This window comes from Musca domestica, unplaced genomic scaffold (genome assembly GCF_030504385.1).
Source record: "Musca domestica strain aabys unplaced genomic scaffold, Musca_domestica.polishedcontigs.V.1.1 11, whole genome shotgun sequence".
Lineage (NCBI taxonomy): Eukaryota > Metazoa > Arthropoda > Insecta > Diptera > Muscidae > Musca > Musca domestica.
This window is the reverse complement of record NW_026712133.1, coordinates 20,152,622-20,296,800: the sequence shown is the minus strand read 5'-3', so window position 1 is coordinate 20,296,800 and position 144,179 is coordinate 20,152,622. Positions and strand designations below refer to the sequence as shown.

The 144,179-nt window shown below is 35.3% G+C and overlaps 9 protein-coding genes across 9 annotated transcripts; 4 read left to right on the top strand and 5 right to left on the bottom strand.

The window, feature by feature from the left end:
- Window positions 1–14,203: 14,203 nt before the first annotated feature.
- LOC101901821 (adult cuticle protein 1) lies at window positions 14,204–15,066 on the top strand. Its single transcript, XM_005189808.4, has 2 exons — window positions 14,204–14,362; window positions 14,429–15,066. The coding sequence occupies exons 1-2, from the start codon at window positions 14,357–14,359 to the stop codon at window positions 14,774–14,776; spliced, it is 354 nt and encodes a 117-aa protein (XP_005189865.1). The 5' UTR covers window positions 14,204–14,356; the 3' UTR covers window positions 14,777–15,066.
- A 4,501-nt stretch (window positions 15,067–19,567) lies between these two features.
- Window positions 19,568–20,431, top strand: LOC101887361 (adult cuticle protein 1). The gene is made up of 2 exons (XM_005189809.3): window positions 19,568–19,663; window positions 19,729–20,431. Exons 1-2 carry the CDS (start codon window positions 19,658–19,660, stop codon window positions 20,221–20,223), a joined length of 501 nt encoding a protein of 166 aa, XP_005189866.1. The 5' UTR covers window positions 19,568–19,657; the 3' UTR covers window positions 20,224–20,431.
- A 6,875-nt stretch (window positions 20,432–27,306) lies between these two features.
- LOC101887529 (adult cuticle protein 1) lies at window positions 27,307–33,451 on the top strand. The gene is made up of 2 exons (XM_005189810.4): window positions 27,307–27,387; window positions 32,951–33,451. The coding sequence occupies exons 1-2, from the start codon at window positions 27,382–27,384 to the stop codon at window positions 33,356–33,358; spliced, it is 414 nt and encodes a 137-aa protein (XP_005189867.1). The 5' UTR covers window positions 27,307–27,381; the 3' UTR covers window positions 33,359–33,451.
- Window positions 33,452–42,207: 8,756 nt separating this feature from the next.
- Window positions 42,208–42,860, bottom strand: LOC101900280 (adult cuticle protein 1). Its single transcript, XM_005187883.4, has 2 exons — window positions 42,722–42,860; window positions 42,208–42,660 (listed from the first exon to the last, which is right to left on the bottom strand). The coding sequence occupies exons 1-2, from the start codon at window positions 42,725–42,727 to the stop codon at window positions 42,349–42,351; spliced, it is 318 nt and encodes a 105-aa protein (XP_005187940.1). The 5' UTR covers window positions 42,728–42,860; the 3' UTR covers window positions 42,208–42,348.
- A 6,320-nt stretch (window positions 42,861–49,180) lies between these two features.
- Window positions 49,181–49,801, top strand: LOC101900106 (adult cuticle protein 1). Its single transcript, XM_005187882.4, has 2 exons — window positions 49,181–49,309; window positions 49,384–49,801. The coding sequence occupies exons 1-2, from the start codon at window positions 49,304–49,306 to the stop codon at window positions 49,693–49,695; spliced, it is 318 nt and encodes a 105-aa protein (XP_005187939.1). The 5' UTR covers window positions 49,181–49,303; the 3' UTR covers window positions 49,696–49,801.
- A 28,062-nt stretch (window positions 49,802–77,863) lies between these two features.
- LOC101899933 (adult cuticle protein 1) lies at window positions 77,864–83,107 on the bottom strand. The gene is made up of 2 exons (XM_005187881.4): window positions 82,975–83,107; window positions 77,864–78,550 (listed from the first exon to the last, which is right to left on the bottom strand). Exons 1-2 carry the CDS (start codon window positions 82,978–82,980, stop codon window positions 78,131–78,133), a joined length of 426 nt encoding a protein of 141 aa, XP_005187938.1. The 5' UTR covers window positions 82,981–83,107; the 3' UTR covers window positions 77,864–78,130.
- A 6,973-nt stretch (window positions 83,108–90,080) lies between these two features.
- Window positions 90,081–91,066, bottom strand: LOC101899758 (adult cuticle protein 1). Its single transcript, XM_005187880.3, has 2 exons — window positions 90,963–91,066; window positions 90,081–90,877 (listed from the first exon to the last, which is right to left on the bottom strand). The coding sequence occupies exons 1-2, from the start codon at window positions 90,966–90,968 to the stop codon at window positions 90,497–90,499; spliced, it is 387 nt and encodes a 128-aa protein (XP_005187937.1). The 5' UTR covers window positions 90,969–91,066; the 3' UTR covers window positions 90,081–90,496.
- Window positions 91,067–97,533: 6,467 nt separating this feature from the next.
- LOC131806970 (adult cuticle protein 1-like) lies at window positions 97,534–98,526 on the bottom strand. Its single transcript, XM_059131960.1, has 2 exons — window positions 98,426–98,526; window positions 97,534–98,359 (listed from the first exon to the last, which is right to left on the bottom strand). Exons 1-2 carry the CDS (start codon window positions 98,429–98,431, stop codon window positions 97,952–97,954), a joined length of 414 nt encoding a protein of 137 aa, XP_058987943.1. The 5' UTR covers window positions 98,432–98,526; the 3' UTR covers window positions 97,534–97,951.
- Window positions 98,527–103,545: 5,019 nt separating this feature from the next.
- LOC131806974 (adult cuticle protein 1-like) lies at window positions 103,546–107,178 on the bottom strand. Its single transcript, XM_059131967.1, has 2 exons — window positions 107,074–107,178; window positions 103,546–104,359 (listed from the first exon to the last, which is right to left on the bottom strand). Exons 1-2 carry the CDS (start codon window positions 107,077–107,079, stop codon window positions 103,955–103,957), a joined length of 411 nt encoding a protein of 136 aa, XP_058987950.1. The 5' UTR covers window positions 107,080–107,178; the 3' UTR covers window positions 103,546–103,954.
- Window positions 107,179–144,179: the final 37,001 nt, after the last annotated feature.

The following is a 144,179-nucleotide window of genomic DNA, read 5'->3' as shown; positions in this document are numbered from 1 at the left end:
GTGATCACAAAATAATAGCTAAAACGCTGAAAACTCAATATTTAAGGAGTATGGCCATTTTAAAGGTTTTAATTAATTCACTCTTAAAAAGTGATCACAAATAATAGCTAAAAACGCTGGGAAAACTCAATATTTAAGGATGTGTTAAAGGTTTTATTAATTCACTCTTAAAAAGTGAAACAAATAATAGCTAAAACGCTGAAAACTCAATATTTAAGGAGTATGGCCATTTTAAGTTTTCCTTAATTCACTCTTAAAAGAATTGATCACAAATAATAGCTAAAAGCGCTGTATAAGAAGTTATGACCATTTTAAAGTTTTCATTAATTCGTGCTTTAAAAGTGATCACAATAATAGCTAAAAACGCTGAAAACTCAACAATTAGGGAGTTATGGCCATTTTAAGTTTTAATTAATTCACTCTTAAAAAGTGATCACAAATAATAGCTAAAACGCTGAAGACTCAATATTTAAAGAGTTATGGCCATTTTAAAGTTTTCATTAATTCGTGCTTTAAAAAATAATCACAAATAATAGCTAAAACGCTGAAAACTCAATATTTAAGGTTCTAGGGCCATTTTAAAGTTTTCTGTAATTCACTCGTAAAAAAGTGATCACAAATAATTGCTAAAAACGTTGAAAACTTAATATTTAAGGAGTTATGGCCATTTTTAAAGTTGTAATTAATTCACTCTTAAAAAAGTGTTCACAAATAATAGCTAAAACGCTGAAAACTCAATATTTTGGGGAGTTATGGCCATTTTAAAGTTTTCATTAATTCGTGCTTAAAAAAGTGATCACAAATAATAGCTAAAAACTCTGAAAACTCAATATTTAAGGAGTTATGGCCATTTTAAAGTTTTAAATAATTCACTCTTAAAAAAGTGATCACAAATAATAGCTAAAAACGCTGAACACTCAATATTTAAGGAGTTATGGCAATTTTAAAGTTTTCATTAATTCGTGCTTAAAAAGTGATCACAATAATAGCTAAAAACGCTGAAAACTCAATATTTAAGGAGTTATGGCCATTTTAAAGTTTTAATTAATTCACTCTTAAAAAAGTGATCACAAATATTAGCTAAAACGCTGAAAACTCAATATTTAAGGAGTTATGGCCATTTTAAAGTTTTAATTAATTCACTCTTAAAAAAGTGATCACAAATAATAGCTAAAAACGCTTGAAAACTCAATATTTAAGGAGTTATGGCCATTTTAAAGTTTTCATTAATTCACTCTTAGAAAAGTAATCACAAATAATAGCTAAAAAACGCTGAACACTCTATATTTAAGGAGTTATGGCCATTTTAAAGTTTTCATTAATTCGTGCTTAAAAAAGTGATCACAAATAATAGCTAAAACGCTGAAAACTCAATATTTAAGGAGTTATGGCCATTTTAACGTTTTAATTAATTCACTCTTAAAAAAGTGATCACAAATAATAGCTAAAAACGCTGAAAACTCAACATTTAAGGAGTTATGCCCATTTTAAAGTTTTAATTAATTCACTCTTAAAAAAGTGATCACAAATAGTAGCTAAAAACGCTGAAAACTCAATATTTAAGGAGTTATGCCCATTTTAAAGTTTTAATTAATTCACTCTTAAAAAAGTGATCACAAATAATAGCTAAAACGCTGAAAACTCAACATTTAAGGAGTTATGCCCATTTTAAAGTTTTAATTAATTCACTCTTAAAAAGTGATCACAAATAGTAGCTAAAAACGCTGAAAACTCAACATTTAAGGAGTTATGCGCATTTTAAAGTTTTAATTAATTCACTCTTAAAAAAGTAATCACAAATAATAGCTAAAAACGCTGAAAACTCAATATTTAAGGAGTTATGGCCATTTTAAAGTTTTCATTAATTCACTCTTAGAAAAGTAATCACAAATAATAGCTAAAAACGCTGAAAACTCAATATTTAAGGAGTTATGGCCATTTTAAAGTTTTCATTAATTCCTGCTTAAAAAAGCGATCACTAATAATAGCTAAAAACGCTGAAAACTCAACATTTAAGGAGTTAAAGTTTTCATTAATTCACTCTTAAAAAAGTGATAACAAATAATAGCTAAAAACGCTGAAAACTCAATATTTAAGGAGTTATGGCCATTTTAAAGTTTTCATTAATTCACTCTTTAAAAAGTGTTCACAAATAATAGCTAAAAACGCTGAAAACTCAATATTTTGGGGAGTTATGGCCATTTTAAAGTTTTCATTAATTCGTGCTTAAAAAGTGATCACAAATAATAGCTAAAAACGCTGAAAACTCAATATTTAAGGTGTTATGGCCATTCTAAAGTTTTCATTAATTCACTCTTAAAAAAGTAATCACAAATAATAGCTAAAAACGCTGAACACTCTATATTTAAGGAGTTATGGCCATTTTAAAGTTTTCATTAATTCACTCTTAGGAAAGTAATCACAAATAATAGCTAAAAACGCTGAAAACTCAATATTTAAGGAGTTATGGCCATTTTAAAGTTTTAATTAATTCACTCTTAAAAAAGTGATCACAAATAGTAGCAAAAAACGCTGAAAACTCAATGTTTAAGGAGTTATGGCCATTTTAAAGTTTTAATTAATTCACTCTTAAAAAAGTGATCACAAATAATAGCTAAAAACGCTGAAAACTCAATATTTAAGGAGTTAAAGTTTTCATTAATTCACTCTTAAAAAAGTGATAACAAATAATAGCTAAAAACGCTGAAAACTCAATATTTAAGGAGTTATGGCCATTTTAAAGTTTTCATTAATTCACTCTTCAAAAAGTGTTCACAAATAATAGCTAAAAACGCTGAAAACTCAATATTTAAGGAGTTATGGCCATTTTAAGGTTTTCATTAATTCGTGCTTAAAAAAGTGATCACAAATAATAGCTAAAAACGCTGAAAACTCAATATTTAAGGTGTTATGGCCATTTTAAAGTTTTCATTAATTCGTGCTTAAAAAAGTGATCACAAATAATAGCTAAAATGCTGAAAACTCAATATTTAAGGAGTTATGGCCATTTTAAAGTTTTAATTAATTCACTCTTAAAAAGTGATCACAAATAGTAGCTAAAAACGCTGAAAACTCAATATTTAAGGTGTTATGGCCATTTTAAAGTTTTAATTAATTCACTCTTAAAAAGTGATCACAAATAATAGCTAAAAACGCTGAAAACTCAATATTTAAGGAGTTATGGCCATTTTAAAGTTTTAATTAATTCACTCTTAAAAAAGTGATCACAAATAATAGCTAAAAACGCTGAAAACTCAATATTTAAGGAGTTAAAGGTTTTATTAATTCACTCTTAAAAAAGTGAAAACAAATAATAGCTAAAAACGCTGAAAACTCAATATTTAAGGAGTTATGGCCATTTTAAAGTTTTCATTAATTCACTCTTAAAGAATTGATCACAAATAATAGCTAAAAACGCTGTTATAAGAAGTTATGACCATTTTAAAGTTTTCATTAATTCGTGCTTTAAAAAGTGATCACAAATAATAGCTAAAAACGCTGAAAACTCAACAATTAGGGAGTTATGGCCATTTTAAAGTTTTAATTAATTCACTCTTAAAAAAGTGATCACAAATAATAGCTAAAAACGCTGAAGACTCAATATTTAAAGAGTTATGGCCATTTTAAAGTTTTCATTAATTCGTGCTTAAAAAAATAATCACAATAATAGCTAAAAACGCTGAAAACTCAATATTTAAGGTTCTAGGGCCATTTTAAAGTTTTCAGTAATTCACTCGTAAAAAAGTGATCACAAATAATTGCTAAAAACGTTGAAAACTTAATATTTAAGGAGTTATGGCCATTTTAAAGTTGTAATTAATTCACTCTTAAAAAAGTGATCACAAATAATAGCTAAAAACGCTGAAAACTTAATATTTAAGGAGTTATGGCTATTTTAAAGTTGTAATTAATTCACTCTTAAAAAAGTGATCACAAATAATAGCTAAAAACTCTGAAAACTTAATATTTAAGGAGTTACTGCCATTTTAAACTTATAATTAATTCACTCTTCAAAAAGTGTTCACAAATAATAGCTAAAAACGCTGAAAACTCAATATTTTGGGGAGTTATGGCCATTTTAAAGTTTTCATTAATTCGTGCTTAAAAAAGTGATCACAAATAATAGCTAAAAACGCTGAAAACTCAATATTTAAGGAGTTATGGCCATTTAACGTTTTAATTAATTCACTCTTAAAAAAGTGATCACAAATAATAGCTAAAAACGCTGAAAACTCAACATTTAAGGAGTTATGCCCATTTTAAAGTTTTAATTAATTCACTCTTAAAAAAGTGATCACAAATAGTAGCTAAAACGCTGAAAACTCAATATTTAAGGAGTTATGCCCATTTTAAAGTTTTAATTAATTCACTCTTAAAAAGTGATCACAAATAATAGCTAAAAACGCTGAAAACTCAACATTTAAGGAGTTATGCCCATTTTAAAGTTTTAATTAATTCACTCTTAAAAAAGTGATCACAAATAGTAGCTAAAAACGCTGAAAACTCAATATTTAAGGAGTTATGCCCATTTTAAAGTTTTAATTAATTCACTCTTAAAAAAGTGATCACAAATAATAGCTAAAAACGCTGAAAACTCAACATTTAAGGAGTTATGCCCATTTTAAAGTTTTAATTAATTCACTCTTAAAAAAGTGATCGCAAATAGTAGCTAAAAACGCTGAAAACTCAACATTTAAGGAGTTATGCCCATTTTAAAGTTTTAATTAATTCACTCTTAAAAAAGTGATCGCAAATAGTAGCTAAAAACGCTGAAAACTCAACATTTAAGGGGTTATGCGCATTTTAAAGTTTTAATTAATTCACTCTTAAAAAAGTGTTCACAAATAATAGCTAAAAACGCTGAAAACTCAATATTTTGGGGAGTTATGGCCATTTTAAAGTTTCCATTAATTCGTGCTTAAAAAAGTGATCACAAATAATAGCTAAAAACGCTGAAAACTCAATATTTAAGGAGTAATGGCCATTTTAAAGTTTTCATTAATTCGTGCTTAAAAAAGTGATCACAAATAATAGCTAAAAACGCTGAAAACTCAATATTTAAGGAGTTATGGCCATTTTAAAGTTTTCACTAAATCGTGCTTAAAAAAATAATCACAAATAATAGCTAAAAACGCTGAAAACTCAATATTTAAGGTTCTATGGCCATTTTAAAGTTTTCAGTAATTCACTCGTAAAAAAGTGATCACAAATAATAGCTAAAAACGCTGAAAACTTAATATTTAAGGAGTTATGGCCATTTTAAAGTTGTAGTTAATTCACTCTTAAAAAAGTGTTCACAAATAATAGCTAAAGACGCTGAAAACTCAATATTTAGGGAGTTATGGCCATTTTAAAGTTTTCATTAATTCGTGCTTAAAAAAGTGATCACAAATAATAGCTAAAAACGCTGAAAATTCAATATTTAAGGTGTTATGGCCATTTTAAAGTTTTCATTAATTCACTCTTAGAAAAGTAATCACAAATAATAGCTAAAAACGCTGAAAACTCAATATTTAAGGAGTTATGGCCATTTTAAAGTTTTAATTAATTCACTCTTAGAAAAGTAATCACAAATAATAGCTAAAAACGCTGAAAACTCAATATTTAAGGAGTTATGGCCATTTTAAAGTTTTCATTAATTCACTCTTAGAAAAGTAATCACAAATAATAGCTAAAACTCTGAAAACTCAATATTTAAGGAGTTATGGCCATTTTAAAGTTTTAATTAATTCACTCTTAAAAAAGTGATCACAAATAATAGCTAAAAACGCTGAAAACTCAATATTTAAGGAGTTATGGCCATTTTAAAGTTTTCATTAATTCACTCTTAGAAAAGTAATCACAAATAATAGCTAAAAACTCTGAAAACTCAATATTTAAGGAGTTATGGCCATTTTAAAGTTGTAATTAATTCACTCTTAGAAAAGTAATCACAAATAATAGCTAAAATGCTGAAAACTCAATATTTAAGGAGTTATGGCTATTTTAAAGTTGTAATTAATTCACTCTTAAAAAAGTGATCACAAATAATAGCTAAAAACGCTGAAAACTCAATATTTAAGGAGTTATGGCCATTTTAAAGTTTGAATTAATTCACTCTTAAAAAGTGATCACAAATAATAGCTAAAAACGCTGAAACTCAATATTTAAGGAGTTATGGCCATTTTAAAGTTTTCATTAATTCCTGCTTAAAAAAGCGTTCACTAATAATAGCTAAAAACGCTGAAAACTCAATATTAAGGAGTTAAAGTTTTCATTAATTCACTCTTAAAAAAGTGATAACAAATAATAGCTAAAAAACGCTGAAAACTCAATATTTAAGGAGTTATGGCCATTTTAAAGTTTTCATTAATTCACTCTAAAAAGAATTGATCACAAATAATAGCTAAAAACGCTGTTATAAGAAGTTATGACCATTTTAAAGTTTTCATTAATTCGTGCTTTAAAAAGTGATCACAAATAATAGCTAAAAACGCTGAAAACTCAATATTTAAGGAGTTATGGCCATTTTAAAGTTTTCATTAATTCACTCTTAAAAAAGTGATCACAAATAATAGCTAAAAACGCTGAAAACTCAATATTTAAGGAGTTATGGCCATTTTAAAGTTTTAATTAATTCACTCTTAGAAAAGTAATCATAAATAATAGCTAAAAACGCTGAAGACTCAATATTTAAGCAGTTATGGCCATTTTAAAGTTTTCATTAATACGTGCTTAAAAAAGTGATCACAAATAATAGCTAAAAACGCTGAAAACTCAATATTTAAGGAGTTATGGCCATTTTAAAGTTTTAATTAATTCACTCTTAGAAAAGTAATCATAAATAATAGCTAAAAACGCAGAAGACTCAATATTTAAGGAGTTATAGCCATTTTAAAGTTTTCATTAATACGTGCTTAAAAAAGTGATCACAAATAATAGCTAAAAACGCTGAAAACTCAATATTTAAGGAGTTATGGTCATTTTAAAGTTTTAATTTATTCACTCTTAAAAAAGTGATCACAAATAGTAGCTAAAAACGCTGAAAACTCAATATTTAAGGAGTTATGGCCATTTTAAAGTTTTCATTAATTCCTGCTTAAAAAAGCGATCACTAATAATAGCTAAAAACGCTGAAAACTCAATATTTAAGGAGTTAAAGTTTTCATTAATTCACTCTTAAAAAAGTGATAACAAATAATAGCTTAAAACGCTGAAAACTCAATATTTAAGGAGTTACTGCCATTTTAAACTTTTAATTAATTCACTCTTCAAAAAGTGTTCACAAATAATAGCTAAAAACGCTGAAAACTCAATATTTTGGGGAGTTATGGCCATTTTAAAGTTTCCATTAATTCGTGCTTAAAAAAGTGATCACAAATAATAGCTAAAAACGCTGAAAACTCAATATTTAAGGAGTTATGGCCATTTTAAAGTTTTCATTAATTCACTCTTAAAAAAGTGATCACAAATAATAGCTAAAAACTCCGAAAACTCAATATTTAAGGAGTTATGGCCATTTTAAAGTTTTAATTAATTCACTCTTAAAAAAGTGATCACAAATAATAGCTAAAAACTCCGAAAACTCAATATTTAAGGAGTTATGGCCATTTTAAAGTTTTAATTAATTCACTCTTAAAAAAGTGATCACAAATAATAGCTAAAAACGCTGAAAACTCAATATTTAAGGAGTTATGGCCATTTTAAAGTTTTAATTAATTCACTCTTAGAAAAGTAATCATAAATAATAGCTAAAAACGCTGAAGACTCAATATTTAAGGAGTTATGGCCATTTTAAAGTTTTCATTAATACGTGCTTAAAAAAGTGATCACAAATAATAGCTAAAAACGCTGAAAACTCAATATTTAAGGAGTTATGGTCATTTTAAAGTTTTAATTTATTCACTCTTAAAAAAGTGATCACAAATAGTAGCTAAAAACGCTGAAAACTCAATATTTAAGGAGTTATGGCCATTTTAAAGTTTTCATTAATTCGTGCTTAAAAAAGTGATCACAAATAATAGCTAAAAACGCTGAAAACTCAATATTTAAGGAGTTATGGCCATTTTAAAGTTTTCATTAATTCCTGCTTAAAAAAGCGATCACTAATAATAGCTAAAAACGCTGAAAACTCAATATTTAAGGAGTTAAAGTTTTCATTAATTCACTCTTAAAAAAGTGATAACAAATAATAGCTTAAAACGCTGAAAACTCAATATTTAAGGAGTTATGGCCATTTTAAAGTTTTAATTAATTCACTCTTAAAAAAGTGATCACAAATAATAGCTAAAAACGCTGAAAACTCAATATTTAAGGAGTTATGGCCATTTTAAAGTTTTAATTAATTCACTCTTAAAAAAGTGATCACAAATAATAGCTAAAAACTCCGAAAACTCAATATTTAAGGAGTTATGGCCATTTTAAAGTTTTAATTAATTCACTCTTAAAAAAGTGATCACAAATAATAGCTAAAAACTCTGAAAACTCAATATTTAAGGAGTTATGGCCATTTTAAAGTTTTAATTAATTCACTCTTAAAAAAGTGATCACAAATAATAGCTAAAACGCTGAAAACTCAATATTTAAGGAGTTATGGCCATTTTAAAGTTTTCATTAATTCACTCTTAAAAAAGTGATCACAAATAATAGCTAAAAACTCCGAAAACTCAATATTTAAGGAGTTATGGCCATTTTAAAGTTTTAATTAATTCACTCTTAAAAAAGTGATCACAAATAATAGCTAAAAACTCCGAAAACTCAATATTTAAGGAGTTATGGCCATTTTAAAGTTTTAATTAATTCACTCATAAAAAAGTGATCACAAATAATAGCTAAAAACTCCGAAAACTCAATATTTAAGGAGTTATGGCCATTTTAAAGTTGTAATTAATTCACTCTTAAAAAAGTGATCACAAATAATAGCTAAAAACGCTGAAAACTCAATATTTAAGGAGTTATGGCCATTTTAAAGTTTTAATTAATTCACTCTTAAAAAAGTGATCACAAATAATAGCTAAAAACGCTGAAAACTCAATATTTAAGGAGTTATGGCTATTTTAAAGTTGTAATTAATTCACTCTTCAAAAAGTGTTCACAAATAATAGCTAAAAACGCTGAAAACTCAATATTTAAGGAGTTATGGCCATTTTAAAGTTTTCATTAATTCACTCTTAAAAAAGTGATCACAAATAATAGCTAAAAACTCTGAAAACTCAATATTTAAGGAGTTATGGCCGTTTTAAAGTTTTCATTAATTCGTTCTTTAAAAAGTGATCACAAATAATAGCTAAAAACTCTGAAAACTCAATATTTAAGGAGTTATGGCCATTTTAAAGTTTTAATTAATTCACTCTTAAAAAAGTGATCACAAATAATAGCTAAAAACTCTGAAAACTAAATATTTAAGGAGTTATTGCCATTTTAAACTTTTAATTAATTCGTGCTTAAAAAAGTGATCACAAATAATAGCTAAAAACGCTGAAAACTCAATATTTAAGGAGTTATGGTCATTTTAAAGTTTTAATTAATTCACTCTTAAAAAAGTGATCACAAATAATAGCTAAAAACGCTGAAAACTCAATATTTAAGGAGTTATGGCCATTTTAAAGTTTTCATTAATTCACTCTTAAAAGAATTGATCACAAATAATAGCTAAAAACGCTGTTATAAGAAGTTATGGCCATTTTAAAGTTTTCATTAATTCGTGCTTTAAAAAGTGATCACAAATAATAGCTAAAAACTCCGAAAACTCAATATTTAAGGAGTTATGGCCATTTTAAAGTTTTAATTAATTTACTCTTAAAAAAGTGATCACAAATAATAGCTAAAAACTCCGAAAACTCAATATTTAAGGAGTTATGGCCATTTTAAAGTTTTAATTAATTCACTCTTAAAAAAGTGATCACAAATAATAGCTAAAAACGCTGAAAACTCAATATTTAAGGAGTTATGGCCATTTTAAAGTTTTCATTAATTCACTCTTAAAAAAGTGATCACAAATAATAGCTAAAAACTCCGAAAACTCAATATTTAAGGAGTTATGGCCATTTTAAAGTTTTAATTAATTCACTCTTAAAAAAGTGATCACAAATAATAGCTAAAAACTCCGAAAACTCAATATTTAAGGAGTTATGGCCATTTTAAAGTTTTAATTAATTCACTCTTAAAAAAGTGATCACAAATAATAGCTAAAAACTCCGAAAACTCAATATTTAAGGAGTTATGGCCATTTTAAAGTTTTAATTAATTCACTCTTAAAAAAGTGATCACAAATAATAGCTAAAAACTCCGAAAACTCAATATTTAAGGAGTTATGGCCATTTTAAAGTTTTAATTAATTCACTCTTAAAAAAGTGATCACAAATAATAGCTAAAAACTCCGAAAACTCAATATTTAAGGAGTTATGGCCATTTTAAAGTTTTCATTAATTCGTGCTTAAAAAAGTGATCACAAATAATAGCTAAAAACGCTGAAAACTCAATATTTAAGGAGTTATGGCCATTTTAAAGTTTTCATTAATTCGTGCTTAAAAAAGTGATCACAAATAATAGCTAAAAACGCTGAAAACTCAATATTTAAGGAGTTATGGCCATTTTAAAGTTTTCATTAATTCGTGCTTAAAAAAGTGATCACAAATAATAGCTAAAAATGCTGAAAACTCAATATTTAAGGAGTTATGGCCATTTTAAAGTTTTCATTAATTCGTGCTTAAAAAAGTGATCACAAATAATAGCTAAAAACGCTGAAAACTTAATATTTAAGGAGTTATGGCCATTTTAAAGTTGTAATTAATTCACTCTTAAAAAAGTGATCACAAATAATAGCTAAAAACGCTGAAAACTCAACATTTAAGGAGTTATGCCCATTTTAAAGTTTTAATTAATTCACTCTTAAAAAAGTGATCACAAATAGTAGCTAAAAACGCTGAAAACTCAATATTTAAGGAGTTATGGTCATTTTAAAGTTTTAATTAATTCACTCTTAAAAAAGTGATCACAAATAATAGCTAAAAACGCTGAAAACTCAATATTTAAGGAGTTATGGCCATTTTAAAGTTTTCATTAATTCGTGCTTTAAAAAGTGATCACAAATAATAGCTAAAAACGCTGAAAACTTAATATTTAAGGAGTTATGGCTATTTTAAAGTTGTAATTAATTCACTCTTCAAAAAGTGTTCACAAATAATAGCTAAAAACGCTGAAAACTCAATATTTAAGGAGTTATGGCCATTTTAAAGTTTTCATTAATTCACTCTTAAAAAAGTGATCACAAATAATAGCTAAAAACGCTGAAAACTCAATATTTAAGGAGTTATGGCCATTTTAAAGTTTTCATTAATTCGTGCTTTAAAAAGTGATCACAAATAATAGCTAAAAACGCTGAAAACTCAATATTTAAGAAGTTATGGCCATTTTAAAGTTTTCATTAATTCGTGCTTAAAAAAGTGATCACAAATAATAGCTAAAAACGCTAAAAACTTAATATTTAAGGAGTTATGGCCATTTTAAAGTTGTAATTAATTCACTCTTAAAAAAGTGATCACAAATAATAGCTAAAAATGCTGAAAACTCAACATTTAAGGAGTTATGGCCATTTTAAAGTTTTCATTAATTCGTGCTTTAAAAAGTAAAATAATAGCTAAAAACGCTGAAAACTCAATATTTAAGGAGTTATGGCCATTTTAAAGTTTTAATTAATTCACTCTTAAAAAAGTGATCACAAATAATAGCTAAAAACGCTTGAAACTCAATATTTAAGGAGTTATGCTTAAACAAGTGATCACAAATAATAGCTAAAAACGCTGAAAACTCAATATTTAAGGAGTTATGGCCATTTTAAAGTTTTCATTAAGTCGTGCTTAAAAAAAGTGATCACAAATAATAACTAAAACCGTTGAAAACTCAATATTTAAGGAGTTATGTCCATTTTAAAGTTTTAATTAATTCGTGCTTACAAAAGTGATCACAAATAATAGCTAAAAACGCTGAAAACTCAATATTTAAGGAGTTATTGCCATTTTAAAGTTTTAATTAATTCACTCTTAAAAAAGTGATCACGAATAAATGCTAAAAACTCTGAAAACCCAATATGTAGGGAGTTATGGCCATTTTAAAGTTTTCATTAATTCACTCTTAAAAAAGTGATCACAAATAATAGTCAAAAACGCTGAAAACTCAATATTTAAGGAGTTATGGCCATTTTAAAGTTTTCATTAATTCGTGCTTAAAAAAGGGATCACAAATAATAACTAAAACTCAATATTTAAGGAGTTATGGCCATTTTAAAATTTTCATTAATGCGTGCTTAAAAAAGTGATCACAAATAATAGCTAAAAACGCTGAAAACTCAATATTTAAGGAGTTATGGCCATTTTAAAGTTTTCATAAATTCGTGCTTAAAAAAGTGATCATAAATAATAGCTAAAAACGCTGAAAACTCAATATTTAAGGAGCTATATAGCGTCTGCAAAATCAGGAAAATTTTAATTTGTTGTCCAAATGTACATCTTCAAAGACAATAGGCTTTAATTCTGAACCTAACCAACCCTATGCCAAATTTTGTTAGGATCAGACAATTGTGACCTGTATATAATACCCTCAAAACATAGTGTTGCAGGGTGTAGAAAAAAAATTGAAAACGTACAATTCAAAATTGTAAGCCAAAGTGAAAATATCGCATGCGATAAAAAAAATATGACAATAATTGAAAAAATGTAACAAACAATTTTAACTTTTTTGTTGGCAGATTTTTACGCGATTTTCTTAGATTTTACCCTTTTCTGGCAAGAGCCCATTGCAAATTAGTGAAAATTGTCAAAATCCGTCCAGCGGTTCTTGACTTATAAGCGGAATAACTAACATCAATTTCATTTATATATAGATTGTTCCTATTTCGGTACATATCCGATATGTGGGCTATCAGCATCACTGTAATGGTCAGTAGTGACCTTCTAATAAATTTGTACTGTGCCCAGGATTACAAATATTAGCGGTTTTGTGGAAATTTTCGAATATTTGATATAAAAGTTATGAGTTGTTTTATCCGTTAAATATTGTCCGATGACCGTCCAAATTAGTAGGCTTCTGTCCAGCCCTAAACTCTAATTCCATCCAAAATTTCGCGTTGATTGGTTTATAATTGCGGCCTGTAGAGCAACCGCAAAATGCGGAAATTTTTCATTGGTCCATTTCAACCCCTAAATACTTTACGATCATCTCCAAAATCAATAGGGTTCTATTTTGACCATAACCCCAACTCCATTTTCAATTTCGTGAGGATCGGGTCATAATTGCGACCTGTAGAGTGATTACAAATTAACATGGACAGACGGACATAGATAGCTATATCGACTCAGCTCGGTGAGATACCTTAAAATACCAAGCCATGTTTATTAATCTATTTCGGTTGGAAATTGTGGCAGAAATCTTCAAAACACCGAAAATCGGGAAGTACCATTGTATGGGTGTTTACCAAACAGTTAACCTAAATCAGCAATTTTTGCCTAAACCTAGATAAATATAGGCCATTTTCAATAGCAATCAGTTCTCACTATTTGGGTGTCTTGTGCGTGCTTTCTCCCAAAATATTCACATTTTATTGTATTTCTAATTTTAATTCTATTTCTAAATAAGCGACAGACATTCCATTGCGATTAGCTCAAGGAAATCCTCTCAGTACATAGGAACCTTGACAAATCGATCCAAAAGATTGGTAGATAATTGATAGCTACATACCACACTCTATTGTTTAGTTTATAAGCTTCTTAAATCCACTCTACTGCTATTTGTTTTTATTTTATTTTTTTATTTTTTGTCAAATATCAATTACATGGAGCGTTGACAAAAAGCGTATCATTCAATTCTCTGCTAAGTAGCTTAGTGGCCAACAAATGCCTTTGGCCATTGCCATGTGGGGAGTATTGTTGTGCGCCGCTTTTTGTTGTTGTGGACCAACCTAATACCGGTTAAGATCTGTGACAGGTTTATGGAGTAATGTTGTTGGCCAGAATCAACTTCAAGGCTGCATTGACAGTTGACAACAACAACAACAACCACAAAATACATACATAATAATGTTGTTGGTGGTTGACTTGCACTTTCATTAGAGTCTTCAAAGCGTTTTTTTTTAATCGTAAAATGTTCTATTTACAGATTTCTGTTGCTGTTGTTATTGTTATTGTCTCCATTCTCGAAAATAGTTCAAAGAATTTGTAATGAGTTCATGTTGCTGGACATTGGGTGGAGCGAATTTGAATTGCAATATAAATTAAGGGATTTTGCTTGGCATTGAAACAGAATAGAATCTGCGTGCCAAACAGCAACACACAGTTTAGTTTTCTGCGATCTCCAGTTGGAAAAAATCAAAAACTCAATCAAAATGAAAGTAAGTATTGGATTATCCTTGAAAAGGAAAGGCATTGTTTTAAATTCCATTTCACATCGCAACCAGTTCGCTGCTGCCATCTTGTTCACCTTAGCCTTGGCTTTGGGCGTTCAATCATCATTGGTTCCTGGTGTGGTCACACAAGTTGCTGGTGGCGGCTTGTCCTACACTGCAGTCTCATCCCCAGTTGTTGCCGCCCCCTGGCCTCTATATCCACATGCTGCCGTGGCCGTTCATGCCGCCGCTCCAGCTGTTGCCGTCCACGCTGCTCCCGTCCATGCTCCCGTTGTAGTGCCCGCCGTTCAAGGTTCTTATGTTGCACAGACACGTGGTGCTGTCCACACCGCCCCCTTGGCCGGCCATGCCAGCTCCGTTGCCAATGTTAACTTGGCTCCAGCTCCCGGTACTGTTTAAACGACTGCTTGGATTGGATTTGATTTATGGTTGATCGTAATAGTCATGACATTCGTCTCTGACATAATTCTACTGCAGGGTACCTCCTACCATCCACAAATGTACATACATACACACATTTTTGATTAGCACACATTGCCATCTAGTTCATGTTTTATTTTAGTTCCATATCGTTTTAATTTATACACTTCTTCTGTTTCACAATTTTTTGGAGTTTTGATTTTCCTTTCCCCTCTTAAGCTCCGCCATAAATAAAGCAATTACTGTGAAAAGTAAAAAATTAAATATTATTGTGTTATTTTTTAAACTTAGATATTTAACATTTCGAAAAGAAATAATATCCCACCCAATTATTTTATTTAGAAAATACGGAACGACAAACGATACTGCGTCCAAATAAGCTAAGGTTTTAGATTTAGGCAAGGATGCAGGAAAATGTGTTAAATATTCTTTTATCACACCAAGGCTACTAAAAACAAGTTAAAAAGTATCGGTCGGTTTTGCCGACAGATGTATACCCTCAGCCAATGTTCGATTATTTAAAAATATTTTGACTTTTGCTATGATTATTCAAATATTTAAAACCTTATGCAGTTGTTTCCAAAGGAATGGGCTAATATTGGCCATTTCGTATCGGATTTAAATAAATATAATATAAATATTGTGACGTGCCAGGTTTGGACTGTGTAGTGTTTATGGATATTTATTTACCAAGTCTTGACTGGAATAGAATGCCAATTTCGCTTTTTATGAGCTTCATGAATATTCAAAATTTTGACTATTCGTAGGAGAGGTACCAGTAGGAGTGGACCGATATATTTCATCTTCACAGCAAATCTTAGTAGTAGAATTAATGGGATGTAGGAAATATGAAGAGAACCGTATGTTTTTTTTTTCGGATTTTATAATCGTTTTATTTACTCAAAACTTTGTCCCTCTGTGGGGGAGGTACCAGAAGACATGGACAGATCTCTTCAAATTTTTAAAAGAACTTGTGCTGATGGAAATATTGAGATGTCCGGACTTTTTACGGACTGACGCAAATATTAGGATTTGTAAAGTTGGAGCAAAATCGGATTATTGGGTTAATATAAATATTGGGATGTGTGAAATTTCAAGGCAACCGGACTCTTTCATCACATTTTATGAGAATTCTATTTATTTAAAATTTTGACCTTTTGTGGGGGAGGTACCAGATGGAGTGGACCGATACTGCCCATTTTGGCACTTGACCTAGCACTGATGCAAATATTAGGATATGCAAAGATGGAGCAAAATCGGATTATCGTTTCTTTTTCTGTGCAAAAAAATATATATTTTTGAAAATTTCGACCATTTGTGGGTGAGGTACAAGAAGAATTGGACAAATATATTCCATCTTAATACCAGACTTTGGGTTAATAATAAAAAAATTGGGATGTGTGAAATTTGAAGACAATCGGACTCTTACATCACATTTTATGAGAGTTGTAATTATTCAAAATTTTGACCATTTGTGGGGGAGGTACTTGATAGAGTGGACCGATATTGTCCATTTCACACCTGACCTAGAACAGACACAGATATTAGGATTTGCAAAGTTGGAGCAAAATCGGATTATCATTTCGATTTCTGTGCAAAGAAGGGGGAGGTACCAGAACGAGTGGACCGATATTGCCCATCTCAGAACTCGATCTAAGTTTGACAAAAATATTAGGATGTACCAAGTTTGGACCAAATCGGATACTCCCAGCCAGACAGACAGACGAACGGACGGACATCGCTAGATCGACTCCAAATGTTCTGAAACGGATTTGGTCCAAAGAGACCTATGGTGTAAAACCATTATTTTGACTAGGCATGATTTGGCCGTAGCCATATGGCTGAGGGTATAATGATGTTAAACAGCTAAACAGTTCCACCATAGGAGAATATCTTTAAGGACATTGAATATTTTTGAAATATTGTGTTCTATTCAAAAATACATTCTGCATTAAAAATTGGACAAGACCTTTTAAACGTCAACATCCAGAGTATAACATTACATGGAGATATTCCAAGACCACGATAACATTGAAAATGTACAACTACAGTCGTTGCAGAATGAGGGTAGGTCCTTCAAAGCATTTCAAATCGACCGGACCAGAGTGGACTGATATAGTCCATTTTAAGTCAGTCATTCCAGTCATTCCAGACATAAGTCAAACTATTTTATTTTCCAAGTTTCACGTTCTACAAGAAACGAAGAAAAACAATTTTAAGTTCAGCTGGGATAAAATTCTATACGAAAATATGATTTTTGACAATTCGGGTACCCTAAAAATCTCTTAAATTTTCTATAGGAGGTAATCAGCACACAAAGAACCGGAAATATCCAATTTCATCCAATTTGGTTGTACGTTGGGGCCTTACCTTCAAACTAATGAGAACCAGGAGGTACATTAATTTATTTACCATAGAGGGGACCCTCAATGATTTTTTTGTGAGGAGTTAAAGCCAACGAAGAACCCGAAAGCTAAAATTATAGCATATTTGGTTGGGAATTAAAACCAAAAAACCTTCAAAATACCAAAAGTCAGGGGACATTCTTAAAAAGGGCACTTCCACTGGTAAGAACATCTATGGACCTCGACGAATATTTCGACTTTTTGCAAAAGGAAATATTAACAAGTAAAAAGCTGTAAGTTCGACCGGGCCTTAAGCTATTACAATATTCAAATGCGAAACTTAAAAAAAATCTGTTTATAATGTAGCTAAAATCATCAAAATACCGAACATAGGGAGGAACCATGGGAGTTGTAAAACGTGGACCTGCACACACAATTTTTTGTCATAGGCTGTAGTATCCATTACGAACTGCAAACCAAAATTTGAAACAATTCCAATAAATAATGTCGCTAAAATCATCAGAATACCGAATATCGGGAGGTACTGTTATGTGGGCGCTATACGAAGAAGTGGACCTACATGGCCCATTTTCTGTTTTATGCTGTAGTATCTATGACGAACTTCAAATACCAAATGTGAAACAATTCCGGTAAATAATGTCGATAAAATCATCAGAATACCGAATATCGGGGGCTACAGTTATATGGGGGCTATACAAAGAAGTGGACCTACGTGGCCCATTTTCTGTTTTATGCTGTAGTATCTATGACGAACTTCAAATACCAAATGTGAAACAATTCCGGTAAATAATGTCGCTAAAATCATCAGAATACCGAATATCGGGGGCTACAGTTATATGGGGGCTATACGAAAAAGTGGACCTGTATGGCCCATTTTCAATACCAAACGTCCTGCAAACATGATACACATTTGAGTAAAATGTTATCAACCTACTTCGTTTCGTTCGGAAGCTAGAGTGATTTCCACAGACGGTCGGACATAAATCGACATAGAATTTTATGCTGATCAAGAATATATATACTTTGTGGGTTCTAAAATGTATATTTCGAGGTTTTACAAACGGAATGACAAAACTAATATACGCTCTATACAGTGGTGGAGGGTATAAAAAGTAATGCAAATAAACTCCCCTATACATTACCATTCAATTTAACGATCAGAAGTGCCCTTTTCGTATATTTGTGATTAAGCAGGAATTAAAAATATTCGCGGTTTAAGGAAATGTTCGTTAAACTTTTACAGAAAAGTTTTTACAGAAAAGTTTGAAGGAGTGGACCGATAAAGTCCATCTTCATTCCATATATTTTGTGATAGAAATATTGGAATGTGCCGAGTTTTACAGGAATAGGATGCTCATTTTCCGTTTTATAAGCTGTATGGTTATTCAAAATTTTGACCCGTTGTGGGGGTGGTACCAGAAAGTCCGTTCTTTATTATGAGGTGTGCGAAATTATGAAGACAATTGGTCTCTTATTTCACTCTCTATAAGAGTTACAATTATTCAAAATTTTGAATCTTTATGGGGGAGGTACTTGATGGGATTGGCCGATATTGGCTATTTTCTCACCTGACGTTGAACTGATAAAAATATCCATACTTGCAAAGTTTGCACAAAATTGAAAGATCTTGCACTGTTCTGAAAAGTAAATTATGTGCTGTAAAAATTTTACCTTTTGTGGGGAGAAACCAAAAGGAGTGGACCGATATTGCCCATCTCCGAACTTGTTTCAAGTTTGACAATAATATTACGATGAACCAATTTTGAAACAACTCGGATAATCCTTTCGAGAGTTTTCAAGTGAACCCGCCAGACAGACGGACATCCTTATATCGACTCCAATGTTCTGAAACCATTTTTCCTTTATGAAAAACAGGCTTTTAGGGCCTTTTTAATATTAGCCTAAAAACTATGACATGGTGTCTTCTAATTAAGTTGCTGGTATAATTTATTTAATCACTGTGAATGGGAATTTATTGTAGGTGGTGCCGAAATAAAACTGCATGGAATCCAGAAACATCTTCGTATTTTGAATAAAAAAGTAATAAAATATTTGTTAGCCAAAGAATATTATTATTGACACTAAAATTTACAGGGCTATGGTCAGTTCAACTTATCTTTTCTACACCTTTGAACTTTTGTCTCGGCGATCAAAACACGCTTATGTGCAAACAGCCGTAATTGCAAAAACAACATGGACTTTCATTTAATGCAAGCCATATGCAGTTGTAAACAGTTCCGGAATCATTAGACACACAAAAGGTAAACATAAAACAACCACAACAACAGCAACTACAATTGCTAGCATAAGACTTGCAAACTTCAAGTGGTTTGATTGTTTGTTTGATTGTTGTCATGTAAGTGTTGGGGTGGAGTGCCCCCATTTCAATATAAAAATATGGAAATTTCATTGAACAGAATCAGAATAGAATCTGCGTTCCAGCTAGAAACACCGATTAGTTTTCTGTCTAATTAAAAAAAAAACAAATCACAAAATGAAAGTAAGTCTGGTCAACGAGAAATAAATTGTTTCTAAATCAATAACATGACTTCATTTAAATTACAGTTCGCCGTAGCTGCTTTGTTCACATTGGCCTTGGCTTTGGGTGTCCAATCATCGGTGGTTCCTCTGTGGGCCGGTCATCATCTGTCGTACACTGCTGTGGCACCATCCTTGGTTGGTCCTTGGGGACATACTGTAGTTGCCGCCGGACCTCATCCATCGGTGGCTGTGCATGCTGCCACATTGTCAGCCCCAGCTCCCAGTGTTGCTGTACATGCCGCTACCTTGTCTGCTCCTGCCCCTAGCGTAGCCGTACATGCTGCCCCAGTACATGCCGTTCATGCTGTCCATGCCCCTGTACATGGTGTTCATGCCGTTCACGCTGCTGCCGTCCATGCTGCTGCCGTACACGCTCCTGTTCACGCCCCCGTTGTTGTTCCCGGTGTCCAAGGTTCCTACGTTGCCAAAACTCGCGGTGCTGTTCATAGCGCTCCTTTGGCCGGTCATGCCAACTCTGTGGCCAATGTGAATTTGGCTGCTGCCCCCGGTACCGTTTAAATTAGAGAATATAGATTTGGAATCGGAATCGAAATCAATTTGTAGTTAATTAGGTCTTGAAGCTGCGTACATTCACATTGTTCTAGTTCACTTCCTTGTCATTTACATATTTATTTGCACTCTCTTACATTATCACTCCTTAACTATCTTTCCATCATCCTTCTCATCATTCTTCTAAATGAATAAAGCAATTACTGTGAAAAAGTAATTTTGATTTATATTTGTATTTCTTGAGAATTAAAGGATCAGTTTATTAAGGTCGTCTGTAAAGTCGACACTGAAGTTGAAGTCTGCAAAAGGGGAAAGGACTAATGATGTTATCAAGTTTCGTTTCATTCCATAAGGAAAAACTTAATTTATTTTATGAATCGAGCAAAAATCATTCATCCGATTTCAATTTTTTTGTGCGTCAAAGAAAATTTAATTTGGCACATGCTACCAAATTGAGCCTAGAAGCATATATGTCAAATTTTATGAAAATCGGTTCAGATATAGCCAAAGCTATAGCTAGCTTCTTCTAAATGGCGGAGGGTATTAAAGATTCGGTCGGGCGAACTTAAGTGCTTTTTTACAAATTTTTTTCTGACGTTCTTTCTCGCATATGTTTGTTGCACAAACCCTATATGTGTAATGGAAAGTGAAAGCTTTCGTGTGTATATCACTGACATAAAAATCCTTTGCTCCAAAAACCCAAACATTAGTCTATAAATAGCAAGTGAGTGTGAAAAATATATGGTCTGTTATAGAAATGCACGAATGAAATTTTTTTACTGCAGGAACCGATTTTTCCTTTATGATATCAAAAAAAAAAAAAAAAAAATTGCGAAGCTAGTAAACTCTTGCAGGTTCTGGAACAGAAAAAACAAGTTAAACAAGTAAGAAAAGGCTGTAGTCGTGCGGGGCCGACTATGTTATACCCTACAACACTACAATATGTTAGAAGCCCCCTTATGTCCAAATCCATATTGGAAGCTTTCGCTTTTGAAATTAGGATTTTGACGAGGGATTTATGCACTCCATCGGGCTGTTAGTTCTTGTAGTCCATTTTACAGGTAAATATAATCCAAAATGCTAGAATTCTTTCCTGTCCTTAATTCTCTTTACAGGCGTGTCGATTGGTTCAATTGTATGATCGGAAAAACATTTCTGTTTTTGGTCAATTTGAACACCTAAATATTTTGCAATCATCTCCAAAAGCAAGAAGCTCCTCTGTATCTCTAAATTTAGACTCATCTATCACAAATTCGCCTTTTGTGTATTTCGGATATCGACTGTAAGTAATGTTGTTATTTTTTCACACAAAATTTGTGGTCCATTGTACCCGCTGTCCTAACTCTAACTTTATGCTAGATTTCGTGTCCTTTGGTTTCTATTTGTGACATTTATAACGGCTGCAAAATCAGAAACATTTTTAGTTGTTGGTCCATTTCAACCCCCTAATATGTTGGGGACATCTTTGAAAACAATAGGCCTAGCCCTTTTGAGCCCATACCTACCCTTATGAACATTTTCGTGAGGATCGGACGATAATTGCAATCTGTATATGATAACCCCAACCTGTGTTGTAAGGTGAAAAATATTACAAAATATTACAAGTCAAATTGAAAAATCGCATGCGATAAAAAATATGAAAAAAATTAAAAAATGTCACAAAATACTACAAAATCTATATTAACATATTTTTGGCACATTTTTCTGCGATTTTTTTAGATTTTATACTTTTATGTCAAGAGGGCATTCTGAATTGACAAAATTTGTCAAAATCGGTCCAGCCATTCTTAAGATAAAAGCATTCTAACTAACATCCTCTCCCTTTGTATGTACACATTGTACATATTTCGCTATATATAACCGATATATTTACTATCGGCATCTACGTAACGGTCAGAATTGACCTGTTCGTCTATTTGTGATTTCGCCGGGTTTAAAAATATTCGCGGTTTAATGGAAATTTGACTTTTATTTAACACAAATGTTGTGACCTCTTTCACGCACTAAATATTCCCCAATGACCATCAAAATTGGAAGGCTTCTGCCCAGCCCTAAGCTCTAGCCTCATGCTTACTTCCGCTTTCATTGATCTATAATTGCGACCTGTAGAGCAACTGCAAAATCAGGAATTTTTTCGGTTTTTGGTCCATTTCAACCCCTAAATATTATGCGATCATCTCCAAAAGAAATAGGGTTCTATTCTAACCCTAGCCCCACCTCCATTCTAAATTTCGAACTTTGAATACCCTCCACCATTTGGAACGAATTTTGTAATAAAATCCTTAAAAAATTCCGAATATTGGGAGGTACCGTTATATGGGGGCTATACGAAGACGTGGACCTGCACAGTCAATTTTCTGTCTTAGGCTGTAGTATCCATTACGAACTTCAAATATAAAATTTTAAAAAATTTCGGTTAATAATGTCGCTAACATCATCAAAATGCCGAATATCGGGTGGTACCGTTGTATGGGGGGGTGGCTATATGAGACAGGCAGACAGACGGACATCGCTAAATCGACTTAGAATTTTACGCTGATCAAGAATATATATACTTTGATGGGTCTGACATGAGTATTTCTAGGAGTTACAAACGGAATGACAAAGTTAATATAACCTCCATAGTATGGTGGAGGGTATAAAAACACAAAAAGGGACTGTTAAGGCCTTTGGAATGTCGGCTGTTTTGTTAGTTTAGTCCTCCACATCCGTAATATTCCCTCCATAATAATGATATTCGGGAAAATATCAAATACAGCTCTCAAATAACATTACCAAATTCTATCGAGATCGGTTCAGATTTGGATATACCAGTCATTTATATTTTTATCTATTTTCATGTTTATTGTGCAAAAAATGGTTAACATAAGTCTAAATTCAATTCGATTGGCGCACACGACCAAAAAGAAAATGTGTCAAATTTAGTGAAAATTGTTTCAGATATCGGTATACCTCTCATATATATTATTCATCCGATTTGCTTTTTTTGTCCCGCACAGTCATCATATGCACTCTAAAACAACGATATTTGGTGTCAGTTAACAGATACCTCTGCTTATTAGCTATAGATACTGATTTGGATACCGCTCCAATAAATTGTTTCATCCGATTTCACGTTTATTGTGCCCAAAGTGTACAGGGTGAGATAAAAAACTGCAACAAAGTCAAATGCCATAATTTTTAATTTTTTACATTTTATTGAATGAAAGCAAAAAATGTCGGAAATAGCATCAAATTATAGAATAAGTTTAGATTTGTTCCAATTTTATCACCTTTGGCACGAATTATGGCCTTCAAATGGTCAATGAAACCGTCACACGCAGCCCGAATGTTGCTCTGCCGTATTTTGACCCATTCCCGGCGAAGCGCTTGCTTGAGGTGATCGACACTTTAGTATTTTTAGTGCCAACTTTGCTTTCCAAAATACTTTGTTTGCGTTCTCGTTGTGCCTTTAGATGTCGTTTAATTTTCTTAAGCTTGAACATTTATAACAACTTCAACCTGTGTTTTAATCAATTAGTAATTAATTATTGAATTTGTTTCTATAAAGACAAACATTCCGGGCTACGATTAAGAATTGTAAGCTCTTCTTCGAACGAAATTCAGAGACGGATTTCTCTCAGCAATCGGAAAACGATTTCAAATAATATTATATTTGAAATCATTCCAGTTCATATTTTCGTAACTAAAAAAACTAGGTAGTGGGTGTAAAATTATTTGGCCACTTGGAAGCATAATGTTAACTTTCAGAGAAAAATTGTGCAGCAGAATAGAATGAAATTTTATATGTAGAATATTTTTGTAAATACTAAATAACCTTACCAAAATTTTTCACGTTAAATTAACTTAGAAGAAATATAACTAAAACAGCAGCTATGTTCCGCTGGGACAAACTTTGCCTTTGTCCTCCATCATTAGGAAAGTGGGTGCTATACGAAAACGTTGACAGATATAGCTCATCTCCGATCTTGGCCTGCCTACAGTCAAATTACAGCTCTATTCTAAATCTTAACACTTAACAATATTCCAAAGTGTCCGCAATATTCCATATCGAAAGGTGCCGTAATATTATGTTTTCAAAGAGATTTCGTTCTCACTGATAACTTAGAATGTAAGATTTGAGACAATTCCGTTGAATCGAGATAGGTTTAAGTTTAGTAATATCTCCCATATATATGTATATTAAAAACAAGTAAGCATATGTTAGAAGCCTCGATATGTCCAAATCCATTTTGGAAGATTTCACTTTTGAAATTATGTCACGGAGCACTGTCCAGATATTACCCTTAGCATTTGTGCTGTTAGTTGTTTTGGTCATTCCACAGCTCAATACGATCCAATGGTCATCAAAAAATGCTAGACTTATTCCCTGTCCTTAGCTCCCTTCTCAGGCGTGTCGATTGGCTTCAATTGTGTGATCAGGAATTTTTTTCAGTTTTTGGTTCATTTGAACCCCTAAATATTTTGCGACCATCACCAAAAGCAAAAGGCCCCTCTCTATCTCTAAATTTCCATTCATGTATATGGTTTGCTTGTCTACGATATTAGGCTATAGTATAGTCATAGACTATATATATAGTCATTTTGCTGTAAGTTATTTCCAGCTTTTCGGTAGAATGGAAATGTACGTATTTCTTTCACACAAAAGTAGTGGTCTATTCAACCCGCTGTCCTATAATCTAACTTCATGCGAGATTTTGTGTCCATTGTGTCCTTTGATTTCTTTATTTGTGACCTTTATAACGGCTGCAAAATCAGGAACATTACGGACATCTTTGAAAACAATAGGGATAGCCCCTGTGAAAATTTTCGCGAAGATCGGATGATAATTCCAATCTGTATGTAATAACCCCAACCTGTGTTCTAAGGTGCAAAAATATTACAAAATTTATACTTCAATATTATAAGTCAAATTGAAAAAATCTCATGCGATAAAAAATATGAAAAAATAAAAAATGTCACAAAATACTACAAAATCTATATTAACATCATTATTGGCATTCTTGTATGCGATATTTTATACTTTTATGCCAAGAGGGCATTCTAACTTGACAAAATTTGTCAAAATCGGTCCAGCCATTATTGAGATATAAGCATTCTAGCTAACATCCCCTTCCTTAGTATACATACATTGCATATATTTCTCCATATATATCCGATATGTTTACTATCAGCATCTACGTAACGGTCAGAATTTACCTGTTCGTCTACTTGTGATTTCGCCGGCTTAAAAAATATTCACGGTTTAATGGAAAATTTGACTTTTATTTAACACAACTGTTATTGATAGGAAGAAGAGGTGTTACATAATTTTTGGCCCAATCAAACTTATAATACCCCCAACACATAGTGTTGTAGGGTATAAATATTTATTGGAACAATAGATATGCTGGACCGAGTTTCGCCAAATGGCAAAATTCGGTTGAATATGAAAAAAAATTATCCAAGGTATATACAAATCTGAGCCGATCTCAATAAAATTTGGTAAAGGTATTTTCTAGATGTATCTGATCAAATCATGATATTAAATATCATTGTTGTGGAGTGAACATTACGCTTGTTTGGGATTTAAAACCCCAAATCGGATAAAACATATATATGGGACCTATATCCAAGTCTGCACCGATTTACATTTATATTTGAAATACTGGTTTCTTGAATGAATTCAGTCGTAATTTCCAAAATCAGTCTATTTGGTCTGATATTGGCCAATTGGTGCTCAATAAACCTGATATCCGTTAAAGATATGGGAGCTATATCCTAATCTGAACCGATCTCGATAAAATTTGACAGAGGTATTTGCGACCAGTATCTGATGTCCGGTATATCTGAAAAAAATGCCAATAGGGTTCGCCCTTGGGCCAAACAAATATCGTTTGGAAAATTTCATATCAAACGGATAATAAATGCGACCTGTATTTTGTTTGCAAAAATACATGGACAGACGGACGGACTGACATGCATAAATCGACTCAGAAAATGATTCTATGAAAATGCTCAATAGTAAATATTGGTCTATCTAGTTTCCTTCTCTCTGTTACAAGCAAATGCACAAAGACATAATACCCATACCACTATATGATGTAGAGTATTAACATTTAGGTTGGATTCAGAATCTAACAAAAAATGGATCTGGTTTTCCCTCTGAGACAACATCTATAAATGTTAATGAACTTGATTTGAATTGAAGAGAATTTTATAACTAAATTGTGTCAATTAATGTAGTATGCATCCATTGTAGTGCCTGGAGCTAGTCTCTGGAATCGATTTCAAGGTCCCATGACCTATGATACCGAATTGTGTGACCAAAACTATTTCATAATATATAATATATTTATTTTTTGAAAATATTTATCTTTCCATCTAAAATTTATAATAACAGTCGTCCATTATTTTCGTCCACATTTTCCGGAAACCTCATTTAAGCTTCAAAACTCCAGAGACTATTAGCGATTTTACTTTACGAGTTTTGTACATTTACCCTTATGAAGATTAATTTTATATCCAGTGATTCAATATCATTTGTTTTTGGTCAAGGTTCTGTGAGGCTTCAACGGCTAATGAACATTAATGACTAATCTTAATAACAACGATGTACTCCTGACTTATGCAATTGTATATACGTTTCAAGAACACCTAAATCTTTTCCAATTTTGTCAAAATTGACGTAGAAAATATTTAATTTTTTTAATATTCTCAGCAAACTGTTAGTAATGAAATCGACCGATAATGTTTTATTGGAAACTAATATGAAATTAAATTGAAATGAAAAAGCACGCACGTACACACGCATTACATTACACATGTTTGGAGTGGCAAAGAAATGGTTCGACTTATTCCGCAAGCATGACTAATTTCACTGAACCGGTTGAGTGGTAAACAGCTGGGCCCAGATGCAAAATTGAAGTTCAGTTTTTAGAGCAAAATTATTATGACGTATTGGCATATTTGCATTGAGTGCGACACATGGCTATGTGGGACATAAGACTTCCTGATTCGCTATTATTGGGGATTTTGTTGTTGTCTCAGAATTATGCAATTTTGCTATAAAAATATGGAGATTTGATGGTTACAAATCAGAATAGATTCTGCGTTCTATTAAGCAACACAGTTTAGTTTTCTCTGTAGACACTTGTCAATCAATAAAATCACCTTTTTTTAACTAAAATGAAAGTAAGTAAGAAAATAATATTTTTAATACCAAAATTAAATAATATTTTATTAGCTGTTTAATTTCAAATTAATTTTCATTAAATTGCGTTAATATTACATATTTGTAACACGGGTGATTTTTCTCCTCCTTAGGTAGTGTCTACTACCTCTTAATACGACTTTGTACTTCGTACATAATGTCAAAGGTAATGACATTTCCTAAGGAGTGACGTTTTGTAATTGCCGCCTTTACAGTATTCTACCGACTCTACGAGTACTATCAAGCATAGGATTACGTCCTACTGCTAAAAAAACCCTTTGTACGAAGGTAATATTGTTCCACGAACAACCACCCAATAAAAATACACAGTCCACTACTCTAGTTGGAAAAAATATTAATCCTTTGTGTTTTTATTTTTCTCCAATTTCTCTATTTTCATTTTGCTACGCAAACATTGGTCCGATCGACCCGGATTTTACGATCTGTCTCCTTCCTTCACGAGGAAAAACAACAAAGCAACGACTGTTTCGCAGCAAAAACATTGGATTCTACGATCCATCTCTTTGCCTCACCGAGGATAAAACGACTACGTCGTCAACAACAACAACGGGATCATCGATCACCACCATCACCTCTAATAAAATTACATTACATTTTTATTAAACCGCCACAACAAAGGTATGTACACAGTGAATTACGTTCAAAGTGACATACCGAACATTGTTATTGTTGTGTTAATAAAACAAAACAAAGCCTTCGGTCGTTTTCAACAAGTTTGTACGTCCGTCCGTCTCCCATGAGATTGCCGTCGGCATTCATTTCAAGCAACAAAACATCACTAATATCACAATTCGATTTGTTTACAACAAATCGCATACACAACCACAGTCACAGTCATTTTGTATTTCGCTTTGCCTAATAATTTCATTTTTAGCACATTTCTTTTATATTTTTTGTTTGTACTACTGCTTTTAGCATAAATTTTTGTTGTGTTTTTCATCTTATTGTATGTTTGTAAAACACAACAACAGCAATATAAAACAGTAATTGTTGTCATCACTGCTGATTGTTGGTTCCTCTTTATTTACATATTCGTGTAAATAACAATAGTGACACTCACTGATAAATGATAGCTGATCACATACAATAGGTGTGTTCACGATCATTTATCATAATATATTTATTGAAAAATTGAAAGTGTCATTTGCAATAAAATTTTGTGTTGATTTCTTCGAATATCAACCAATAATAAAATTTTGTTTGTGTCTCCGATACAATACACCCTACATTCGGTATATACATACATATATGTGTATAGTAATATTTTATTAAATAACGTTTAATACAAATATTACTATTTATTTTTGCAAACTCTTTCGAGAAAACTGTTTTGTTTCTTGCTTTATTCTGAACGACTGGAAGAGCACAACTAACGGTCCGTGCACCCTACCATCGGTTTTAGTGATTTTCGTCACATTTTTGAGTTTTTCGACTTTTTAAACATTTCCTTTACATTTTTTTGTCGGTAAGTGGTATTTACGATACCCTGCCACGAACTGTGTGTATTTTACGATACACTGTTAACAATATAAAATACACTGAAAGAAAAAATTTACAATTTTTGAGTTTCTTTATAATATTATTTTACTTTTTGTGGTTTAATCACGCTAAACCTCAATTATAGTCCAAGACTATTATACAATCAGTGTATTTTCATTAAACAAATATTGATTTTCTTGACATTGCGTGTCGTTTTAAAAATATTTTACGCATTTTCGTGTAAATTAAATTACAATTTCTTTATTTCGCTGCAGTTTTGTATTCTTCGGCTGCATTTGTTTTTCAAACAAGACATTACGTGTCTAAATAAACATTATTCATTTGTTTTGCTTCTGATTTGCATTCAAAATGGCACTCACTCCTTTGGATTTATTCATCCGAGCTACTAATGCTTTGGTAAAATTTGATGCCAATTTCAGTTCCCAACGGGACGAAGAGCTCGATGTTTACATCCTAGAATTACAAAGAGCTGAGGTCAGAACACTATGGGATAAAGTGAAATTCCAATTTGAAAAGTGCCTCGATTACCTACATGAAGATAAAAATTCTAATGAGGACGACATTTCAGCCGCCGACATCAAATACGATGTCGCCTACAAATGTTTTTTAAATGTTCTAGCGTCCATTAATAGAAAGTTAGGCGGGCTACGGGCTCCGCCTGAGTCCCCTACTGTAATTACACCAAAATCTCATGTAGGTAACCCTTCAATACCTCGTTCCGAGGATACAGCGACCGTATTAAATGCTCCGCATCGATCCGAAACTTCCCAAAATTCATCTTTCACATCCAGTGGAAATGAAAATTCCAGTCACAGGTTAAATTTGCCACCCTGTGACATAGAAGTATTCAATGGCGATTTTCTTTCCTGGCCTACGTTCAGGGACTTATTCTCTGCCATTTATATAAACAACAGCAGCATTACCGATATTGAGCGTTTATGCCATTTAAATAATAAAACCAGTGGCGATGCCCATGAAATTGTGTCTATGTTTTCGCTTACACACAAAAACTTTAGCTTAGCATGGAGTGCCTTGTTTTCTACTTATGACAATCCTCGAATTTTGGTGAACCACCAACTTAAGCTCCTCTTTGACCTTCCAGTTTTAGACAAAGAAACTAGTGCAGGGTTAAAGAAATTACAAAGAGGCATAAACGGGTGTATTTCGTCCATGTCTAATTATGATGTGCCGACAAAAGACTGGGATCCTATTCTAGTTTTCCTGTGTCTTCAGAGGTTACCTAAGAACTGCGTGGTGCTTTGGGAACAAAGCATAAAGAACAAATCTTCTTTGTCTTCGTGGAAAGATTTGGATCACTTTCTTACAGAAAGGATCCAAACTCTGACCTGCTTACGTGACATTAGGGGCATCGATTACGTCGAACCTCTAAACAATGATAAATGTTCCCTTTCTACGAATGGTGCAACGAATACATCAAATTCCGTCACGGCCCAAAGTGCCCCTCATTTCTTTAAGTTACCTCGTACATCCTCGCCTAAATCATGTGCGCTTTGTTCACGACAAAGGCATCATCTAAGAGTTTGTCATAAATTCCTTAGACTTTCAGTTCCTGAAAGAATCAGCAAAGTTAAGAAACACTTCTGTTGTCTTAATTGTTTGTCTCACGGACATGAATCTTCAAAATGCAACAGCATTTACAACTGCACTATATGCAATAAACGGCATCACACGCTGTTACACATCGAGGCCACGCCTCAATCGTCTCCGACGACTTCAAATGTTAGAAGGCTAGATCAGGTAATTCTACCTACTACTTCTACCAATACTATATCAGGGTCTTCAAACCGACAGGCATTTCATTCCACCCAGAGCAGAAAAATATTGTTAGGTACAGCTATGGTGCATATTGTGCACAACGGTACTACGTACCCAGCTAGAGCCTTAATAGATCCTGCTTCAGAAGCATCTTTTGTTTCTGAACGTATACGAAAAAGATTGGGTGTAGGCGCGAATAACGTTCAAGCTTCAATCTCGGGGGTTAGTGGGTCCGTTTCACAAATTTCCCGTAAGCAATGTCCCGTTCGTATTAGTTCTCCATTGGATGCTACGCAGACAATGGAAACTAATGCTCTGGTTCTGCCGACAATTGCAGAAAATCTGCCATCATTTTCCATAAAACGTGACACCATTCCGCAATTGCCAAATCTTCGTTTGGCCGACCCTGATCCTTTTTCTTCTCGTCCCGTTGACCTACTATTAGGGGCAGATCTTTATCCGAAGATTCTGCTACAGGGTACACGTACCAACGTATTAGGTTCATTGATAGCGCAGAGCACCGTCTTCGGCTGGATCATTACTGGTCCCATGCCAAACTCCCCTCTACAACCTTTTGTTTAGGGATTCTCCTTAGATTAGGGTAAAAGACTGGGGACTTTGAGTCACTTTTGCTCACATCTTTCCCTACGGACGCTATTTCTCCATACGTTTTAGGTATACATAGGTAAGTTTACCTACCGAAAACTTTAAGATTTCATCGCCTACACCTGTATTTTCTACTTGCTACGCAACTATTGGTCAACGACCATCTGGATCGACTACGTCTTCTTTTTTCATTTGTCACGCAAATGACTTCAGTCCGCATAAACAATGGCTATACGGCCGCCTGTACTTAATTTTCAAAGAGGCATCCCATATTGTTCACGGGGAATATTTTGAATGCAAAATCTTAAAGCAGATGCTACGCATCTATATTTATATTGCTGGATCACCGATCCATAATTCACATAAATATAACCGAATGTGAGGAGCAAAATTTAATATTGAAAACGGCACTTTCGTCCGACGGCCATTTCAATTCCTTTCCCACTCCTACGGAGTTAGTTATAGTCGATGTTTCGCGTCGTCTTCGCCTCCTCTCTACTTTTTCGCTACAAATTTGGAAAAAATTTAGTTTGATGGCCGCGTTAGAGCCGCGAAGCATCGAACTATACAGTTGAAAAACGACCTACGGTTTTGTGGTCATTCTGACTAAAGTTCGTTCCTATTTACATTTTCGCTTCCTCTCTAATTTTCATATGAGTTGGAAAATTTAGAATGATGGTTGCGATGATGGTGTGCGGATTACGTCCCATATACAATAAGGAACAACGATTTGATGGCTGCGCTGATCCCTGAAGCCCACGGCATACACCACGGATGAAGAGAACCTCCTTCGGAGAAGATGCAACTAAAAATCCGTCTTCGACGGTCCCTGGAGTTCCTCCAGGCGTTATCAGTGGTTTCGCCACATTGGACTCGACGAGTTCAACCTTCAACAGATCAGAACCTTATCGAGGCATTGCACGATCTTGCTCTACGAGCACATTCCTTCAGTTTTCATGTTACGATCGGTTCCTTTCGGGCATTGCACGATCGTGCTCTATGAGCTCGCATGAAAAATTGAAAACAACCTTTTTTATTTTTCTTCTTTTGTCCATTGTTTTCATGATACGATCAGTTCCTCCTCGAGGCATAGCACGATCGTGCTCCACGAGCACACATGAAAATAACTAACATTAACGTAAAATTTGCAACACGGTGAAATGTTGCAAAGGCCGGCGGAATGTTTAATTTCAAATTAATTTTCATTAAATTGCGTTAATATTACATATTTGTAACACGGGTGATTTTTCTCCTCCTTAGGTAGTGTCTACTACCTCTTAATACGACTTTGTACTTCGTACATAATGTCAAAGGTAATGACATTTCCTAAGGAGTGACGTTTTGTAATTGCCGCCTTTACAGTATTCTACCGACTCTACGAGTACTATCAAGCATAGGATTACGTCCTACTGCTAAAAAAACCCTTTGTACGAAGGTAATATTGTTCCACGAACAACCACCCAATAAAAATACACAGTCCACTACTCTAGTTGGAAAAAATATTAATCCTTTGTGTTTTTATTTTTCTCCAATTTCTCTATTTTCATTTTGCTACGCAAACATTAGCTTTTCTCTCTTTCGAGGGGAGCAGTGAATTAGGCAAAAGTCAATAATTTATTGTATTTTCCTTTGTTTTTTTAGGTATCCGCTGCTATTTTGTCAACCTTGGCCTTGGGTATGGGTGCCCAAGCATCCGTGTTGCCCTTGGTAACCGAAGTTGCTGGTAGTGGTCTTTCGTACACAGCCGTCTCTTCACCAGTTGTAGCTTCACCTTGGGCGCCATGGGGCCACCATTCTGTTGTAGCTGCTCATGTTGCTCCACCAGCTGCTGTGGAGGTACATGCTCCTGCTGTTGTTGCCTCCCCTGCTCCAGCCGCTGTGGCTGTCCATGCTGCTCCCAACGTTGCTGTTCATGCTCCAGTTGTGGTGCCCGCTGCTGAAGGTACTTATGTGGCCAAAACGCGTGGTGCTGTTCACACCGCTCCCCTGTCGGGTCATGTAAATTCTGTTGCCAATATTAATTTGGCTCCCGCTCCTGGTACCCTCTAAATGATGTGACATGGATAAAATTGTTATCTTTTTCATTTTAAATTAAATAAACCAATGATTAGAAAAAAAAAAAAACAATTGTCTATTTGGCATTCTGTTTGACAATGAAGATGTTATGATAAGTAAAAGACGTTTTAGTTCAAGATATCACAAAGATATAAATATTTCTGTAGAATAAGAAAAGATGCCATATCTTTTAATGGAAACTAAAGGATTATCCTAAAAAAAAGTTATTTTGCTCAAAAAAAAAAAAAAAATATTGAATGTTTATTTCACAAGCCATGACGTTACCATAAAAAAAGCAGTCAAGTTCGTCCGGGCTGAACTTTTAATACCCTCCACAATTTTTAAGGATTTGAAAACCGTTATATAGGGCCTATTTGCATAAGTAATTTTTGTCATACGAATTTTAAAACAATTCCGGCCAATATCATCAAATCATGAATCTTGAAACACTTCCGATGAATAATGTCGCTTATATCATCAAAATACCGAATAAAGGGAGGTACCGTTATATGTGGGCTATACGAAAGCGTGGATAATGGCTTCCAATTTTAAGAGTTATCTTATTATTATATAACAATTAAAAATCACCTGAGTTCGGCCAGGCCTAACTTTTACTACCCTCCACCATTTGGATGAAACTTGAAATAAAAAAAAAAAAAACAAGTAAAAAAGTAGTAAGTTCGGGCGGGACGAACTTTGAATACCCTTTACCATTTGGAACGAATTAGAAAATTTTTAAAAAAATAAAATGTATTAAATTTTATTTTAAATCTACAATATCCAATATAGGAAGGCGCCGATATATGGGGGTATATATGATATTGTGGACCTATTAAGACAAATCTATGTCTGGGTGTAAAGTACTCACAAGGAACTCCTTGTGTGAATTTTCTGATAATTCCATTGGAAAAAGTGGCTAAAATCATCAAACTACCGAATATCGGGGGATACCTTTATATGGGATATATACGATATCGTGAACCTATGACGAACTTAATATACCCTCCATACTTTGTATGGTGGGGGGTATAAAAACTTAGAAAAATAAAGTTTTAAAGAAACCTGTTATATGGGGGCTATACAAAAACGTGGACCTGCATACGCGATTTTCTGTTATAGGTTGTAGTACCTTTTACGAAATTTGAAACAATTCCAGTACAAAATATAGCTGAAATCATAAAAATACCGAATATTGGAAGGTACCGTTGCAATATGGTACTATTTTGCAAATTTTAAACGCTACTGTTTCTCAAACATTCTACCCGCTTTGTCCAATTTTAGCATACTCTTTCCAACACTTCCGCCGATATCTCACGAATCAATGTTGCACGTTGTCTTCCAATGTGTCATTTGAAGCGGGCTCGTCCGTTCCTACAAAAAAGGAGTTAAATCGCACGATCTAGACGGCCAATTGACCGGTCTCGCACGTGAAATGAAATGTTCACCGAACTCGCTTCTCAAAAAGTCCATTGTCATGCGTGATGTACGGCATGTGGCACCGTCTTGCTGGAACCACATGCTATGCAAGTCAAGCTCTAGCATTTTGGACAAACAAAATTGGAGCTCTCATCCAATTATGCCACCATCCCATAAATCACGCAAAAGTATGACTTTTACTGTGTTGGGCGAGTTATAATTTCGAATGGACCAAAAGTTATGCAACACCTCGAAACATTGGTCCTGTGCATATGAATATTTATATGGATCTGTTTATACCCCGAGCTAAGTCGATCTAGCTATGTGTGTCTGTCCGTCCGTCCGTCTATGTTCACGCTAGAAGTCACAATTATATGCAAATGACCGATCCTCGCTAAATTGAAAATGGAGGTGGGGCTGGGGTTAGAATAGAAGCTTATTGTTTTTGGATAATCGCAAACATTTTACGGGATTGTTATGGATCAAAAACAGACAAATTTCCTGATTTTGCAGTTGTTCTACAGACTACAATTATCAATAAATCGGCGGAATACCTACCTATTTGGTTGATTATCGGACAATATTAAGCGGGTAAAATAGACCATAACTTTTATGTAAAACTATGGTGGATATATTAATTTTGTTATTCCGTTTGTGCAGGTCCACGACTTCGTATAGCCTCCATATAACGGTACCTCTATATATCCGGTATTTTGATGGTTTTAGCTACATTATTCACCGGAATTGTTTCAAATTTGGTATTTGAAGTTTGTAATGGATACTACAGCCTATGACAGAAAACTGTCTATGCAGGTCCATGTCTTCATATAGCCCCCATATAACGGTACCTCTCTATATCCGGTACTTTGATGATTTTAGCGACATTATTCACCGGAATTGCTTCAAATTTAGTATTAGAAGTTCGTAAAAAATACTACAGCCTAATACAGAAAATTGTCTGTGGAGGTCCACGTCTTCGTATAACCCCCATATAACGGTACCTCCCAAAATTCGGCATTTTGATGATTTTAGCGTCATTGATCACCGGAATTGTTTCAAATTACGTATTTAGAGTTCGAAATTGAAACTACAGTCTGTGACAGAAAATTATCTATGCAGGTCCAGGTCTTCGTATAGGCCCCTTATAACGGTACCTCCCAATATTCGGTATTTTGAAGGTTTTAGCGTCATTATTCACTGTAGTAGATTCAAATTACGCATTTAGAGTATGTAATGGGAACTACAGTCTGTGACAGAAAATTGCCTATGCAGGTTTAGGTCTTCGTATAGGCCCCATATATCAGTACCTCCCTATATTCGGTATTTTGACGATTATAGGTACAATACTCACCGAAATTGTTTGATATGTCGTATTTGAAGTTAGTAATGGAAGCTGCAGCCTGTTACAGAAAATTGTCCAGGTCTTCGTATAGCTCCGATACAACGGTAACTTCCTATATACGGAATTTGATGATTTTAGCTACATTATTCACCGTTTATTTCAAGTTTCGAATTTGAAATGGTAATGGCTAATGACAAACGTCGTACAGACCCTAATATAACGGCTATATCCTGTATTTTTAAGATGTTAACAGAATTTTTGGTGAATGTTATCTTTTTCGAAAATTTGCAAATTCGTTCCAAATGGGTATTCAAAGTTCGGCCCGGCCGAACTACTTTTGTAAGTCTTTCTACACCCAACAAAACTATGTGTTGAGGGTATTATATACAGGGCGCAATTTTCTGATCCTCACGATATTCCGCATGTTCTTGAAGACGTATATTTAGGGTTTTTTTCCGATATTGCAGTCGCTCTACAATGCACAATTGAAAACAACAAATTTCGTGTGAAATTGATTTAGTACACGATTCCAAGGTCAAATAACAAACGTAACATTTGTGCGGGGTTGTATAGCATTATTTCAACAACGGATTCTCCCAAAATGGATTTGTACCAATGGGGCTTCTAACATATAATATTGTTGTAGGGTATCACACGGTCGTCCCCGCGCCGCTATAACCATTGCTTACTGGCCGATCTTCGTTCCAAAATCCAAAATTGGAAGTCCAAATCCATATTGGCAGTATTGGCTTTTGAAATTAGGATTTTGACTAGGGACATTTGCCCAATATTTATGCACACGTTCGGGCTGTTAGTTGTTGTGGTCCATTTAACAGCTAAATATAATCCAATGGTCATCCAAAATGCTATAATTGTTCCCTGTGCTTATCTCTCTTCACAGGCGTGTCGATTGTCTTTAATTGTGTGATCGGAAAAACATTTATGTTTTTGGTTAATTTGAACCCCTAAATATTTTGCAATCATCTCCAGAAGCAAAAGCCCCTCTGTATCTCCAAATTTAGACTCATCTGTATGATTTGCTTGTCTGCGATATTTGGCTATATTCGTCAACGAAATCAACATAAAAGAGCCAGAAGTTCGCCTTTTGTGTATTTCGAATATCGCCTGTAAGTAATGTTGGTATTTTTTCACACAAAAGTAGTGGTCCATTCTATCCTCTGTCCTAACTGTAACTTCATGCGAGATCTCGTGTCTTTTGGTTTCTATTTGTGACCTTTATAACGGCTGCAAAATCAGGAAAATTTTTAGTTGTTGGTCCATTTCAACCCCTAACATATTGCGGACATCTTTGAAAACAATAGGCCTAGCCCTTCTGAGTCTAACCCTACCCTTGTGAAAATTTTCGTGAGGAACGGACGATAATTGCACTACTTATATAATATCCCCAACCTGTGTTGTAGGGTGAAAAAAATATTACAAAATATTATGAGTCAAATTGAGAAAATCGCATGCGATAAAAAATATGAAAAAATAAAAAAAATGTCACAAAATACTACAAAATCTATATTAACATCATTATTGGCATATTTTTCTGGTTTTTTATACCCTACAACACTATGTGTTGGGGTATTATAAGTTTGATTGGGCCAGAATTTATGTAACACCTCGAAATATTGGTTTCCCACATAGGAAAGTATACATGGATCATCCTAGCTCGCCGAGCTGAGTCGATCTAGCTATGTATGTCCGTCCGTCCGTCTGTCCGTCTGTCCATGTTAATTTGTAATCACTCTACAGGTCGCAATTATGGTCTGATCTTCACGAAATTTAAAATGGAGGTGGGGTTAGGGTCAGAATAGAAGCCTATTTCTTTTGGAGATGATCGCCAAATGTTTAGGTGTTGAAATGGACCAAATACTGAAAAAATATCGGATTTTGCAGTAGCTTTATAGGTCGCAATTATAGACCAATCGGAATTTCGTATGTAGCTAGAGTTTAGGGCAGGGAAGAAGCGTACCAATTTGGGTGGTCATCGGATAATATTTAGCGGGTAAAATAGACCATATCTTTTGTCTTGAAAAAATTCAACATTTTTCATTAAACCGCGAATATTTTAAATCCCGGCCAAATCACGAAGCCATGACAAGGTTACTTCTGACCTTTACATTGATATTAATATCCAACAAATCGGATATATAGCAAAATATTTGCGATATATATGTCTATCAAAGAAGATATGCTTGAAAGATCTCTTATATGTCGAGAACGGCTGAACTGATTTCGAAACACAAAAACGCCTAAAAAATCGCATAAAAATATCTCTCTAAAGATGAAAATATTGATTTTGTAACATTTTCTCATATTTTTTTTTAATTTTGGCAAATTTTCATTTTGAATTAAACATTTGGTAATATTTCTACAGCTAACAAAACTAAGTAGTTAGGATATCAGTATATCATATACAGATCGCAATTATAACCCGATCCTTACGAAATTTTACATGGGTATAAGATGAGGGTCAGAATAGAAGCCTACTCTTTTTGGAGATGATCGCAATATATTTAGGGGTTGAAATGGACCAAAAAACTGCAAAATAGTCAGCAGGTCGTAATTTTCGCCCGATCCTCACGCACATTGCACAAGCCAAGCAGTTTTGGATGGCCATCCAAAAATATTCAATGTGCGAAATAGTTTACCAACTTTTGTAGACAAAATACAAAAATGTCCATTCCAGTGACTCTTTGGAGAATTCACAAATACAGGAAAGACGCACTTCTGACTATTTCGTTAACGCTGATTGCGTGGAAGAATATAGTCAAATGTCTGTATCTCATATAGATGCGTTTCAGTCAAAAACCAATAATAAATGTTAATCTTTTGCCACTTCTGAGAGATTATAGGTCTTTGGGAAATATTGGTTCCCGATCTAGGAAGACCATTTATGTGCAACATCTACCAATAAATTGGAAATGAGCAAATTAGTTAAAGGTGCTATTATTCGAAAATTAGAGAACGAAGCCTGATGGTTTTCTTTTATAATTTATCACAATATCTTGTGGAATTCTTTCGAGTACCTCGCCTATATAAACAGTATCGTTTATTAAAGTGTTGTAGGGTATTCAACGGTCGGCCCCGCTCGACGGTAGCGTTTGCTTGCTTGTTTTTATACCCTACACCACATAGTGGTAAAGGTATTATGTCTTTGTGCATTTGTTTGTAACGTGGAGAAGGAAACGAGATAGACCCATAGTTACTTTTGAGAACCTTCATAGAATCACTTTCTGAGTCGATTTATGCATGTCAGTCCGTCTGTCCGTCCGTCCGCCCGTCCGTCCGTCCGTCCGTCTGTCCATGTATTCTTGTGAACAAAATGCAGGTCGCATTTATTATCCGATTGAGATGAAATTTTCCAAACAATACTTTTTTGGCCCAAGGACGAACCCTATTGAAATTGGTGAGAATCGGATCAAATTTAGATATAGCTCCCATATATATCTTCATCCGATTTCGGGTTAAATGTGCAGCAAATGGCCAATATCAGCCCAAATGGCCCGAATTTTGGCACATGTGACCGATATTAGCCTTAAAGCAAATACAACAAATTTGGAGAAAATCGGTTCAGAAACAGCTATAGCTCCCATATATATATATTCATCCGATTTCGGGTTAAATGTGCACCAAATGTCCACTATCAGTCCAAATTACCTGAATTTTGGCACACCCAACCGAGTTCGGCATAGAAGCAAGTATATCAAATTTGGAGAAAATCGGTTCAGATATAGCTATAGCTCCCATATATATCTTTCATCCGATTTGGTGTTTAAGCCTCTCACATTAGTAATATGCACTCCACAAGAATGATATTTGGTACCAGATATAGGATACAGCCCAGAAATAGCTGTTTGTAATTTTATCGAAATCGGTTCAGATTTGGATATAGCTCCCATATATATCTTCATCCGATTTCGGGTTAATTGTGCACCAAATGGCGGATATAAGTCCAAATGGACTGAATTTTAGTACATCGGACCAAATTCAGCCTAGAAGCAAGTGTATCAAAATTTAGTGAAAATCGGTTCAGATATAGATATAGCAACCATATATATGTTTCATCCGATTTAGAGTTTTAGTCCCATACATTCGTAATATTCACTCCACAACCGTGATGTTTGGTACCAGGTATTAGATGGAGCACAGGAATAGCTGTTTTAAATTTTATCGAAATCGGTTCAGATTTGGATATAGCTCTCATATATATCTTCATCCGATTTCGGGTTAAATGTGCACTAAATGGTCAATATCAGCCCAAATCACCAGTCTAGAAGATAATACGTAAAATTTGGAGAAACCCGGTTCAGGGATAGCTATAGTTCGTAAAATGCACGATAGAATTAGATAGATTTTGATTTTGTACCAAATATCTCATAGAGCTCTGAAATGCCCTGTATAAACCTTTTTACGAGAGCTCTACTAAATATGCATAGTGGTGTAGGGTATCATATAGTCGGCCCCGACCGACTTTTGAGCTTTCCTTACTGGTTTTTTTTTAGATTTTATACTTTTATGTCAGGAGGGCATTCTGAATTGACAAAATCGTTCCAGCCATTTTTGAGATATAAGCATTCTAACTAACATCCCCTTCCTTTGTATATACACATTGTATATATTTCGCTATATATGTAACCGATATATTTACTATCGGCATCTACGTAACGGTCAGAATTGAACTGTTCGTCTATTTGTGATTTCGCCGGGATTAAAATTATTCGCGGTTTAATGGAAAATTTGACTTTTATTTAACACAAATGATGTGGCCTATTTCACCCACTAAATATTACCCGATGACCATCAAAATTGGAAGATTAAGCTCTAGCCGCATGCTAACTTCCGCTTTGATTGGTCTATAATTGCGACCTATAGAGCAACTGTAAAATCAGGAATTTTTCAGTTTTTGGTCCATTTCAACCTAAATATATATATGCGATATACGATAGAAATAGGGTTCTATTCTAACCCTAGCCCCACCTCCATTCTGAATTTCGTGAAGATCGGGCCATAATTGCGACCTATAGAGTGATTACAAATTAACATGGACAGACGGACGGACATACATAGCTAAATCGACTCAGCTCGGCGAGATAGGAAGATCCATATATACTTTCCTATGTGGGATACCAATATTTCGAGGTGTTACATAATTTTTGGCCCAACAAATAGTGTTGTAGTGTATAAAAATGTAAAAGTTATGGCGTTTGATTTGTTTGCAGTTTTTCTATCTCACCCTGTACATTTTTCTAGGCTGAATTCGGTCGGATGTGCCAAAATCAGGTCATTTGGACTAATATTGGTCATGTGGTGCACAATTAACCCGAAATCGGTTTAAAATATATATGGAAGCCATATGTAAATTTGGACCGAAAAAATATTTCGTCTCAATCGAATAATAAATGCGACCTGCATTTTGTTCACAAAAATACATGGACGGACGGACCGACGGACTGACATGCATATATCGACTCAGAAAGTGATTCTATGAGTATCCACATAAGTAACTATGGGTATATTTCGCTTCCTTCTTCATGTTACAAACAAATGCACAAAGATATAATAACCTTTCCACTATGTGGTGTAGAATATAAAAATATCGGCTTCATCCGTTCATCCAAAACCAAAATGTTTCAAATTTATTACCATTTAGTACATTTCGGTCTCTAATTACGCCTATCCAAAACCAAATTTATATACCGAACTTACTTTCCAATCTTGATTCTCATACCAAATTTCAAATTTTTAGCTCTATCAGTTAATACCAAATGGTATCATTTTAACACTTTTCACAACCATAAAGTTCGAAAATGTTTCTTAAGCATTTTCAGATTTCTAGATCATTGCGTTTGTCAACTAAAAATTACTGATACTCTTGCAAAATTTCAAGATTCTAGCTTCAGCCGTTTCGTTTGGACGTTGATTATCGGTCAGTCGGTCAGTTATTTACTTATATTGATGAGGACACTTGCTAGTACAGACGTTTATGGAAATGTATTTTTTTTTTTGGCAAGGAATATGTTTTTTCGACTTACCTATATGTCCTTGGTACCATATTGTCAAAATAATACCTTGGCCATTTTTCCTTTGACTCTTTCATCAAGTGATTGCTTTATTCGATAACATTTATGAATACGTGTGCTATAATAAAACTAAAAGAATGAAGTGCAAGATGATGGTTGTGGAGTATCTGTTCGGGTAAATTCAATCCGCAAGAGATTTAGAGAGTTCCAGGAGCTGGAGCAAGATTAACATTAGCAACCGATTGCAAATGACCATCCAAAGGAGCAGTGTGGACGGCACCACGAGTTTTTGCCACATAAGTACCAGGACCGGCACCAAGAACGGGAGCAGAAACGGCAACACTAGGAACACCCCAAGGACCCCATGCACCCCAGTGACCAGCTACAACAGGTCCCGAAACAGCAGTGTATGAAAGGCCACCACCAACAACTTCTGGTACTCCCCATGGCAATACATATGACTGGGCACCCAAGGCCAAGGCCAAAGTGAACAAAGTTGTGACAGCGAACTGAGGGGAAACCAAAAAAGGATATTTGAGGTTATTACTCAAAATTTGTAATCCAACTTACTTTCATGTTGTTAAAGAAGACTGTGTTTCTTACTGCTGATGGCTTGAACTCAAGTTCTGATCTGATTTAACTCCATGAAAGGGAAATTGTTTTATATCCATTGGTAAGCTCAGCTAAGACCGCAAATTGCCTTAGGGTTGGGACCACATGAGTGTATTCATCGTGTTTTCTATTTGCGTCTGTATTCTATAGAAAATCATTTATTTTTATTTTCTTGTACTATTTATGCGTCAATTAAAGACATGCCCGCAGATTGCAGTTGCCGGCTGTTTGACTGACACCCATCCCTCCAGCCAGGGTGTGAAATATGAATTAAAAATTATTAGCTTTACAAATGCTCATATTGAGATTGTACATATGTACAACATTGATTTCTATAATTACACATCCGCAGTTTGTAATTGCAAATGTTGATCTAATTACTAATGTGAGTTCTTTACCTTAGTTGTGGGAAGTTTAGTGCGGCGAACCAGCAAAAGAGAAAAATAATAGAGACTATTAACCCTTCGAAAATTTTCAATGTGTAATAAAATTAAAGGGTTTTTATATAATGGAAAGAATTGGAATTATGTCAGCGTAAATGTATTTTTATACCCTCCACCATACATAGTATGGAGGATATATTAAGCTCACCATCCCGTTTATAACTAACAAAGTACATATATATTCTTGATCAGCGTAAAATTCTAAGACGATTTAGCCCTGTCTGTCCGTCCGTCTCTTGTAATCACGCCAGAGTCAAAACAAATAAAGATAGGAAGCTAAAATTTTGAAAAGATCAGTCTTTTGTCTGCAGACATGTCAAGTACGAAAATGGGCTATATCGATGCACGATATCGAATATCCCCTATATAACAGTACCCCCGATATTCGGTATTTTGATGGTTTTAGACAAATTGTTCAATAAAATTGTCTGAAAATCCACACAAGGAGTTCTTTGTGAGTACCTTACCCAAGGAAGAGAATAGATCCACGTTTAAGTACAGGGTTGTCCATATTCGACGGACCTTTGGGCCCATTCCAATCGGCGAGGCTTGTCCGCAGGCAACATTCCTTGCGTCAATTGAATGCAAATCAATGCGAATAATCCGTTGTAAAGTGAACCGAGCCATGCCCAACTGCTGAGAATGGCGTTTTTGGGATGTTCTTGGGGACCTCTCAACACTGGCTCGTACGGCAGCGATATTCTCGGCCGATCGCCTTGGTCGACTTTTATATGGCCTCTTCGGATTAGAAAGAGCTTTACCAGTCGAAAATTTTTCGTATAAACGCTTAATGGTATTCTTAGAAGGCGCACTTCTCACATTATTATACCCTCCACCAAAAAAGGTATGGAGGGTATATTAACTTTGTCATTCCGTTTGTAACTCGTCGAAATAATCATTTTAGACCCAACAAAGTATATATATTCTTGATCAGCGTAAAATTCTAAGACGATTTAGCCCTGTCCGTCCGTCTGTCCGTCTGTCCGTCTGTTGTAATCACGCTACAGTCTAAACGAATTAAGATAGGAAGCTAACATTTTGCACAGATCTCTCTTTTGTCTGCAGGCAGGTCAAGTTCGAAGATGGGCTATATCGGTCCACGATATCGTATAGCCCCCATATAACGGTACCCCCGATATTCGGTATTTTGATGATTTTACCCACATTTTTGAACGGAATTGTCTGAAAATCCACACAAGGAGTTCCTTGTGGGTACTTTATACCTCAGCAGAGAATTATCTATATAGGTCCACAATATCGTATAGCCCCCATATAACGGTGCCCCCGATGTTCGGTATTTTGATGATTTTACCCACATTTTTGAACGGAATTGTCTGAAAATCCACACAAGGAGTTCCTTGTCGATACTTTATACCTCGGCAGAGAATTATCTATATAGGTCCACAATATCGTATAGCCCCCATGTAACGGTACCCCCCGATATTCGGTATTTTGATGATTTTACCCACACATTTCAACGGAATTGTCTAAAAATCCACACAAGGAGTTCCTTGTGGGTACTTTATACCTCGGCAGATAATTGTTTATATAGGTCCACAATATCGTATAGCCCCCATATAACGGTGCCCCCGATGTTCAGTATTTTGATGATTTTACCCACATTTTTGAACGGATTTGTCTGAAAATCCACACAAGGAGTTCCTTGTGGATACTTTATACCTCGGCAGAGAATTATCTATATAGGTCCACAATATCGTATAGCCCCCATGTAACGGTACCCCCCGATATTCGGTATTTTGATGATTTTACCCACCTTTTTCAACGGAATTGTCTGAAAATCCACAAAAGGAGTTCCTTGTGGATACTTTATACCTCGGCAGAGAATTATCTATATAGGTCCACAATATCGTATAGCCCCCATGTAACGGTACCCCCCGATATTCGGTATTTTCATGATTTTAGCCACATTTTTCAACGGAATTGTCTGAAAATCCACAAAAGGAGTCCCTTGTGGGCATTTTACCTTCTCAAAATGAAGTGTCTATGTAGGTCCACGATATCGTATATCCCACATATAACTGTAACCTCCGATATTCAGTATTTTGATCATGTTAGCCACGCTTTTCGATGGAATTGTCTTAAAATCAACACAAGTAGTTCCTTGTGAGTACTTCACCCCCTGAGAGAGAATTGTCTATACAGGTCCACGATATCGTATATCCCCCATATAACGGTACCTCCCGATATTCGGTATTTTATGATTTGACCCACATTTTTCATCGGAATGGTCTGAAAATCCACACAAGGAGTTCCTTGTAGGTACTTTATACCTCGGCAGAGAATTATCTATATAGATCCACGATATTGTATAGCCCTCATATAACGGTACCCCGGATATTCGGTATTTTCATGTTTTTAGCCATATGTTTCAACGGAATGGTCACAAGAGGTTCTTTGTACACAAGGGGTTCTTTGTGAGCACTTTACCCACCGACAGAGAATTCTCTATATAGGTTAACGATAACGTATAGCTCCCATATAACGGTACCCCGCGATATTCGGTATTTTGATGATTTTAGCCACATTTTCCAATCGTATTGTCTGAAAATCCACACACGAAGTTCCTTGTGAGTACTTTACACGCAGACATAGATTTGTCTTTATAGGTCCACAATATCGTATATCCCCCAATATATCGGCACCTTCCTATATTAGATATTTTAAAGATTTTAAAAGAATTTTTATTGGATTTTATTTTTTGAAAATTTTCTAATTCGTTCCAAATGGTGGAGGGTATTCAAAGTTCGGCCCGGCCGAACTTACTGCTTTTTTACTTGTTATTTTTGAATTTGTTTTATTTTTTAAGGCAATATATATTCGTTTATAAAATTTTGCATGCGTACAAAATGAAAGTGGTTGCGAAGCGCACCTGCTGATGTTTGGTATTTTGATGATTTTAAGAACATTGTTGAGCGGAATTGTTTGAAATTTCGTGTTTGAAGCTCGTAGTATTACAACCTATGATGGAAAATTGTATATGTGTGTCCAGATCTTCATATAGTTTGATGATATTAGATACATTATTTACCGGAATGGTTTCAAATTTCATATTTAAGTACATAATAGGTACTACTGCCTGTGAAAAAGCAGTAAGGAAAAAGACGGGCGGGTCGACTATATGATACTCTACAACACTATTCGTACTAAGTTGAGCTCCCGTAAAAAAAGTTTATGATGGGAATTTAAGTGAAGTACAGGGTGAGATGAAAAAACTGCAACCAACTTCAGACTGATGTCATTTCGAAGCCTCTCGTCCGACAGCTGTTAAAATTATTCCACTGACAACTCATTATATTGTTTACAAGCGTATAAAAGCATTTTGGTGAGAATTTACCAGAAAACAATTTATTCGATATGGAATTCAAGTGTGATAGTGTGCTTTCTTTATATGTGGTTGAAAACCCCAAGTGGCTATCGTTAGAGCACTCCAGCATTTAAATGTGAATAAACCTTTTGTGTCTCGTACCATCGCTCGTTAACGTGTGCGATTTGATCGAAACCCGCATCGCAGTGGCCGAAAAATGACTCGTGAGCTGAACATATCGCAATATTCACCTCGGCAAATATGAGCCATTTAAATTTCAAAAATTGCAAGAACTTACACAGCAACATAAAGAAAATAGACCCAAAAGAGCTAAAGGTTTGCTTCGCTTGGCCGAAAGTGATGAACTGCCGAATTTAGTTTTTCACGATGAGAAAACATTCGTTGTCCAGTAGTTTGTAAACAAACAAAATGATCGTGTTTACTTGCCAAAGAGGTCAGCTGAAAATGTGCACCTTCGGTTTGCCACAAGAACTCAAGCGCCGGCCATGGTAATGGTGTGGGCCGCCATTACAGCCGATGGTCGCTCTCCGTTCGTTTTAATCGACCGTGGCATCAGAATAAATAATAAGAATAAATACCGAATATTATCGCAAACATATTCTGGAGGGTGTATTAAAGCCTTGGGCACGCAAACATTTTGACCGCAGGCCTTGGACATTCCAACAGGACTCAGCACCATCTCACTCAGCACGTGCCACCCAAGAGTGGTTAGAAAATGAGGTTCCTCGCTTTATTCCACGCACAATGGCCACCAAAATCTCCGGATAACAATCTGTTAAACTACTGTTTCTGGAGTATTTTGGAAAGCACCTCAAGCAAGCGCTGAGCCTATCTCGATAAAATTTGGCAGATGTATTTTCGAGCTGTATCTGATGTCCGGTATCAAATATCATTTTGTGAGGGCATTTAACACCAAATCGAATGAAATATATACACGGGAGCTATAGTTATATGTAAACCGATTTTCTCTAAATTCGATGTACTTGCTGCTATACCAAATTTGCTCGAATGTGCCAAAATTCAGGTCATTTGGTATGATATTGGTCATTTGGTGAACAATTAACCCGAAATCGGTTATGGGAGCTATATCTAAATTTGAACCGAATCTCCCAATTAACCGATTTTCACCAAAATAGGGTTCGTCCTTGGGCCAAACAAATATTGTTTGCAAAATTTCATCTTAATCGGATAAATGTAACCTGCCTTTTGTTCACAAAAATACATGGACATGGTCGGACGGACGGACTAACTATGGGTATATTTCGCTTCCTTCTCCATGGTACAAACAAATGCACAAAGACATAATACCCTTACCAATATGTGGTATAGGGTATAAAAAGTGTACAGTATTGCCCATATTCGACGGACCTTTGAGCCCTTTGGGTCCATTCCAATCGACGAGGCTTGTCCGCAGGCAACATTCTTTGCGTCAATGCGAATAATCCGTTGTAAAGTGGACCGAGCCATGCCCAACTGCTGAGAATGGCGTTTTTTGAGATGTTCTTGGGGACCTCTCAACACTGGCTCGTACGGCAGCGATATTCTCGGCCGATCGCCTTGGTCGAGCCTTACCAGTCGAAAATTTTTCGTATAAACGCTTAGAAGGCCCACTTCTCAAATTTTTTTAATGTTTTAAAAGCACGTTGAGTTTTCACAATTGACTTCTTGCAAATTTCAACTATTTCATGGTAAAAATCTGCTTGGACTGACGCTTCAAACGCGGTATGTCATTAGCGATGTGACATCTCTGTCAAAAGTTATGGAGTTGCCAGATCGGTCCGTCGAATATGGGCAACCCTGTATATGTACGTCTTCGTATAGCCGCCACGGTTGTCCTTTGAGCGTTATTTTTCGACGGAATTTTTGTAAAATTTTCAATTTCCTTCAAATTGGTGGAGTCTATTAAAAGCTGGGCCGGCCAAATTTCGATGCTTTTTTACTTAGTTGTTGATATTTTCTACCTTAATTGAAATTTTTAGTTATTTCCATGCGCCAATTAGAAAGTAAACAGTAAGAAAATACAAAAATCAAGTGGTGGCGACTACATGATACCCTACACCCCTATGTTTAATAAGTTGTTTAATAAGTTTAAGAGTTGCACGTAACATATAAACGTTTACATTGTGAAGTGGTTCGGGTCATATAGTCGGCCACGACCGACTTTTAACATTTCTTTTCTGATTTTATGAGAGCCTTAACTATTCTAAATTTTAGCCTTTTGTTGAGGAGGTATCAGAAATTGTAGGTCGCTAAGTCCCATATTCACAGTAAATCTTATGTTATTAATTCCCGCAACACAATGTCCATTTGTTGGACCATTAAAATTCCATTAAATAAACATGAATGTTCATAGAAATAAATGAAATGCATACCATTCTTACACTGACTAATTTTACGTATCCGTCACCATTCCAAGTCTTACCTATTCGTCACACAATTCCGTCAATTGTTGCAATGACATGTACAAACCCCACCAACACCAGCAGAATTAAGATTTCATAAATGTCATAATTAAAATGTTTGAATGATTTTTCACGCTCGACCGCCTCATTTTCTTTGCGCGAGAAATGGGTAGGAACGGCTGTATGACGATTGGTATGCCAGGTGTGACACTTTCGCACTGTTCTAATTTCACTATAAAAATGCGAGGAGAGTATGTCAAGAAATCAGATTACTATCTGCACTTGCCGATAAAACTCAATCAAACTATTTCAGTTTTCTTACCGAAATACCAAAACAAAATTCTGCAACATGAAAGTGAGTATTAGGGACAATGGACACAAGAAATTGTCGGTTTGATTTTGTAAATATAAATCTCTTACTTTTTTCAGTTCTTCTTGGCTATCATTGCATCCTTGGCTTTGGTCTTGGGAGTTCAATCCTTCGTATTGCCCTATGGCGTTCCCCAAGTAGTCGGTGGTGGTCTCTCATATACTGCCGTATCATCTCCCTACTTCCCCTATGCTGCTCATGGTCTCGGTGTGCATGGCCCAAGTGTTGCTGTCCACGCTCCCGTTGTTGTTCCAGGTGTACAGGGAACCTATGTTGCCAAGACACGCGGCGCTGTTCACACTGCTCCATTGGAGGGACACCTGAACTCTGTGGCCAATGTTAATGTGGCTCCTGCTCCCGGAACTCTGTAAAAGATTTGTGGAATGAAATGTACATAGGGGGTATTTTAAGATTATCAGAGAAACGATTTTATAATTATAGAACTTAAATATAAAACAAATTTGCAAATCAAAACAACATTTGCCTATTTTTAGCTTAGGAAAAGATATACATGGTGGGATAAAAAAACGGCAATAAAGTCAAACGCCATAATTTTTACATTTTTATATAAAGTTTCTCATTCCGTTTGTAACACCTTGAATTTAAGTCCCCACAAAGTACATATATTCTTGATCAGCATAAAATTCTATGTCGATTTAGCGGTGTCCGTCCGTCTGTCCGTCTGTGGAAATCACTCTAGCTTCCGAATGATATGAAGTACATTTATAAAATGTTACTCAAATGTAAGTTATGTCCGCAGGACTTTTGGTATTGAAAATGGGCCATGTAGGTCCACTTTCTGATATAGCCCCCCATATAACGGTACCTCTCGATATTCTGTATTTTGTTCATTTTAGCGACATTTTTCACCGGAATTGTTTCAAATTTGGTATTTGAAGTTCGTAATAGATACTACAGCCTAAGACAGAAAATTGTCTGTGCCGGCCCACGTCTTCGTATATAGAATTTTTAACGGATTTTATTGTTTTTGAGAATTGAACAGTGTTGGCATGTTTGTTTGGGATACCGAAGTATTTTGTTGTTGCAAAAATCGTCAGGCTTAATCCCATTATTGTTGTTTTTATAAAACAACATTTGTTTATTAGTGGAGAACGATGGTGATGTTTACCAGGGGGTAAGGTAGGGAATACTTAGGTTTCGGAAAGAGCCACCAATCCTCATCAGTTCCGTTGTTTTTTGCCTGGGATATTCTCCCCAGAAGTTATTTAAAATAACTCCTATGACAAAAAGACTTTTTTACCCTAGTGACGAGATCGTAAACTCAACAGAAGAGGAACCAAAGAACTATATAAAACTAAAATTCTTTTGGAAAATCTTTGAGAATTGCCAAATTCATTTCAAATGGAGGAGGATATTCAAAATTCGTCCCGGCCGAACATACAGCTTTTTACTTGTTTTTTTTTTTTAAATTTTATTGAATGAAAGCAAAAAATGTCGGAAATAGCATCCAATTTTAGAATAAGTTTAGATTTGTTCGAATTGGTCACCTTTGGCACAAATTATGGCCTTCAAATGGCCAATGTTGCTCTGCGGTATTTTGGCCCATTCCCGGCAAAGCGATTGCTTGAGATGATCGACACTTTGGTATTTTTTAGTGCCAACCTTGCATTCCAAAATACTTCAGGCACAATAGTCCAACGGATTGGTATCCGGATATTTTGGTGGCCATTGTGCGCTGGAAATGAAGCGATGAACCTCATTTTGTAATCTTAGGAGGTGCATGTTGAGTGCGATGGTGCTGAGTCCTGTTGGAAAGTCCAAGGTCAGCGGCCAAAATGTATGCGTGCCCAAGGCTTTAATACACGCTCAAGAATATTTTCGCGATAACATTCGGCATTTATTCTGATGCCATGGTCGATTAATACGAGCGGAGAGCGACCATCGGCTGTTATGGCGGCCCACACCATCACCATGGCCGGCGCTTGAGTTCTGGTGGGCAACCGAAGCTGCACATTTTCAGTTGACCTCTATGCAAAAAAAAAAGAGAGAAAAACAAATTCGGCAGTTCACCACTTTCGGCCAAGCGGTGTAAGTTCTTGCACTTTTTGGAATTTCAATGGCTAACTCCGAGCTCATTTTTCAATATTTGCCGAATGGAATATTGTGATATGTTCAGCTCACGAGCCATTTTTGGGCCACTGCGACGCGGATTTTTCTAAAGATTTTATAAAATTAAAAACTCCAGTTATTTTTATACCAAAAAAAAAGAAAAAATAAATAAAATAAATAAAATAAATAACGTAATTAGAATTCAATAGAAAAATGGTGGCATGTCATAACGTCCAGGGTCATAATGTTAATGCATAAGGTCCACATAAAAAAGTGTTATATCGTTCATAGACATTGTGACACTTTTGCCAACGTCATAATGTCCATATACCTTATGACACATTAAAAATAAAAAAAATATGGTATAGAAGTATTTATTCTAATTAATAATTTTATTGATGACATTTATACCCTGCAACACTATGTGTTGGGGTATTATAAGATTGATTGGCCCAAAAATTATGTAACACCACGAAATATTGATTTCCCACATAGGAAAGTATATATGGATCATCCTAGCTCGCCGAGCTGAGTCGATCTAGCTATGTATGTCCGTCCGTCCGTCTGTCCGTCTGTCCGTCTGTCCATGTTAATTTGTAATCACTCTACAGGTAACAATTATGGCCCGATCTTCACGAAAATTAGAATCGAGGTGGGGCTAGGGTCAGAATAGAACCCTATTTCTTTTGGAAATGATCGCATAATATTTAGGGGTTGAAATGGACCCAAAACTGAAGAATTCCTGAATTTACAGTTGCTTTATAGGTCGCAATTATAGACCAATCAAAGCGGAAGTTAGCATGCGGCTAGAGCTCAGGGCTGGGCAGAAGCCTTCCAATTTTCATGGTCATCGGGTAATATTTAGTTGAAATATTCCACAACATTTGTGTTAAATAAAAGTCAAATTTTCCATTAAACCGCGAATATTTTAATCCCGGCGAAATCACAAATAGACGAACAGGTCAATTCTGACCGTTACGTAGATGCTGATAGTAAATATATCGGTTACATATATAGCGAAATATATACAATGTGTATATACAAAGGAAGGGGATGTTAGTTAGAATGCTTATATCTGAAGAATGGCTGGACCGATTTTGACAAATTTTGTCAATTCAGAATGCCCTCTTGACATAAAGGAATAAAATCTAAAAAAATCGCATTAAAAGGTATCAATAATGATGTTAATATAGATTTTGTAGTATTTTGTGACATATTTTTATCGCATGCAATTTTTTCTATTTGACTTATAATATTTTGTAATGTTCATTTACCTTACGACACAGGTTGGTTATATAAGTATTGCAAATATCGTCCCATCGTAGGGAAAATTTTCACATGGGTAGGGTTGGGCTCAGAAGAGCTAGGCCTATTGTTTTCAAATATGTCCGCAATATATTAGGGGTTTAAATGGAACAACAACAAAAAAATTTTCGATTTTGCAGCCGTTATAAAGGTCACATATAGAAACCAAAGGATACGAAATCTCACATAAAGTTAGAGTTTAGGACAGCGGGTACAATGGAGCACTAATTTTGTGTGAAAAAATACCAGCATTACTTACAGGCGATATCCGAAATACACAAAAGGCGAACTTCTGGCTTTTTTATGCTGATTTCATTGACGAATATAGCCAAATATCGTAGACAAGCAAATCATATAGATGAGTCTAAATTTGATGGTTCGGAGGGGCTTCTTGCTTTTGGAGATGATCGCAAAATATTTAGGGGTTCAAATTAACCAAAAACAGAAATGTTTTTCCGAGCACACAATTGAAGCCAATCGACACGCCTTTGAAGAGAGTTTTGGATGACCATTGGATTATATTTAGTTGTAAAATGGACTACAACAACTAACAGCCCGACGGAGTGCATAAATATTAGGCAAATGTCCCTAGTCAAAATCCTAATTTCAAAAGCGAAATCTTCCAATATGGATTTAGACATAAGGGGGCTTGTAACTTGTTTCAACAATTTGGCTGTAATAAGGGCAAAGTAAAGGTGAACGATTTGTCTAGGACTTTGCGTCTAACTTTACACAATACGAGCAAATCTTGAAATGTTTACATGGATGAAGCAAAATATTTCTCGGTTCCTGACTCGGAGCTGTTTCAGCATACTCTTGAGTCTTCGATTGTTTTCCTTGTTTGTGCTTTATCTGATATCTGGTACCAAATATCATTCCTGTGAAGAGTATATTACGAATGTGAGAGGCTTAAACACCAAATCGGATGAAAGATATATATGGGAGCTATAGCTATATCTGAACCGATTTTCTCCAAATTTGATATACTTGCTTCTAAGCTGGTTTCGGTCGGATTTGCCAAAATTGATGCTATTACGGCCATTTGGTGGTCAATCACCCGAAATCGGATGAAGATATATATGGGAGCTATATCCAAATCTGAACCGATTTCGATAAAATTTAAAACAGATATTTCTGTGATCCATCTAATACCTGGTACCAAATATCACGGTTGCGGATTGCATAGTAGGAATGTGAGGGACTTAAAGATCAAATCGGATGAAAGATATATATGGGAGCTATAGCTATATCTGAACCGATTTTCTCCAAATTTGATATACTTGCTTCTAGGCCGAACTCGGTTGGGTGTGCCAAAATTCAGGTAATTTGGACTGATAGTGGACATTTGGTGCACATTTAACCCGAAATCGGATGAAGATATATATGGGAGCTATATCTAAATTTGATCCGATTCTCACCAATTTCAATAGGGTTCGTCCTTGGGCCAAAAAAATATTGTTTGGAAAATTTCATCTCAATCGGATAATAAATGCGACCTGCATTTTGTTCACAAGAATACATGGACAGACGGACTGACATGCATAAATCGACTCAGAAAGTGATTCTATGAAGGTTCTCAAAAGTAACTATGGGTCTATCTCGTTTCCTTCTCCATGTTACAAACAAATGCACAAAGACATAATACACTTACCACTATGTGTTGTAGGGTATAAAAATCAATTGTTGTTCGTTGGTAATGGAAGCAGTTGGGAACGCCTGGACCGATTTGCATAATTTTTTCTACAAATAGTCGTCATATCCCGAGTTAAGTTTTTAAAGAAAAAATAATGACCACGCCTACTTTTACGACCACTATTTCGATTTATCTAAAATCCTTATATTTGCTAAATAATGAAGATATCGGTTTTAAAATTATTACACGACATATTGTAGACTTTCCCCTCCAATCCTAAATATTTATTTAGGGGCTGAGGAACTGACCACTCCTACATCTATATCTATAAAAGAGGAAAATGTTTGTATGTTTGTTTGTTTGTTTGTTTGTTTGTTTGTAATTTATGGACTTGAAAACCGCTGAATAGATTTTCCTGAAAATTTCCATATATACTGCAACATCGCCTGAAAGTAACATAGGCTATATACATTTTTGAATTTCCACTTGGAACTGGAGATATAGCATCAGAATCGGAGGTACCTCCCAAAAATTTAGATTTTATATGCACATATCTATTGATTGGTTGAAGATACAGTCTCCAAATTTGGAATACGTAACGGAATTTGGAACAAAAATAAGTTTGCCAAATTATATTGTAATCGGTTCAGATTTGGATATAGCTCCCATATATATTTTCGACCGATTTCGTTCATTTGATGCCTCAAACACAATATGAATGATCGATTCCAATGAAATTTGGAATGTGTGACGGGACTTAATCCGAAAATAAATTTGTCAAATTATATTGAAATCGGTTCAGATTTGGATATAGCTCCCATATACATTTTCGGCCGATTTCATGTATTTGGTGGACCAAACACGACATGTATTTCCAATTGTAATGAAATTTAAAATAAGTAACGGAATTGGGAGCCAAAATGAATTTGTCAAATTAAATTGAAATCGGTTCAGATTTGGATATAGCTCCCATATGTATTTTCGACCGATTTCATGTATTTGATGCACCAAACACGCTATGTATCTCTAATTTCAATGAAATTTGGAATGTGTAGCGGAAATTAAAACAAAATCGGTTCAGATTTGGATATAGCTCTCATATATATTTTCGACCGATTTCATGTATTTTATGCACCATACACGATATGTATGTTCGATTCTAAAGAAATTTGGAATATGTAACGGGATTTTGAATAGAAAATAAATTAGTCAAATTATATTAAAATCGGTTCAGATTTGGATATAGCTCCCATATATATTTTCCGCCGATTTCACACATTTGATGCACAAAACACGATACGTATTTCCGATTCCAACGAAATTCGGCATGAGTTGCTAAATTTGGTTCAAAAATAAATTTGACAAATTATATTCAAATACGCTTAGATTTGATTATAGCTCCCATATATATACACAGCCGATTTCACATATTTGATGCACCCAAAGCGAGAGAGACGAAATCTGGCACCAGAAAAATTTGCCAAATTATATTGAAATCAGTTGAGGTTTGGGTATAGCTAACATATATATTTCGGCCGATTTCTTACATATTAAAAAACAACACAACAATTTATTTGAAATACGCTTATTACGGCGAAGTATGTTGCTATCTTGCGATAGAAAAACCACTCTACTTAAAAAAATTGCAGTTTCCTGCACGCTTGGTATTTGCTATGAAATAAATAAATCCAAAGGACAAACCCTTCGTGTATGCATGTCATGTTACTGCTTTTGTAATGATTTTGTTTATTAACGCATTAAATTAGTGCAATATTATTTTTTTTTAAGTTTTTAAATTTGTTTTTCTTTATCCAACATATATTTGTAAATAAAATTTTGAATGCATATAAAATCAAAAGGGGTAGCGAAGCGCACCGGGTTCAGCTAGTTTTAATCTATATATGATCCAATTGTTGTTCGTTGGTAGTTGAATCAGTTGAGACCGGCTGAAACTATTTGGATATTTTTTTAATGTTCGTCCTACCCCGATTTATGTTTTTATGCAAAGCCCAATTTTGCGCCAAAATTTTTGATTCATCGAATCATGAAGATATGTGTTCCACAGATAGTATACGTAATCTTGGTGCCCCCCCCCCCCCCCCCCCCAGGGTATCTGTTTGGGGTTAGAGAAATTGGTCCCAATTTAAAAGATACAAATGCTTCGGCGTATTTAGTCCTTTGAACTTTAAATTATAATTATAATCATAGCGTGTATGATTGAATTCTCCCATAAAAGCTTTTAATTGTTATGCACAGCACCTACTTATTTAAATTTATATGTAAAAAATTTGAAAAAGTATAGTAACACATCTGTTGAGAACGGCTGGGCCGATTTGACTCATTTTTTTTTTGGTTATTTGTAATTACAGTGGAAACGTTGTCATGAAAGAAAATTTTGAGAAAAATACGGAACTGATAAAATTGACTGTTCTATTATGATATGAAATTTTGTGTAGAATTGTTTCAGAATTCCTTTTGGAATTGAAAATTCTTATTGAAAAAAATCGAGAAAGTTTGCATATTTTCTATACATGCTGTTATATGGTTGCCATATCCAAATTTTCAATTTTGATTAGATATGGAAGTAATTCATCCAATGATAACTCAAAATGCAAAATTCATTGGGACTTCAATCAGTGAAATACCGAACATGAAGAGGCACAGTAATATGCGGACAATACAAAATTGTGGAGTGAATTGAAAATATAGTAAGAAAAGGATTCATATACTCGGAAAATTCTTCCGAACCCTTAAAAGTAACCTTAAATCATAGGTAACGTTATACTGGCACTATGCGCTATCGTCAGTAATTACACTGCGCCGCAGACAATCTTGGGGTTAGGAATTTTTTCTGTTGGTAAATAAAAATCCCAAAAGAGGGGTTCCCGGATCTAACTTTTTAGAGTCCATTTTATATAGTTTAGGTTGGTCTACATCGTGATATACCCCCTTTCAAATTCCTCAAATGTTGGTAATTTGAGATTTTAGAATGAAAAACAAATTCTTTCAAATAATTATAAGTATAGAACCATGCTTCATTTTATACCAGATTCTTATGTGAAGGTATCCCATATTTGTCATCTAGCTTCTGGTAGAAGTCCTCTTCGCGGAAATTTTTCAATGTCAATATTTCGCATGTTTTGGCTCATATAAAAGTTCCTCCTGATTTTACCTATTTCGAGGGTTATGATTATATTTTCGAATCGATTTGACTTAAAATGTGTGTTTAGGCTACTTTGGGGGTAGAGAACCATTTTACATTGGCCTATTATAAACAGTTAATATATACTTTTTAATATATATGCTATATTATTTAGGTTTTTAAATCTCAAACTAAAAGCTCTTACTGAAAAATAGGATCAGGTTTTTTAAAAGATGTATTTATTTTTATTTTATTGAGTCATCAGTTATACTAAAAAATTTTCCACTTATGTGAGCCAGATTTGTGAATTATTATGCTTTAAAAACTATGTATTAAAGACTAAAAGTACGGGCCGGCAACCAGCTAGTACCCTATAAAACGGTTCCACCCGAAATTCGGTATTTTGACAATTTTGCAACGTCCTTTTTATGAAATTTTTCAAGTTTCTTCCAAATGGTGGAGGGCATAAAAAGTGGCCGAACTTTGATGCTTTTTTACTTGTTTATTATAATTCTTATCGAAGTCATATCGTGCATTGTATATCAATGTTAATTGGTACTAGAGGTACCAAGGCATCCGTCAAATTTGTTGAAAATCGATTCAGAGTTGAATATTGTTCCCAAATTGTGACTACTTCAAAGCCATGATACGCAATAACATAAAATTAATAGTTGTTATGATCTACTTCACATAAATTTCCAAAACAAACTTTTTTGTTACTGGAGCTCTACTAAATACGCGTAGTGGTGTGAAGAGGATGCGGTTACCTAAGGAACGGAAACCCAAGGCAATGAAAATAGTGGCGACGCAAAGTGTACAACAGTCCGCCTCGTATGCTTCGGTGGCGGGTTGGAAGGACAGTCGGAAGCACACTAATGGGAAGGCGAAAGTCGTTTCTGTCGGTAATGCTTCGCGGAAACCTTCCGATCCAAAACCGAAGGAGGATCACTGAACAGTTTCAACGGACGGTAGTGTTGAGGAGTTTGATGAAGTGAAAATATATCAAGCAAAACAAAAAATTATCTTTTGAACAGGGCGCAGGGCGTCTCTGTCATTACTTTATGATGTGTAACTTTCAACAAATGCTCATGAGAAGTACAGCTATTCATTTCCCTTGCAAAAAATCATTTGACAAATTTACAATAGTGCTGTCAATCTCGAGTAATCACTTCAAACCCTTAAAAATTACCATTTAAATTATGACAACTAATTTTTATGTAAGCATTTGCAAGACATTCACACACCCATTACAGGTATTTGAAACTATTTGTCATTAAGTACTCACCGGGGATTACCACTCAAATCGTAATTAACCATTTATTTTTATCACTGCCCTGGTTTTTCAATGGTGTAAAAGAATTTCTTAGATCAATTGAAATCTTACAAATGTAGAAATGTTTAAACACTTGAACAACATGACATGAGTTTTCTATTGGCCAATAAAGCAATTGGCTACTTAATTGAAAAATATGACAATTTATGGCTAAAACTCTTTGGCTTGGCTTACGTGCTTGTCTTTGTTTGTTACCACGACACCACCTTAATGCAATGCTAATTTGTCATTAATTTTACGATACTTTACTTGATAATTAAATATTGATTGGTCGAGCAATGAGTATCGAATGAAAACAGGTGTGACGGCCAAGGTTTGAAAATCAGCATTCGAAAGATTATGATTGCAATAGAGCATTTGCTGGCCGCTGTTGCTATTGCCATCATGGGTGTCTTTGAAGGAATAAGGACTAAAGATTAATATTCATTTCTGTCTGTCCATCTGTCTTTTGTTATAACGCCATCTTTCGAAACAGCATCTCTCGATATTTGGCGGAAAATGGGGCTGGGAGCCTATGAGCCCTATGGCGAAACTTGGGTCAATCTATATTAATAAAAGAGTAAAGTAATTGACTGACTTAACGGTTCATCAACGCCCAGACGAAACGACTGAAACTAGAGTCTTGAAATTTAGTGTGGGGGTCACTCTTGGTCCGAAGGGGTCCGATAAGGGTGGGTTTTTGGAAAATTTGGAAACTGGAACGGTACGAAATGTATTAAAAGGTACTAAATTTGAGGAAGCAGTAGAGCTAGAGCTCTTAAATTTGGAAGGTGGGTCACTGATGCTGTGAATGAATAGATGTAAGAAGCGTTTTTGGAAATTCGAATTTATGTGTAGTAAATTTGGTACAATTTGGTTTTGTGTGAACCGATAGGATTGTAATCCAGAAATTGGGAATTACGATTACTTTTGGAGCATAGGATTGGGGTATGTAGGAACTTTTGGAAATTCGTACTTATGTGTACAGGGTGAGATGGAGAAACTGCAATCAACTTAAGACTGCTGTCATCTCCAAGCTACTCCTCCTACAGCTGTTAAAATTATTCCAGTGACAGCTCATTATATTGTTTACAAGAGTACAAAAGCATTTTGGTGAGAATTTTCCAGAAAAAAGTCATTCGTAATGGAATTCAAACGTGACAGTGTGATTTCTGTCATAATTTCTTTCATAATTTTTGTTTATTTGGCTGGAAAACCACAGGTGGCTATCGTTAGAGCACTCCAGAATTTAAAAGTGAATAAATCTTTTGTGTTTCGTACCGTCGCTCGTTACCGTGATACTTGTAGCCTAGCCCGACGTCGAAACCCGCGTCGCAGTGGCCGAAAAATGGCTTGTGAGATGAACTGAAAATTGAAAAATAAAATAATAAATTATTACACAGCAAAAGAAAGAATATAGACTCAAAAGAGCTAAAGAGTTGCTTCTCTTGGCCGAAAGTGGTGAACTGCCGAATTTGGTTTTCTCCGATGAGAAAACATTCGTTGTCCAGCTTTTTGTAAACAAACAAAATTATCGTGTTTACTTGCCAAAAGGATCAGCTGAAAATTTGCACCTTCGGTTGGCCACCAGAACTCAAGCGCCGGGCAAGGTGATGGTGTGGGCCGCCATAACAGCCGATGGTCCTCTCGTATTAATTATTATGGTTCCTGTTCATGTGGCGGTGGCTTGTACGAAAAGTATTGGGTGGTACTATATTTGTTATTCGGTGATAAAATGTTGCAATTTTATATTTAGATTACTGATGGCATCTGAGTTTGAGATCTGACGGTGGTTTGGAAATGTTTGAAATCGTTAAGTTTTGTATTACTTTAACTCTTGGTGCTTAGGATTGAGATATGGAATATTTTGCTATGAGTACTAAAATTGTACGAAAAGTACTGAATGGTCTAACGTGTTGATTTCATGACATACATTAGTACGAACAAACAACCGCACCTAGTGCACAATGGTAACAACAACAACGGTCACACCAACCGCGGCCATAGCCACACCACAAGACGATAACAGCACCAGCCAATAACCATCGTATTCTTTGGACGCATAAGGCTAAGAATTCTCATTGACTTAGTGGGGCCGGTCATAATAGTGATCATAATGATTTCCTGAATCATTTGGATGTGGGTCCATTGAGCAATGGTGAACGATTTTGAAGACTTTTTTGTGTAAAAGTAAAAATCTTTTTCCCATTTTTCAGAGAAAAAAAATATCGAATAATATGGGATACCTTGAAAGTCTGAAAATTTAGTTGTATGAAGTTTTGATAAAAAAAAATCCTGTTAAGCTTAACAAATTGTGAATTTTGCGTTCTAAAAAGTTCTAAGGCGAACTATTAATGTAATTCTCAGAGGTTAGTTTAATAATGAAATATAGGTCTACTTAAAAAAATCCAGTGAAAAGTGCTGTAATTATACCCTACAACACTATGTTTGATTGGGCCAAAAATTTTGTAACACCTCGAAATATTGGTTTCCCACATAGAGGTTGAAATGGACCAAAAACTGAAAAATTTCCTGATTTTGCAGTTACTCTACAGGTCGCAATTATAGACCAATCGAAGCGGAAGTTAGCATGGGGCTAGAGCTTTGGGCTGGGCAGAAGCCTTCCAATTTTGATTGCAATCGGTTAATATTTAGTGGGTGAAATAGACCGTAACATATGTGTTAAACAAAAGTCCAATTTTCCATTAAACCGCGATTATTTTTAATCCCGGCGAAATCACAAGCAGACGAACAGGTCAATTCAGACCGTTACGTAGATGCTGATAGTAATCATATCGAATATATATGGCGAAATATATCTATATCTATAAAAGAGGAAAATGTTTGTATGTTTGTAATTTATGGACTCGAAAACCGCTGAATAGATTTTCCTGAAAATTTTCATATATACTGCAACATCGCCTGAAAGTAATATAGGCTATATACATTTTTGAATTTCCACTTGGAACTGGAGATATAGCATCAGAATCGGAGGTATCTCCCAAAAATTTAGATTTTATATGCACGTATCTATTGATTGGTTGAAGATACAGTCTCCAAATTTGAAATATGTAACGGAATTTGGAACAAAAATAAGTTTGTCAAATTATATTAAAATCGGTTCAGATTTGGATGTAGCTCTGATATATATTTTCGACCGATTTCATGTATTTTATGCACCATACACGATATGTATGTTCGATTCCAAAGAAATTTGGAATATATAACGGGATTTTGGTTAGAAAATAAATTAGTCAAATTATATTAAAATCAGTTCAGATTTGGATATAGCTCCCATATATATTTTCCGCCCATTTCACGAATTTGATGCACAAAACACGATACGTATTTCCGATTCCAATGAAATTCGGTATTTGGTACAAAAATAAATTCGACGAATTATATTTAAATGAGCTGAGATTTGATTATAGCTCCCATATATATACTCAGCCGATTTCACATATTTGATGCACCCAAAGCGAGAGAGACAAAATCTGGCACCAGAAAAAATTGCCAAATTATATTGAAATCAGTTGAGGTTTGGGTAAGAAAGTGTGGCGGAATTTGGTTACAATAATAAATGTGACAAATTAATTGGAAATATATATATATATATATATATATATATATATATATATATATATATATATATATATATATATATATATATATATATATATATATATATATTCTCGGCCGATTTCATATATTTGACGCACCAATTTCCATGAAATATGAAAGGCGTGGCGGAATTTGGTGTAAAAGTATTTGTTTTAAATTATATTTAAATCGGATCAGATTGGAATATGATTTTAATAAGAACCATTGACCCACAACGCCTTAGGCTAACACTAAAGAACAACACAACAATTAATTTGAAATACGATTATTACGGCGAAGTATGTTGCTATCTCGAATTCACTAATTGCAATAGAAATGCCACTCAACTTCAAAAGATTGCAGTTTACTGCACTCTTGGTATTTGCTATGAAATAAATAAATCCGAAGGACAAACCCTTCGTGTATTTATGGCATGTTACTGCTTTTCTAATGGTTTTGGTTATTTACGCATTAAAGTAGTGCAATAATTTTTTTTTTTAACTTTAAATTTGTTTTTTTTTTTTAACCAACATATATTCGTAAATACAATTCTGAATGCATATAAAATCAAAAGGGGTAGCGAAGCGCACCGGGTTCAGCTAGTACAATATATTTATACAAAGGAATGCTTATATCTCATGAATGGCTGGACCGATTTTGAGAAATTTTGTCAATTCAGAATGCCCTCTTGGCATAAAAGTATAAAATCTAAAAAAAAATCTAATAAAAATATGCCAGTAATGATGTTAATATAGACTTCGTAGTATTTTGTGACATTTTTTATTTTTTACATTTTTTATCGCATGTGATATTTTCACTTTGACTTATAATATTGAAGTGTACATTTTGTAATAGATGTTCACCTTACAACACAGGCTGGGGTTATTATACACAGATTACAATTATCGTCCGATCCTCACGAAAATTTTCACAAGGGTATGGTTAAGCTCAGAAAGGCTAGGCCTGCTGTTTTCAAAGATGTCCGCAATATGTTTAGGGGTAGAAATGGACCAACAACTAAACATGTTCCTGATTTGAAGCTGTTATAAAGGTCACAAATAGAAAGCATACGACACGAAATCTCGCATTAAGTTAGAGTTTAGGACAGCGGGTAGAATGGATCACTACTTTTGGGTTAAAAAATACCAACATTACTTACAGACGATATCCGAAATACAATCGACACGTCTGAGAAGAGATTTAAGGACAGGGAAGAATTTTAGCATTTTGGATGACCATTGGATTATATTTAGCTGTAAAATGGACCACAACAACTAACAGCACGACGGAGTGCGTAAATATTGGGCAAATGTCCCTGGTCAAAATGCTGAGGGTAATATCTGGGAAGTGCTCCGTGACATTATTTTAAAAGCGTAATCTTCCAAAATGGATTTGGACATAAGGGGGCTTCTAACATATTGTAGTGTTGTAGGGTATCACATGGTCGGCCCCGTACGACTATAGCCTTTGCTTACTTATTTGATATTTAGTGTTATTTATGCTCCCAGTAAATATTCGATATAGGTATAGTCCCCATGTTCCAAAGTTCTTGCTCGATGTAGAGTATAATTAGTTTTGGTCAGACGGAACTTAACGACGTTTTTACTTCCGTATGAAAAATCCTACCGACTTACAAATATTGTATGCATTTCTATGAGTTCGGAAGGTAGTGCTATCTTCACAGAGAGCCTAACGCGATTGTTGCTGTGTATCAACATCTAATATGGTTATTTTGAAGGATATCAAATGTAAATTTCTGCTCTAATTATAATAAAATTATTAAAACCTCATAGAGTTCTATATGGACCTGATAAAAATCAAAAATTATTAGAACAGCTGTTACTTACCAATTCTATATAATATCAATTTAATATTCATAATTTAGTTTTATCGATATTGCAAACGTTCTATCATTGCTCGTAAGTTGCAGGTGTGAGCAATTATCTGTTTACTGACTTGCAATTTAATTCAATTATTGATTTTCATGGCTATTTACATGGATATCAAGTGGACTGATAAAAAAGACTATTGAACAAAAATAAGATATTAAATGGTGGATTTACAGAGTAACATCCACCTGGGATAATTTTCGTACAAATTTAAGTTAACTTTATAATTAAGTGTTAATATAATCGAACAGTGTTGGCATGCTTGTTCGGGATACCATAGTATTTTGTTGTTGCGAATTAGTCAGGCTTAATCCCATTATTGTTGTTTTTATAAAAACAACGTTTATTTATTAGTGGATAACGATGGTTATGTTTACCAGTGGATAGGGCAGGGAATAGCTAGGTTTCGGAAAGAGCAACCAATCCTCATCAGTTCCGTTGTTTTTTGCCTGGGATAATCTCCCCAGGAGTTATTTTAAAAATAACCTTCCCTGCCTTACCCCCTGGTAAACGGCTGCCTATCCTTCAAAATAAAGCTGCCGGACCCGAACGAATCCCGATCCATCTTAGAAGACCTGGATAGCTGTTCTCGAGTATATCAACAGGAAGCCGCCGTCCCCTAACGAGTATATCAGGAGTTACCAACCCGCCTCCGAAGACCTGCATATCAACATCCCAACCACCTACATAAAAAGTTCCCGATTACCATCCTGACTACCTACGTCACTACATCGTACTTCCTGATTACATTAAATCCATCGACACGCGACGGCTAAAAGTTCCCGATTTAAATTGTCAATATTTCGGCACGCCAGCGTCACCCGAACGTAAACATCGTAATTCCTGATATCCCGTACCAATTAACATCCGTCAAAATTCCCGATCGCCAGCGTCACGCGAACACAAACCATTATTTGACGTAAAGCGCCAAAATTTAGCGGAACAATTTCTATTGTGTATAGGATAGTTGGTATTGAAAATGAGATATATCGGTCCACGTTTTGGTATAGTCCCCATATAATGGTACATCCCGTTATTCGGTATTTTGATGATTTTTGCCACATTTTCCCATGAATATGTCTAATAATTGATGTTTGTGGCTCATAACTGTTTTTAATGTTTCCTTTACTCTAAGGAACCTAATGTTTATACCCTACAACACTATGTGTTGGGGGTATTATAAGTTTGATTGGGCCAAAAATTATGTAACACCTCGAAATATTGATTTCCCATATAGGAAAGTATATATGGATCTTCCTATCTCGCCGACTTTAGTCGATCTAGCTATGTATGTCCGTCCGTCCGTCTGTCCGTCTGTCCATGTTAATTTGTAATCACTCTACAGGTCGCAATTATGGCCCGATCTTCACGAAATTTAAAATGGAGGTGGGGTTAGGGTCAGAATAGAAGCCTATTTCTTTTGGAGATGATCGCCAAATGTTTAGAGGTTGAAATGGACCAAATACTGAAAAAATATCGGATTTTGCAGTAGCTATACAGGTCGCAATTATAGACCAATCGACGCGGAATTTCGCATGTAGCTAGAGTTTAGGACGGGGAAGAAGCCTACCAATTTGGGTGGTCATCGGATAATATTTAGCGGGTAAAATAGACCATATATTTTGCGTTGAAAAAATTCAAAATTTTTCATTAAACCGCGAATATTTTTGATCCCGGCAAAATCACAAAGCCATGACAAGGTTACTTCTGATCTTTACATTGATATTAACTTCCATCAAATCGGATATATAGCAAAATATGTGCGATATACATGTCTATCAAAGAAGATATGCTTGAAAGATCTCTTATATGTCGAGAACGGCTGAACTGATTTCGACAGTTCTCATTAATTCAGAATGGCCTCTTGGCAGGAAAGAAACAATGTCTAAAAAATTGCATAAAAATATCTCTCTAAAGATGAAAATATTGATTTTGTAAAATTTTCTCATATTTTTTTTCAATGTTGTCACATTTTTGGCATATTTTCATTTTGAATTAAACATTTGATAATATTTCTACAGCTAACAAAACTAAGTAGTTAGGATATCAGGATATCATATACAGATCGTATTTATGGCCCGATCCTAACGAAATTTTGCATGGGGAGCAGATGAGGGTCAGAATAGAAGCCTACTCTTTTTGGAGATGATCGCCATATATTTAGGGGTTGAAATGGACCAAAAAAACTGCAAAATTGTCAGCAGGACGTAATTATTGCCCGATCCTCACGCACATTTGAATGGGGGTTACCGGGCATTGCAAAAGCCAAGCAGTTTTGGATGGCCATCCAAAAATATTCAATGTGTGAAATAGTTTGCCTACTTTTGTAGACAAAATACGAAAAAAATCATATAGATGCGTTTCAGTCAAAAACCAATAATAAATGTTAATCTTTTGAAACTTCTGAGAGATTATAGGTCTTCGGGAAATATTGGTTCCAGATCTAGGAAGACCATTTACGTGCAACATCTACCAATAAATTGGAAATGAGCAAATTAGTTTAAGTTGCTATTATTCGAAAATTAGAGAACGAAACCTGATGGTTTTCTTTTATTATTTGTCACAATATCTTGTGAAATTCTTTCGAGTATCTCACCTATATAAACTGTGTCGTTTATTATAGTGTTGTAGGGTATTCAACGGTCGGCCCCGCTCGACTGTAGCCATTGCTTATTTGTTTTTTACTTGTTCTGTCATAGGCTGAAGTACCCATTAAGATTTTCAAGTACGAAATTTGAAACAATTTTGGTAAATAATGTCGCTAATATTAGAAAAATACCGGATAAAGGGAGCTACCGTTGTATGTGGGCTATACGAAAACGAAAACACGTTTATCAGCATATACATTTTTTTATTATAAGCTGTAGTACTCATTACGAACTTTAATTACGAAATTTGAAATTTGGTACCGTTGTAGGTGGGCTATTCGATATCGTGGACCCATATGAACAATTCAAAATAAGAAATTCAACACCTTTCCTTCACACAATCCTAAAATCCTAAAAAAAACTATGCAAACATATATATATCCGAAAAATAATATAATCACACATTCCTTGCCTTTTTGTGCCCCCTGTCAATATTCAAAATAGTTTTCGTAATATAAAAAAATAAATAAAAATTTCTGAAAATACATATATATTACATATAAATTCCAATGGATAAAATTTGAAGTCCCAGAGAAATAAATTGGAAATGAAGAATTGTAACGAATTTGGACGAAACTATTTTGGTCGGAACTCTTAAAAAGTGGTAAGTCCTATAGCTTCTTAGTGCTCATCACCATGAATTAAAAATTGTGAGTTTGTGCAGAAAAAACAATAGGGATATCGAAATTTTGTTACAATTTAAAATTAGCGATCCATTGAGATTAACCAAAAAATATACCATAAAGAGATAGGGAGCTTCTGAGCAAGAGGTGAAAGAAAGTGATGTTGTCTTTATTTATTTCTCTTCTCAAGCATATTTCCACATTAGTTGTTTCTCTATCTCGTTTTTTTCTTTTTATACCCTCAGCAATAGGGTATATATCATTTGATACAGCCGTGCCTCGTCGAAATAACGGGTTTACACCCTAGGTTTCTTTGGTCCAAATCCGTTTCAGGACATTTGGAGTCGATCTAGCGATGTCCGTCCGTCGGTCTGTCTGGCTGGCTGCTGCGCACGATAACTCTCGAAGGGAGTATCCGATTTGATCCAAAGTTGGTTCATAGTAATATTATTCTCAAACTTAGATCGATTTCGGAGATGGGCAATATCGGTCCACTCCTTCTGGACCCATACAAAATGTCAAAAATTTCAAAGAAAGTAATTTATAGCACAGAAAGAGAAAGGATACACCGATTTTGCTCCAAACGCTTTTTTTCATCAGTGCTAGGACAGATGCGAAAATGGACAATATCGGTCCACTCCATCAGGTACCTCCCCCACAAAGGGTCAACATTTTTGAATAATTACAACTCTTATTAAATGTGATTTAAGAGTCCGATTGTCTTCAAATTTCCCACATCCAAATAATTTTATTAACCTATGGTCTGATGTGAAAATGGAATATATCGGTCCACTCTTTTTGGTACCTCCCCCCTAAAAGGTCGAAATTTTCAAAAAATATTGTCTGCACAGAAAGAGTAGCAATAATCCAATTTTGTTCCATGTTTGCAAATCCTAATATTTGCGTCAGTTCTAGGTCAGGGCAAAAATGCATAATATCGGTCCACTCCATCAAGTGCCTCCCCCCAACTCTTATAAAATGTGATGTAAGAATGGGATTGTCTTAAAATTTTACACATCCTAATATTTTTATAAACCCAAGATTTGGTAATAATATGGAATATGTCGGTCCACTCCTTCTGATATCTTTTGTCATGCTCGTAAAACAAGCTGAAAGACATGCCACTTGACAAACGTTGGCAGAAAATACTTATCAGATTTCCAGCTTTTTTTGTTTGCCTCTTTTTATTAACCCAATAAAAGTGTCTACCAGAAATACCGACAATTCTTATCAGATTTGTTTGTGAAAACATGTGCTTCCACAATAATTGTGTGTTCAATATCGGTATTGGTAACAAGTGTTTCGATAACTAGTTTTGCATATGTTGGCCAACAAAAATCAACAAAGAAAAAATGAATAACAATAGCAAATCAAATTAAAGTAATAAGACAGTTGTATGACAAAAATAGATAACAGTTGCGGTGATAAGGTGAACAGGTTTTTTTATTCACCCCTTTAAGGTGGGGTATGTTATTGCTGTATGTTACCCTACGTACACATATACACATATGTTGTATGGAGGGTTTATCAAATTGGCCATTCCGTTTGCAACACATCGAAATATTGGTCGGAGACCCCAAAAAGTATATATATTCTTGATCAGGGTAAAATTTTAAGTCGATATAGCGATGTTTAATGTTGAGCTTTGAAATTTGTCACAAAATTTTATATTACATGAGTCATGGTTTAGGCATAGCTGGGTTAATTTCTCTAACTCTAAAACAAAACTACTACAGGTCCAATAATTGCTATGACCCTCATATAACGGCACCTCCCAATTTTCGGTATTTTAAGGCTTCTGCCACAATTGCAACGAAATTAGCTGAAAATTGATAATTGGGGTTTTCCTTAGGTCTGTTATCTCCTTGGAAAAATATTCGATTGAGGTCGACTAATAGGTATAGCACCAATACAACTATACCTCCCGATTTTCGGTATTTTGAAGGTTTCTGCAACAATTTCTAGGGAAATTAGATTAAACTTGACAATTGGGGTTCTCGGTAGGTAGGTTCTCGCTACAGGTCAACTAATTAGTATGGCCCCCATACAACGGCAACGGCTGCAACAATTTTAAGGCAAATCAGATTGAACTTGAAAATTGGGGTTCTCCCTAGGTTCCTTCTGAGTACTTTACCCCATGTAAGAGTGTTGTCTAGATAGGTCCACCATATTATATATCTCCCATGTAACGGTACAACCCTATATTTGTTATTTTGATGATTTTAACTATATTTTACAATGAAATTGTCTAAAAATCCATACTCGAAGTTCACCTAAGCACTTTAACGCCTGGAAGGGAAATGTCTGTATAGGTCCACGATATCGTATAGCACACATACAACGGTATACCCCCATAAATCGATATTTTGAGGATTTTAGGGACTTTATTCATCGCAGTTGTTTCAAATTTCGTATTTAGAATTCGTAGTGGGTACTACAGCCTATGACACAAATTACTTCGGACCACGTTTTTGTATAGCCTCCATATAACGGTACCAACCACCCCCCCCCACCAATATTCGGTATTTTGATGATTTTAGTTGTTGTTTCAAACTGCGTATTTAGAATTCTTAATGGGAACTACAGTCTATGACAAAAAATTGTCTATGCAGGTTTGGGTCTGTATCCTCCCTATATTGGGTATTTTGACGATTTTTTGTACAATATTCACAGAAATTGTTTGAAATTTCGTATTTGAGGTCCCTAATAGGTATTACAGCCTGTGACAAAAAATTGTCTATGAAGATCCAGGGGCTGGATTCTTGATCTATGAAAACATGAAATGAGAAGTATTTCCTTTATGATATTTTTGACATTTCATTCCTTTATAACAGTTTTCATTTCACATTTTCATAGAACAAGAATTGAGGCCCAAGTCTTCGTATAGTCCTGATATAACGGTATAACGGAACAAAAATTGAGGCCCAAGTCTTCGTATAGTCCCGATTTAACGGTACCTCCCTATATTCTGTATTTTGATGATTTTAGCTACATTATTCACCTTCTTTTTCAAATGTCGTATTGAATATTGTAATGGACATATGCAGGTCCACATCTTCTTATGGGCCCCAGTATAACGGCTATGCGCTGTGTTTTAAGATTTTAACGGATTTTATTTTTTTAAAATTTTCTAAATTCATTCCAAATGGTTGAGGGTATTCAAAGTTCGGCCTGGCCGAACTTTTAATACTTGTTATTTTTCGAAAGAATTTCAGAATTTCAGCTCTATTTGCATATCCGAAACAATCTACATCTCTCCATCCTAGACACCAAAAATGTGATCCACAATTAGTACCATTTACTACTTTTCGAACAATAATAATACGCATTTCCAAAACCACCTCCATATTTCAATTCCATATACCAACGAGACCTTAATATACAACTTCCGAATTTCAGCTCCATACATTCACTCAATATCGAATTTAGTAACATTTAGTACTTTTCGTATAATTTTAGTACACATTTCCAAAACCACCTCCACATCTCAATTCCAGATGCCAACAGAGACCGCAATATCAAATTTCGAAATCAGCCCTATCCCTTTTTCCAATACCAAATGTACCTTTTAGTACTTTTCGAACAATTAAAGTACGCATTTGCAAAACCACCACCAAATACCAACAGAGAACTTAATAACAAACTTTGGAATTCCAGCTCTATTCCTTAACCCAATACAAAATTTAGTACCACCTAGGACTTTACAATTATCGTTCACATTTCCAAAGTCCCCACCACTTTTAAGCACCAGATACCAATAGAGTATCAAATTTCGAGATTCTAGTTCTACCCCTTCACCCAATATCCAATATAGTAGCACGTAGTACCTTTCGAACAATTATAGTGCAAATTTCCAAAACCACATCCAAATTTTGACCACAGACATCAGCAGTGGCATATATATCAATTTTCAATATGTCATCTCTATCCCTTCACTCAATACCCAATTTAGTATCACTAAGTACTTTTCGAACAATTATAGTACGCATTTCCAAAACCACCTCCATATAAAATTTCACACAAATCATACAAATTGTACCAAATTTAGTACACATAAGTACGAATTTCCAAAACTTCCCACATTCCCCAATCCTATGCTTCAAATTTCCAAAACTACTTTCTTAACTCAATGACACAATCTCTTAGAAATCTCATTACCCAATTTCAGGATTCCAGCCCTATCGGTTCACCAAAATTGAAATTGTACTAAATTTAGTACAATTAGTATTAAGTAGTACTACATTTAGTACCAAATACGAATTTCCAGAGCTTCTTACATACCCCAATCCTACAATCCCATGGTAATTCAAATTTCAGGATTCCACCCTTATCGCTTCTACCAAATAAATTCCCACAAATTGTACCAAATTTATTGCCATGCAGTACACCTCCATATCCAAATATACATGTCCAAATCATGCACTCCAACAATAATCGTTCAAATTTCAGGATTCCAGCTCCATAGGTTCACCCAAATATCGAATTTAGTACATTTAAGTACGTATACGTACAAATTTAAAAATCTTTTAATCTTTCTGCCAAAGTTCAGAATACCAGATCTATTCGTTCACCCAAATGTACCGGTTCTCACAAAATTTAAATTGTACCAAATTTTAGTACCATTTAGTACACATAAAAACGAATTTCTCAAACTTCCTACATACCCCAATCCTATAGGATATATACAATGTATTAGTAATCTTATTTTCAAATTCAGTATTCCAAATCTATCGGTTCTCCCAAAATTTAAATTGTACCGAATTTAGTACCTTTGTATTTTAGTACATTTGGGTCATTGCTTTATGCTAATTAAAACGGATTGATATTCTAAGATAACATAGTCTACTCTTTTCATTATTTCCTTTTATGGATACTTGTTTTACATTACAGCTTGAATATCTTTGAATTGACTCAAATTCGAATTAAAGCCCAATAGCTCAACCACGGTTGTGTAGGGTATTTTTAGACAACTTTTTTTTGGACTGTGTGTAGGAAGGACAAGTGTATGTTCAAATATTTCACAATTAATTCTTTAATTTGATCCAATTAACTCTATTGTTATGACAAATAATTTGTGGAAATTTCAGCTGATACATTCTTAAAAAAATCATTCTTACCGCACTACCTTAACAACCCATGCAACGTTATTTCCAATCTAATTTTAAGTAACCGGATTTTGATGTGGTTTTTCCTGGAATATCAACAAATTGCATTATTTCTGTAGGTAATTCTTAACGTTTATGCGGATCTCCGTGTGCTGAAATAGTATCAAATAATTATCAACATTTTAATAAAAATAAGCTAGAGGGTTTAAGTCGACCACTTATTTGTGTAAACCGATTTTGGTAGACGTTCCCGTAAAGATTGGGCCGACATATCCTAACACTGAATCTAATGTTAGTGGAAATATTACAATATGCGGAGTTCAAAGAGAACTGGGAAATATTTTCGCATTTAACGAAAATTGTGATTATTAAGAAGAAATTAACTCTTCGTTGAGATCTTTAAAGGAGATCTAGTGTTCTTTAAAGGGATATTCGTCGAAAGTTTCAAATATTTGTGGAAATAATCGGATCTAAAAATTTGATGAAAATGCAACAGTGATTTCCCACATTAAGGAAGTTTTTATTTAGTAAAGTGTTGACCTTATGTGAGGGAAATATGGGAATGAGTGGACCAGTCAACTAGTCAGTTGTAGCACCTTATTTAAATGTTACGATTTTGACCTTTGCGGGGTGGTACAAGAAGGAATGAGGTCATATTGTCAATTTTCTCACCTGAATTAAATTTTTCCAAAAATTACGATATACATATTTTAAACTATATCATCATATATAATATGAGGTTCGTATTTATTATACCCTACAACACTATGTGTTGGGGGTATTATAAGTTTGATTGGGCCAAAAATTATGTAACACCACGAAATATTGGTTTCCCACATAGGAAAGTATATATGGATCTTCCTATCTCGCCGAGATGAGTCGATCTAGCTATGTATGTCCGTCCGTCCGTCTGTCCGTCTGTCCATGTTAATTTGTCATCACTCTACCGGTCGCAATTATGGGCCGATCTTCACGAAATTTGGAATGGAGGTCGGGGTTGGGCCAGAATAGAACCATATTTCTTTTTGAGATGATCGCCAAATGTTTAGGGGTTGAAATGGACCAAATACTGAAAAAATGTCGGATTTTGCAGTAGCTATACAGGTCGCAATTATAGACCAATCGACGCGGAATATCGCATGTAGCTAGAGTTTAGGACGGGGAAGAAGCCTACCAATTTGGGTGGTCATCGGATAATATTTAGCGGGTAAAATAGACCATATATTTTGTGTTGAAAAAATTCAAAATTTTTCATTAAACCGCGAATATTTTAAATCCCGGCGAAATCACAAAGCCATGACAAGGTTACTTCTGATCTTACATTGATGTTAACATCCAACAAATCGGATATATAGCAAAATATGTGCGATATATATGTTTATCAAAGAAGATATGCTTGAAAATCTCTTATATGTCGAGAACGGCTGAACTGATTTCAACATTTCTCATTAATTCAGAATGGCCTCTTGCCAGGAAAGAAAAAACGTCTAAAAAATCGCATAAAAATATCTCTCTAAAGATGAAAATATTGATTTTGTAAAATTTTCTCACATTTTTTCAATTTTGTCATATTTTTGGCATATTTTCATTTTGAATTAAACATTTGGTAATATTTCCACAACTAAGTAGTTATGTCATCAGAATATCATATACAGATCGCATTTATGGCCCGATCCTTACGAAATTTTGCATGGGGATAAGATGAGGGTCAGAATAGAAGCCTACTCTTTTTGGAGATGATCGCCATATATTTAGGGGTTGAAATGGACCAAAAAACTGCAAAATTGTCGGCAGGTCGTAATTATCGCCCGATCATCACTCACATTTGAAAGGGGGTTACCGGACATTGCAAAAGCCAAGCAGTTTTGGATGGCCATCCAAAAATATTCAATGTGTGAAATAGTTTGCCAACTTTTGTAGACAAAATACGAAAATGTCCATTCCAGAGACTTTTTCGAGAATTCACAAATACAGGAAAGACGCACTTCTGACTATTTCGTTAACGCTGATTTCGTTGAAGAATATAGTCAAATGTCTGTATCTCATATAGATGCGTTTCAGTCAAAAACCAATAATAAATGTTAATCTTTTGCCACTTCTGAGAGATTATAGGTCTTTGGGAAATATTGGTTCCAGATCTAGGAAGACCATTTACGTGCAACATCTACCAATAAATTGGAAATGAGCAAATTCGTTTAAGTTGCTATTATTCGAAAATTAGAGAACGAAACCTGATGGTTTTCTTTTATATAAACTGTATCGTTTATTATAGTGTTGTAGGGTATTCAACGGTCGGCCCCGCTCGACTGTAGCCTTTGCTTACTTGTTTTTGATGTAGGTTTGACAAAAATATATCGAAGAACCAAAACCGATATTCCCTTCGAGAGTTATTGCGTGCAGAGAGAGACAGACGTACATGCCTAGATCGTCTGCAAATTTCCTGAGAGACATGGGGTTTAAAAGACTAATTTCTATGACTGTGGGTATAACAAGTAAAAGAGACGTTAATCACAATATGGAATGGAAATTTTCGAAATTATGTCCGATATACGGATGTATAGGATTATTTTTAGAAGAATTGTTTTTTTGCTTTCTATAATCCCAAATATCACTACGATGTAAAATATTTTAAAACCATAATAAATTAAATTTTCGGCGGTACCTAAATATGAATATAATATCGCAATATGGAAATGCGTCGATCACTTCACACAATGGTAAAATTTGGTTGAATATGAAAAAATCTATTCAATTTGGGCTGATAAATTAGATGAAGATGTATATCAAGTCCCATAAAAATCTGAGCCGATCTCGATAAAACTTGGCAGAGGTATTTTCAGTATCAAATATCATTGTTGTGGAGTGCATATTACGCATGTGAGGAACTATAACAACAAATCGGATAAAACATATATATCGGAGCTATAGCCATATCTGAATCGATTTTCACCAAATTTATAGTACTTTTTTCTAGGATGATTTCAGTCGGATGTGCCAGAATTCACTGAACTGATATTGGTCATTTGGTGCAAAATTAACCCGAAATTGGCTGAAGATATATATGTGAGCTATATCAAAATCTGAACCGATCTCTATAAAATTTACAGAGGCATTTCTATGCTATACCTGATAGTCGACACTAAATATCGTTGTTGTGGAGAGTATTTTACGGGTGTGAGGGAGTAAAATACAAATACAAAAAAATACAAATCTTTACTCGATTTCCAATTTATTGTGCACCAAATGGTTAATATAAACCAGAATTGAATGAATTTTGGCACATACTAACGAATTCAGCCTGGATGAAAGTGTATGAAATTTGGTGAAAATCGGTTAAAATATAGCTATAGGTCCCACATATATATCTTTCATCCGATTTTGTATTTTACTCCCTCACACCCGTAAAATACTCTCCACAACAACGATATTTAGTGTCGACTATCAGATATGGGAGCTATATCCAAATCTAAACCGATCTCGATAAAATTTGGCTAAGGTATTTCTGAGATGTATTTAATATTTGATATATTACGGTTGTGGAGGAGAAATTTAACAAATCAGATGAATAATACATATGGGAGCTATAGCTATATCTGAGATGATTTCCACTAAAATTTCATCCAATTTGGCCTAATATTACACGTTTGGTGCCCAATTAAAGGCATACCGGAAGAAGGGAGCTATATGTAAATCTCGACCGATTCTCACCAATTTCAATAGGGTTCGTCCTCGGGATAAACAAATATTGTTTGCAAAATTTCATCTCAATCGGATGATACATGCGGCCTGCATTTTGTTCACAAAAATACATGGACAGACGGACTGACTAACATGCATAAGTCGACTCAGAATGTGATGATGAAGATCCTCAAAAGTAACTATGGGTCTAACTCGTTTCCTTCTCCATGATACAAACAAATGCACAAAGACATAATACCCTTACCACTATGTGGTGTATAAAAAGATATCGGGTCAAACAAATGATTTGTGCAAAATTTCATCTCGATCCGGTAATAAATGCGACCTGTACTTTGTTTACCAAAATGCATTGACAGACGTTATATGGACTTACATCCAATGTTTCCGTACAAAACTATTTCAATGTCTCCATGTGTATACCCTAAAAACCAAGGAATTCCAAGTCTATCCCTCTCTATAGCAAAATTAAATACCACTAAGTTATTTTCGTATTATTATAGCATGCATTTTCAAAACAATATCCGTATCTCAACTTCAGATACCACCAATTATCTCAATATCAAATTTTCTGAATTTTATCTCTATCAATTAATTCAATACCATATATAGTACCATCCAGTACTTTTCGTACAATCCTGAAACCATCTCCATATATCCAGGCTACACACGATCTTATACACAAAATTCAGATTTCAAGCCAATTGTACCAAATATAGTAATATTAGTGCTATTTGGTACTTTTCGCTACTTTTGTTCAAACCTTGGTTCTTATACTAAATTTCAAATTTTTAGCTGTATCCGTTGGCATTATACCAAATGGGACCATTTTACAAGTTTATAATATTTTAGAGTTTTTCGTAATCACAGAGTTTGAATTTTCAAAAACCTTTTGGTACATCTACCCTGCATTCTATAAGTGACTCTCATTCCAAATTTTAGAATTCTACCTCATTCCGTTTGTCCAAATTTTCAATTTGTATTCAATTTATAGTACATTTCATACCCCTTCAGTACGAATTTCCAAAAACTAGCCTTATCACACGCACCTCGCAAAATTTCACGATTTTAGCTTCAGCCGCCTGGGCGTTGGTTCTCGGTCAGTCAGTCAGTTATGTCAATACCCTTATATCATATCATAGATGGCCTGTCAGAAATTGTGACGTACATGACATATTTTCCCGATGTATGATACATGCGTCGAAAAGTCGGAAACCTATGCAAAAAATAAGAATTTTTGTCAGAAACACGGCGATGAATATTTGTTAAGCTTATTATAATTCTTGTCTATCTATCTGAGAAATTGTTCATAAGCAGCAGCCTTCTGTTAGGTTGCGGGGAGTATCAACGAACTTGAGGTGTATTATGTGGGATATTACAATATTATAGAAGTTTACGACATTTTATACGTCTGTACGATACTTTTTACAGGTTTATGACGTTTTCGACGTTAACAACTTTTCGAAAATCGAACACCTAAAAACTGTCAAATGAACTATAGATTAAAAAAAACATATACATTTTTAAATGTTTTTTATTTCATGATATTTTTTTAATTCTTGCATTTTGCTGTTAAAGGAAACAATCGGTTTTATTTCAGGCTCGAAATGGGTTTTTGGGGAAATATGGGGACTGAGTGTGTGTGCTAATTTATTTTGGTTATTTGCTGCTGTGAAAGATATTTCGATGACAAAATTCCTTTCAATATATACATAGCATGATGAAAATGTTGAACTAGTTGGATGTCAGATATTCATTAGGTTCCATGGCGATTTTTACAAATTTAATGTGTACCAGGAGCAGGAGCCACATTCACGGAAGTGGCGGAGTTAAGGTGACCAGCCAAAGGAGCGGTGTGGACAGCGCCACGAGTCTTGGCGACGTAAACACCAGGTCCATGAGCACCATGAGCCAAACCAGGTCCTTGGCTCAGAGAAATACCGGGATAACCACCCCAAGCGCCATAGCCATGACCCCAAGCTTCACTAACATCGACAGCGGCGTGACCGGCATAAGGTCCAGCCCAAGCACCATGAGCAGCCCAGGGTCCACCCCAGGCTCCATGTCCAGCCCATGGTCCACCCCAAGCTCCGTGACCACCCCAAGCTCCATGACCCCAGGCAGAAGCATCATGGGTACCGCCCAACAACAATGATGATTGGACTCCGACAGCAAGGGCCAACAAGACGACAGCACAAACGAACTGAAAATGTAAGAAATGGAAATTCGTGAACATGGTGTGACAAATATTATAAAAAGATTTTAAAAATCCGTCTTCAAATTTGTTGGAAAGAGAAAACATCGCGTTACAATGGAATTATTGAGAGGCGAGTGTGGTGGGCCGGTCAAATGACCGCCTAAGTGGTGTTATTTAATGTCTTTAAACTATTTTTACATGATTATTTTAAAGTTCCTGTCTATACAGACGAGCACGCTTCTATTGAAGTAACATTGAGGCATTTATTCGAGAGGTTGCGGCCGAAATATTTGTTGCCAAAACGTAGTCGCGGTCAATATTTTCATGAAATAGTCTTCAAAATTGAATTCTATAGACCGAACTATAAATTCGTATAAAGATTTTTTGCATTTTTCAGAATTTTTTTCTCTTTACCTGTACAAAATACTTTGTACATACTTATGAGTGCGGTTGAGGCGCTGGGAAAAACTAGCAATAAGCAATCAATATTCAAAAATTACATGTTTCCCAGCCGCCATAAAATACCACATGTGAACAATTCGGTGATCTTGTGCGCTGACGCATATGATAATGTGTCAGATAATAAAGGTTATGACCCACACGCACAGATGTCGATGCGCTCAGTGGATGCACAAGACCACTAGAATGAAATGATAAGCAGCCCTGCAATGTTCTCCATTCAATATTAGAGAACAAATGTGTGGCTGCGACTAGGTTAAGTTAGATTAGTTTCAGTATTACGTAAGAGAAATATTTTCATAATAAATTTAGAATTGAATCAACAGCCAAACAACTCGGTCGTATTCTTTTCTCTCCATTTTACACTACCTCTCTCTCTCTCTCTCTCTTAACAAATTACCCATTAAATATTATCTTTACCACTTAGTGCAGTGTAAAAATATCATAATCCTTTTTAAATTTTTGGCCAGCGGAAAACAATTTCGAGAGACTATTCCTGGAAAAGAATTGGAACATAATATTACTAAAGATACAACTGAGAACTGTTACGATTATAGACGCCTAGGATGCGCATCAGAGCTATGACTTTTAATCAATCCTATTGAATTTGATTTCGTATTTGAAGTTCATAATTGGTACTACAGCCTATGATAGAAAAGTGCATATGCAGGTCTTTGTATAGCACCCATATACGTCCCTATATTCAGTATTTGGATGATTTAAGCGTCGTTGATCAACAAAACTATTTAAAATTTGGTATTTGATGTTCTATTTTCACTGATAAAAATATTTGTAAATGCCCACATCTTTGAATAGCCGCCATATAACTGCATCTACCGATATTCGGTACTTTGATGATTATTTTTTCAACGAAATTGATCAAAATTTGGTATTAGGAGTTTGTAAAGGGCATTACGTCCTAAGACAGAAAATTACCTATGAAGGTCCACATCTTAATATATATCTTTTAATTTTCGAAGCTATTGCTATTTTGATAGTGTTAGAGGTATTACTCCCAATTAAATTTTTTGAAATTTTGTACGTTGCTGCTAAATGGTGGAGGGTATTATCAGCTCTTTATACCCTACATTACATTGTGGTGAAGGTATTATGTCTTTGTACATTTGTTTGTAACATGGAGAAGGAAGAGAGATAACCCATAGTTACTTTTGAGGATCTTCATAGAATCGCTTCTTGAGTCGATTTATGCATATCAGTCCGTCCGTCTGTGCATGTATTCTTGTGAACAAAACGAACCCTATTGAAGTTGGTGATAATCCGATCAGATTTGGATATAGCACCCATATATATCCTCAACCGATTTCGGGTTAATTGTGTACCAAATGGCCAATATCAGTCCAAATGATGAATGCATTTAGGCACGTCCGATCGAATTCGGCCTAGAAGCAAGTACATCAAATTTGGAGAAAATCGTTTAAGCTATAGCTCCCATATATGTGTTTCATACGTAATATGAATTCGACGACAATGATATTTCGTACCAGATATCTTATAGAGCTCTGAAATACCTCTGCCAAATTTTACCGAGGTCGGTTCAGATTTGGATATAGCTCTCATATATATCTGCACCAAATGGCCAGTATAAGTCCAAATTACCTGAATTTTGGCACATCCGACCGAATACAGTGTAGAAGCAAGTACATCAAATTTGGGGATAATCGGTTTAGATATAGCTATAGTTCACATATTTATGTGTCATCCGATTTGGTGTTTAAGTCCCCTACTTTCGCAATATGCACCCCAAAAGAACGATGGTTGGAATCAGATAACTTATAGAGCTCAGAAAAGGCCGGTGTTAAATTTTTTCAAAATAGGTTCAGATTTGGATATTGCTCTCATATATATCTTCAACCGATTTCGGAATAATTGTGTACCAAATGGCCAATATAAGTCCTAATGACCTGTATTTTGGTACATCCCGCCGAATTCAGTCTAGAAGTAAGTAAATAAAGTTTGGAGAAAATCGGTTCAGATATAGCTATAGCTCCCATATGTTTCATTCGCTTTGAATGATTCCGCAAGAACGATACTTGGTACCAGATAAATTATGGAGCTCACAAATACCTCTGTGAAATTTAATAGATATCGAATCAGATAAGGATACAGATCCCATATATAGAATTATCCAATATCAGGTTTATTGTGCACAAAATGGCTAACAAGTACTTTAAATTTGGTGAAGAACGGTTCAGATGTAGCTACAGCTCCCACATATATGTTTTAACCCATTTGTTGTTAAAGTCCCTCACATGCGTAATATGCACTCCACAACAATGATATTTGACACCGGGCATCAGATACTGCTAGAAAATACCTCTGTCTGTTGAAATCACGATACAGCCTACATTATGCTAGGAACACAATTGGAGCGAACGACGAATTTTTTCGCGGCGTATGTTCGTCGTCAAAAATAAAACACATATGTGTATATGGAAGTGCACACAATCACGGCACCGGCAAAAATTTCGTCGGTCGCCGCGAACTCAATTAGCTTTATTTCTATTTCATACGCCGGCGACCGGCGAACAAAACAGTACAAGGTGGCCATAATTGTACGAATTTTATGTGTTTTAGTAAATAAAGTTACTTTTTACTTTAAAATTTGTTATGGTCACTCTACTATCTGTTACTCGTATAAAAAAAACATAATTAATTTGTTTATTTATTTGTGTACTTGCGCCTGAGTGAAGATGGATATCAGTGAATTTATAATAGAGAAGATGGACAAAAGTAAAATTATAATAGAGAACGTAAAGAATTATGTGTTCTTGTATAATTCATTGTAGTCAACAAATGAGCAAAAAGTAAACAACTTCATCAGCTGTTTTATAATTTCGTCGGTATTGTGTTCCATACGACGAATTTTCGCGGCTCATTTTGTCGCCGCGTAGGGCGAAATTCGTCGTTCGCTCCAATTGTGTTCCTAGCATTATTTGACGTAGAGCGTCAAAATGTAGCATAACAATTTGTATTTTGTCTGGGATGGTTGGTATTGAAAATGATATATATCGGTCAACGTTTTGGTATAGTCCCCATATAACGGTACCTCTCAATATTCGATATTTTGATGTTCTTTTTGGCTACATTTTTCCACGAATTTGTCTAAAAATTGGTATTTTTTAAAAGAATTTTAAAGAATTTTAAAAAGATTTTAAAAGAATTTTTAACAGATTTTATTGTTTTTGAGAATTGCCAAATTCGTTCCAAAAGTTTGAGGGGATTCAAAGTTCAGCCCGGCCGTACTTACAGCTTTTTTACTTGCAAACATTTGCAGAACATTGCATAATCGGGACTTGTTCTAATAGGTAAATTATTTTCTTTAAAAATGTTTGCCCTTACTTTTGGAGGCATCAGAAGGAGGTCGCCGATATTGCTCATCACTGAATTCAATCTAAGTTTGATATTATGTACCAAGTTTGGACCGAATCGTTACTCTCTTCGAGGCGTATAGTGCGTACAAGCCTGCCACACAGACAGATAGACAAATGGACACCTCCTCTATGGACCTTCATGACAAAATAATTGTTGCATTGTTGCTATTTCTTTTGCTATGCAGTAGATACCTCCTGATTTATAGAATTTTGAAATTTACGCCACCAAATTGTTTAAATTGTTTAATGCTTGTTTTGGCCCAACACATAAAAGCATATATAATTGCCTTTGTCCCAGTGTCAGATTGTTGGTGGGAGGTTAGCTTTCTCCCCAATAAAATGACAATTTCGACAATAGCAATTTCTTGATATTAATCAGAAGTAGTTTTGTATTATTTTTGCTCTGTGAACTTCCTATATTATTTTTTTTTCGTTTTTATTCAAAACTTTGTTGTATTTTCTCACTTTTGTTACTTCGATAATACGAATCAATTTGCACACAGTTTTCAACAATCTTGTTTATAAGTATTATGCACACTCTTTCAACATCCTTTTTCAATATAAATATTTTTTATTTACCTTCATGTTTAGTTGAAAGGATTCAAAACAAAATCGGAGTATTGTATTGACTGAACGATATTTCTATTGTTTCTGATTTCTTCAACAGAATGCGACGAACTTTTATACTAAACAAAAAAAGAACGGTTTTTAATTGTGGCATTAGATTCTACTCTGGTGTGATTTTCAAATGCCACGCCAAAATAGCAAATTGAAAAACAACAACAACAAAGGCAAAAACAAAATTTAATAATAATAATAACAATGTTGCAAATCAACAGTCCGATTTGTAAAAGTGAGCGTGGCGAGCAAATTAACTCATAACCGGAGCACAAAGAAAATATTCGCCAATGTTAACACCAGCGCCTCAATTATTACTATTTTTTTGCAAGTGCAACTTTCTGCTGCTACGAGGGAGAGGTGCCACAAATCAGTAGCAGCACTCGCAAATAACAGTCATCGAGGGTATGTATGCAGCATTGAAAACTTAAGTTGTAATTGAACATATGGCATGGCATGGCAACTTGACCACTTGTGATCTTCGGCCTTGCATTCTTGGAAAATTGTTTCGAATGCAATCGCCAATACAAGGAACGTTAGATTATGAAGTGACCTTAAATTGTATTGTCATTCACACTCAAGGAAAATGAAACAAAATCCTTGATATTACATGTTTTACTGGAATCGGAAGCATGACAATTAGGATCGGTCCAGTAAAATGACATTCGGTTAGATTTAATAATTGGTTATTGCTGGCCTGTGTGGTGTTGTAATTGATATTATACCATCAATTACAACACCGCACAGGCCAGCAGGTATATCAGGTGAAATATATGACTCAAATCGAATATAAATAAAACTAAAATCGGATAAAGGATATATATGTGAGTTATATTCAAAAATTAGCCTGATATCTGTACTTGCTTCTAGACTGAATTCGGTCGGATGTGCCAAAATTCAGGTCATTTGGACTGATATTGGCCATTTGCTACGACGATTCTCACCAATTTCAATAAGGGTCGTCCTTGGACCAAACTAATATTGTTTGGAAATTCTAATTTCAATAATAAATGCGACCTGCATTTTCCTCACAAAAATACATAGACGGCCGGATGGACGGACTGATATGCATAAATCGACTCAGAAAGTGATTCTATGAAGACCTTCAAAAGAACAAATGCACAAAGACATAATACCCTTACCACTATGTGGTGTAGGGTATAACAAGGCACGGTCGACGAAAGGGTTTTGGTTGTAAGAGACAAAAACAACTTACATTGTTATGTTAGTTCGTTCAGTTAAACGAAAGCATACCAATTGGAGAGATAACAAGTTAAAAAGTAGTAAGTTCGGACGGGCCGAACTTTGAATACCCTCCACAATTTGGAACGAATTTCAATATTTTCAAAAAATAAAATCCTTAAAAAATTCTATTAAAATTTTAGAAATACCAAATATAGCCGTTATATTGGATATACACGATACGACGTGGATCTACATAGGCATTGTTTGTCATAAACCTTTACCATATTCAAATTCGAAACTTGAAATAAACGACTAAAATCATCAAAACATCGTATTTGGGAAGGTGCCGTTATATCGGAACTGTGCAAAGACCTGGACCTGCATAGACAATTTTCTGTCACAGATTGTGGCATCCATTACCAACTTCAAATACGACATCTCAAACAATTTCGGTGGGTATTGTACCTAAAATCGTCAAAATACAGAATATAGGGAGTTACTGATATATGGGGCCTATATGAAGACCTGGATTTGCATAGCCATAGCCATAACGAACTCTAAATACGTAATTTGAAACAATTTTGGTGAATAATGACGCTAAAATCTTCAAAATACCGAATATTGGGAGGTACCGTTATATGGGGGCTATATGAAAACGTGGACCTACATGGTCCATTTATAAACTGCAAAATTTTAGCTTTCTATCTCAATTCATTCAAAAGATAGCGTGATTACAACAGACAGACAGACGGACAGACAGACGGACATGGCTAAATCGTCTTAGAATTTTACGATGATCAAGAATATATATACTTTGTTGGGTCTGACATGAGTATTCCGAGGAGTTACAAACGGAATGACGAACTTAATATACCTACCATACTATATATGGTGGAGGGTATAAAAACATACGTGTTATCCGTCTTTTCTTTCATTTACAACATTGTTTAGGAGCATATCTCGCGTTTCATCTTCAATTTAGACTTAACCTTACCTCTAAATCAGATAGTTATTTCATTTTAGAACTGTTTTATAATCAGGTGAAACCAATTGCTGTTGAAAGGACCATTCTCACCTCGAAATATTGGTTTTGGACATAGGATGTTCCGTATAGATCTTCCTATCTCGCCGAGCTGAGTCGATCTAGCTATGTGTGTCCGTCCGTCTGTCCATGGTAATTTGTAATAATCAGGACGCATTTATAGCTGGATCCTCACGAAATTTCACACGGAGGCAGGGGTAGGGTCAGAACAGAAGCCTATGACAAAAACTTACTATGTTTCATCCGATTTAGGGTTTTAAGTCCCTCACATGTACAATATGCACTCCCCCAGAATGATATTGGAAATTCGTTCAAAACGGTGGGGGGTTTTAACAATTCGTCCCTGCCAAACTTACTGCTTTTTAACTTGGTTTTATCATTTAGGATATTTGGTTCTTAAGGAGTAATAGACGATTGCCCACAGACTCCATATATCGGAATATGTTTCTTGGTTATGACCCTGTTTTCCTACAAATTTCCTGGTTAGTCTTAAGTACATATTATAAGTTCGGTAGTAGAAGAAAAGTTTTTCTCTCTGTTTTGTAGATTTTCAAACCACCACGACCAAAGATGGTTCGTTTGACCATTTTTAAAGGTTTTCGACTGTCGTAAAGTTGTAATCGTGTAAAACGTAGAAAAAGTATAAAACGCCATGAACTGTTACAATATTTTAATATCCCATATAACACATTCCAAGCTGGTTGATGAAAATTTAGGTCCAGGGAGCTTAAACAGGAGACTGGATTTTTGTTCTATGTAAATATGAAATGAAAAATTTTATTGGGCCAAAAATTATGTAACACCTTGAAATATTGATTTCCCACATAGGAAAGTACATATCTCGCTATCTCGCCGAGCTGAGTCGATCTGCTATGTATGTCCGTACGTTCGTCCGTCTGTCCATGTTAATTTGTAATCACTCTACAGGTCGAAATTATTCCCCGATCTTCACGAAATTTAGAATGGAGGTGGGCTAGGGCCAGAATAAAAGCCTATCGCTTTTGAAGACGATCGCATAATATTTAGGTTGAAATGGACCAAAAACTGAAAAATGTCTTGATATTGTAAATGCTCTACAGGTCGCAATTATAGACCAATCGACACCTAAATTAGCATGAGGCTAGAGCTTGGGGCTGGGCAGGAGCCTTCCAATTTTGATGGTGATCGGATAATATTTAGTGGATGAAATAGACCATAACATTTATGTTAAGTAAATGTCAAATTTTCCATTAAACCGCGAATATTTTTAATCCCGACGAAATCACAAATAGACGAACAAGTCAATTCTGACAGTTACGTGGATACCGATAGTAAATATATCGGATATATATAGCGAAATACATACAATCTGTATATACAAAGGAAGGGGATGTTAGCTAGAATGCTTATATCTCATGAATGGCTTGGCCGATTTTGACAAATTTTGTCAATTCAGATTGTCCTCGTGGCATAAAACTATAAAACTTAAAAAAATCGCATGGAAAGATGCCAATAATAATGTTAATATAGATTTTGTAGTATTTTGAGGCATTTTTTATACCCTACACCACAAGGTGGTCAGGGTATTATGTCTTTGTGCATTTGTTTGTAACAGGCAAAAGGAAACGAGATAGACACATAGTTCATTTTGATGAGCTGCATAGAATCACTTTCTGAGTTGATTTATGCATGTCAGTCCGTCTGTCCGTCTATCCGTCTGTCCGTCCGTCCGTCCGTCTGTCCATGTATTCTTGTGAACAAAATGCAGGTCGCATTTATTATCCGATTGAGATGAAATTTTGCAAACAACATTTGTTTGGCCCAAGGACGAACCCTATTGAAATTGGAGATAATCGGTAAAAATTTAGATATAGCTCCAATATATATCTTCGTCCGATTTGCCTTTTATTGTGCACCAAACGTGTAATATCAGCGCGAATAGTATGGAATTTTGCACATACAACCAAATTAGGCCTGAAAATAAGTATGCCAAATTTTATCGAAATCGGTTCAGATATAGCTATAGCTCCCATATATATTGTTCATCCGATTTGTTATTTTTGTCCTCCGCGGCCGTAATATGCACTCTGTAACAACAATATTTGGGGAAATATATCAAATGCAGCTCAGAAATACCTTTGCTAAATTTTATCGAGATCGGTTCAGATTTGGATATAGCTCCGATATATAATTCGTCCGACTTACCATTTATTGTGCACCAAACGTCTAATATTTTGTCCAAATGGGATGGAATTTGGCACATATAACCGAATTTAGTCTAGAAGGTAGTATGCCAAATTTGGTGAAGATCGGTTCAGATATAGTTATAGCTCCCATATATATTGTTCATCCGATTTATTGTATTTGTTACCCACTGCCGTAATATGCACTCCGTAACAATGATATTCAGGGAAATATATCAAATACAGCTCAGAAATATCTTTGCCAAATTTTATCGAGATCGGTTCAGATTTGGATATAGTTCCCATATATATTTTTATCCGATTTCAAATTAATTTTGCACCAAATGGGCAATACAAGTCCGAATTCAAAAGATTCAAATGCTTCGGCATATTTAGTCCTTTGAATTTTAAATTATAATTATATTCATAGCGTGTATGATTGAATTCTCCTATAAAAACTTTTAATTATCATAAAATCGGCCCCGCCCGACTTTAGGACTTCCTTTACTGGTTTTATTTTATATTTTTAATCGCATGCGGTTTTTTCAATTTGACTTGTATTGTTGAAGTATACATTTTGTAATATTTTTTCACCTTACGACACAGGTTGGGGTTATTATATACAGGTTGTAATTATCGTTCAATCATCACGAAAATTTTCACAAGGGTAGGGTCAGGATCAGAATGGCTAGGCCAATTGTTTTCAAAGATGTCCGCAATGTATTTAGGGGTTGAAATGGACCAACAACTAAAAACCTTCCTGATTTTGCTGCCGTTATAAAGGTCGCATTAAGTTAGAGTTTAGAACAGCGGGTAGAATGGACCACTAATTTTGTGTGAAAAAATACCAACATTTTAATTCTACCGAAAGGCTGATATTCAGGGAAATATAAATGAGTTTTAGAGATACAGAGGGTCTCTTGCTTTTGGAGATGATCGCAAAATAATTACCTAAAACAGATCAAATCTCCTGATCACTCAATTGAAGCCAATCGACAGGCCTGAGAAGAGAGTTAAGGGCAGGGAAGAGTTCTAGCATCTTGGATGACCATTGGATTACATTTACAAAATGGACCACAACAACTAACAGCGGGACGTAAATATTGGGCAAATGTCCCTGGTTAAAATTCTAAGGGTAATATCAGGGCAGTGTTCCTCCTTCAAATTTAGTGTTCCTCCTTCAAATTTAGTGAAAATCGATTCAGAATGCAAATATGCCTTCAAATGTTGATAGGTAATATGTTCTACTTCAAATAAATTCTTTTGTTACGGGAGCTCTACTAAATATGCATAGCGGTGTAGGGTGTTATATAGTCGACCCCGCCCGACTTTTGACTTTCCTCACTGGGTTTATTATTTATTCTATTTGGGATAAATAATCACACATAAGTTCACCGAATATCAATTCATTTTTCTTCATATGAATTAGTATACATTTACTAGAACATCATAATTAAAAAACCAGTAAAGAAAGTCTTAAAGTCGGGCGGGGCCGACTTTATGATACCCTACACCACTTTGCTAATTAAGTAGAGCTCGACATAACAATTAAAAGTTTTTATGGGAGAATTCAATCATACACGCTATGATTATAATTATAATTAAAAGTTCAAAGGACTAAATATGCCGAAGCATTTATATCTTCTAAATTCGGAATTGTATTGCCCATTTGGTGCACAATTAATTTGAAATCGGATAAAGAAAGAGCTATATCCAAATCTGAACCGATCTCGATAAAATTTGGCAAAGATATTTCTGAGCTGTATTTGATATTTTTTTTATATTTCCCCAAATATTGTTGTTACAGAGCGCATATTACGGCGGCGGTGGACAAAAATAACAAATCGAATGAATAATATATATGGGAGCTATAGCTGTATCTGAACCGATTTCGATCAAATTTGGCATACATATTTTCAGGCCTAATTTGGGTGTATATGCAAAATTCCATACAATTCGGGCAGATATTACACGTTTGGTGCACAATAGAAAGCAAATCGGACGAAGATATATATGGTAGCTACATCTAAAATTTTACCGATTATCTCCAATTTCAATAGGGTTCGTCCTTGGGCCAAACAAAAGATCTTTGCAAAATTTCATCTGGATCGGGCAATAAATGCGACCTGTACTTTGTTTACAAAAGTACATGGACAGACGGACGGACGGACGGACAGACGGACGGACATGCATAAATCGACTCAGAATGTGATTCTATGCAGATCATCAAAAGGAACTATGGGTCTATCTCCTTTCCTTCTGCCTGTTACAAACAAATGCACAAAGACATAGTACCCTGACCACCTTGTGGTTTAGGGTATAAAAATGATCTGTCCAAAATCGAAGTCCAGATTAGTTTCTTATAATTTCGTATATTTGTTTGTTATTGATTGGGGCCCATAGACGCCATATATCGGGAGATGTTTTTTTGATTATGACCCTGTTTTCCTGTAAATTTTCTTGTTAGTCTTAGGTATTTATTAACAGGGAATACTCTTCAAGCTATTTTTTTGGGATTCGGTTCGCTGTTTTGAAAAGTTTTCGAAACACCACGATCCTCTAATTTTGGCTGCGCGTTCCACTTCTCTCCAGGGAGATACACCACGTTATCACATCGTAAAACTTCTTTTTTTATTAGAACATTACTTCCCGTTCCCATTGAAAAAATCACATTGACATAAGTTTTTAATAACTTTATTCTGTTACATTTCGTTTCAGATAAGTATGTATGGTGTCCTTACAATAATAAGTATGAGAAACAATAAACGAACGATATGTGTGTGTAGACTATAACAAAGTTCTCTTACATGTAAAAGATCAAAGACCAATTCATGAAAATATAGATCCTGTTTTTATGTACATTTTTTTAAGGATTTTTTTCTTGTTGCAGCTAGTTATAAAAAGGAGAAAGGATATGGAAAGAGAAGCAAAAGAGAAAAGAGAGAAAGTAAACGAAGAGAGAAGAAATTCAGTACAAAGACATTAGTAGTTCAAAGAGAATGAACAACTAATGGGTATAGATGGAGGTGGTAGGTGGAAACGTAAAACTAGTTTGGTGTCCTGTGTCAGCTGGTAGAGATGTGCCTGTGGTCGTTTAGTGTGTTCCTGGAGCAGGGGCTACATTCACAGAAGTAGCTGAGTTGATGTGACCAGCCAGAGGAGCGGTGTGGACAGCACCGCGAGTCTTGGCAACATAGACACCGGGTCCATGGGCACCATGAGCCAAACCGGGTCCTTGGCTCAGAGAGATTCCGGGATAACCACCCCAAGCACCATGGCCCCAGGCACCATGACCCCAAGCTCCGCTAACATCGACGGCAGCTGGACCTCCCCAGTGGCCAGCCCAGGGACCGGCATGAGCGCCCCAAGCACTATGATCAGCATATGAGCCTCCCCAGGGACCGGCCCATGGACCACCCCATCCCGAAGATTGGACACCAACAGCAAGGGCCAACAAGACTACGGCAAATGCGAACTAAAATCAAAAGAAGGTAAGACAATTTATAAATTCCGTCCAGACAACTATTCCCAAAAGGATGCTCTCTATTTAATCCTCATACCTTCATGTTGTTGAAAGAAGGATATGAAAGAACTGAAAGCGACAGCGAGAAGATTGTGTTCAACGAACGCCTTAAGATTTGATTCTGATTTTCTTAAGCAAATTAAGCCAACTTTTATACTAAAATAATTTGTATGGCTGCAAGTGAGTATCTCTGTGTATGCCTCGGTGTGTGGCATTAGACGTTTCCAGTGTTATTTCTGAATGCCACACCAAAAAATTTGAAGAAAAACAAAAACAACCAAATACCAATAACAACAACTGAGAAATATCTTGCAAAAATAGTTTTTTTTTCGGTTTTCCAAGCTTAGCTATTTTAAAGTGAGCGTTAAAATATATAATAATCGGAGCACCAGAGCAGCACCTTACAATTGTAACAACTGCCACCTCCACCAATGGCAACAACAATTGACGGTTGTTGTTGTTTGTTGTTTTGTTGCCGCCAGCGTAGCTGCTGCTGCAGCAAAATGTTTGCCTCCAAATAAAAAACCTGCAACATTTGACAATTAAATGGTTACTGGTCATCTTGATGTGGAATTGGAGTTTCTATTTTCGACAAGAACACTTGTCTAATAACTTATTTTTTATGGCATGTTTGGTTGGCAGGGAGGGAGGAATAGAGGGAGCGAACAGCCCAAACAATTGTTTGATGTTAGAAATTGGGCGTTGGTTGCAACGAATTCAATTGAATTAATTTTTTGCATTGTTTCAAATTCAATTGAGATATGAAAATTATTTATTGCCACAGGAACTTTATGAATATGAAAATTGCGAAACTGATATGTTGCTAAAGTACAACTACATACATACATGCACTCCCATACATCCACTTGTATATGGATTAACTGACAGGCTCATAGAATGACTGCATAGCTCATTAGATTGCAACAGTAAATGTTCGAAGTTGTACTATAGGGCTTCCATGTAGTAGTACCCTACACCAAGTAAATGTAAACGAGTTAAAAAGCAGTTAAGATTGGCGGGCCGAACTTTTGATACCCTCCATCATTAGGGGAAAATATTTTTTTTTTATAATTTCTAGAGATATCAATCTAAGATGTTAATTTAAAATAACTAATTTGAAAAGTCGAGGACCCATATAAAGAATTTTCTTTCAGGGGTAAAGTATCCGAAATTATGTGCAGAATTACAGACAATTCCGTTCTGTGGCTATAATCACTAAAATACCGAGTATATGAGGGTACCGATATATGGGGGCTATACGATATCGTCAATCTATCTATCTGGAGGTACCGTTATATGGAAACTATACGATATTGTGAATCGATATCTACAAACTGATCAAGATTATTTTTATACCCTCCACCATAGTATGGAGGGTATATTAAGTTTGTCATTCCGTTTGTAACACCCCGAAATATACATTTTAGACCCCATAAAGTATATATATTTTCGATCAGCATAAAATGCTATGTCGATTTAACGATGTCTGTCCGTCTACCCGTCTGTGGAAATCACTCCAGCTTCCGAACGAATTGAAATAGATTGATAAAATTTTACTCAAATGTATATTATGTCTGCAGGACTTTTGGTATTGAAAATGGGTCATGTAGGCCCACGTTTTGGTATAGCCCCCATATAACGGTACCTCCCGATATTCGGTATTTTGACGATTTTTGCAACAATATTCAATGGAAATATTTCAAATTTGGTATTTGAAGTTCGAAATGGATGCTACAGCCTAAGACAGAAAATTATTCGGTTCTTTGATGATTTTAGCGACATTATTCACCGGAATTCTTTCACATTTATTATTTGAAGTTCGTAATGGATACTACAGCCTAAGACAGAAAATTGTCTGTGCAGGTCCACGTCTTCGTATAGCCCCCATATAACAATACCTCCCGATATTCGGTATTTTGATAGTTTCGCATTTGAATATTGTAATGGCATATGACAAAAGTTACCTATGCAGGTCCATATCGTCGTATTGACCGTAATGTAACAGCTACATTCGATATTTTTAAGATTTTAACAGCATTATTAACGGATTTTATTGTTTTTAAGAATTGCCAAATTCGTTCCAAATGGTGGATGGTATTCAAAGTTCGACACGGCCGAATTTACATCTTTTTTATACCCTACACCACATAGTGGTAAGGGTATTATGTCTTTGTGCATTTGTTTGTAACTTGGAGAAGGAAACGAGATAGACCCATAGTTACTTTTGAGAACCTTCATAGAATCACTTTCTGAGACGATTTATGCATGTCAGTCCGTCCGTCCGCCCGTCTGTCCATGTATTCTTGTGAACAAAATGCAGGTCGCATTTATTATCCGATTGTGATGAAATTTTCCAAACAATATTTTTTTGGCCCTAGGATGAACCCTATTGAAACTGGTGAGAATCGGATCAAATTTAGATATAGCTCCCAAATATATCTTCATCCGATTTCGGGTTAAATGTGCACCAAATGTCCACTATCAGTCCAAATTACCTGAATTTCGGCACACCCAACCGAGTTCGGCCTAGAAGCAAGTATATTAAATTTGGAGAAAATCGGTTCAGATATAGCTATAGCTCCCACATATATCTTTCATCCGATTTGATGTTTAAGTCCCTCATATTCCTACTATGCACTCCACAACCGTGATATTTGGTACCAGGTATTAGATGGAGCACAGAAATAGCTGTTATAAATTTTATTGAAATCGGTTTAAATTTGGATATAGCTCCCATATATATCTTCATCCGATTTCGGGTTAATTGACCACCAAATGGCCAATATCAGCCCAAATGGCCCGAATTTTGGCACATGTGACCGAGATTAGCCTTAAAGCAAATACAACAAATTTGGAGAAAATCGGTTCAGATATAGTTATAGCTCCCATATATATCTTTCATCCGATTTGGTGTTTAAGTCTCTCACATTCGTAATATGCACTCCACAAGAATGATATTTGGTACCAGATATAAGATACAGCCCAGAAATAGCTGTTTGTAATTTTATCGAAATCGGTTCAGATTTGGATATAGCTCCCATATATATTTTCATCCGATTTCGGGTTAATTGTGGACCAAATGGCCGATATAAGTCCAAATGGACTGAATTTTAGTACATCGGACCAAATTCAGCCTAGAAGCAAGTATATCAATTTTAGTGAAAATCGGTTCAGATATAGCTATAGCTCCCATATATATGTTTCATCCGATTTAGAGTTTTAGTCCCATACATTCGTAATATTCACTGCACAACCGTGATATTTGGTACCAGGTATTAGATGGAGCACAGGAATAGCTGTTTTAAATTTTATCGAAATCGGTTCAGATTTGGATATAGCTCTCATATATATCTTCATCCGATTTCGGGTTAAATGTGCACTAAATGGTCAATATCAGCCCAAATCACCAGTCTAGAAGCTAATACGTAAAATTTGGAGAAACCCGGTTCAGAGATAGCTATAGTTCGTAAAATGCACGATAGAATTAGATAGATTTTTTCAGAGCTCTATGAGATATTTGGTACAAAATCAAAATCTATCTAATTCTATCGTGCATTTTACGAACTATAGCTATCTCTGAACCGGGTTTCTCCAAATTTTACGTATTAGCTTCTAGACTGAATTAGGTCTTATGTACGAAAGTTCAGGTGATTTGGGCTGATATTGACCATTTAGTGCACATTTAACGCTAAATCGGATGAAGATATATATGGGAGCTGTATCCAAATCTGAACCGATTTCGATAAAATTTAAAACAGCTATTCCTGTGCTCCATCTAATACCTGGTACCAAATATCAGGGTTGTGGAGTGAATATTACGAATGTATGGGACTAAAACACTAAATCGGATGAAACATATATATGGTTGCTATATCTATATCTGAACCGATTTTCACTAAATTTGATATACTTGCTTCTAGGCTGAATTTGGTCCGATGTACTAAAATTCAGTCCATTTGGACTTATATCAGCCGTTTGGTGCACAATTAACCCGAAATCGGATGAAGATATATATGGGAGCTATATCCAAATCTGAACCGATTTCGATAAAATTACAAACAGCTATTTCTGTGCTGTATCTTATATCTGGTACCAAATATCATTCTTGTGGAGTGCATATTACGAATGTGAGAGGCTTAAACACCAAATCGGATAAAACATATATATGGGAGCTATAGCTGTTTCTGAACCGATTTTCTCCAAATTTGTTGTATTTGCTTTAAGGCTAATCTCGGTCACATGTGCCAAAATTCGGGCCATTTGGGCTGATATTGGCCATTTGGTGGTCAATTAACCCGAAATCGGATGAAGATATATATGGGAGCTATATCCAAATCTGAACCGATTTCGATAAAATTTAAAACAGCTATTTCTGTGCTCCATCTAATACCTGGTACCAAATATCACGGTTGTGGAGTGCATAGTAGGAATGTGAGGGACTTAAAGATCAAATCGGATGAAAGATATATATGGGAGCTATAGCTATATCTGAACCGATTTTCTCCAAATTTGATATACTTGCTTCTAGGCCGAACTCGGTTGGGTGTGCCAAAATTCAGGTAATTTGGACTGATAGTGGACATTTGGTGCTCATTTAACCCGAAATCGGATGAAGATATATATGGGAGCTATATCTAAATTTGATCCGATTCTCACCAGTTTCAATAGGGTTCGTCCTTGGGCCAAAAAAATATTGTTTGGAAAATTTCATCTCAATCGGATAATAAATGCGACCTGCATTTTGTTCACAAGGATACATGGACAGACGGACGGACGGACGGACGGACGGACGGACGGACAGACGGACGGACATGCATAAATCGACTCAGAAAGTGATTCTATGAAGGTTCTCAAAAGTAACTATGGGTCTATCTCGTTTCCTTCTCCATGTTACAAACAAATGCACAAAGACATAATACCCTTACCACTATGTGGTGTAGGGTATAAAAATCGAAAAATCTATCTTATCATCCTTTAGCGAAACAATATTCGAAAGCTTTGAAATCAAAATCGATACTAAACGTATTTGAAAAATCAAAGACATGATTTTTTGGAAACAAATATTAATTTTTGTATTAGACTATATACCGCAGGGAAAATGGGAATTTAGGAAATAAGTGGGATGTAGTGAATGTTTAAAGTAGAATCTGCCTGTCAACCTGAGATAACTGGTTAACAAGGGTGTCAAGAATAGTTTTAACAAAAAACAAGCAAATTCAGCAAAGTTAGGCCGGACGGAACTTTTAATAGCCTCCACAATTTGGAAGGAACTTGAAAATTTTTTAAAATATTTCGACGAAAAATACGGGTTAAATGAAAACCGTGATATGGGAGATATACGAAAGCGAGGACCTGCATAAGTATTTTTTGTTGTTACAGGCTTCAGTTCCTATTACGAACTTTAGTTACGAAATTTCGTTAAAAAATGTCGCTAAAATCATTCAATTAGCGAACATAGGGGGGTACCGTTATTTGGGGGCTATACGATACTGTGGACATATATAGACAATTCTCATCCAGAGGATTAATTGCTCAGAAGGACTCGTCTGGTGTGTGGGAATATTCAGACAATTCAATTAAAACAAGTAAAAAACATTAAGTTCGGCCGGGCCGAACTTTTAATACACTCCACCTTAGGGTAAAGGAAATATTAGAAGAAATGTGGCAAAAAACATTAAAATGCTGAATATCGGGAGGTACCGTTATATGGGGGCCATACCAAATCGTGAAGCTACACATGCAATGTTTTGCCAAAGGAGCTAGAACCCATTATGACCTACAAATACCAATTTTCAGATATATCCGTGAAAAACTGTGGCAAAAATCATCAAATTACAGAATATCGGGAGGTACCGTTACATGGGGGCTACCACACGAACTGGGACCCATTATGATCTACAACTACCAGTTTTTAGACATATCCGTGAAGAAAAGTGTCAAAAATCATCAAAATACCGAATATTGGGAGGTACCGTTATATGGGGACTATACCAAAACGTGGACCTATACATACAATGTTTCGCCATACGAACTAGGACCCATTCTGGCCCACAAATACCATTTTCAAAATCGGTGAAAAAATGTGGCAAAAATAATCAAAATACCGAATATCTTGAGGTACCTTTATATGGGGGCTATACCAAAACGTGGACCTATACATGCAATGTTTTGCCACACGCACAGGGACTCGTTATGACCTACAAATACCAACTTTCAGACAAATCCGAGAAAAAATGTGGCATAAATCATCAAAATTCCCAATATCGGGAGGTACCGTTATATAGGGACTATACCAGAACGTGGCCGATATATCACATTTTCAATACCAACCATCCTAGACACAATACAAATTGCTCTGCTAAATTTTGACGGACAGACAGACAGACATCTTTAAATCGACTTAGAATTTTATGCTGATTATGAATGTATATATATATTCTTTATGGGGTCTACGACGAATATTTAAGGATGTTACAAACGAAATGACAAAGTTAATATACCCTCCTTTCCAAGGTGGAGGGTAAATAAATAAACTTATGAAAATTCATATAATCAAAATTGATTCTGAATTACAAACACATATCCGCTTAAGATTTTCAATATCTTTATTTCACTATCAAAGATATTTGTTTTTACATTTTTTTTTTAAGATTTATGTTGTTGCAATGTTTTGTTGTTTTCATATTTACAGTTAAAGAGTGAAGATAGAAGTTGGAGGATATAGGGCATAGTTGGGTGTAGAGTTTTGTGTTCTGTTCGCAGATATTGTTGTTGTTGAGTATTGCCATTGTTCTGGGACTTGGTGTACAGGACTTGGGATGATGATGTTAGACATTGGACCCAGTAACGCCTCCTTCACCAGATGGTAAAAGTTGTGTGTGCTAGTCGGTTGTTGGTGTTGGAGGACGTGAGGAAACCGAAAGAAACTCCTTAGATGTGGAAAAACGGGATTGAAGTTGAAGCATAAAATAATGTAGCGCAGACTTTGTTAAATCGGTTTTATCAGTTCGAAATGCCAATGGTTATCTAGTGGGTTCCGGGAGCAGGGGCCAAGTTTACTGAGGTGGCTGAGTTGACATGACCAGCCAAGGGAGCGGTGTGAACGGCACCACGGGTCTTAGCCACATAAACACCGGGTCCATGAGCAGCTGCGTGTCCAGGTCCTTGGCTCAATGAAATACCGGGATAACCACCCCAGGCACCATGACCGGCTGGCCCCCAGGGGCCATGACCAGCAGGACCCCAAGGTCCAGCAATTCCACCCCACACACCGGCGGCATGGGCACCTGCCCATGGACCACCCCAAGGGCCAGCCCATGGAGCGGGTCCTGGCACAGCTGGTGCCACATATGAAACACCTGGTGCAACCTGAGCTGTTAACAACGATGACTGGACTCCGGCGGCAAGGGCCAACATGACTACGGCACAGACGAACTGGAAAAGCACACAGAAATTAAAAAGGATATCCAAGAAATATTTTTTCATATTTCCAAAAATTACCTTCATGTTGTAGGATTTGAGGATAAGGATATAAACGTTGAAAATTAAACTGAAAGCAGTGTTCAGCGAATGCTTTGCAATGCGATTCTATGCTGCTAATTGAAAATGTGCTAACTTTTATACACAAAATCTCGCCTGCGATATAAAATATTTCTGAGAGTTTTTTTGCTCTGCTTTTTATTTTTTGTTTGTTTTGTTTTGTTTTGGCCACGCCAAAAATTAGAAAAACTACAAGAACAACTAAACTAAACAATTCAAAACTTTGGCCATTGTAATCAGAGTACCAAAACTTACATCTACCACCCCACACACCAACTCACACACACACACACATCCACGACGTTAGAGTACACGCCCGTTGTTGCAGCCGCACAAGTTGTAACAAATCAGAGGATAAGAGTTGCATGATTTGTTTGTTTTGCTTTTTGCTAAAATATTAAAAGTAACGTTCCTTCGCTTGTTGTCGGCACAAAACTCCTTTTTCCGTACATATATAATTGAAAGTTTAGCGGCCTTATGTAGGTACTTGCAATATTTTTTTTTGTGGAAATAAGTTTGAACTATTTTCCAACAACAAAATAGAAAATAAGTCCGTCTATTATTGGCCTGTTCAAAAACCTACAATAATCTACTAGTTCTGCTAATTTTTCGATATCCTAAACAGTAAACATTTATAAATTTTTCCAGAACAGAACAGACCAGAGACATTTTCATACCCAATTTTGGGTATTCATTTAGAACGTGGCCCTTAAGAACAAATACATGAAAAATAAAGCTTACGGCCAGTCAAACTACCAGTTCTTGGTTTTTCACTTTTATTATTAGAGTAGTCTACACCTATAGATTTTGGCTACAGTCGAACAATTTCAGGCGTTGTTTTTTAGATTAATAATATAATAGTAAAATTCCTGTTATAACATGGTTTTGAAACCGCGTTAGAATTGGGACAACCAGCATTACTGTGAAATGCTCACGAGTAATGCAAATGTTTGTTACGGTTTCTTAATTTTTCTCTGAGATATACCTAAGCTGAATAAGTTTGGTGGTACAGTGATCAACCGGTTCAGATGAAATTCTACGTGCAGCATCTGCATTTCTCACAGCTAAAAGTACATAATATACGAAAATTGTGACAATTCCGTTTTAAATACAACCCTAATTAATTATACCCTCAGCCATATGTCTAGAGAGGGTATATATCATTTGATACGGCCCAAAACGTGCCCCATCGAAATAACTGTTATAGACCCAAAACTGTTTGGAACAAATTCGTTTCAGGACATTTGGAGTCGATCGAGCGATGTCCGTCCCTCCGTCTGTCTGCCTGGCTGGTGCGCATGATAACTCTCGAAAGGACCATTCGCTTTGATCCAAACTAGGGACATCGTAATATTATTATAAAACTTAGATCGAGTTCGGAGATGGGCAATATCGGTCCGCTCCTACTAGCAACTCCCCACAAAAGGTCGACATTTAAAAAAAATATATTTTACTGCACAGAAAGAAATTCGATAATACGATTTTGCTCCAACTATACTACTAATATATGCATCAGTTCTAGGTCAGGCGCGAAAATGGACAATATCGGTCTACTTCTACAAGTGCCATCCCCACAAAGGGTCAACATTTTGAATAATTATAAACATAATAAAATGTGACATAAGAGTCCGATTGTTTTAAAAATTTCACATATCACTAAATTTCATTAACCCAAGATCTGGAGTGAATATGGGATATCCACTCCTTCCGGTACCTCCCCCATAAAGGGTCAAAATTTTAAATATCCATAAAGCCGAAATTAATATCCGATTCCATTCAAACTTGCCACATCTTCATATTTCTATCAACACAAGATCTGTTACATAGATGGTAGGTATCGGACCATTCCTTTTGGTACCTCCCCCACAAATGGTCCAAATTTTGAATAACCAAAACGAGCATAATATCCGAAATAAGCTTCAGATTTCCTTCAGATTTCACACATCTTAAAACTTCTACTAACAAAAGATCTGCTGTGAAGATGGGATATATCGGTCTACTCCTTCCCCCACAAAGTATCAACAATTTAAATATCCATTAAGATCACAAAATGCGAAATTAGTATCCGATTCCATTCAGAGTTTGTGCATCTCAATATTTCCGTCAACACAAGATCTGTTATAAAGATGGCCATTTCTTCTGGTACCTCCCCCAAAAATTTTGAAACACAGAACGTTCAAATAGAGTGAAATAAGCATCCTACTCTCTTAAAATTTCACACACACAAACTTTTTTGCAAACGCAAGATCTCTTGTGAAGATATGTATCTGTGAACTTCTTCTGGTACCTCAACCCCAAATGGTAACAATTTTCAATACTTTTATCTGTCATAACTTACGAAACGAGTCAACGATTCTTTACAACTGTAAATATTTTTATCAACCGGAATCCTGAGATGAATATGGAGTTTATAATTTCACCTAAAACTGGATATAAATGTTCGATTTGCTAGAAATTTTTCCCATACCAAAGATTGGTCTGTATGAGATCAAGTATTAAAATTGGATAGTTTGGTCGACTATATCGGGTACTTCGTGCTCATTTCAACATTTTCTACAAATTATCACATATCTCATATAAAGTTAAGGAAATAACCAATATAGTCCAAATCTGACACTTCCCAATATTTATATCATATTTTTAGGTCCGATAAGAAATGGACAATATCGGCCCATTCTTTCGGAGCTTACTCCTTACAATTTATTATGTTAATAATCATAACAGAAGTCCAAATCTATTTAAATAATCGAACATTGATTGAGGGTATACATCTGTCGGCAAAACAGCTGATACTTTTTATACTATTTTATCTGTATTAGATGAAATATGAAAATGGAATACTTCGGCCGGCTATATCTGGCACCTCGGGCATATTTTAACATTTTCTAAAACTTATCACATATTTCATATAAAGTGAAGGAAGTAGTCCAAACTTGGCACGTCGCATTATTTATATCATATTTATTCTGGTCCGATACGAAATGGACAATATTTGTCCATTACTTCGGAACCTACTCCAAAGAGGGTAAACAATTAGATTAATAACAGAAGTCAAAATATACTTAAATAATCGAACATTGGCTGAGGGTGTACATTTGTAGGCAAAACCTACTGAGTTGTCTTTTGTCTGCGGTCAGTTCACGATATTTTACAGCCCCATATAACAGTACCCCGATATTCGATATTTTGATAATTGTAGCTGCATTCTTCAATGCAATTGTCTGAAAATCCACAAAGAAGTTTCTATATAGGCCCACGATATCGATACCCCCCGATATTCGGTATTTTGGTGATTTTAGAGGAATTATTCTCCGGAATTGTTTTAAATTTCATATTTGGCGTTATTATCGGTACTACAGCCTATGGCAAACAATTAAATAAGAAGCTAAGTTCAGCCGGGCAGAACTTTCCATAAAAAAACAAGTAAAAAAGGTGTAAGTTCGGCCAGGCCGAACTTTGAATACCCTCCACCATTTGGAACAAATTTGGTAATTTTCAAAAAAATAAATAAAATCCGTTAAAAATTCTGTTAAAATCTTAAAAATACTGAATGTAGCCGTATATTAGGGTCTATACGAGGACGTGGACCTGCATAGGCAACTTTTGTCATTAACCATATACAATATTAAAAACCAAAACTTGAAAAAAACCTGTTTATAATGTAGCTAAAATCGTTAAATTCCGAATATAGGGAGGGAGTCCCAAGCGTGGGAGTTATAAACCATGAACCTGCACACACAATTTTCTGTCGTAGGCTGTAGTATCCATTACGAACTTCAAATACTAAATTTGAAAAAAATTCTGGTAATTAATGTCGCTAAGATCATGAAACTACCGAATATCGGGAGGTACCGTTATATGGGGGCTATACGAAAACGTGGACCTACATGGTCCATTTTCTGTCTTAGGCTGTAGTATTCATTACGAACTTCAAATACCAAATTTGAAACAATTCCGATAAATAATGTTGCTAAAATCAACAAAATACCGAATATCGAGAGGTACAGCTATATGGGGGCTATACGAAGGCGTGGACCTGCACAAACAATTTTCTGTCATAGGATGTAGTATCTATTACGAACTTCAAATACTAAATTTGAATACAAAATATACAAAGACGTGGACCTGTAGAGACAATTTTCTGTCTTAGGCTGGAGTATCCATTGCTAACTTCAAATACCAAATTTGAAACTATTCCGGAGAATAATGTCGCTAAAATCATAAAAATACCGAAAATCGGGGGGTACCGTTATATGAAGGCTATACTAAAACGTGGACCTACATGGCCGATTTTAAATACCAAAAGTCCTGCAGACATAACATACATATGAGTAAAATGTTATCAATCGACTTCAATTCATTCGGAAGCTAGAGTGATTTCCGCAGACGGACAGACGATTAGGCGGACGGACGTCGCTAAATCGAGATATGCTGATCAAGAATGTATATACTTTGTGGGGTCTGAAATGTATATTTCGAGGTGTTACAACGGGATGACAAACTTAATATACCCTCTATACTAGGGTAGAGGATATAAAAATATGAGGATACCAATAAACACAGAGGTATTTTGGTCCTTTTCATACAAACTTAATATACCCTTCATGCTATGGTGAAGGGTATAAAAATCCGTCGAAAAATATAGCTCAAAATAAAACCTTTATGTGGGGGTTAACAAAGACGTGGTGCTGGATATGTATTTTTCTGCCATAGGCTGTAGTAACAATTCTGAACCTTAAATACGAAATTCAAAAAAAAAATTAAACGTTTTTTTTTAAGTTTCGTATTTGAATATTGTAATGGCTTATGACAAAAATTACCTATGCAGGTAAATGTCGTCGTTTAGACCCTAATGTAATAGCTACATTCGGTATTTTTAAGATTTTAACAGAATTTTTACCTTATTTTATTGTGTTTGAGAATTGCCAAATTCGTCCCAAATGGAGGGTGTTCAAAGTTCGGTCCGGCCGAACTTACAGCTTATTTACTTGTTTAACTTTACTTTTAATTTTTATTCATAGGATATGTAATTTTCGTAACTTTTAAATATTTTCCCATCGTCAATCAATTGAAATGTGAGGTTTTTAGTTTTTTAATTGAGTTTATTTTCTTTTTTTTTTGACAATTATTTTGTTTTGCAATACTTTATATTTAAATTTTTAATAGTATATGTAATAGATGTACAGGTACAGTCGGAGATAATAAGTGGAAATACTAGTAGGAGACGTAGAAATTCTGTGTCATTTAATTTGAGAAAAGTAAAGAGTAGATTTGAAAATTGGGAAAAACGTTATAGAAATAGAGTAATTAAAGTTTTACAGTACAGTACTAGAAGAGAGACAGAGGAAGTATAGACATTGATAAAGTCAAGTTGAAAGGAAGTAGGAAACATTCTTAAAATTACGAAGCTAGATTAATACCACATCTTATCGCATCATTACATTGTTTGAGTATTTATATTCAGAATAAATTCTTGGTGGGATAGTGAACTTAATGTGTACCAGGAGCAGGGGCAACGTTTACGGATGTGGCTGAATTAACGTGACCAGCCAAGGGGGCAGTGTGAACAGCGCCACGTGTTTTGGCTACATAAACTCCATGACCATGAGTGGGTCCTTGGCTCAATGAAATACCGGGATAACCACCCCATCCACCATGACCATAGCCCCAAGCACCATGACCGCTGACATCAACAGCAGCTGGTGCAGCCCAGGCAGCACCATGACCACCCCAAGGTCCACCCCATGGACCACCCCAGGGTCCGCCCCATGGTCCTCCCAAAGGTCCGGCTGGGTGGACGGCAGATGTAACATACGAGACTCCGGGAGCATGTGCAGCCAACAACGACGATTGGACACCAACAGCGAGAGCCAACATGACTACGGCAAGGACGAACTGAAAGGAAAGGAGAAATAAAAATGAAAATAAATGGCATTTGTAAAAAAAAAAAACAGTAAAGAAAGGTAAAAAGTCGGACGGGCCGACGATATGACACCTCATATCACTATGAGTATTTAGTAGAGCTCCCGTAACAAAAAAGTTTATATTAATATAAGTATTATATTAACAACTATTTATTGATACAATAGATACACCGGACCGAGTTTCACCAAATGGTCAAATTTGGGTGATTATGAAAAAAATATTCAATTTAGGCTGATATTATAGTATTTTGAGCAATAACGGTAAAATTAGACGAAGATGCATATTGAAGCTAAATAAAAATCTGAACCGATCTCAATAAAATTTGGTAGAGGTATTTATGATCAGTATCTGATATCCGGTATCTAATAGCATTGTTGTGGAGAGCATATCACGCATGGGAGGGACTTAAAACCCCAAATCGGATGAAACATATATATGGCAGCTATAGCTATATCTGAACCGATTTTCACTAAATGAGAGAGATTCAGTTCATTTGGGCTGATATTAGCCATTTGGTGCACAATAAGCCTCATATCAGATAAAGATATATATGGGAGCTATATTCAAATCGATAAAAAATCGATAAAATCGATAAAATTTGACGAAATTATTTTTGGGCTGTGTCTGATATCTGCCACCAAATATTATTCTTGTGGAGTGTATGTGATGTAGTTGCTTCTTGACTTAATTCCATCGGATGTGCCAAAATTCAGTCGATTTGGGCTTATATTAGCCATTTGGTGCACAATAAACCTGAAATCAGATAAAGATTTGTATGGAATCTATATCCAAATCTGAACCGATCGTGACAAAGTTTTAGGCACTTATTTCTGAGTTGTATCTGATATCAGGTACCAAAGATCATCGCTGTGGAGTACGTATGTGATGAACTCAAAACCCAAAATCAGTTGAAACATATATATGGCAGCTATAGCTATATCTGAACCGATTTTCTCCAAAATTGGTAGCACTTGCTTTCCGCCGGATGTGCCAAATTCAGGTCATTTGGACTGATATTGGTCATTAGGTGCACAATTAAACCGAAATCGGTTGGAGATATATACGGAAGCTATGTCTACATTTGAACCGATTCTCACCAATTTCAATAGAGTTCGTCCTTGGGCCTAATAAATATTTTTTGGAAAATTTCAGCTCAATCGGATAATAAATGCGACCTGCATTTTGTTCACAAAAATGCATGTACAGATTGATGTGATTCTATGAAGATCCTCAAAAGTTACTATGGGTCTACCTCGCTTCCTTCTAAATGTTACCAACAAAACACATAATACCCTAACCACTATGTGATGTAGGGTATAAAAATGAATGCGATTCTTCATATGGAAAGGACCTCAACCTTATTATATATTTATTATATCCGTGCTCTCCTTGGCATGGATAGAAGACCAATAACGAAATGAAATGAAATTGGCATTCGAACTTTCTACGGACATCAAATCCCCTAACAACTGATTTTTTCCAACCAAATTATGTTCAGAATCTGCAATGCCTTGAATTTTATCCTGCCGGGCTTTGGCGTTCCAGTGAATAGGGAATGATATTTAGTGTCCTATTTTAATTCTGTGGGAGAACTAGATGGGCGAATAGATGGACGGGTCTATGTCGGATTGTATATCGGGTTTCTCACCCGGAATATTTTTGGCAACTGGAAGAGGTATCTATGACATTGAGCTCAAAATTAAGACGCCATCATCCTGGTGGTTATAATGTATTTATAGCCAATGAGCTTTGACACACTGTCTGGTTTTTTATATAGTCCTGGAACAGTGGCGCACTTTTTATAACCTCCACCATAGTACGGAGGGTATATTAAATTTGTCATTCCATTTGTAACACCTCGAAATATATATTTTAGACCCCACAAAGTATATTTATTCTTGATCAGCATAAAATTCTATGTCGATTTAACAATGTCCGTCCGTCTGTCCGTCTGTGTAAATCACTCTAGCTTCCGAACGAAATGAAGTAGATTGATAAAATTTTACTCAAATGTATATTATGTCGGCAGGACTTTTGGTATTGAAAAGGGGCATGTAGGTCCATGTTTTGATATAGCCCCCATATAACGGTACCTCCCGATTTTCGGTACTTTGTTGATTTTAGCGACATTATTCACCGGAATTGTTTCAAATTTGGTATTTGAAGTTCGTTATGGATACCACAGCCTAAGACAGAAAACGTCTTCGTATTGCCCCCATATAACGGTACCTCCCGATATTCGGTATTTTTATGGTTTCAGCTACATTATTCACCGAGTTTTTTTGGTTAAGTTTCGCATTTGAATATTGTAATGGCTTATGACAAAAGTTACCTAAGCAGGTCCATGTCGTCGTATAGACCCTAATGTGACAGCTACATTCGGTTTTTTTTTCAGATTTTAACAGAATTTTTGAGAATTGCCAAATTCGCTCCAAATGGTATTCAAAGTTCGGCTCGGCCAAACTTACAGCTTTTTTTACTTGTTTATTTTATTTTATAACACCGATTCAGATATCCCGCCTTTTAATTATTTTAATATTTTTTTATTCAGTTTTTCGAAATTTACACTTTAAAAATATTCTCAAAAAAATTTAATATTTTTAATTTAATTGTTTGGATTATATTTCAATACACTTTGAAAATAATTTCGTTTTCTAACTCTTTAATCTCAATAAAATAGTTACCTTCATGTTGTTGATGGGGTTGAGGATTAGAAGTAGAGTAAAGAAACAGAAAATTGACTGACTGACTGTTCTATTGAACTGTGCGGTGTTCAACAAATGATGTTTGAATTTATTCTGATTCTGTTTAACCAAATTAGAGTAACTTTTATACTCCCCAAAATCAGCTATGTTGCCGCTGACTTGTCTTGCGGCACAAGGCATTGTCATGGTTGTTTGATGTGTGAGTGTGTGTGTCTTTTTTCTCGTTTGTGCCACACCAAAATGTAAACAAAAACAAAAATTATGCGCATTGCAAGTGCAGGCCACACAAAAAATGTTTTTTAATAATCGTGGCACAAGAGCACTTTACACGGCAACGCCACCACCAACGCAAGCGTCAGCTGTTGAATGTTGTTACCCCCAGAGAATAAAGTTGCTGCTGCAATTGCGCAGTAATTATCTCAAACAATATGTGGTCTCTCAATGTGTTGCACTTAGGTTAGAATTCTATTCAACATAAAACTTATAACATGTTCTAGTCATTGAATCAAAGTACAAAATAATAAATATTGAGAAAATTTTAGGTATCTTGGACAAGAAGAAATTTTTATTTCAAAAAATGACATATTGGAAATAAATTTGAGATTGCAAATCATCTATTCAATAATTATATTTAGTTTTCTTTGAATGTTATGCAACCTAAAGATATTAACATAATTATAGTATGTGTTGGAAGAAAAACTGTTTGAAGTTCAATTAGACCGGAAATAAGATGCACTACATTGCTACATTTTAAATTGCATTTTACAGGCACCGATGATCTGTCTTGAGTGTACCATTCATTCGAAATTTAATTTCTCAATAATACGAGAAGAATTTTTTTTTCAATTGGAATCGAAAAAGACAAATTGAAATTATTTTGAAGTACTAAAGTACACTATATTTGGTAGCATTTCGTATCATGTGAACGGTTAGAGCTAAAAACGTGAAATTTGGAATGGGATCAAGTTTAAGTATGTACTCCTGTATATGAAAACCATTAAAGAAAATCTTAAAGTCGGGCGAGGCCGACTTTATGATACCCTACACCACTTTGCTAATTTAGTAGAGCTGCGCATAACAATTAAAAGTTTTTATGGGAGAATTCAGTCATACACGCTATGATTATAATTGTAATGTAAAGTTCAAAGGACTAAATATGTGGAAGAATTTGTATCTTTTAAATTCAGACTTATATTGCCCATTTGGTGCAGAATTAATTTGAAATCGGATAAAAATATATATGGGAGCTATATCCAAATCTGAACCGATCTCGATAAAATTTGGCACAGACATTTCTGAGCTGCATTTGATATATTTCCCTGAATATCGTTGTTACGGAGTGCATATTAGGGCTGTGGGTAACAAATATGACATGAATCGGAAGAACAATATATATGGGAGCTATAGCTATATCTGAACATATCTTCACCAAATTTGACATACTAGCTTCTAGACTCAATTCGGTCGTAAGTGCCAAATTTCATTCAATTTGGGTAATTATTAGACGTTTGGTGCACAATCAAAGGTAAATCGGACGAAATTATATATGGGAGCTATATCCAAATCTGAACCGATCTCGTTAAAATTTAGCAAATATATTTCTGAGCTGTACTTGATGTATTTACCTAAATATTGTTGTTACAGAGTGCATATTACGGCTACGAACGACAAAAATAGCAAATCGGATGAACAACATATATGGGAGCTATAGCTATATCTGAACCGATTTCTATCAAATTTGGCATACTTATTTTCAGGTCCAGTCTGATCGTACGTGCAAAATTCCATACTATTCGGACTGATATTACACGTTTGGTGCACAATAAAATACAAATCGGACGAAGATATATATGGGAGCTACATATAAATTTTGACCGATTATCTCCAATTTCAACAGGGTTCGTCCTTGGATCAAAAAAATTATTTGTGCAAAATTTCATCTGGATAGGGCAATAAATGCGAACTGTACTTTGTTTACAAAAATACATGGGCAGACGGACAGACGGACGGACGGACATAAATCGACTCAAAATGTGATTCTATGCAGATCATCAAAAGGAACTATGGGTCTATCTCGTTTCCTTTAGCCTGTTACAAACAAATGCACAAAGACATAATACCCTGACCACCTTGTGGTGTAGGGTATAAATACTAGATTTGGTATACTTCAAATTTAGAAGAACGGATGGAGCTGGAATCCTGAAATGTTGGCGGAGAGTAGGATTGGGATATGGAGGTAGTTTTTGCACGAACAGTAGAAAATGGTATTTAATTTGGTACAAATTAAATTTTGGGAAAACCGATAGAGTTGGAATCCTAAAATTTAGAAAAAAGATTACTATTGCATTGTGGGATTGTGGTACGTATAAAGTTTTGGAAATTCGATTATATGTGTACTGAATGGAACTAAATTTGGTACAATTTAAATTTTAGGAGAACCGATAGTGTTGGAATCCTGAAATTTGGAAATAAAATTTTAATTGGATTGTATGATGTTAGCAGTTATTAAAAAAATATGTACTTAAGATTACTAAATTTGGTACAAATTGGAATTTTGGAGAACTGATAGAGCTAGAATTCTGAAATTTGGAAATAAGATGTCTACTTGCCTATATTATTGAGGTCTGGAGCTAGTTTTGAAAATTCGCGGATTAGGATTGAGGTGTGTAAATTTTTGGGAATTCCATATAATTTATACTAAATTTGGAACAATATGGATTTGTGTGAGCCGATGGGACTGGAATCGTGAAATATGGAGATATTTTTGGAGATAACTACTAAAAGAGATAATAAATTGTGAAAAAATAGTGTTGATTATACGGATACACTTAGATTTCTGAATTTAACCAGTAACCAGACGAAACGGCTAAGAAAGTCAGTGAAATTCGCTCTAAAAGGATACGAAAAGTACTAAAAATTAAATACTTTGTCGGGCAAACGGAATGAGGTAGAATTCTGATATTTGGAACGAGAGTAACTGATGGAGTGCACGATAGATGGAAATTTGAACTTTAAGGTTACTTTTAAAATGATACTATTCGGTATCATGTGAACGGATAGAGCTAAAAAATTTAAATTTGGAATGAGAATCAAGATTAACAAGTAAGTAACATGCTGTAAGTTCGGCCGGGACTTTTAATACCATCCACCAAACGGTACAAATTTGGCAATTTCTAAAAAAAACCAGTAAGGAAAGCTCAAAAGTCGGGCGGGGCCGACTATATGATACCCTACACCACTATGCATATTTAGTAGAGCTCTCGTAAAAAGGTTTATACAGGGCATTTCAGAGCTCTATGAGATATTTGGTACAAAATCAAAATCTATCTAATTCTATCGTGCATTTTACGAACTATAGCTATCTCTGAACCGGGTTTCTCCACATTTTACGTATTATCTTCTAGACTGGTGATTTGGGCTGATATTGACCATTTAGTGCACATTTAACCCGAAATCGGATGAAGATATATATGAGAGCTATATCCAAATCTGAACCGATTTCGATAAAATTTGAAACAGCTATTCCTGTGCTCCATCTAATACCTGGTACCAAATATCACGGTTGTGGAGTGCATATTACGAATGTATGGGACTAAAACTCTACATCGGATGAAACATATATATGGTTGCTATATCTATATCTGAACCGATTTTCACTAAATTTGATATACTTGCTTCTAGGCTGAATTTGGTCCGATGTACTAAAATGCAGTCCATTTGGACTTATATCGGCCATTTGGTGCACAATTAACCCGAAATCGGATGAAGATATATATGGGAGCTATATCCAAATCTGAACCGATTTCGATAAAATTACAAACAGCTATTTCTGGGCTGTATCTTATATCTGGTACTAAATATCATTCTTGTGGAGTGCATATTACGAATGTGAGAGGCTTAAACACCAAATCGGATGAAAGATATATATGGGAGCTATAGCTATATCTGAACCGATTTTCTCCAAATTTGACATACTTGCTTCTAGGCCGAACTCGGTTGGGTGTGCCAAAATTCTGGTAATTTGGACTGATAGTGGACATTTGGTGCACATTTAACCCGAAATCGGATGAATATATATGTGGGGGCTATAGCTGCTTCTGAACCGATTTTCTCCAAATTTGTTGTATTTGCTTTAAGGCTAATCTCGGTCACATGTGCCAAAATTCGGGCCATTTGGGCTGATATTGGCTATTTGGTGGTCAATTAACCCGAAATCGGATGAAGATATATATGGGAGCTATATTCAAATCTGAACCGATTTCGATAAAATTTAAAACAGCTATTTCTGTGCTCCATCTAATACCTGGTACCAAATATCACGGTTGTGGAGTGCATAGTAGGAATGTTAGGGACTTAAAGATCAAATCGGATGAAAGATATATATGGGAGCTATAGCTATATCTGAACCGATTTTCTCCACATTTGATATATTTGCTTCTATGCCAAACTCGGTTGGGTGTGCCAAAATTCAGGTAATTTGGACTGATAGTGGACATTTGGTGCACATTTAACCCGAAATCGGATGAATATATATATGGGACCTATAGCTGTTTCTGAACCGATTTTCTCCAAATTTGTTGTATTTGCTTTAAGGCTAATCTCGGTCACATGTGCCAAAATTCGGGCCATTTGGGCTGATATTGGCCATTTGGTGCACATTTAACCCGAAATCGGATGAAGATATATATGGGAGCTATATCCAAATCTGAACCGATTTCGATAAAATTACAAACAGCTATTTCTGGGCTGTATCTTATATCTGGTACCAAATATCATTCTTGTGGAGTGCATATTACGAATGTGAGAGGCGTAAACACCAAATCGGATGAAAGATATATATGGGAGCTATAGCTATATCTGAACCGATTTTCTCCAAATTTGATATACTTGCTTCTAGGCCGAACTCGGTTGGGTGTGCCAAAATTCAGGTAATTTGGACTGATAGTGGACATTTGGTGCACATTTAACCCGAAATCGGATGAATATATATGGGAGCTATAGCTGTTTCTGAACCGATTTTCTCCAAATTTGTTGTATTTGCTTTAAGGCTAATCTCGGTCACATGTGCCAAAATTCGGGCCATTTGGGCTGATATTGGCCATTTGGTGCACATTTAACCCGAAATCGGATGAAGATATATATGGGAGCTATATCTAAATTTGATCCGATTCTCACCAATTTCAATAGGGTTCGTCCTTGGGCCAAAAAAATATTGTTTAGAAAATTTCATCTCAATCGGATAATAAATGCGACCTGCATTTTGTTCACAAGAATACATGGACAGACGGACGGACGGACAGACGGACTGACATGCATAAATCGACTCAGAAAGTGATTCTATGAAGGTTCTCAAAAGTAACTATGGGTCTATCTTGTTTCCTTCTCCATGTTACAAACAAATGCACAAAGACATAATACCCTTACCACTATGTGGTGTAGGGTATAAATATATATAAAATAAAATCCGTTAAAAATTCTGTTAAAATCTTAAATATGCCGAATGCCATGGACCTGCATAAGTTTGGTCATAAGTTATTACAATATTTAAATGCGAAACTTAAAAAAAATCTATTTTATGCCGTAATATGGGGGCTATACGAAGTCGTGGTCCTGCACAGACAATTTTCTGGCCTGGGATGAAGAATCCATTACGAACTTCACATGCGAAATTTGAAACAATTCCGGTAAATAATGTCGCTAAAATCATCAAAATACCGAATATTGGGGGGTACGGTATATGGGGGCTATACGAAGACGTGTTTTATGTTGAAGTATCTGTTTTATGCTGAAGTATCTATTACGAACTTCAAATACCAAACTTGGAGCGATTCCGTTAAATAATGTCGCTAAAATCATCAAAATACCGAATATCGGGGGTACCGTTATATGATAACCTCACAGATAATTTTCTGTTTTAGGCTGTAGTATCCATTACGAACTTCAAATGCCAAATTTGAAACAATTCCGGTAAATATTGTCGCTAAAATCATCAAAATACCGAATATCGGGAGGTACCGTTATATGGGGGCTATATGATAACTTGAACCTACATGGCCCATTTACGAACTTAACCTGCCTACTTGCAAAATATACACGTGTGCAAAATTTTAGCCTTCTATCTCAATTTGTTCGAGAGATAGCGTGATTACAACAGACAGACAGACGGACAGACAGACAGACAGACGCACAGACAGACGGACATGGCTAAATCGTCTTAGAATTTTACGCCGATCAAGAATATATACTTTATGGGGTCTGACATGAGTATTTCGAGGAGTTTCAAACGGAATGACAAAATTAATATAACCTCCATAGTATGGTGGAGGGTATAAAAAGTATGATTGATAAATAAAGGTGGTGTTGGAAATGTGTACTAAGTATGCGAAACTTGCTTAATTTAATAACAGGTAGTGTATTGAGTGAACAGGTAGTGTTTGAAATGTTAAATTTGGTATTAGAGTCGCAGTTCATGTATATGGAAGTTGTTTCGGAAGTGTGTACTATAGTTGCACGCAAAGTGCCAAATATTACGAAATTTCGTACTTTTTACCGGCGGTATATATGTATGAGATTTAGCGGTGGCTTCAAAAATCGTTCTATGTTAGTACGAAAAAGCAATAAATGGTACTAAATCTTGCATTGGATGAATGAATAGGGCTGGAATCCTTAAATGTTATAGTGTGTCTATGGCTCAGAGAACGAACTTGTTTTGGATATGCGTGATATATTTGCACTAAATTTAGTAATCATAGAAAACTGCACATAAAGGTCACTGTTGGTGTGCCACAAAGCGTGTCATTTTTGGTTGGGGATAGAGATGGAACACTGAAATTGAGTATCGGAGACACTGATGGTGCCTATGGTGGATAGAGGGAAATATAACTGTACGAAAAGTATGTTAAAAATTAAGGATAGAGCAGATTTGCATACAAAATTTTTTTGTCATAGGCTGTTACGAATTACGAATTTTAAATATGAATTTTCAAATAATACCGAACTACTGGTAAATTATGCATATATGCAAAATTTTAGCCTTCTATCTCAATTCGTTCAAAAGATAGATCGTCTTAGAATTTTACGCTGATCCAGAATATATATACTTTGTATGGTCTATTATAAATATTTCGAGGAGTTACAAACGGAATGACAAAGTTAATATCCACCACCATTCTATGGAGGGTATAATAATGGATAGGCAACAATAACTCTTGTGTTTTCGGAGAAGCGTCAATTTTAGCTCTTGGCGGAGTGACTCCATGAATATTGGCCTCATTAGACAAGATGATTTGGTTTAAGTATCCAATCAGCAATAAAAAATCTTTATTGATGAACAACTTGCCCATGTCGTTATGAAAAATACTGTCTAATGATTTTGTGGGACATCAAACTGGGCAATACTCTTCAACGTTTTCCCAACAGCATACATTTTTAAAACCAATTCCTGTATTGCTATCCGACAAGGTGCTCCACGATAACCCAACTTTTATTTATTTTTGCGAACTTTTTCCAATTTTGTATGTGCTAATATTTATAACCTGCACCACAATCTGTCAGATCCATATTTACTTTTGATGATCTGCATAGAATCACATTCCGTCCGTCTGTCATGTATTTTTGTAAATGAAGTACAGTCGCATTTATAGCCCGATCAAGATACAATTTTGCACAAAACATTTGTTGGGTTCAAGAACGAACCCAATTGAGATTATAGTTAATCGGTCATATATATCTTCGCCCGATTTGCCTTTAAATATGTACCTGATTTGTAATGTTAGTTCAAAAAGGATGGAATTTAGCACACTCAACTAAATTGAACTCAACTAGAAACAAGAATGTAAAATTTGGTGGAAATAGGTTCAGATATAGCTATAGCTCCCATATATATTATTCATCCGATTTGTTAATTTTTTTCCTCTACAGCCGTAATATGCACTTCATGACAAAGATATTCGGAGTAATATATTAAATTAATTTCAGAAGAACCTTTGCCAAATTTTATCTAAATCGGTTCAGATTTGGATATATTCTCATTTATATCTCCACTCGATTTCAAGTTTATTGTGCACTAAAACATTAACATAAACCCGAATTGAATAGATTTTGGCACCTACAAACGAATTTACCATGGAAGATAGTGTATCAAATTTGGTGAAAAGCACCATTTGGAACGAATTAGAAAATTTTCAAAAAAAAAAAAAAAGAAATAAAATCCATTAAAAATTCTTTTAAAATCTTTAAAATATCTAATATAGGAAGGTGCCGATATACGGGGGGGGATATACGATATTGTGGACCAATAAATACAAATCTATGTCTGCGTGTAAAGTACTCACAAGGAACTCCTTGTGTGGATTTTCAGATAATTCCATTGCAAAAAGTGGCTAAAATCATCAAAATAGCGAATATAGGGGAGTACCGTTATATGGGGGATATACGATATTGTGGACCTATATAGACAATTCCGTTTCAGGGGTAAAGTGCTCACAAAGAACTCCGTGTGTGGATTTTCAGACAATATGATTGGTAAATATGGCTAAAATCATCAAAATACCGAATATCGCGGGGTACCGTTATATGGGAGCTATACGTTATCGTTAACCTATATAGAGAATTCTCTGTCGGGAGGTAAAGTGCTCACAAAGAACCCCTTGTGTACAAAGAACCCCTTGGGACCATTCAGTTGAAAAATATGGCTAAAAACATCAAAATACCGAATATGGGGGGTAGCTTTATATGAGGGCTATACGATATTGTGGACCTATATAGATAATTCTCTGCTGAGGTATAAAGTACCCACAAGGAACTCCTTGTGTGTATTTTCAGACAATTCCGATGAAAAATGTGGGTAAAATCATAAAAATATCGAATATCGGGGGGTACCGTTATATGGGGGATATACGATATCGTGGACCTGTATAGACAATTCTCTCTCAGGGGGTAAAGTACCCGCAAGGAACTCCTTGTGTGGATTTTTAGACAATTCCGTTGAAAAATGTGGGTAAAATCATCAAAATACCGAATATCGGGGGGTACCGTTATATGGGGGCTATACGATATCGTGGACCGATATAGCCCATCTTCGAACTTGACCTGCCTGCAGACAAAAGAGAGATCTGTGCAAAATTTTAGCTTCCTATCTTAATTCGTTTAGACTGTAGCGTGATTACAAAAGACGGACAGGGCTAAATCGCCTTAGAATTTTACGCTGATCAGGAATATATATACTTTGTTGGGTCTAAAATGATTATTTCGATGAGTTACAAACGTAATGACGAACTTAATATACCCTCCATACTTTTTTTGGTGGAGGGTATAATAACTTAAAACAAATATGTGAGAGATATAACTATAACTGGAACGATAGAGGACTTACATATATATGCATATATATATTTTCATACATGCTTCTTTGTTGAATTTGGTCGAATATGCCAAAATACATTATTTCGGGCAAATATTACATATACGAGGCACAATAAAATTTAAATAGGACGAGAATATATGTTTGAGATATATATCGAAATTTTGACAAATTTCTTGGGTCAAACTGATGAATAAATTGGATTTCTATTTTGTATGCAGCAATTCATGGGCAGACAGGAGGTGCGCCTATCTCGTTTCCGTCTGCATGTTGAAAACAAACAGAGAAATAATACACTGTACCAAAGTGTGGTGTAGGGAATTAAGAAATAGTTTTTATACCCTAAGGGTATTATGTCTTGGTGCATTTTTTTGTAACAGATAGAAGGAAGCGAGACCAGACCCAAGTTACTTTGGAGGATATTCATAGAATCGCTTTCCGAGTCGATTATGGCATGTCAGTCCGCCCGTCTGTCCATGTATCCGATTGAGATTAAATTTTGCAAACAATATTTGTTTTGCCCAAGGATGAACCCTATAGAAATTGGTGATAATCGGATCAGATTTAGATGTAGATAGCTCCCATATATATTTAACCGATTGTGCACCAAATGGCCAATATAAGTCCAAATGGAATAAAATTTTGGCTCATCTAACCGAATTCAGTCTAGAAGCAAGTACATCAAATTTAGTGAAAATCGGTTCAGATATAGCTGAAGCTCTCATATATATGTTTCATTCGATTTGGCGTTTAAGTCTCTCACATATATCTCCTTAATCCGATTTCAAATTTGTTGTGCATGTAATGGCTAATATCAGCCCAAATGGAGTGAACTTTTGCGACGTACGTTTCCATTTTGTGCAAATCCGCTCCGATATGTATTTTTATACCCTACACCACAAGGTGGTCAGGGTATTATGTCTTTGTGCATTTGTTTGTAACTGGCACAAGGAAACGAGATAGGCCAATAGTTCCTTTTAATGATCTGCATAGAATCACTTTCTGAGTTTATTTATGCATGTCAATCAATCAGTCCGTCCGTCCGTCTGTCCGTGTATTCTTGTGAACAAAATGCAGGTCGCATTTATTATCTGATTGAGATGAAATTTTGCCCAAGGACGAACCCTATTGAAATTGGAGATAATCGGTAAAAATTTAGATATAGCTTCCATATATATCTTCGTCCGATTTCCCTTTTGTTGTGCACCAAACGTGTAATATCAGCCCGAACACAACCAAATTAGGCCTGAAAATAAATATGCCAAATTTTATCGAAATCGGTTCAGATATAGCTATAGCTCCCATATATATTGTTCATCCGATTTGTTATTTTTGTCCTCCGCAGCCGTAATATGCACAATATTTGGGGAAATATATCAAATTAAGCTCAGAAATACCTCTGCTAAATTTTATCGAGATCGGTTCAGATTTGGATATAGCTCCCATATATAACTTCGTTCGATTTACCATTTATTGTGCACTAAACTTGTATTTGTTACCCACAGCCGTAATATGCACTCCGTAACAACGATATTCAGGGAAATATCTCAAATACAGCTCAGAAATATCTTTGCCAAATTTTATCGAGATCGGTTCAGATTTGGATATAGTTCCTATATATATTTTTATCCGATTTCAATTAATTTAATTAATTATAATTATAATCATAGCGTGTATGATTGAATTCTTCCATAAAAACTTTTAATTATTAAGTGGAGCTCAACTAAATTAGCAAAGTGGTGTAGGGTATCATAAAATCGGCCCCGCCCGACTTTAGGACTTTCTTTACTGGTTTTAAAGTGGATTAATATATTTACATATAAAACCAAGACGCATGTATGAAGCTTCTTTGCTGAATTTGGTCGAATGTGCCAAAATCATTATTTTGGGCAACTACTACGTATATGAGGCACAATAAAATTTAAATAGGACGAAAATATATTTTTGGGATATATATCAAAATTTTGACCAATTTCTTGGGCCAAACCGATTATGTGAGGTACAATAAATTGGATTTCTACTTTGTATACAACAACTCATGGGCAGACAGGAGGTGCGCCTATCTCGTTTCCGTCTGCATGTTAAAAACAAACAGAGAAATAATACACTGTACCAAAGTGTGGTGTAGGGAATTAAGAAATAGTTTTTATACCCTAAGGGTATTATGCCTTTGTGCATTTGTTTGTAACAGATAGATGGAAGCGAGACCAGACCCATAGTTACTTTGGAGGATATTCATAGAATCACTTTCCGTGTCGATTTATGCATGTCAGTCCGTCCGTCTGTCCATGTATCCGATTGAGATTAAATTTTGCAAACAATATTTGTTTGGCCCAAGGATGAACCCTGTAGAAATTGGTGATAATCGGATCAGATTTAGATATAGATAGCTCCCATATATCTTTAACCGATTGTGCACCAAACGGCCAATGTGAGACCAAATGGAATAAAATTTTTGCTCATCTAACCGAATTCAGTCTAGAAGCAAGTACATCAAATTTAGTGAAAATTGGTTCAGATATAGCTGAAGCTCTCATATATATGTTTCATCCGATTTGGTGTTTAAGTCTCTCACATATATCTCCTTAATCCGATTTCAAATTTGTTGCACACATAATGGCTAATATTTATTTTATTGTGCACATAATGGCTAATGGAGTGATTTTCGCGATGTACGTTTCCATTTTGTGCAACTCTGCTCCGATATGTATTTTTTTAATAAAATCCTTCTCCAAGTAATATCATACACTCTATAGCATATTATAACTGCTCTAAAGCCAAATGCTGATAGGTGGTATGAGCTACTTCAATTAAATTATTTTGTTACAGGAGCTCTACTTAATATGCATAGTGGTGTAGGGTATCATATAGTCGGCACCGTCCGACTTTTGACTTTCCTTACTGGTTCCTGTTAAAATATACATACAGTTGTTGTGATCGAAAAATGTCGACTAACTTCTAAACTTCTCCTCGCTTTAGGATTTATTGGTAATATTAGTTCCACAATATGCCAAATTCCCATAAAATCCATAAAACAAATATTGAAACAACACACCATCAATTATGGCAATTGGAAAATCATTTGCAAATTATAACACCCTGAGGTGGAAAACCATGTTTTTTGCCAGGACTAATTTGGTGGTTGTAGCTGCAGCGGCGTACTTTGAGAATAACTTCATAACATTTGCAACTCAATTAAACTCTGCCGGTTATGACTCTTTACCTTTCACAATACAAAAGTGATTAGTATCATTTATTTGTTTTGGGTGGAATAATTTCATAAATCTTTTTTTTCCTCTGCTTACATTAAATCGCTCCGTTAACTTAGTTAATGGTAACAGTTTGATATTTTACATTGCACTGGAATGCTGTGAAACGAAAACACTTTGGCCTTTGTGTTACCATTATTTTTTCAAAATTAATAATTGTCATTTTGGCTGTCTCTATAATTGCATTGAAAGAAGATTAAATTTGTTGTTCAGTTTGTAACACCCGTAATGTATCATTGTTAAGTCTGCCGCCATAATACGGAAGGTATATTAAATTTGTTATTTCCTTTCTAATAATTTGAAAATTTTGTCGGAGGCAGAACAAGGCAGATTCGCAGATTCTGGATCAGCATAAAGTAGATTTACACGATATCCATATCTTCCTCTCGGACTATGAAATCATGTTAGATTCGAATCATGGCCTTAGAGCAGTTATAATTTGATTTCAGAGGGAATTTGAAGTATATCCAATTCTGAATCGATTTTCACCAAGTTTAACGGAGGCATTTTAACCTCTCATTGCTATAGAGGTTTTTATATCACTCCGAGAAGGATTATATTGAAAAATATATTGCAGACGAGTTTTACTATTTCTGAGATGTTTCTGAGGTCCGGTACAAAAAATTATGGGGTACATATTACAAAAGTGAAAGACTTAAACACCAAATCGGACGAAACATATACATAGGAGCTACATCTAAATTTGGATCGATTATCACCAATTTCAATAGGGTTTGTCCTTAGACCAAACAAATGATGCATAGAAAATGTAATCTCAAGTATTGTCCAAATGCTAACTGCATTTTATTCACAAAAAAAAAAAAAACAGTAAAGAAAGTCTTAAAGTCGGGCGGGGCCGACTTTATGATACCCTACACCATTTTGCTAATTAAGTAGAGCTACACATAACAATTAAAAGTTTTTATGGGAGAATTCAATCATATACGCTATGATTATAATTATAATTTAAAGTTCAAAGGACTAAATATGCCGAAGCATTTGTATCTTTTAAATTCGGAATTGTATTACCCATTTGGTGCACAATTAATTTGAAATCGGATAAAGATATATATGGGAGCTTTATCCAAATCTGAACCGATCTCGATAAACTTTGGAAAAGATATTTTTGAGCTGTATTTGATATATTTCCCTGAATATCGTTGTTACGGAGTGCATATTAAGGTTGTGGGTAACAAATATAACAAATCGGATGAATAATATATATGGAAGCCATAGCCATATCTGAACCGATCTTCACCAAATTTGACATACTAGCTTCTAGACTCAATTCGGTCGTAAGTGCCAAATTGCATCCCATTTGGACAAATATTAGACGTTTGGTGCACAATAAAAGGTAAATCGGACGAAGTTATATATGGGAGCTATATCCAAATCTGAACCGATCTCGATAAAATTTAGCAAATGTATTTCTGAGCTGTATTTGATATATTTCCCCAAATATTGTTGTTGCATAGTGCATATTACGGCGACGGTGGAAAAAAATAACAAATCGGATGAACAATATATATGGGAGCTATATCTATATCTGAACCGATTTCGATCAAATTTGGCATACATATTTTCAGGCCTAATATGGGTGTATATGCAAAATTCCATGCAATTCGGGCTCATATTACACGTTTGGTGCACAATATCTCCAATTTCAATAGGGTTCGTCCTTGGGTCAAACAAAAGATCTTTGCAAAATTTCATCTGGATCGGGCAATAAATACGACCTGTACTTTGTTTACAAAAATACATGGACAGACGGACGGACAGACGGACGGACAGACGGACGGATAAATCGACTCAGAATGTGATTCTATGCAGATCATCAAAAGGAACTATGGGTCTATCTCGTTTCCTTCTGCCTGTTACAAACAAATGCACAAAGACATAATACCCTTACCACCTTGTGGTGTAGGGTATAAAAACAAGTAACAAGACTGTAACTTTAAATAGCCTCCACTATTTGGAACGATTTTAAACACTTTCAAAAAAATAAAATGCGTTAAAAACTTAAAAATGAGAAATGTAGCCGTTATATTAGGGTCTACACGACGACGTGTAGACCCTACCTAAATTCATCAAAATATTGAATATAGGGAGATATCGTTATATGGGGGCTAAACCAAAATGTGGACCTGCACAGATAATTTTCTCTCTTAGGCTGTAGTATCCATTACGAACTTCAAATGCCAAATTTTAAACAACTCCGGCGAATAATGTCACTGAAATATTCAAAATACCGAATATCGGGAGGAGCCGTTATATTGGGTGCTATACGAAGACGTGGACGTGTATTGACAATTTTCTGTCTTATGCTGTACTAGCCATTACGAACTTCAAATACCAAATTTGAAACAATTCGCTTAAATCACCAAAATACCGAAAAAGGGAGGTACCATTATGTGGTGGCTATACCAAAACATGGACCTACATAACCCATTTTCAAAACCAAAAGTCCTGCAGACATAATTCACATTTGAGTAAAATTTTATTAACCTGAATTCCGTTATTAAATATCATTATTGTGGAGTCTATATTACGCATGTATGGGACTACGTATGGGAGCTACCGCTACATCTGTACCAATTTTCACTAAATTTGAAGTGCTTGTGTCTATTATTAATTCAGGCGGAATTGCCAAGATTCAGTTCATTTGGACTGATATTAACAATTTGGAGCACAATAAATCTATGGTTTATGGAAGATATATATATATGGGAGTTATATTCAAATCTGAACCGAAGTAGATAAAATTTGACAGAGGTATTTCTGGACTGTTTATACCCTACACCACATAGTGGTAATATTATTATGTCTTTGTGCATTTGTTTGTAACATGGAGAAGGAAGCGAGATAGACCCATACTTAGATTTGAGTATCTTCATAGAATGACTTTCTGAGTCGATTTATGCATGTCAGTCCGTCTGCCCATGTATTCTTGTGAACAAAATGCAGGTCGCATTTATTATCCGATTGAGATGAAATTTGGCAAACAATATTTATTTGGCCCAAGGCGAACCCTACTGAAATTAGTGAAAATCAGTTCACATTTAGATATAGCTCCCATATATATCTTCAACCGATTTCGGGTTAATTGTGCAATCGTCTGAAAGCAAGTACATTAAACTTGGTAAAAATCGGTTGAGATTTAGCTATAGCTTCCATATATATGGTTCATCCGATTTGGGGTTTTAGGTACCTCACATGCGTAATATGCACTCCACTACAATGATCTTTGGTACCAGATATGAGATATAGCTCAGAGATAAGAGCATAAAAATGTGTCAAGTTCGGTTCAGATTTGGATATAGCTTTCATATGCTTCATCCGATTTGGCGTTTAAACCCATTCGTAATATGCACCCCACAAGAATGATATTTGGTACCAGATATCAGATACAGCCGAGAAATACCTCTGCCAAATTTTATCGAGATCGGCTAAGATTAAATAGCACCCATATATATCCTTAATACGATTTCAGATATATTTGGCCAATAATGGCTAATATCCGCCCAAATAGAGTGGATGTCGGGTCGTACGTTTCTATACGTATAAAAGATAAAAATGTCTTCGTCAAATTTAGTGAAAATTGATTCAGAATTGTATGTACCTCCCATATATTAGTTCCCTATGGAACCAAAATATAACTGTTCTGTTGATAGGTGGTATGATCTACTTCAAATAAATTCTATTGTTACGGGTTCTTATTTTTCCTTACTTGTTTTTATACCCTACACCACATAGTGGTAAGGGTATTATGTCTTTGTGCATTTGTTTGTAACATGGAGAAGGAAACGAGATAGACCCATAGTTACTTTTGAGAACCTTCATAGAATCACTTTCTGAGTCGATTTATGCATGTCCGTCCGTCTGTCCGTCCGTCCGTCCGTCCGTCCGTCCGTCCGTCCGTCCGTCCGTCCGTCCGTCTGTCCATGTATTCTTGTGAACAAAATGCAGGTCGCATTTATTATCCGATTGAGATGAAATTTTCCAAACAATATTTTTTTGGCCCAAGGACGAACCCTATTGAAATTGGTGAGAATCGGATCAAATTTAGATATAGCTCCCATATATATCTTCATCCGATTTCGGGTTAAATGTGCACCAAATGTCCACTATCAGTCCAAATTACCTGAATTTTGGCACACCCAACCGAGTTCGGCCTAGAAGCAAGTATATCAAATTTGGATAAAATCGGTTCAGATATAGCTATAGCTCCCATATATATCTTTCATCCGATTTGATCTTTAAGTCCCTCACATTCCTACTATGCACTCCACAACCGTGATATTTGGTACCAGGTATTAGATGGAGCACAGAAATAGCTGTTTTAAATTTTATCGAAATCGGTTCAGATTTGGATATAGCTCCCATATATATCTTCATCCGATTTCGGGTTAAATGTGCACCAAATGTCCTCTATCAGTCCAAATTACCTGAATTTTGGCACACCCAAACGAGTTCGGCCTAGAAGCAAGTATATCAAATTTGGAGAAAATCGGTTCAGATATAGCTATAGCTCCCATATATATCTTTCATCTGATTTGATCTTTAAGTCCCTCACATTCCTACTATGCACTCCACAACCGTGATATTTGGTACCAGGTATTAGATGGAGCACAGAAATAGCTGTTTTAAATTTTATCGAAATCGGTTCAGATTTGGATATAGCTCCCATATATATCTTCATCCGATTTCGCGTTAATTGACCACCAAATGGCCAATATCAGCCCAAATGGCCCGAATTTTGGCACATGTGACCGAGATTAGCCTTAAAGCAAATACAACAAATTTGGAGAAAATCGGTTCAGATATAGCTATAGCTCCCATATATATCTTTCATCCGATTTGATCTTTAAGTCCCTCACATTCCTACTATGCACTCCACAACCGTGATATTTGGTACCAGGTATTAGATGGAGCACAGAAATAGCTGTTTTAAATTTTATCGAAATCGGTTCAGATTTAGATATGCTCCCATATATATCTTCATCCGATTTCGGGTGATTGACCACCAAATGGCCGTAATAGCATCAATTTTGGCAAATCCGACCGAAACCAGCTAAGAAGCAAGTACACCAATTTTAGTAAAAATCGGTGCAGATATAGCTATAGCTCCCATATATATCTTTCATCCGATTTGGTCTTTAAGTCTCTCACATTCGTAATATGCACTCCACAGAAATGATATTTGGTACCAGATATCAGATAAAGCCCAAAAACAGTTGATTTTAATTCTATTAAAATCTGTTCCGATTTGGATATGCCTCCCATATATATCTTCATCCGATTTCGTGTTAATTGTGGACCAAATGGCCAATATCAGCCCAAATCACCTTAATTTTCGTACATAAGACCGAATTCAGTCTAGAAGCTAATACGTCAAATTTAGAGAAACCCGGTTCAGAGATAGCTATAGTTCGTAAAATGCACGATAGGATTAGATAGATTTTGATTTTGTACCAAATATCTCATAGAGCTCTGAAATGCCCTGTATAAACCTTTTTACGAGAGCTCTACTAAATATGCATAGTGGTGTAGGGTATCATATAGTCGGCCCCGTCCGACTTTTGAGCTTTCCTTACTGGTTTAAATATATCTATTATGTGATTAAATATTCCAAGAACTTGGAACCTTTATTTTCATGTTAGGCAATGTTTTGCTAAAATACAATTGCTCCCGATTGCCGTGATAAACTAACGGATCTATCACAGAAATTTCATTTTTCTTCGCGACTGGTGAAAGAAAACCCTTGTATTACAACGTAATGAGTTTTCAAGAGGTGCCGTAGTTTTTTCATGCCGTCAACTCTCTCCTCATCAAGACAAGGAACGTTTCACCAGGTGATTGTGATTTCAGCGATTGGGTGTACAATTAAGGCAGTATTATTATCACTGGCATGCAGTTTATGGTAGATGAACTACTAATTCGACTTAGCCGAACTATTCAAATGATTTCAAATCCTTTACTGCACCATTGACTACGAATTGCTCATTTCATACATTTAACGTATAATTGGTTCACAATTACTATTCGGCATTGTATTTTGGAACACAGCAGGCAAGTCTGAACAAAACGCCTTGTATTACTTTATACGACATGCTTCTATTCTGCTGCTGTGCGACGGAATCTGTGGGAATTGTGTTATTTGTCATCCCTGTAGCAAATTGTAAACTTTTCGTTATTTGCTACAATGGAACATTCGGAAGCCTAATGCAAAGTCATTACTTGTTGATTTTACGCACGAATAACAATATCCATGGGCGCTACAAATTATAATCACGTCTTTGTTACATTGGTGTTAATAAACAATTAAGAGAAGAATGTGGGTTGATTGAGGTGTTTGTTGTTGTTATACCCTCCACCATTGTAAGGAGGGTATATTAAGTTTGTCATTCCGAAATATACAAAGTATATATATTCTTGATAGGCAGAAAATTCTATGTCGATTTAGAGGTGTCCACCCGTCTGTTCATCTGTCAATCAGTGGAAATCACTGTAGCTTCCAAACGAAATGAAGTAGGTTGAAAAAATTTTTCTCAAATGTGTATAATGTCTGCAGGACTTTTGGTATTGAAAATGGGTCATGTAGGTCCACGTTTTGGTATAGCCCCCATATAATGGTACCTCACTTTTTCGGTATTTTGATGATTTAAGCGACATTAGTCAACGGAATTGTTTCAAATTTGGTATTTGAAATTCGTAAAGGATATTTCAGCCTAAGACAGAAAATTGTCTGTGCAGGTCCACGTCTTCGTATAGCCCCCATATAACGGTACCTCCCGACATTCGGCACTTTGTTGATTTCAGCGACATTCTTCACCGTCTTGTTTACTTTTTTTCAAGGGCATAAAAATTCATCTTAAATTACATTCATAAGAAAAGTGAAAGAAAATAATGGAAAAAATTATATCGGTTGTAATAAACTGATTTCTTGCAACTTTTACTTCAAAAAAAAAAAAAAAAAAAAAGGAATTGAAAATTCTTGCGTTTCATAAATATATTGTTCTCAAACAAATAATATCCTTTAACAATGCAATTGAAACAGACTCCAAACAAAACCAGTAAGGAAAAGTCAAAAGTCGGACGGTGCCGACTATATGATACCTTATTCCACTATGCATATTTAGTGGAGCCCCCGTAACAAAAGAATTTATTTGAAATAGGTCATACCACCTATCAACTTTTGGCTTTAGAGCAGCTATAATTTGGTTTCATATGGAACTAATGTTGGGAGACATATCCAATTCTGAATTGATTTTCACTAAATTTTGGCGCATACATTTTTATCTTTTATACCAAATAATATTAAATGATATCACTTCGGGAAGGATTATATAAAGAAAAATATATATATCGCAGCCGATTTCCGCCAAATGAAAGCGAACGTCCCGAAATTCACCCTATTTGGCCTGATATTAACCATTACAATACAATAAATCTGAAATCGGATTAAGGATATATATAGGAGCTATATCGAAATCTTATCCGATCGCGATAAAATTAGGCAAAGGTGTTTCCGAGCTCTATAAGATATCTGGTACCAAATCTCATTGTTGTCGAAATGATCGGATGAAACATATATATGGGAGCTATAGCTATGTCTAAACCGATTTTAACCAAATTTGGTATGCTTGCCTCTGGACAGAATTCGGTCTGTTGTACCAAAATTCAAATGCACAATTAACATGAAATCGGTTGAAAATATATATGGAAGCTATATCCAAATCTGGAACGATCTTGGTACAATTTGGCAGAGGTATTTCTGGTCTGTATCTGATATCTGGTACCAAATATCATTGTTGTCGAATGCATATCACAAATGTGGGGACTTAAGCACGAAATCGGATGAAACATATAGATGGGAGATATATCGATATCTGAACCTATTATCACCAAATTTGATATACTTGCTTCTAGACTGAATTAGGTGGGATCTACCAAAATTCATGACTTTTGGACAGATATTGGCTATTTGGTGTACATATTACCCGAAATCGGTTGAAGATATATATGGGAGATATATACAAATCTGGACTGATCTTGGTACAATTTGGCAGAGGTATGTCTGGACTATATCTGATATCTGGTACCAAATATCATTGTTGTGGAATGCATATTACGAATGTGAGGGACTTAAACACCAAACAGGATGAAACATATATTGGGAGATGTGGCTGTATATCGGAATAGATTTAGATATAGCTCCCATATATCTTCAACCGATTTCGGGTTAATTGGACTTTTACGAATGTGAGGGACTTAAACACCAATTCGTATGAAACACATATTTGGGAGATATAGCTACATCTGCACCGAATTCGAAACTGAGTTCCCTCGGATGGGCCAAAATTCAGGTCATTTGAACTTATATTGGCCATTTGGTGTACAATTAACCCGAAATCGGTTGAAGATATATGGGAGCTATATATAAATCTGTTCCGATTATCACCAATTTCAATAGGGTTCGTCCTTGGGCCAAACAAATATTGTTTGGAAAGTTTCTTCTCATTCGGATAATAAATTCATTTTGCTTACAATAATACTTGGACGGACCGACATACATAGATCGACTCAGAAATAGATTCTACGAAAATCCTCAAAAGTAACTATGGGTCTATCACGCTTCCTCCATACACTTAGACATAATACACTTATTACTATTGATATATTTTATTATTTTATTTTTTTACTTCAAAGAAAATAGAGTTGAATATTCTTTCGTTTCAGAAATATATCAAACAGAAGATACCCCTTAACAATGCAATAAAAATAGGCTTCAAAAAAAAAAAAAAAGGAAAAACAAATTCTGTCAACGATCACCTAAGAACATTAATGTAAATTATGAGCCTCTTGATTGACACTTAAGAATATTTACAACTTTGCGACATGTTCCAATAGCGAAAACAAAGTTTCAATCGCGTCTACGTTTATGGTGAAACCAAAAGGAAGGCGACAATTTAAATATTCTCAGAACATTGCCTAGGTTAAGATTTATGAATGGAAACAAAATTCTGAATGCAAATTTTATGAAAATTCTCTGGCATATCGCCATTGGTAATGCTCAAAGTGTGCCCAGAGCGAATGAATAACACAAATCGATCAACTTGACAGATATGCAAACAATCTACGTCAACGTCAATGAAAGCGCCATTTGTTCAGAGTGACATTTTGTACATGGCCTGACAACGACAATTGTCATTAGAACAATTGTCTCGTAGTCATGTACATATGTGATATGCATTTGTGTGTAAAGGTGATGTTCATTTCAAGTGGTAAGAATATGTATATTTGTGAGCCCACGCCAATACTATTACAGAGATGACAAAGGTGGCGGACGGGGTTTTTTATATGGAAGTAAACTAGTGACGTAAAATGCTACATTAAACATTCGTTGGAAAATGAATTGCTTTAGCATAGCTTAGTCTCTAAACATTTTAACGTCTACACTCCGAGGGACAAACAATTGGGATCTTCCAGGAAATTGATGATTGTGCAATTTGGTTAGCCTTTCAGTATCCGTATTACTACTGAGTCGAAAAAATAGCTTTTATTATACCCTACACCACATAGTGGTAAGGGTATTATGTCCTTGTGCATTTGTTTGTAACGTGGCGAAGGCAGCGATGTATGTCCATAGTTACTTTTGAGGATCTTCATAGAATCAGTCACTCTGCCCGCCCGTCTGTATATACATTTTTGTGAACAAAATACAGGTCCCATTTATTATCCGATTAAATTGAAACTTTGCAAACAAAATATATTTGGCCCAAGGACGAACCCTATTGAAATTGGTGATAATTGGTTACAATTTAGATATAGCTCCCATATATATCTTCAACCGATTTCGGGTTAATTGTTCACCAAATGGCCAATATAAGTCCAAATAACCTGAATTTTGGTCCATTCGACCGAATCCGGTGTAGCAGCAAGTACATAAAATACGGATAAAATTGGTTCAGATATAGCTGTAGCTCCCATAGTGGTTAACTGCCGAATTCGGTTTTCTCCGATGAGAAAACATTCGTTGTCCAACAGTTTGTAAACAAACAAAATGAACGTGTTTACTTGCCAAAGAGGTCAGCTGACCATAGCGATGATGTGGGCCGCCATAACAGCCGATGGTCGCTCTCTATTAATCGACCGTGGCATCAGTATAAATGCGGAATGTTATCGCGGGTTTGGCACTAAAAAATACCAAAGTGTCGATCACCTCAAGCAAGCGTTTCGCCGGGAATGGTCCAACATACCGCAAAGCAACATTCGGGTAGCGTGTGACGGTTTCATTGGCCGTTTGAAAGCCATAATTCGTGCCAAAGTTGACCAATTCGAACAAATCTAAACCAATTCCAAGATTTGATGCTATTTCCGATATTTTTTGCTTTCTTTCAATAAAATTTAAAAAAAAGAAATGTAAAAATTATGGCGTTTGACTTTGTTGCAGTTTTTTATCTCACCATGTATATCTTCAACCGATTTCGGATTAATTGTGCACCAAATATCGAATATCAGTCCAAATTAACTGAATTTTGGCATATCCGACAAAATTCTGTATAGAAGCAAGTACATAAAATTCGGTGAAAATTGGTTCAGATATAGCTATAGCTTCGATATATATATATATATACATGTTTCATCCGATTTGGAGTTAAAGTCCCCCACATTCGCAATATGCATTTTACAACAATTATATCTCATAGAGCTCGGAAATGCCTTAGCCAATTTTTTCCCCTATTCCGATTTCCCCTATGCTAATATCAGCCTAAATGGAGAGAATTTCGGGACGTACGTTTCCATTTTGCGGTGCTCGGCCCATATATATTTTTATACCCTACACCACATAGTGGTAAGGGTAATATGTCTATGTGCATTTGTTTGTAACATGGAGAAGGAAACGAGATAGACCCATAGTTACTTTTGAGAACCTTCATAGAATCACTTTCTGAGTCGATTTATGCATGTCAGTCCGTCTGTCCGTCCGTCCGTCCGTCTGTCCATGTATTCTTGTGAACAAAATGCAGGTCGCATTTATTATCCGATTGATATGAAAATTTCCAAACAATATTTTTTTGGCCCAAGGACGAACCCTATTGAAATTGGTGAGAATCGGATCAAATTTAGACATAGCTCCCATATATATCTTCATCCGATTTCGGGTTAAATGTGCACCAAATATCCACTATCAGTCCAAATTACCTGAATTTTGGCACACCCAACCGAGTTCGGTCTAGAAGCAAGTATATCAAATTTGGAGAAAATCGGTTCAGATATAGCTATAGCTCCCATATATATCTTTCATCCGATTTGATCTTTAAGTCCCTCACATTTCTACTATGCACTCCACAACCGTGATATTTGGTACCAGGTATTAGATGGAGCACAGAAATAGCTGTTTTAAATTTTATCGAAATCGGTTCATATTTGGATATAGCTCCCATATATATCTTCATTCGTTTTCGGGTTAATTGACCACCAAATGGCCAATATCAGCCCAAATGGCCCGAATTTTGGCACACCCAACCGAGTTCGGCCTAGAAGCAAGTATATCAAATTTGGAGAAAATCGGTTCAGATATAGCTATAGCTCCCATATATATCTTCATCCGATTTCGGGTTAAATGGGCACCAAATGTCCACTATCAGTCCAAATTACCTGAATTTTGGCACACCCATCCGAGTTCGGCCTAGAAGCAAGTATGTCAAATTTGGAGAAAATCGGTTCAGATATAGCTATAGCTCCCATATATATCTTTCATCCGATTTGGTGTTTAAGCCTCTCACATTCGTAATATGCACTCCACAAGAATGATATTTGGTACCAGATATAAGATACAGCCCAGAAATAGCTTTTTGTAATTTTATCGAAATCGGTTCAGATTTGGATATAGCTCCCATATATATCTTCATCCGATTTCGGGTTAATTGTGCACCAAATGGCCGATATAAGTCCAAATGGACTGAATTTTGGTACATCGGACCAAATTCAGCCTAGAAGCAAGTATATCAAATTTAGTGAAAATCGGTTCAGATATAGATATAGCAACCATATATATGTTTCATCCGATTTAGAGTTTTAGTCCCATACATTCGTAATATTCACTCCACAACCGTGATATTTGGTACCAGGTATTAGATGGAGCACAGGAATAACTGTTTTAAATTTTATCGAAATCGGTTCAGATTTGGATATAGCTCCCATATATATCTTCATCCGATTTCGGGTTAAATGTGCACTAAATGGTAAATATCAGCCCAAATCACCAGTCTAGAAGCTAATACGTAAAATTTGGAGAAACCCGGTTTAGAGATAGCTATAGTTCGTAAAATGCACTATAGAATTAGATAGATTTTGATTTTGTACCAAATATCTCATAGAGCTCTGAAATGCCCGGTATAAACCTTTTTACGAGAGCTCTACTAAATATGCATAGTGGTGTAGGGTATCATATAGTCGGCCCCGCCCCACTTTTAAGCTTTCCTTACTGGTTTTAATATAATCCTTCTCGATGTGCAATCTATAGCAAACTATAACAGCTCTAAAGCCGAATGTTGATAGGTGGTATGATATACTTGAAATAAATTATTTTGTTACTGGAGCTATACTAAGTATACATTGTGGTGTAGGGTATCATATAGCCGGCCCCGCCCAACTATTGACTTTTCACTACTAGTTTTTATTAAATCCTTTTGACATATACAAAATAGTAGTAAAATAACGGACTGACTGACTAGAATCAACGCCCAGACGAAACGGTTGATGTTAGAATTTTGATATTCAAGAGGGTGCATAGGCGTGTGGGATGGTTGGGTTTTTAAAAATACGTACTTAAAGGGTATGAAAGAACTAAAATTAACTATTTCATATTGGACAAACGGAATTAGCTACAAATCTGAAATTTGGAACGAGAGTCACTGATTGAGTGCAGGATACAAGAGGGGTTTTTGCAAATTCGATTTATTGCCACGAAAAGTTTTAAAATTTTAATAAACTTCTGAAATTGTACTACTTAGCATAAGAATCAAAGCTGTATTGAGATCGATGTGTAAATGTGTACATGAAGTATAAAGGATTCTAAATTTGGTACAACTTGGTATTGGGTGAAAGAAATACAAATCCGGAAATCCTGAAATTCGATATTGAGGTCTCTGTTGGTATCTGGAAATGTGGTATGGAAGTGGTTTTGGATTTGTTTACTATAATTGTACGAAAAGTACCAACCAGTACTATGTAAGGGTAAACAGATGTGCTTGGAAATTGAAATTTGGTATTAGCATCGCTGTTCATATGTAGCCTGGACATATGGAGGTGGTTTTAGACATGTGTACTATAACTGTACGAAAAGTACAGAATAGTACTATATTTGGTATTGGGTAAACGGATAGAGGTAAAATTTGATAAATAGATTACTGATGGTATGTGTGTTTGAGTTTTGGCGGTGGTCTCTGTTGGTATCTGAAATTGAGATATAGATTTGGTTTTGCAAATGCCTAATATAATTGTACTAAAAATTACTAAATAGGGCTAAAATTGGTAGTGGGGTAAAGTGATTGAGATATGTTCGAAAAGCACTAAATTGTACTAATTTTGGATCACGGTTTGTGTCTAAGATGGAGATAAGTATTTCATGTTTATACCTTATTTATGCATGTCAGTCCGTCCGTCCGTCCATATATTCTTGTGAACAAAATGCAGGTCGCAATTATTATCCGGTTGATATGAAATTTTCCAAACAATATTTGTTTGGACGAACCCTATTGTAATTGGTGATAATCGGATCAGACATAGATATAGCTCCCATATGTCTTCCACCGGTTTTGGGTAAATTGTGCACCAAATGGCTAATAAAAGTCCAAATGACCTATATTCTGGTACATCCCACCGAATTCACTCTAAAAGCAAGTAAATCAAATTTGGAGAAAAATCGGTTCAGATACAAATATAGCTCCCATGCATATGTTTCATCCGATTAGGTGTTTAAGTCCCCCACATTCGTAATATGCACCCCAAAAGAATGATGATTGATATCAAATATCAGATACAGCCCAGAAAGACCTCTGCCAAATCGTACCAAGATCGGTTCAGATTTAGATATAACCCCCACATATATCTTCAACAGATTTCGGGTTGTGTACAAAATGGCCAATATCAGTCCAAATTACCTGAGTTTTGGCAATTATGACTGAATTAACCCTGAAAACCAGTACTTAAAATTTTGATCTGATTTGGGGTTTGAAAATCCCTCACAAGCGTAATATGCATTCCACACCAATGATCTTTGGTACCAAATCGGTTTAGATTTGGATATATGTCCCAAATGGCCAATATATGTCCAAAAGTTCTAAATTTTGGTACATCCGACCGAAATCCGTCTAGAAGCAAGTACATCGAATTGGGAAAAAATCAGTTCAGATATAGATCCCATATATATTTTTCATCCGATTTGGTGTTTAAGTCTCTCACATTCGTAATATGCATTCGACAACAATGATATTTGGTATTAGATATCTTATAAAGCTCGGAAATACTTGTTATATGGAAGATATATCCTCCTCTGAATCCATGAATCTGAACCTATATTCATCAAAATGCTTCTTATTTGAGCTGATATTAAACTTTTTAGCACAATAAACGCGAAATCGGGTGCATATATATGGGATCTGAACCGACCTCTATTAAATTTAGCACGGACATTCCTATACTGCATCTAATAGCTGGCACCAAATATCGTTTTTTTTATGGAGCGTATTTTACACGTTTGAGGGACTTGAGTACAAAATCGGATACATATATATGGGACCCACACTTTATGTCAGTCTCAGTTCTTTTGTATGTGCCAAAATCCATTCAATTTGGGCTTTTATAAACCATTTGGTGCACTATAAACTTGAAAGATAAATTAAAGATAGGTACATAGGAGCTATATCCAAATCTGAACCGATCTCAATACAATTTGGCAAAATTATTTCTGAGATGTATTTGATATATTTCCCCGAATATCGTTGTTACGGAGTGCATATTACGGCAGTGGAGGACAAATTTAACATATCGGATGAGCACAATATATTTGGGAGCTATGGCTATACCTGATCCGATTTCCATAAAATTTTGCATGATTATTTCGTATGTCCCAAATTCCATCCATTTTGGACTAATATTAAACATATGGTGAAAAACGCAGAAGCTATATATTAGAGCTATATCTGAATTGTGGCCGATTTTCTTTCAATAGGGTTTAAATTTCAATAGGGTTCGTCCTTAGGCCAAAATATTTCATCTCGATCGGACAACAAATGCGACTGTACTCAGTTTACAAAAATATATGGACAGGCGGACGGATATGCATATGTTACAAACAAACACGCCTGGTGTGGCGGGGGTTTGTGGATTTTCTGATTTATATATCGTGTAGTTTGAAATCATAAGGAATTGTATAACTTTCATAGTTTCTTACAACGGAAAAATATGTTGCGGACTTTGGTAGTAATGTTGGACTTAGACGTATTGTTAATTGCTGATATTAAAATAGTCTCCTGCTTACAAATCAGTATTGTAATTTTTTTTTTATAAACCTTACTAGCAGACATTATTACAGAAATTATTATATTGTAAACTGCAATTAAATCCAAGGGAAAGGAATTATAAATTAATATTAAGTTCGTGCTTCCTGCTTCACTTGATATATCTTAATTAGTTGCTTAATTTTATATTGGATTTTCCATATCGGATTCTTCCGACCACCTAAAAGAAATAATTATGGCCACAAGAATGTCGATTGCTCGTTTTTTTTTCGTTTTTCTCCATTACCAAATGCATTCATATCGCAGAAACAATTAAAAAACTCCACATTAAATTGAACAAAATGGAAAAAAGTAGAGGCAGTGGAAACAAAAGTTTTTTTTTTTTTTTTTTTTTTTTTTTTTTGGCACAATTAAGGTAGGTGCATATTTCTGTGTGCAGACCACTGAATGGGTGAACCTAATCCAGTCATTACAGAAACCACAGGCACACCAACAACTAATGTAACGTGGGTCAATTGTCATAACTCGTATTGAGTGGCGACACTGAATCTATGGTCTGATCTGGCTTGTGAATTGATCGAATGTATTTTCCTTTTCGAGAAACAAAAAAGTTGAAGGTGGTGGCTGGCAGTGCGGTAGTAACAATAAGTTGGTTATTTCAAAACAAACATGTCAAAATGAAATTTAAGAGGAATAAGTCGCATGATAGACACACTTGTTTGAAACGTATCACGCAATCCGTGTATATCAAGGGAAGTTATATAAAGAACCGAACTCTTTTCAATAGAGTAATGATTTAATCTAGACTGAATGAGAAGAGAACAAATTTAAGGGGTTGTCTATAGCAAAAAATTAATGACAAAAAAAAAAAGGAAAGGAAAAGAAAAGTCAAATGTCGGGCGGGGGAGGCTATATGATATCCTACACCACTATGCATATCAAGTAGAGCTCCCGTAACAAAGGAATTTATTTGAAGTAGATCATTCCACCTATCAACATTTAGCTTTAGAACAGTTACAGTTTGGTTGCAGAGGGAACGAATGTATGGGAGGTATATCCAATTCCGAATCGATTTTTACTAAATTTGACGGAGACATTTTTACATTTGCAACATTGCTATAGAGTGCATGATATCACCTCGAGAAGAATTATATTAAACAAGTAAAAAAGCAGTAAGTTCGGCCGGGCCGAACTTTGAATACCCTCCACCATTTGGAACGAATTAGAAAATTTTCAAAAAAATAAAATCCGATAAAAATTCTTTTAAAATATCATTGTTGTCGAGTGCATATTACGAATTTGAGGGACTTAAACACCAAATCGGATGAAACATATATATGGGAGCTATAGCTATATCTGAACCGATTTCACCACTTTTGGTCCAATCCTAAGTATTTATTTGGGGCAGAGGAACTGATTTAATCTAGACTGATTTCGGTTGGATTTGCCAAAATGCAAGTCATTTGAAGTTATATTGGACATTTAGTGCGCAATTAACCCGAAATCGGTTGAAGATATATGGGAGCTGCATATAAATATAATCCGATTATCACCAATTTCAATAGGATTCCTACTTGGGCCAAACAAATGTTGTTTGCAAAATTTGATCTGAATCGGATAATAAATGCGATCTCCATTTTGTTCAAAAAAATATATGGACAGATAGACAGTCGGGCTGACACCACTATGTGGTGTAGGGTATAACAAGTAAAAACAAGTAAGCAAAGGCTACAGTCGAGCGGGGCCGACTGTTGAATACCCTACAACACTATAATAAACGATACAGTTTATATAGGCGAGATACTCGAAAGAATTCCACAAGATATTGTGACAAATAATAAAAGAAAACCATCAGGTTTCGTTCTCCAATTTTCGAATAATAGCAACTTAAACTAATTTGCTCATTTCCAATTTATTGGTAGATGTTGCACGTAAATGGTCTTCCTAGATCTGGAACTAATATTTCCCAAAGACCTATAATCTCTCAGAAGTGGCACAAGATTAACATTTATTATTGGTTTTTGACTGAAACGCATCTATATGAGATTCAGACATTTGACCATATTCTACAACGAAATAGTCAGAAGTGCGTCTTTCCTGTATTTGTGAATTCTCCAAAAAGTCACTGGAATGGACATTTTCGTATTTTGTCTACAAAAGTTGGCAAACTCCTTCACACATTGAATATTTTTGGATGGCCATCCAAAACTATTTGGCTTTTGCAATGTCCGGTAACCCCCATTCAAATGTGCGTGAGGATCGGACGATAATTACGACCTACTGACAATTTTGCAGTTTTTTGGTCCATTTCAACCCCTAAATATATGGCGATCATCTCCAAAAAGAGTAGGTTTCTCTTCTGACCCTCATCTTATCCCCATGCAAAGTTTCGTAAGGATCGGGCCATAAATGCGATCTGTATATGATATCCTGATATCCTAACTACTTAGTTTTGTTAGCAGTAGAAATATTACCAAATGTTTAATTCAAAATGAAAATATGCCAAAAATATGACAAAATTGAAAAAATATGAGAAAATTTACAAAATCAATATTTTCATCTTTAGAGAGATATTTTTATGCGATTTTTTAGACGTTTTTTCTTTCCTGCCAAGAGGCCATTCTGAATTAATGAGAACTGTCGAAATCAGTTCAGCCGTTCTCGACATATAAGAGATCTTTCAAGCATATCTTCTTTGATAGACATATATATCGCACATATTTGGCTATATATCCGATTTGTTGGATAATAACATCAATGTAAAGGTCAGAAGTAACCTAGTGATGGCTTTGTGATTTCGCCGGGATTTAAAATATTCACGGTTTAATGAAAAATTTTGATTTTTTTCAACACAAAAAATAGGGTCTATTTTACCCGCTAAATATTATCCGATGACCACCCAAAATAGTAGGCTTCTTCCCCGCCCTAAACTCTATCTACACGCGAAATTTCGCGTCGATTGGTCTGTAATTGCGAACTGTATAGCTACTGTAAAATCAGACATTTTTTCAGTTTTTGGTCCATTTCAACCCCTAAACATTTGGCGATCATCTCCAAAAGCAATAAGGTTCTATTCTGGTCCAAGCCCCACCTACATTCTAAATTTCGTGAAGATCGGGCCATAATTGCGACCTGTAGAGTGATTACAAATTAACATGGACAGACGGACGGACGGACATACATAGCTAGATCGACTCAGCTCGGCGAGCTAGGAAGATCCATATATACTTTCCTATGTGTCCATGATAATTTGTAATCACTCTACAGGTCGCAATTATGGTCCGATCTCCCCATAGCCTTTGCTACAGTCGAGCGGGGCCGACCGTTGAATACCCTACAACACTATAATACAGTTTATATAGGCGAGATACTCGAAAGAATTCCACAAGATATTGTGACAAATAATAAAAGAAAACCATCAGGTTTGGTTCGAATAATAGCAACTTAAACTAATTTGCTCATTTCCAATTTATTGGTAGATGTTGCACTTCAATGGTCTTCCTAGATCTGGAACCAATATTTCCCAAAGACCTATAATCTCTCAGAATTGGCAAAAGATTAACATTTATTATTGGTTTTTGACTGAAACGCATCTATATGAGATACAGTCATTTGACTATATTCTTCAACGAAATCAGCGTTAACGAAATAGTCAGAAGTCCGTCTTTCCTGTATTTGTGAATTCTCCTAAAAGTCACTGGAATGGACATTTTCGTATTTTGTCTACAAAAGTTGGCAAACTATTTCACACATATAATATTTTTGGATGACCATCCAAAACTGCTAGGCTTTTGCAATGTCCGGTAATCCCCATTTAAATGTGCGTGAGGATCGGGCGATAATTATGACCTCCTGACCACTTTGCTGTTTTTTTGGTCCATTTCAACCCCTAAATATATAACGATCATCTCCAAAAAGAGTAGGCTTCTACTCTGACCCTCATCTTATCCCCATGCAAAATTTCGTAAGGATCGGGCCATAAATGCGATCTGTATATGATATCCTGATATCCTAACTACTTAGTTTTGTTAGCAGTAGAAATATTACCAAATGTTTAATTCAAAATGAAAATATGCCAAAAAAGTGACAAAATGGAAAAAATATGAGAAAATGATACAAAATCAATATTTTTATGTTTAGATAGATATTTGTATGCGTTTTTTAGACGTTTTTCCTTTCCTGCCAAGAGGCCATTCTGAATTAATGAGAACTGTCGAAACCAGTTCAGCCGTTCTCGACATATATGAGATCTTTCAAGCATATCTTCTTTGATAGACATATATATCGCATATATTTGCTATATATTCGATTTTTTGGATCTTAACATCAATGTAAAGATCAGAAGTAACCTTGTCATGGCTTTGAGATTTCGCCGGGGTTTAAAATATTCGCGCTTTAATGAAAAATTTTGAATTTTTTCAACAAAAAAGATATGGTCTATTTTACCCGCTAAATATTATCCGATGACCACCCAAATTGGTAGACTTCTTCCCCGCCCTAAACTCTAGCTACATGCGAAATCCCGCGTCGATTGGCCTATAATTGCGACCTGTATAGCTACTGCAAAATCCGACATATTTTCAGTATTTGGTCCATTTCAACCCCTAAACATTTGTCGATCATCTCCAAAAGAAATAGGGTTCTATTCTGACCCTAACCCCACCTTCGTGCAAAATTTCGTAAGGATCGGGCCATAATTGCGACCTGTAGAGTGATTACAAATTAACATGGACAGGCGGACAGACGGACGGACGGACATACATAGCTAGATCGACTCAGCTCGGCGAGATAGGAAGATCCATATATACTTTCCCATGTGGGAAATCAATATTTCGTGGTGTTACATAATTGTTGGCCCAATCAAACTTATAATACCCCCAACACATAGTGTTGTAGGGTATAAAAACAGTGAGGAAAAGTCAAATGTCGGACTGGGGCGGGTATATGATACCCTACACCACTATGCATATTTAGTAGATCTCCCGTAGCAAAAGTAGAATGCTATAGAGTGCATGATATCACCTCGAGAAAGATCTTTTCCACAGTAGAGTATCGAAAAATTTGAAATAATAAATTCTATAAATATATTTGTACATACGCTTATGAAATAATACATTAGGAATTGACTATTGAACTGTTTTGCAGTTAATGTCCGAACCAACAACAGCCACTTGCCAAACCAAGTTCCAAAGATAATTGCAGGGTGTGTACCAGAATTTTGCAATATTGTTTCTCTTTTATTTTTATTTATTCCCCCATCATGGACTTGTGGTTGTTATGTGCACTCCATCACTTGGAGAATATAATCATAATAATACAATATGTGGTTTTCCTTTTCTTATATTTGGTTTACCTTCAGTTGATAGTCGACACAAACAATAAAAGAGAAATATAGTTGTGTGCCATGCGGGTTGCATTGTTTTTCGATTTTGTTTTCTTTGCCATTCCGCCAGTCATGAACGCGTGCTTTGTAGGAACTTTGCATTGCAGTATTTATTAGAAGTACGTGCCTTATTAGTATGTGATTAGCACATGTGCATATATACTTTTAATCAGAAATCGATAAAGTATTAAAAAAAAAACGAAATTTGTGTATTCTCAAAAAAATATTGCACCCTCAGCCTCATGCCTGCAGAGTTTTTCCTACCTGTTGAAAGTAACGGTTTTAGACCCTATGTCTCTTTGGAAGATGTCTGTTACAGGACATCTGATGTTGATCTAACAATGCTCTTGAAGGGAGTATACGTCTTTACTCGTTGCATTATGCCAGCAGCAGACATATCGTCGGTGTCATGCTTAGGTTTTCCATACGCCATTTGTCCGTTTAAAAAAGAACAATTTTTTAAAGTTTGCATCTCGAATTGTTTAGAGTTGACTGGAAATGTGTTAATATGTATGACTCGAATGAATTGACAACTGTAACAAATTGACTCTGCCTGGAAAATTACAAAGTAGTGTGTGTTTAAATAAAAGGGTTATACAGCTTTTAACCAGCAAGGAAAGGTCAAAAGTCGGCTGGGCCAAATATATATTCAATATATTCAAATCTGATCCGACCTCGATAATTTGCCAGATGTATTTTTGAGCTAAATATATTATACTGCACCAATTATAATTCTTGTGGAGTGTATATTACGCATGTGAGGGTCTTAAACCCCCCAAATAGGATGAAACATATATATTGGGGCTATAGCTATATCTGAACCGATTTTCACCAAATTTGAAGTACTTGTTTCTAGGATGAATTCAATTGAAATTGCCAAAACTCAGTCCATTTGGGCTGATATTAGTCATTTGGTGCACAATAAACTTGAAATTGGATAAAGATATATATGGGAGCTATATCCAAATCTGAAATGATTTTGAACCAATTGTATGCACTTATTTCTGAGCTGCATGTGATATCTGGTACCAAAGATCATTGTTGTGGGGTGCATATTACGCATGTGAGGGTCTTAAAATAATTTGGGTCAAATAAATAATTTGTGCAAAATATCATCTCGATCGGGCAATATATGCGACCTGTACCTTGTTCAAAAAATACACGCACGGACGGACAGACAGACGGAAAATTGAATCAGAATGTGATTCTATGCAGACCATTAAAGGAACTATGGGTCTATCTCGCTTCCTTCTCCATATTACCAACAAATGCACAAAGTCATAATACTATTACCACCAAACCTCCAAACCTAAACAATTTGCGATGGTACGATCGCAGATCGTTCCGATATTTATTATACCCTACACCACAAGGTGCTCAGGGTATTATGTCTTTGTGCATTTGTTTGTAACAGGCAAAAGGAAACGATATAGACTAATAGTTCCTTTTGATGATCTGCATAGAATCACAGTCTTAGTCGATTTATGCATGTCCGTCCGTCTGTCCATGTATTTTCGTAAACAAAGTACAGTTCGCATTTATTGCCGGATCCAGATGAAATTTTCACAAATCATTTGTTTGGTCCAAGGACGAACCCTATTGAAATTAGAGATAAACAGTAAAAATTTAGATATAGCTCCCATATATATCTTCGTCCGATTTGCCTTTCATTGTGCACCAAACGTGTAATATCAGCCCGAATATTATGGAATTTTGCACATACAACCAAATTAGGTCTGGAAATAAGTATGATAGATTTGATCGATTCAGATATAGCTATAGCTCTCATATACATTGTTCATCCGATTTGTTACTTTTGTCATCCTCAGCCGCGATATATTGCTTTTATTGTGCACCAAACGTCTAATATTTACCCAAATTGGATGGAATTTGAGTCTAGAACCTACTATGTCAAATTTGGTGAAGATCGGTTCAGATATAGCTATAGCTTCCATATATATTGTTCATCCGATTCGTTATATTTGTTATCCAGAGCCGCAATATGCACTCCATAACAAGGATATTCAGGGATGTATATCAAATGCGGCCAAATTTTATCGAGATCGGCTCAGATTTGGATATAGCTCCCATATATTTATCCGATTTCAAATGAATTGTGCACCATATGGGCAATACAAGTCCGAATTTATAAGATGCAAATGCTTCGGCATATTTAGTCCTTTGAACTTTAAATTATACTTATAATCATATCGTGTATGATAAGCGAAGTGGTGTAGGGTATCTTTATCGGTTTTAATATAATTCTCCCCCAAGTGATATCATTCACTCTATAGTAAACTATAACTGCTCTAAGGCCAAATGTTGATGGGTGGTATGATCTACTTCAAATAAATTCTTATGTTACGGGAGCTCTGCTAAATATGCATAGTGGTGTAGGGTATCATGTAGTCGGCTTCGACCGATTTTAGACTCAATGACTCAAATTAATAATTATAAGGTGTCAGAAATTTAAAAGGTTACTCAATTTTTTTGGATACGAATTTCCGATTTGTTGTGTCAACTAGGTTAGAATGAACCACAAATATTTTCTTTATTTGTATGTGTTGTCAGAAAGTGGAATCCTAAGTGTTTGTTGTGAGAGAGGGAGAGTATGTGGAATTAGGGGCCCTTCAAATTATAACATTTAGAATCGCACAAAAGGGTTAAGGTTGGGTGAGCAAAGTGTGGGGACAAGTAGATCAAGTTTTCTGCTCATTGTTGTTTTATTTGTTATACCCTCCACCATAGTATGGAGGGTATATTAAGTTTGTCATTCCGTTTGTAACACCTCGAAATATACATTTTAGACCCTACAAGGTATATATATTCTCGATCAGCATAAAATTCTATGTCGATTTAGCGATGTCCGTCCGTCTGTGGAAATCACTCTAGCTTCCGAACAAAATGAAGAACGTTGATAAAATTTTATTCAAATGTATATTATGTCTGCAGGACTTTTGGTATTGAAAATGGCTCATGTAGGTCCACGTGTTGGTATAGCCCCCATATAATGGTACCTCATTTTTCGGTCTTTTGGTGATTTAAGCTACATTATTCACCTGAAATGTGTCAAACTTGGTATTTAAAGTTCGTTGTGGATACTACAGCTTAGCACAGAAAATTGTCTGTGCAGGTCTACGTCTTCGTATAGCCCCCATATAACGGTACTTCTCGATATTCGATACTTTGATGATTTTAGCGAAATTCTCCGAAATTGTTTCAAATTTGGTATTTGAACTTTCGTAAAGGATACTACAGTCTATGACAGAAAATTTTCTCTGCAGGTCCACGTCTTCGTATAGCCCCCATATAACGGTACCTCACTTTTTTCGGTATTTTGGTGATTTAAGCGACACTATTCACCTGAAATGTTTCGCATTTGGTATTTGAAATTCGTAATGAATACTACAGCCTATGACAGAAAACTGTCTGTGCAGGTCCACGTCTTCGTATAGCCCCCATATAAGGTGTCTCCCGATATTCGGTATTTTGATGATTTTAGTTACATTATTCACCGATTTTTTGCTAAGTTTCGCATATGAATA